The following is a 144,179-nucleotide window of genomic DNA, read 5'->3' on the forward strand; positions in this document are numbered from 1 at the left end:
GCCGATTGTTGAGGCCCAACGTGATATATATGCGGCCTATATTTGAAGCCCATTGTGATGTACATTTGGCATGTGTTTAAGGCCCAATGTGATGTATATGTGGTCCATATTTGAGGCCCATTGTGATGTGTATTCAGCCCATGTTTGAGGCCCAATATGATGTATATTAGGCCTATGTGATGAGGCCCATTGTAGTGCATTTGAGGGCCAGGTGATGGAGCCCATTGTGATGTATCTTAAACCTATGTGAGAAGCCCATCGTAATGTGTGTTGAGCTCTTGAGTAAGGCCCATGGTGTTGTATATTAGGCCCTTGTGCGAAGCCATGAGTCCACTATAGGTTAGGCTCTATATAGGTCATTCCTTGGGGCAATGTTAGTTAAATGTCTACATTGTCGAGGCCGATTATTGATGTCGATTATTGATCCCGATTATGAGTATGTGACAGCATAGCATAATGATACATGCCCATACACATCATCTGCATGTTTGTTATGAGATGTGGTTGACTATTGCATATGTCATTGGGTATGTTGTTATGAGACTCCCTGATAGGCGAAAGTTATCTCACATGAGCGCACGGTATGCTCAAGATTGATGCATGACTGGATTGTATGACTCATGTATCTTGCATTGTATGTTGTGATTACCGTATGCCCTAGCGACATTAGGGCCGTAACCTCCACAGGCATATTGTGGATTGCCAGATGGGACACCAAAAATTTTAGTTCAAGCATTGGGCTGTCATAGATGGCCCTGGGTGAAAATTCCTAAACCCTCTTGGTACCAGAGGACGCCTTAACGTCGAGACCAAGTGGATATATATGAGAGCATGAGGGCCGTATACCTGTAGGTCGCGTCTCCCACTGTGTCGTAGTCGTTTGGGAGGGTGCGTGGCCTTACCCGCCTGAGGGAGTAGGCATAGCTAGGCTGAGTTTGACCAGCCCGTGAATGGGTCCGCTATCAACATCCCGGGTAGATATTGGCTGACTACTAACTAGGCTGATAGTGAGGTCTTTTTCACTTACCCAGTTGTGCGCTTAATGAGGCGACAAGCTGTATAGAGTGTACTAGACCCCGGTGATGATCCCAGAGAGGAACCATACTGATATATAGACTTATTGAGCAGGAGTTGCATACTCATTCATTCATTTATTCACTATCCACTCGGGCTGATGGTGTGCAACTATTTGTTACGTGTACCTTTGCAATGGCCAGGATTTCGGTTGGGGCACGCGACTAACCTGAGATCAGGAGTTTACCACATTGAGTCTGACTATCCAAATTTAGGTATGGGATTGGTTTGGATAGAAGTCTCTTGTGATGGACCCCATAGCCTGCGATACAACGTACTATCATCCTGACTTCACACTACAGCATGGTCATTCCATTCGCACCGCATATCGCATTACATCCGCAGCATATGGCATTTTGAGTTACTATGTGTCCACATTACATAGTTGTTCTACATTGCTTCCTTAGTATATGATATTGGCTTATTATATTTTTGTATTCCATTGCATAGCTGATCTACATTGCTTCATTAGTATATGATATTATTTTTATTATATTTCTGCATCGCTTAGCTTGGATAAGGCTAATGGTATTTATGGGCCTATCAGTATGTTTTCGCATTACTCTGATATCGTATGATTTATGAACTTGCCAGTATTTCCGCTTACTCTGATTACTCTGATATTGCTTACTTGGCACTTACCTTGTGCACACACTTTCACCACCCACTAAGCTTTTTATAAGCTTATGCATGATAGATGCGTGTAGGTGGCGTTAGGTTGCAGCAACGTTGAGCTTGGAGCATGCAGCAGACCTCTGGAGCTTTGATTTTGTCATATGTATTTCCCTTTCAGCATTGTATTCAAAGTTTATATTAGTGGATATGTGATGATGATGTTGCCTTTGTGATTTGGGTAAACTTGTGGTTATACTTCTTGCGAGGTGAATGTAAGTTGAAAAATCATCCTTATACGATCCCATGATTGGAATCTAGCATATGAGTGCTGGAAGCCGAGAATGGGGTACTGCGGGGGCTGTCGACACTGGATTCAGCGATCGGGATTCCTATAAGTCCGATCTCCGGGTTTGGGTCGTGACAGACTTGATTAATTGATTTAGTGGACTAATGTAACAATTTTAGGATCTTACTCATTTTTACAAGTATTATAAGAAAATAGATACTAAGTAAGGAAAAAATTAACTTGATGCTTGTATTCTAAAAAATGAAACTTTCTATGAATCGTAGACCTAAGTGCAATCATCAAATCTATGAAGAAATGATCAAAAGATTAAAATGATCGAATAAGTAATGAACGTTTTGGATAAGTAGTCATTATCACAGATGGATTTTTCCACATGCATTGGATAACATTACATGCTTACTTTTGCTTGACTTTTATAATTTATTGATTTCTAACTAAGTATGCAACTGACTTATATTTAATGTGTTATTCTGAGAACACCAAATAACTCGGGGATCAAGTTATCCCTTAAATTCTCGGGCAGAGTTCCCAATGGAACCTAAGTTAGTACCCATAGGGCCTCCTCCTTAGACTATGGTTGATGCTGGAGAAGGAGTTTGGTCATCTCTAAAGTATGTCACTCATTGCTAAATTATACAGTTACACATGGTACATGAGATACCACAAGCCAACATATGCGCAGGATGTGAGTAAACCCATACACGTGTTGGGTTCGTATGTATCTTAGTCGGATGGGTGTTGGCATGCCGGATGTTGTGTGCAGCTATGACCCTGATTGTTCACTAAAGAAATTGTTTATGTGGTCATGTGGCATACTAAGATTATTGTATATGCACTTGTATCATGCCTATGTTGTGAATCATACGTACTACGACTTATAAGGCAGTTAGCTCATTCAGTTGATTGGAAAACCAACAAGGATAGGAAAATGAACTGGAGTCTTCACATGTGAAGTGATGACTTTGAGAGGTGTACTCTTGAAGATTTGCTACAAGAATAAAGAATTTTTCATTTTATATTTATTACTTTAAATAATGATGTACGAACTTGGGTTGGAAATCAACCAGTAGATAGTTGATACTTTTGACTAGATGCATGATGATTAATTAAGTTTACTATTATTTTTATGATTGTTATGGTGATGTGTATAATATTACCCCCTCCCTATTGAGTCACACTCTCAACTCGGCAACTAAGTCAAGCGTACTCGGGTTTCTAGAGCAGGAGTGTGACATGCATGCCTCACTTTCTCTATATATAGTGGTATCTCAGTAGGTGGAATCTGTCCACAGAAGAGCATATATGCCTCAAGATCTTCATTGTTTTTAATTGTATGTGGATGGAGTAATTCATGTACTGCCTCATCACCTTCATTCTAAAATTAAATTCATCGGTGTTGTCTTCGTAATCTGATGCATTTTATCTATGAGCTCCCGGTATGTAATGTCATTCCTCACAATAATCCCTTTCAAGTCCCCACCTATGTACAAGAAAGTCTACTTTTCGTATATACCATCCTCATCATAGTATGAAAAGATGAACTATCGATATCCTAGAGGGGGGGTGAATAAGACAATGCCAAATAATTGAAATAGAATCGAAATATATAAAGAATGCTAAATCTCAATCGCTAAAGTATTGAAACCTTGATTCCAAATAATTCGTAGGAAAACTTTCACCTAAAATATTAGCCAAGGCAACCTTATTTCACGAATGTCTTTAAAATCAATCTTTCATATTAACAAGAGAATATAAAATAATTACAGCATTCACCACAAGAATGAAATAAATAATATCAACCACCAAAAGGAAATAAACATTCACCACAGATGCACAAGGAGTTAAAGTGGTTTGATGCTTAAGACAATCACCCATACTCCACTCACAAAATTACTACCCTAATAATTTTGGCTTTCATTATAACAAGGTTTTCATAGGTTCACCTTAACAACCTTATACAGTTCCTTGTGATTTTTACAGGCTTATCATAATAAAACTCTTTTGTGATTTAGACGGGCTTTCACAAGCAAAAACCCACTTTATGATTTTCACGGGCTATTACAACTCAACCCACTGAGATTTTCACAGGCTATCTTAGAAAAACCTAATTAAAATAAAGTAGTAAAGAACTTATCTTCAAATGTCGATTTGAAAATGTGGTAGAAGCTTGTAGCAGAAGAACTTCTTCCTTGAATATAGAGGAGGTAGTATTCACTCAAAAGAAAGAGTATAAGGTTCTATAGTATTTTAGAAATGAAAAACTTAAATGCTACTTGATTTAATTCTCTTAGATCTCAACAGGAGTATAGATTACTCTTTAGAATAAGATTAAAATTATCTTGAGAAATAAAATTGAATAAGCTAAAATTAAATTATAAATACCACATAATTAGCTTGTCGAGGAGCTTCTCTCTAACTTGTAGAAGGTTTAGAGTGACTTTTTTCGTTAGTTTAAAATCAGAGAAAGCCTCTATTTATAGCCAAAGAGATTGGATATTCGGCTAGTCTAAGAATATATTCGGCTAGCCGGATTCCACCGGATTCGTTCCAATGGCTATTGGATTGCGCGGGATAAGATTTATCCAAAATTCAGCTGGCCCGAGATCAAATTCGGCTGATCTAATTCCTGCAAAATTCAAAAGTTTGTATTGCTGAAATTTGATCCGAACTTCACTCGAGTTAGCCGAGGAAGTTAGGCTGGCCGAACTCCAAAGAAAAAACACTATTAAAAACCCAAAATCAATTAGACTTTTGAAAGTACCTAACCTAAGGTCTTTCTACAGTTATATCACCTGTGTTTTAGCAAATACATGGGACAACTTTTTTTGAACTTGTCTTGAAATTGGGTGACGACTTCTTGAGACGACAAGCCAATCTTGAGCTGATGTAAAGTAGTTGTGATTTCAAACTTGCGATCTAACTTATAATACTTTTATCTTGAGAAATTTGATAATCAATGTGTGCTAAACATATAAGCACTTACATAATATCACAAGATGGGCCGATGAGTCATAATCTTCTAATATGGGTTAACTTATAATTAAAAAAAATGGACGATATAGATTGTCAAATGTGAATGGTCAAGGTTGTCAAAACAACGTGAAGGGTCGAGGTTATCAAATGTGAAGGGTCTAGGTTGTCATTTGTTAAGGGTCGAGCTTGTTAAAACAACGTGAAGGATCATGGTTGTCAAATGTGAAGGGCCTAGGTTGTCATCAACTAAGGTTTAAAGTTGTCAAAACAACTTGAAGGGTCGTGGTTGTCAAATGTTAAGGGTTGTGATTGTCAACTTTTCTAGTTGTCAACCTCGACCATTCTCGCCTCATAATCTCAACCCTTACATAATGACTGTCAAGCTCGACCCTTACTAAATGTTAATCTCGACCCTTATTAGATGATATTCTATATTGTTACCATTTCTCCACTTCAGCCCTCCTTAACACAATGCCAAAACATATCATAACCTAGTCCCTTAAAAATGACTAACATTGTAGTCTACTATAATATTAAGGACACCGGAGAACTGCACGATCGTGGTGGTAAGAGTGGTAGATGAAGTTTCGGTGAAGAAGAGTTTTGGGATGAATGTTGGAGAATGTCAAATAGACGTCGGGGAGAGAAATGGCGAAGAGAAACGAAGGACTTTAAAGAAGAAGAGTTTTTGGATGAACGTCGAAGAATGCCAAATGCATGTTGGAGGAGAAAAATGTTGAAGAGAAACGACGGAGGGAAAGTGGTAGTGAGTCTTACGATATTTAATTTTTCAAAACAGAATAAGGCCCTCTATAGAAAGTGTAAAAAGGCAATGTTTGGCTCTTCCTAAGGGCATTCGTGCACGGTTTGTGGAGTCCACCATTGTATATGTGTTGAATCCATTCCATCCATCACAAGAAAATAGTTCATATCAAAAGGATACAATCATAGGTTATAAGGTTTTATGGGCCATATATAGATCGTGTCAACAAGAAGTTAACATTTTTTTCATATAAATAGATGGCTAAAAAGAAAATGAACAGATTGGATCTAGGTTCCAATAGGCCTAATAACAAATCCTATCCACATCACTTTTCAGGAGTGGATACTACGTAACTTCTTCTTCACTCAAAATTGTACAACTATTGATCCAAGGACATGGGCAATTTGGTCAAAAAAACTTTACAAAACTTGTCTGCGAGCTACCCTTGGAATATTTAAAACTTGCATTCCTTTTGGGAAATTTGATCGTACCACAAGGCTAGTATGGTCAAAATCCCTATTATTATCACTATCTTTGTTCAACCTTGGGTTGCTATTTGTGTATTTTCAATAGAGAAATGTCTAGCTATAAAGAGCATGGATCTGGTTGGGTTAGTCTGTTCTAGGCTTGATGAACTTCATAAGGTAATGCTTGGCCCTAATTGTCCAATCCCATTTTATAAAGAGAGGCTCCAATGCTCTTCATAGTAGTATAAGTTACAGTGCTTCTAGTTGCATTGGGGCTGTCTAATTCATTGATTCAGACTACTCCCATTTGGATGGGAGTAAATGGAGGTAAATGGTATTTAAGGTGTGTTTGGATGTACGTAAATGCATGTAAATGAAATAAAATGGGAGTAAATGTCCACATAAATGAAATCATTTCCACGTAGAGGATTTAGAAGTAAACGTGGGTGAATTTTTTATTTTATTTTTAGCTTCCTTGAAGAGTCTCACATGTAAATGAAGGTGCCACTATGCACATGTCCACCGGACACATGTCACACTAATGCTACTCCAAAACAAAGGAAATATTTGCTACATCACTAAAATCATACCAAAAGAATGATCCAAACCGTTCAAAGGATAACTATTTAAATGGATGGTTAAAAAATGTTGGCAAGTTTGCGGCCTACCTGACACTCAAAATTTCTTCATTTTTTTGCTAAGTATATATTTCAATGAGCTTATTACAATCCTCCTATTAAATATCACATATGTATTCTAAGTTAGGATATTCAAACTAATTTGGGATATCACATATATTCCTACAAATATGTTAAAACATTCAAATGCATGCCAATTCCTCTTATTATTTTGAGTTCAAACTTATTTCATTTACTCTTGTCTAAACACATGCAACTTTACAAGCCAAATATTCCCAAATCTTTTACCTCCAAATCCATTTACTATTTACTTCCATTTACAAGCTTCCAATCAAGCCGATCCAATATACATTTAATGGGATACCATGCTAACATCATACAATTTGACAAATATATATTATCCATCTGATCGGCGACCTTTAATATGGACAGTCAAGATCGTGTACATAATAATAAATCAAATCAACAATTTGATCCTTTTATTTGTTAGGAGCCGTCACAGGTCACTTATTATTCTAAATAATCAATTTGGTTAGACAATCATGACCATCCCATCCATGGCTTGGAAAAAGGATGGCTATAGAAAATAAAGGTAAATCAAGTATGGATTGGATTAGTTGATCAGTGCAGTTTTTGATTGGTAGCCCGAGAAAAGTATTCTGGATTTATTAATGGACAGTTTAGATCAATTGATTGGACTGTCCAATTGAACCAATGCAACTAGGAGTACTATACTTTAAGAGCACCAGAGCATTTCTCTTTTATAAAAATCCGCCCGGCATCGTTGCAGACAAGTTCGTTGATTCTGCATAACCCTTGATGAGATTTGGCAAGATTCTCTTGTTTGCCTACCGATTTTACAATATTTATTCCATAAACAATACTACAGATAGCACCTCCGAGATATATGAAATGATGATATCACGAGATTTTCAAAATATATGCAGTTACCAATTTCTCCCATATTGACATGAAATTTTTTAAAAGTTTGGAATTTTTACAGCAAAATTCCTGAGAATCTTTATTTTACCAAACAATACTTATGGGGTTTGAAATTAGCTGGAGGTGCATTTTGAGGGATAAAATTACCAAAATACTTTATTTATTTTTTCCTCATTAATAAATAGTGAAATTGAAGACTAGTGGGGCCCTCATGGTATGTGTATAACATCTAACTCATTAAAGGTATGCACCACACCACGTTGATAACATAAGAAAAATATCAAGTCACTCAAATCATCAGGTAGCCACATATTTTTTTAGGAATTGTACGACCTTATGATTAGATCCATCATATTTTTAGTTTGTCAAATAATAATGATGTTGTGCATTTGTTGCATGGGTCGGATGCGAGTTTAATACCACATGAACTCCATAACTTTAAATTCTCTTTGTTGTTAAGAAAAGCAAAGGAAGATAATGATGTAATTTCTCCTCTTAGAAAAGAATTGCATGCCCGGTTCTAGTAAAAATTCCTTAAAGTTTTAACTAATTCTTAAATAATTATATACTTCAAATTTTTAAAAAAAATATCCCTTAAAAGTTTTAACTAATTCAGAAATAATTACATACATTTTTTTAATTATTTATTAATTTATACTAAATAATTTTAAAATTTTATTTTTGGCGATATTTCTCAGATAATATGCCAACAAAATCCGGCCTAAATTTTGAAAATCTCTTGAGATCAAGATTGGCCACTATGATCCATATGAAATTGATACGAATATTTGATAAATATGTTTAGTGTGTTGGGGCATTTAATTCATCACATTTATTATTTTGTAAATATACCGTAAAATAATTTTAATAATTTCACAAGGTAAAATCCAAACTCACAAACACAATTTTTAGAGTTCATGATTTTCCATGAAAAACCTAAGGCCTTATTGGGCAATGTGGATTCAGAATACTTGTATTAGAATTCTCTTAAAATTCCCAAGATTCAAAATCCTCCGGTTGTAATTGACACCCTGGATTCAGAATCCTTGTGATTCAAAGTAGCTATGCGCTTAAATTATGTAATATATTCACAAGAGTTTGAATTTAATTACTAAATAAACTTTAATATCACTAATTATTGTATATATGTAATGTTTGACTGAGTGATTATAATATAGTCCATTGGAATATATATTTTGATCGAAAATGGGGAAATACCAAACCTTACTGAGCAACTAACCAATAATTTTTAACTATTAATTTACATGGACAATGTTTGGATCGCTCAAATCATTTATTAAAGTAATTTTAGTGATGCAATTAATAATCTAATTATTTGGAGATATCGTTAGTGGGCCACATGCCCAATAGGTTACTAGCCTAGTGACATATATGTTACACATGTGACTCTCATACCTTTAAAAATAAGAAAAAACAAATAAGAGGATTAAAAATCCAAACAAAAGGGTATTGCAAAACCCACAAAAAGTGAGGATTTGAAAACCCATAAATTTGGAATACCCTCTCATCCATCTTGCCAAACAACCAATAAATTTGAAATATCCTCAAATCCCTCAAATCGTTGGTGCCAAACCGCCCATAGGATTTGAAATCCGGGGCTAGAATTCAAGGTTTGAAATGATGTTCCAAAAGAGCCCTGGGAGGAATATTACGACAGGTTGCCCCTTTGTCTTGACATATCATACGCCTGTTCTATTACATCCAAATGTCAGCAGACTGTCCGGAAAACCTCTCAAAATGACAATCCTAAGCGTCTTGATTGGCATCATATGGACAAAAGTTTAATAAGAGAAATACAAATGCGTAGTCATATTTGACTAAAAAGAGGCCCTATGTAGTTTTCTTGGATATTCCAAGCTGGCAGAACTTTTTGTCATTCTCTCGATTCCGTATCGTCTGTTTCTATCGAACTCCATTCTCCATGGACCGACAGTGGGACTACCCGAACTCGTGGTCTGGATCATCGAACAATGGGTTCCACTTGTCAGAATTAAAAAGCCTACACCCAAATTAAGTATCTTCCAAGAGCCATCTAATCAGAAATTGTAGTTGCGGTAATTAGAGCACTCATATGAGTCATACACGTGGAGATTTAATCCAACGGCTGGTATTTTTTTGTCATGAGAAGAGATGGGACGAGGACTGTAGCTAATGGACAAAATGGTATATATCAAAGCAGTCTTGATAATGACTTGTTTAGAATCTGGGCATCTCCCGGTAGGAAAGTCGGTGAGAGTGAATATACTATCATCCTTGATACCGTACGAGAACGGCCCTAAGATTCCTCCAGATCGGGAGTGCCTGGCCACTAAGCTAGGGAAGCGGATTGCTTGGTGTGCCTCGGTGGTATACTGGCGCCAACAAGTTATGTGGGCCCCACAATGATGTATGTGTAATATCCAAACTGTCGGTCCATTTAGCTGGATCATTTTGAGCTTTGAGCCCAAAAATGAGACAGGCACCATGTAAGACTCTTATCAGGTGGGCCACACATAATCATCAGTTTAGATTTAACCGTTGGATTATTCAGACCGAGCGATTCAGTAGGCTCCACTACAATTGTGATCATTGCAATAGGTTTGAGTCGGGACACTTGAACTGTAGTCCCTGTACATAATTATTAAGCCAGATATGAAAATCTACAGTGCTGAGACAGTAGAACCGTAGAGGAGAGAAGTGTGATGGGTAAGTTTCTCTACCCCTCTTTCTTATAAATAGATGTTTTGGTCCCCTCACCCACACAGGAGAAAAAACCTAATTCCCATCAATAGTTCTCCTAATGGTGTAAGGTACAGAAGATCAAGATTTCCGTTGAAGACATCGTAGTATTGTAAATATCTTTCCAATCAAGTATATTTTAAATTATCGTGTTGAATTGCCATTATTGATGTATAGACGACCCATCAATTTCATAAATCAAGTATAACACACCATGCATCCATCAATTTCATAAATCAAGTATAACACACCATGCCCCAAAGTTGGCAACGGCCGGAGGTCCAGCCCTATAAGGCCAAGGCATAGGCCTGTAAAATAGGCAAATGATGAATGGCCCAAACATGCACGATGTTGCACACAAAATTTAGATCTAGTCCCTGTTGCATATATGTGAGATTTGAGAACTAGCTCGTGCATCCACAATGTAGATGCCTTTTCCAAGTCAAAATTCCACACTTAAAAGATGTTGAAATTTGTGGTTTTTGAAAAGTCAAAATATTTGAAAATTTTTGAAATTTTTATTTTACGTCAAAACACTTTTGAAAATTTTAAATTAAAAAGTGTGATGTATGCTTTTATCCCACATTGGAAATAAAAAGAAGAAAATTGTAGTTTATATCATATATAGAGGTGTGTATATTATTCTTACTTAGAGCTTTAGAGATCTACACAGATTTATCTTATCCTGAAAGCAATTCGCCCGTGACCCATGAGCAATAGATAAGGGCGCGTAATTTTTACGTGATTGTAAAATGAAAATAAATAATTTTATTTTATTTTTATTTTTTAATATCCCTGACACATGTTTGTCAACAAAAGATGGGTTATGATATTTGAAACAAATTAACAGCTTATTAAACTTAGCTAAATATTTCCTGCTAGTTTACTTATTTGCCAACTAGTCTGTGAATTGGCTTGGGCATGATTACCTTTCAACTGTGGATCGTCCGTTTCTTGGGCACCCCGGTTTCTTGGGAACTAAAATTTCATTGGGCTATGTCATCAGTGCTGAAGTTAACACAGAATTTTGAATAAAAATAAAAATAAAAATGAGATCTTATGAATATTTTATTAATAAGGAATTTACGTTCCGATACTTTTTTTTTTGACCCCCCCGGCTGCCTTCCATCATGCTCCATGCCAGCAAATGGGTTGGTGGCTCTGGTGGGCCCTTCCATGTTGTTTGTAAAAAATCACATTCAACCACTAGGTGCATCACTCCATGTTAGGATAAGGGTTCAAAAATCAACCATATATAGGATTAGGGAGGACAATCAAACAGTGTACAGGGCAACACTCGCCCTCCAAATTGTTTCCATTATTGTGGCCCAATTAAGTAATGTATAGATATGATTTCTGGGCCACAGGCTTAATTTGTTGTCTATAATCTAATGGTTGGAGTGGATTTCATATAAGTATCACAGTGGGGCCCTGTAAAAAATCAAAGGTAAAAGTCTCTCTCCCAATTATTTTCTTTGGTGCGGCCCACCCGAATCATGGGTCAACCTGATTTTTTGTCTCTGAGCCTAATATAGAATTCAAAATCTACCAGTGAAAGTGGATCTTACATAACATCATGGTGGGCGCCCATTCAATATTAAAAGATCGATGGCATCATATAACAGTTCCGTATTTCTCGCTTGACACTGTATAGGTATGGAGAACGTTGCTTCGGTGTGTCGAGGTCTGTAGATCCGCGACTGTGGGGCCACCTTGATGTATGTACCTTACATCCACACCCTTCTTCCATTTGGACAACTCGTTCTAAGGCAGGGTCCTGAAAAATGAAGCAGATATGAATCTCAGGTGAACCACACCACAGGAAACAATGGTGATTGAATACCCACCATTAAAAACTTGTTAGGGGCTCCGGAATGTTAATTTGCCATCCAACCTGTTGAATAGGTCACGATGACCTGGATGAAGGGACCACATAAATATCAGCTTGATCCAAATTTTTTGTGGCCCATAAGAAGTTTTTAATGGTATGGTCCACCTGATATTTGGATACTTCAATGTTGGGATCACGCACAAAAATGAGCTATCAAAATGGATGGACGGCCCGAATGCAAGTCACATACATAACAGTGGGCCCCACAGCGATCCACTGAAGCCATATTATTTTTGGCAGGCCTGGACGGATTGGTCACTGCCCCGCTTGTCCTTAGCTAGAACGGGTAGTGCATCTGAGAGGGCACCGTAGTGTACGGGTTTTATCCACATCGTCCATCCATTTTGCCCTATTATTTCAGGGTACAAGCTCAAAAATGAGGCAGTTCAAAGGTTTAACTGGACAACCCAGTAGGAATTAAAAATTCACTGTTGAAAACTTTTTAAGGGCCGCATAAATTTTGGATCAAGATAATATTTGTGCTTTCCATTCATATATAAGTCTATGTGACCTTGTGAACGGGTTGCCAATTAACCATCATGGTAGGCCTTAGGAAGTTTTCAATAGGGGGCCTTAGGAAGTTTTCAAGGATGGGTGTCCTTATTAGGCTGCTGTAGTGTGGTGCACTTGAGTTTACCTTATTATCCCAGCTCATTTTAGGGCATATTAAAACTTCCTAGGGTCCATCTTAACATTTAGTTGCCATCCATTCCGTTGAAAAGGTCACAGGCCTAGATGAAGGGAAAACACAAATTGTGGCTTGATCCAAAACTTTTGTGGGCGAAAGGAACTTTTAATAGTGGGAATTCAATCCATGTTGTGTACTCCACCTAAGATCTGTATCATATCATCTTTTAGACCATGCCTTAAAATAAGCTGGAAAATGGATGGACAATGTGGATATACAATGCATACACCAAGGTAAACCCCAACCAAATTGGATCCAAGGTTGCAACTAATCTACATCCATGTTTTGGCCTGCATTGGATTGGGAAAATCCAAGCTTTTGTAGATTGGAATAACAAGTATTTTTTGGAAGCTTTTGATGGTGGTTTGTTGAATGGGTTGACAAAGCGACAAGGTTCCACTAAAGGGATTGTCACCGCTAGACAAAGTGATGGGGTTTCACTAGACAAAGCGAGGGGGTTGTTGGACAAAGTAATGAGGTTCCACTAAACAAAATGATAGAGTTGTCAGACAAAGTGACTTTCACTATGTAAGGTGACGGGTTACACTAAAATGAGTTGTCCTCAGTGGACAAAGTGATGGGGTTCCACTGGACAAAGCGAGGGGGTTACTCGATAAAGTAACGCAGTTCCACTAGATAAAATGAAGTTGTCAAACAAAGTGATGTTTCACTAGATAAAGTGACGGTTAGCTGGATAAAATAATGGGGTTGTTAGATAAAGTGGTGAGGTTTCACTAAACAAAGTGGCATAGTTACACTAAACAAAATGATGGGGTTCCACTAGACAAAGTAAATGGGTTGTTGGACAAAGTAATGAGATTCCACTAGACAAGTGATGGGATTCCACTAGACAAGTGATGGGGTTGCTGGATAAAGTGATGGGATTGTGCTAGACAAAGTAAGAGGGTATCATGGAGCCCGTCATTTTGTTCCGTGTAACCCCATCAATTTCTCTAATAGAACCCCATCACTTTATTTAGTAGAACCCCATCACTTTGCTTTATATAACCGTATCACTTTGTCTCGTGGAACCCCACCACTTTGTCTAATAGAACCCCACCACTTTGTCTCACGTAATCCCACCACTCTATCTCGTATAATCCCCATCACTTTATCTAAAGGAATCCTGTTACTTTGTCTCGTGTAAACCCATTACTCTGTCTAGTGGAACCCCGTGACTTTATCTTGTGTAAACCTATTACTCTGTTAAGAGGAACCCTATCAGTATATTTGGCAATCCCTTAACTTTATCTAGTGGAAACTCCGTCACTTTGTCTAACCCGTTACTTTGTCCAGAAGAATTACATCATTTTGTCTCATGTAACCCCATCACTTTCTCTAGCAGAAACTCTTGTCTAGTGGAATCCTGTCTCTTTATCTAGTAGAAGTTCGTCAATTGGTCTCGCATAACCCCATAGAACCTCGTTAACTTGTCTGACAACCCGTCACTTTGCTTAGTGTAACCATGTGAGGCCTGTATCCTAGACCATACCGTTCCGTATGCTTTTGCGTCCTCCCGGTCGAATTTTGGTGACCCACGATGCGTAGATAGCATTTGCACGCAATCCTAAGTCGTATCTCATATTCCAGAGTTGACTCGACCCGAAACTTATACCTTTGCGACTGCGCCGTCACCACGGTTCGAACGTCGCGTCTCGCGCGCTGAGGCGATACTCAAGCTAGGAGATGTGGGCCCACGTTCAGTTCGAAAAAACACTACACATTTGCTAAACCCAAGAGAGACATGTCCCATCAATCTCATCAATCAAGTACATGTCTCATCCCCAAAAGTAACCCCTAAAGTCAACTCTCTCTCTCTCCACCCATACATGTCAAGTACACACCTATCACTCACCCATCACTCCATCACCTCTCACCCATCCCTCTCTCTCCTTACAACCTCTCTCTATCATTCTCCCAAGCAACCCAACGTCTAAGCTCCATGAGAGAGAGCTTGTGTGGCCCACCTTCCTACCACCCAATCCCACCATCAAAGTCCATCTCAACCGTTGAAATTCATCCATTGGAACTCTAGGATGCTTTGGTGGAAGAAGGAAGAGGAAATCTAACGTGGGTGATCTCATGATTTTCACCGTTGATTTCTATTTATGGGCCCACTTGTGGTGAGACCCACTTGATGTATGCATTGTATAGGGAGGGCCCGTAGTGGCGGGGTCCCTCCCCTTCACACGTCTCTCTATCTCTCTCTCTCTCTCTCTTTCATTGTTGATGGCTTATCCTATGATTTCATATTTTATCCATACTATCCATTTTGTGGACCACACCACAGTCCACTTGTGGGGCCCACCCTGCTGCCAGTCCGTTTGGACTGGCCTTGATGAAGGAAGAATACAAAGATCAGCTTGATTCAAAGCCGTTGGTGGGCCACACATGTGGACCCACCTTTATGTTGTGTTTTATATCCACACCGTCCATCTGGACGATGCCATGTGGGGCCCTATCTGGAGGGACATAATCCAGACTGTCCATTGGACAGACATCCAAACCCCCCTGGACGCGGACGCTGGACTATATTATAGTAATATATATATATATATATATATATATATATTATGATAATATATTAATATAATATTATGGTGGGCCCACGTGGGACCCACCTATGAAGAGATTGGTTGGTGTACGTATACACCAGCTATATAGTTGTTATATTGACGTTCGCATGATCAGTGGGTCTGATCATGTGGTACGTGTTATATCCACACCATGTAGCCATGGGCCACACCGTGAAGTATGTGATATATCCATACCGTCCATCCACTTTCCTTGGACGTGGGGCCCACCTCACATGCGTGGCACATGTGAGGGTGGGGCCACCTTATGCATATTTTCTGTATCTGCACCATCCAGTACTCTGGACGGTGGGACCCTCCCAACCATGATGTATGTATTTTATACATACCGTCTAGCCATTTTTCATATGGTGTGGGGCCCACCCCACACATGTGGCATGTGTGGGGGTGGGACCCACCTTGATGTATGTATCATGTCTCCACACTGTCCATTTTGGACAGTGCTGTGAGGGATACCATGATGTATGTGTTTTTCCCATGCCATCCAGCCCAGCCACATGGTCGTGGAGTCCACCATGTTGTATGGGTTTTATCTGCACTGTCCAACAGTGGGTCCCACTGCAGGACTTCAGCAAGTTCTGTGGGCCACCGTGATGCATTTGTTTCATTCACACTGTCCAGATAGTGCTAGATGGTGCTAGACAATGTTTGGACAGTGCTGATTTAGATGGACAATGTTTGGATAGTGCTAATTAACATGGATAATGTTTGGACAGTGCTGATCATCATTAGTGAGCCTCGTGCCCCACAGAATGATAGTGTATAGTGATACACATGTTACACCAGCATCCATTGAAATAATTTTAGGTGTGATCCAAGCTCCCACTTGATGTACATATTTGGCCCATTGGTGTGGCCCATTGATGCAGCCCACTTAACGTTTATGAGGCTCATTGGTGTGGCCCATTGATGCGGCCCACTTGATGTATATGAGGCCCATTGGTGCAGCCCATTGATGCAGCCCATTTGCTGTATATGAGGCCCATTAGTGCGGCCCACTAGATGTATATGAGGCTCATTGGTGTGGCCCATGTGTCGAGGCCCATTGTGATGTATATGCAGCCCATGAGTGAGGCCCGATGTAATGTATTTATGGCCCATGTACCGTAGCCTATTATGATGTGTATGTGGCCCATGAGCGAGGCCCGATAAGATGTATATATAGGCCCATGTAATGCGGCCCATGTGATGCGGCCATGTGATATGGCCTATGTGATGTGTATTAGGCCCATGTAATGCAGCCCATGTGATGTGGCCATGTGATACGGCCCATGTGATGTGTATTAGGCCCATGTGACGCGGCCTATTGTGATGTATGAGACCCTTGTGTAAGGCCCATTATGATTGTATGAAGCCCATTAAAATTGTATGCGGCCCATTGTATTGTGTATGAGGCCTTTATGTGAGGCCATGGGGTCACTATATATATTTGGCCCTATGAAGGTCACTCTTTGGGAGCAATGTTGGTTAAATGTCCACATTGATGGGCGATAATGGTTAAATATCCACATTGTGACCTTCCCTTAGGCCCTTTGTTAGGCCGATTCTGATTGTTGAGGCCGATTCCGATTATATAGGCCCATTCCGATTGTTGAGGCTGATTCCGATTATTGAGGCCGATTCCAATTGTCGAGGCCGATTCCAATTATGAAGGCCGATTCCGATTATCGAGGCCAATTCTGATTGTATAGGCTGATTTCAATTGTATAGGCCGATTCTGATTATCGAGACCGATTCCAATTTCGATTGTCGAGGCCGATTCCGATTGTCGAGGGCGATTACCAATTCTGATCATTGAGATCGATTGTCGAGGCTGATTGTCGAAGACGATTCTAATTATCGAGGGCGATTCCGATTGTCGAGGCCGATTCTGATTGTTGAGACCGATTCTGATTGTCGAAGCTGATTGTATAGGTCGATTATTGAGGTTGATTATCGATGTTGATTATCGGTACCGGTTATCGATACCGATTATGAGTATGTGATAGCATAGCATCATGATACATGCCCATACGCATCATCTTCATGTTTGTTATGAAATGTGGTTGACCATTGCATATGTCATTGGACAGGTTGTTATGAGACTCCTTGATAGGCGGAGATTATCTCACATGAGCATACGGTATGTGCAGGATTGATGCATGACTGGATTGTATGACTCATGCATCTTGCATTATGTATTGTAATTACTGTACACCCTAGCGACATCAGGGCCATAGCCTCCACAGGCATGTCGTGGATAGCCAGATAGGACACCGAAAATCTATTACTAGTATCGGGGCGACATAGATGTCATTGGGTGAAAATCCCTAAACCTCTGAGGCTAAGAGACGCCCCAACGTCGAAACCGAGTGGATATATGAGCGCCCGACTGTCGAATACCAGTAGGTCGTATTTTTCACTGTGTCGTGGTCGATTGGGAGGGGGTGTGTCCTTACCCGCCCAAGGGTAGGGGGCATAACTAGGTTGAGTTTGACCAACTCATAAATGGGTCCGCTATCGACGTGTTGGGTAGATATTGGCTGACTACTGGCCAGGTGGATAATGAGTTCTCTTCCACTTGCATGGTTGCGCGTCCAGTGGGCGGCGATGTTTAGGTAGTTGTTGTGTTGTATACAAAGACGTAGTGTACGAACTGAGTTTGTAATGAGCGTATCGACGAAAGGTGCGGACTATAAACATTTAGGTTATGGTTTTCAAGGCTTTCAATGTTAGTAATGATTTATGCTTGACTTGATTGTTGCCATATGATATTAACTACGATGTTTTGTTTGATAAACTATACATGTGTGAAATATGTGAGTTTAAAATGCATTCTATGTGTTTGTCGAAATGTTTGAATGAAAGTGAAATAATGATTTATGCTGGCCATGCCTATTAACCTAGAATACATGTTCGTTATACGTGTGACAACTCCTTTATGAAAGGATTTGTCATAATATATGTTATAACTAGATTAGTTTATGTATGTAGTATTATGTAGTCTAAGTGTTTATTAAAATGTCTGAATGACATTTTGTTGAAGAATTGTACTTATTAAATGTATTGAGACAGGATTCTTAGTTTCCTTAGTCATATGATTCGTTTTTCTTCATGTGTTGCAAATTGTCATTATATGATTTGTGGATGAAATACATGTGTATGTTAACTTGTCAAATGTGTTTGATAAAATGCTCAAATGAGATTCATGTTTGTATTATTTGTTAAATGCGGATATGAGTAACATATATGATTCACTATTGCATTTAAGTATGTTTGGGACTACCACTTAGTCCAAGCAATCGGTAATGGCTCCTAATCGAGTGGCCGAACTAGTTTCGCCATGTTAGACATGTTCGAGGAGTCCGAGTCGTACGGTAATTGCCGATAGTGGTTAGGCTACGCGGAGTGCTTACGCGCTTCATGTCGATCAATTTAACATGCGCTCATACAAACCTAACTTGACAAATAACCTGATTGGCCTATTGTGTGTTTACCATGTATGGACGCTACTGCTTGAATTTAAGACACCACTTACTAATGTAAAGTTTGTTTCAACCTTGGCACCATGATCCGTTAAGACTCATGGGCCGGGCATGGTGGTATAGGATACCGTGGTCGAGCTATCGGCCTACGCTAGAGTGACGAGCCTCCCCGTAGTGACCAGTGAGCAACCCAAACTTGTGAGCCGAATACGGTAATATGGGACACTGTATTCGAGCTGTCGGCCTATGCTAAGGTGACGAGCCTTCCCATAGTAACCTCGAGTATAAACTAGGCCTACACCGAGGTGACGAGCCTCCCGTAGCGACCTGAACTTGCCTATCTACTGCTTTTAAAATCAAGGGTGATGTTGCCCTATAACTTGCCTATCGTATGTGATTAACTAAGATTGACGACCTTAGATGGATCATCGTTTGGGTAAATGATATAGAGGGAGGTACCTTAGCTTCTCGAATCTGATGTATGAATAAGCCTAAATGAATTACTTGGCTAACATGACCATGCACCTCATTGCATGTGCTTTGGTGAGAAAGCACACGTTTAGGGAGTTTGTCATGCGCGATCGTAAGATGATGTCGCTGAGGGAGTGCAGGCAAGGGCATGCATCATTATAGCATATTATTCCATCATTAACAAGAGTACTTAGGACATGATTGTTGTACTGCTTTATCATTACTATTTAACTGAATTGATAACATGTTAACCTTTGCTTTATAATACCATTGAGTTAATCACTTACTCCCACTCTAGGACGGTGTTTTAAAACACCAACCAGACTTTATTTTAGCTGCAGATGATGGCAAGGCCTACGAAGCGGAGCCTAACTTCTACGACGATGAGGAGGATTTCTCCTATATGCAGCTATCAGGCGGGTCTATGTAAACCATGTACTGATTGACAGAATTGCAGGTATATGAATTAGTGGGACATTACACTTTGTCATTTTGTATATTTTTGAATAAGCATGTATATATTCAGCCTGGTGACATGATCATACTCTAGGGATTTGTAACCACTCATATATCTTATATATCTATCACAGTCTTCTGCTTGCTAAGTTTAATCATTTTTGGAGTATGATATGCTACTTTAGTGTAATCTCATTCATGTTTAATGCATTAATATGAACAATATTTAATTATCATTATTTATGTTGCATAAGTGATGCGTTGAAACTCAGGAGTTGAGCTTTGCTAGAGCTCCGATTTTCAGGGTGTTACAACTGGTCAAAGCCCTGTTTTGACTAGTCGAAAGTTACGCAGACTGTGTAAATTTGAGGCAGTTTCACTATTCCAAGTTGGTGCGAAAGGGGGGGTTACCTAAACTATAAATAGAACCGTCCAGGGCCTTTTCTAAGGTATTATAAGGTTTTCTAAAGTATTCCAAAGGATGTCTAAAAGGAGTTTTAGGGTTTCAAAGGGTGTAGAAAGGGTGAAATTCAAGCTTGTTTGAATCGGGTAAGTCTTTTCTCTTTGTAATTTATGCTTTCATAGTGGATTTTTGTTACTTTGTACCGTGGTTTTTACCCGAAAGGGTTTTTCACGTTAAATCTTTGTGTTCTCTTGTGATTACTCGGTGCTCTTGGATTGTTATCCTAGATCCATATTTGTGTGATTCCGCAGACTAAATCCCAACAGGAGGTTGGCTTAAAATTTGGTCATTAATATGTGTGTATGTGTTAGGCATGCCAGAGCCTTTTGACAGCTCGATCCAAAACAAACTCCCATAACCCCAAGCATCAAGATAGACAGAGAGACTGTGGGTGGTCTATAATCGAGAACTGAGGTAGTTTGCGTATATTTAACCACCTATAAATGAAATAAGGTGATTTGTGAAAGGGAGGGTTCGTCCTTCTAATGAGTTCTTTTTACCTTTTGGTAGAAAGGACTTTTTCTCACCGTGATAGCAAATAGTCTGATTTGTGCGATGTAATAATCGAAAGAACTTCATTTTATTGAACAAATTAAAATAAAAATTTACAATAATATCCCTCGACGATTAGTGTATATGGCCTAGATAGCGATGCCCTAGATCTAAGTCTTCCTTGGTCTAGCAACTTGGGTGTAGATAGAGAATTACACTATTGAAAAGAAAAAAAGATATTCATTGTGATACAACGCTTGGTGTAGATGGAGGGAAATTACACTACTCCTAATCTAGGTCAGTCTACCTTATTAGTGTACATGGACGGGATTACACTACTTCTATGCTAAAGCCAGTCCAATACGGCTGTGTAGGCAGGTTGTCTTATGCTAAGATAAGTTAGGATAAAAGATAAGCAGTGTTATGCCGCATATTTGATTTGATATGTGTTGAGTTGGTGAGGGCTTGGAGCTCTTCGATCTTCCTCTTATTTATAAAATTTTAAGATGGTTGCATAGAGAGAGATCTTTGTGGCCACTTCTCCTGTCCATTAATGTGGAGGTAACCATCTAGGTTCAAAGATAATCATGGCTTATCAGATGACACTACATATGTTGGTTGTTCATAATGGGTTAGCCATTTATTGTGTGAATGTTCTACTGTAATTGTATGGATGGGAGTTTCTCTTAAGCTGCCATGTGTTGGTAATAGTTATTCTATTCTCCGCACGAATGAGAATGATGCATTGTGAAATTAGGCCAACTTGGTGTAGTTATTACTTTGCTCCATAAATATTTTCGGTCATAAAAATCATGCACAACGCTATAGTTGTAACACCCCAAATTTTTGCCAACTTGGAGTTAGACATACTTAGGCAATAGGTCGATCCTAACACCTTAATTACTTCTCAAAAACTCAATCCCAAAGTCTCAAATCCCCTTTCAACCTATTTCCTTCAAAATCTCTCATTTCCTTCAAAAATCTCACCTTTCACTACCTTATTCTTTAAAATTTTCCAAGTACTTTAATATTAGATACTAATCCTAAAGTTTAAATGATGAAGAACAATACTTAAACTAAAACTTACTGTAAATGGTAATTATGTAAATAAAATGGGCTTTTGACTATTAACCTTTTAGAATCTTGTGAAATAAATAGATTATTTAGATAGATTAGCTTCTCCTACCCCAAAATCATATATTACACGTCAAATAACTCATTCTGGTTTACAAATGAGACTCGATAATGCTTCAACGGACTTGGGGGCCCAAACGACACAATTCGGGGGACCCGAGGTGGGTCCCGCATGTATCCAGCACCCCTGGGGGGGGGGGGGGGAGGACATTGCCCCTGGGGTGAGCCATCGCCCCAGAGTCTAGCAACCAGCGAGGGGCTCACCGGTTCGGCGAGGCCTCGTCCGTACAGCGGGCCCGATCGGGCTGCACCGGGCCGGGCGGTCCGTTTTTCGTAAAATTTCTGCGACTTTCGTCCAACTTTGAAAAGTCATATCTTCCTCTTTATAACTCTGATTTAGGTGATTCAAAAGCCAGATTGAATCTTGATAAGTCTAGTTTCATATAAAAATAAGTAAAAATATAATAAAATATTTAATATAGTTAAATATAGGTCTTTGTGACAACTGTCTGAAAATCATTAGTTTGGACAGCTGCTGCTTCTGGAATTTTTAAAATTTTTTTACAACACGAAATATAATGAAATTTGGTAGGGATTAAGTGGACTTGATGAAAAACTATTAAAAAAATAATTAAAATAATATACCAACTAAAAGTGCCAGAAAGGGGCGTAGAACTGCCCTATGATCTTATTCTATCGTAATTAGGGCACGATTTTGTTAAGTGCTAAACTGAACAATCAATAGAATTAGCTTGAACTAATTTAAATACGAACTACAAGACTTAAAATGTGTAGAATCGTTAACGCTACATTATCTTGAAACTTAGGATCCATCTCAAAACCCAGTTGCTCTCGGGAGCACCTTGAAACTCCGTATTGGACCTGGACCGCACATCAAAAGTCCGGTTACTACGAAACCATACGGTTAAGACCATCTTACTAGACTTGACAACCTCCTCGAAAATTAGGTCTTAATTGTGTCTAGAACTGCACAACTTGAGCCCAGAGCGAAGAGTGTGAGAAACGTGAAAATATTTAGAAATAAAATCCGAATTTAAGTAATCTGAGTCGTGTCGCTTGCGGGCCAAATATAAGGATTCAGACCGTCAGAATCTGACCCAAATATACCCTCAGATCAGGAGAAATGTCCCACACATGCAGGTGTACTTGTGACCCTGATCGAGTAACCGTGATCGTTGAACTGAAACTGGTCCGCCACAGCTGATCTGTAAATCCGATCGAAACAAAAACTCAGCTTGACCTAAATCCATGGTCAGGGAGCTTAAGTCCGACCGCACGTGAAAAAGGGGCCACCAGAAGTGCTCCATTGGACCGGAACGGTCCGTATTTGGATATAACCTAAGTATACCTTGGCCTTGGGGCCATTCCCATCAAACCTGAGCCTATATAAGGACCTTAAACACTCCCTCTCATATGCCATGAGAATTTTGCAAACCCTAAGGGAAAAAAGAGAGAAAAGAGAAGAAGAAAGTGAGGAAGAGAGAGAGAGAGTGAGTGAGAGATAAATGTTGGGATCTTTCCCTGACGCTCCACGTGCTTAGCCACCACTCCTGCATCGCTATAGAGGCGATTCTGATTCCATTCTTAGGAAAGAAAACCTAACCCTAATCTGTTTTAGGGTTTTAGATAGTGTAAGTTATGAAATATCTAACCTAATTTTTGCTATAGGTTGCCAATCTGCCGTAGACAAAGACTTAGCTTTAAAACTGAGTTCGTTACGAGTCTACCAGCGAAAGGTGCGGACTATAAACGTATAGGTTATGGTTTTCAAGGCTTTCAATGTCGGTTAATGGTTTATTATTATGTGGGTGCTATTTCACATGCCAAATGCGATGTTTGTTTCACGTTTCTGATATATATGAACTATATTGAGTTTAGTGTATTCCATGTATATGTAGAAAGTATCGTATACGTATGAAATTTGAACGTGTGTTTGCCATGATTAATTGTCGTATGTTTATGTTATTTATATGTGTAACAACTCCTTGGCGAAAGGATTTGCCCTAAGACGTGCTATCACCAACATACGTCATGTATATTGGAATGTGTAGTCTAAGTGTTTGTAGAAATGTCTGAATGATCAAGTGTGTAATAAATTATACGATATATGGGCGTTGAGAAGAGATTTTCAACTATCTTAACGATGTGTATGATTTCCTCCATGTAACTTACATTCTTTGTCTGTTTTACTTAGGGACTGCATATGTGTGAATTCATGTTTAAGTTGAAATTCATCAAATGCTCACATACTTGTATGAATGGAATTGTTGATCCATTACTGTTCTGATTTGCTTGTATGATTATCTGTTATAATTGAATGTGTTTGGGACTACGGAATAGTCCAGGCAATCGGTAACAGGCTTTGAATAGGTGACTGAGGTTGTTTTCACCACATAAGACGTGATTGATGAATCCAAGCCGTACTTAAGATGTCGGCAGTGGTTAGGCCACATGGAGTGCTTATGCACTTCATGTCGATCAACTCAAAGTGCGCTTGTACTAATCGAGCTCGTCAAGTAACCTGATTGACCCGATGCATGTTCACCATGTATGGACGCTACTGCTTGAATCTAAGGTACCAAACTCACTAGTGAAAACCCTTTTAAACCTTGGTACCTCGATCCGCTAAGACTCATGATCCGGGTATGGTAGTATGGGACATCGTGGTCGAGCTGTCGGCCTACGCTAGGGTGACGAGCCTCCCCGTAGTGACCAGTCAGCAACCCAAACTCGTGAACCGAATACGGTGATATGGGACACTGTATTCGAGCTATCGGCCTACACTGATAAGGTGACGAGCCCTTTGTAGTGACTTCGAGTGTACACTAAGACTGTGTAGAGGCGACGAGCCCTTACGTAGTAACAAGAGTACACTAGGCCTGCACTGATAAGGTGACGAGCCCTTTGCAGCGACCTAGAACCGTAACATCGTATGAGATTTACTAGAATTGACGACCCTAAAATGGATCATTGTTTGGAAATTGATATAAGGGAGGTACCTTAGCTTTCCAATCCTGCTGTATGAAAGGGACTAATAATAACTCGGTAATCACACTCATTCCATCGCACTGCATGTGCCCCGGGTTGAAGAGTACAGAGGGAAGAAAACATGTCGCGACCGTAAGATGGTGTTGCACGAGGGAGTGTAGGCGAGGGCATGCATCATGCTTACATTTCATCCTTGCATTAATAAGAGTATCTAGGAATGTCTGATATGTCTGCTTTATCATTACTGTTTGATTGAATTGTTAACATATTAACCTTTGCTCTATGATCCCACTGAGTTGATCACTCACTCCCACGTTCTGGGACAGTGTTTCTGAACACCCACCAGACTCTGTCTTAGTTGCAAATGACGATGCGACTCAGGAGGCGGAGCCTGATTACTATGACGATCAGGATGAGTTCTCATATATGCAATTCTCTGGTGATTTCGCTTAGGCCATCTGGATCGACGAGACTTTAGGGTTATACTTGTAGTGGACTATCACATTTTTGACGTTTTGTATTTTGAAACAATACATGTAATTATTGACCTGACAATGCATACATACTTTGGGGACCTATGTTGTGTTATAACGCTATACATATTTGAGTAAGTCTTCTGCTTGCGTATTACAACTGTCCCTGGATTATGTTTTGCTGCTTTGACTTAATCTCATTCATGTTTTATGCACTAATACAAACAACATTTAATAATCATTAAATATGTTGCATAAGTGATGCGTTGGAACTCGGGAGTTGGGCTTTTACTCGACCCCCGATTTTCAGGGTGTTACAATAGTGCATCGGCCGAACTAGTTATTTGGTGTGACTATATTTCAGTCATTACCTAACTTTGGTCATGAGACCACCCTAGTGGTTAATTGGCTTGCCACGTGAATGAGATATGTGACATTGTGCCCTTACTATAGCCAGTTGGGCTTACCCTTTTGTTCTACTCATGACTTTACAGATTTCGATCTCATTCGGCCATCGGAGCATTCGAAAAATCTTCCTTTTTTCTCTTATTGAGATTTTGCTGCCACGTGGCATCATCTGAGTCACTGGTTTAACACAATTAGACAGGCAGGTGCAAAGTGTTTACAAGCACCTAAACGACTCCTTATAGGCATTGAAATGAACTCTTAGGGCCTTTTTGGATGCCTGTAAATTGGGTAAAATGTAAGTGATTTATAGGTAAGTCATTTATAGGTGGTGTTTGGGGGAGGAAATTCATGTGTAAGTTACTTATAGGCAAATCTTCCAGGAAGTGTAGGGGCTAGGGGTGGGAAGTCACTTCCTTGTAAGTGACATACAAGCCCAACGTTTGGATTGGAGCTGATTGCATAAAGAGAGAGAGAGAGAGATTGGAGCTGATTGGTACTCTCTCTCCATCATACATCGGCTCTCTATCTCTATAGTTGTTGTGTGCCTCTCTACATTTGGTAGGGTTAGGAGCTTCTTTTTTTTTTCTTACTTTTGAATCAGGCCCAAATTTGACGAGGTTATGACATGGGGCCCTCTTTATGTATTGATATAGCCATGTTGTCCATCAGTTCTGCCAACTCATTGTAGGGCTTGGGCCAAAAAATGAATTGCAAATCCAATTCTCAAGTAGGCTACATCACAGGAATATTAGCGATTGAACGTCCACCACTAAAGACTTTGAAGTCCCACCGTTGATAAGGTTATGTAAACCTAGATGAAGGGAAAACATAAATATAACCTTGATTCGACTCTTTTGAGGCCCACAAGAAGTGGGCATTCAATCACCACTATTGCTTGTGGTGAGGCCCATATGAGAGTTGGATCTTCTTTTCTTCTTTGGGCCATGCCACATTATGAACCAACAAAACATACATCCAAGTGGGTCCCATGGTCCAACTTTTTTCATTTAACTATTCCTCATCAGGGTGGACCATTTTTATTTTATTTTACCATCTTATGTGTGGTCCAACCCATCAAGGGCCCGCACACAAGAATCTCAATTGTCTGATTATTTTTATTCATTGCCAGTTTATTATATAATTTGCATTATTATTATGTAATCTGTGTTACTATTTGTTAGTATCTGATTGTTGTGCGCCACATTTTTTTTTTTTTTTTTGCATTAATATGTATGTTACTAAATGCTGCCATACATGGATTGGCATTAAAATTCATTTCCATTTAATTTCTAATTAGATACTCCAATTACACAATTAATTAGATTTGAGGACCGATGCCACTCGTTGTATATTTATGATATGTAAGAATATTTGATTATTTGGTGGGCCTTGGAAGTTATACAATGATCAAGCTCCATTCAGGCTTTCCCGATCAACATCGAGTGAGAAAGCTGAGTTACTTCCAATAATTTGAACATATATGATCCAACTCTATAAATGAGCCGTGGAGTTTTGGCTGATTTAACTTCTGTAATGGCCTCAAAAGAATCCCGTCTCTTTGCGAGATGTTTCTTCAATTTACTGCACTATTTTCTTATAGATGTTCTTATTGCAAATTCAGTAAAAAAAAAAAACCCAATCATCTAGCTGTAACAAAAAGATTTATCAATGAGTTCAATTAAAATTTTCTCATGGCTTCATTTCAATGCTCATATTGAGTTATTGTTCTACATTATTGGTATTTTGAACACGTAAGCTCACTTTTATAACCAACTTGATGATTAGTTTAGTTTAAGAATTGGCTTAGATATTATCTAAATAGGCTTAACAAAACAGTATACTTGATGCCAAACTTTTTATGTAATTATAACATTTTTGGGATGACTCTACTTTTAGTTCGATTTTGTGTAAGTATATAGCTTCTTACATGTAAGTAAACTACACTTCACCAAACACAAACGTTACTTATAAGTAATTTATTACTTACATCCAAATGAGAATACCTCTAAATCACTTGTAACTTGAAAGATCTTAGGGGTCGTTTGGATGCATATAATTTTTTTAGTTGTAAACACATTATACTTGAAAAGAATTTCAGATGTAGTTGGTTTGCATGCTATTTCGTTTAGCTTTTAAGTGATAATTTATTTATAGGTAAGCAATTTGTGTGTTTGACTAGCCCATGAAGTGTTTACAATGAATTAAATAGGTATTCATACCATAAAGCTTATAAGGTGAACTTTTCAAAATTTACAAATCACACAAGAAAGACTTGATTTTTTTAGGGCCCAAAGAGAGCATTAAAGTATGCACACACTAAACGGATTAGATATCTTCCACTTATCACAATGTGGGCCCTAAATGCAGTATATAAGTTTTTAATGGTAGACGTCCCATCATTTCTGTGTGCTCCATTTGATAATGGACGAGCTGACTTTTTTTTTATTTTTTTTTATTGATGATATGAAAGCATAAAGGGAAGCTCATGATGGATAGATTAGATATACCATACACATGACGGTGGGCCCCATATATTATGAGTGTATATTAACTATTGTGTGATTACATATATAATGCCTTTTTAACAGTAAAGACATTACCAGTAATCTTTTTATCCGATTTCATATTACCACTAAGCTGTAATTTGTTTACAGCCTGTAAAGCATTTATAATCAAAGACAGGCATCCAGACGTCCCGTCATCAGATTACCTGTAATCCCTTCACAACTTAAGGACGTTAAAGGCATCCAAACGACCCCTCACAGTCACGCAGGTAGGCCGTTTGTGTAGCCAACTTAACGATCAGATTGAGCCTGATTTTCAAGACAAGGCGTCTACACAGCGTAGATCGGTTGATGAACATGTCCTGTCTCACACGGCATTCTTCCTCGTTCCCTGGACATGGACATCCTTAAAAGTGACTTGTCCAGCGCATACAAACGACGCCCAACACTCAACACTCGTCTCCCTCTTCTACTCTGAAAGAAACAGTATTCTACCCAGAAGAGAGAGAGAGAGAGAGAGAGAGAGAGAGAGAGAATGAGGTGTGGAGGAAAGCGAGGGAGGGTGGCGTACTTTCTATACAGAGCAGCGAGCAGAGGTCTCTCCCCTTTTCTCTTCTTTCATCTCCAATGGCGGAAGCTCCGCGGCCTCGAACACCCTCTCCGCTGGCCAGAGCGTCTTGGCCATCCTTCCTCTCCTCGCCCTCCTGGTCCCCTCCTCTGGTTCCATGCCGTCTCCCTTGGTAATCATCTCCTTCTCTCTCTACACCGTCCGATGGTGATAATCGCTTCCTCTTCATCGGATTTTAACAGTCTTCCATAGATTTCTCCTCTTCTGGAATGGTGATAAGATGGCTGAAATCCGAATGGCGAAATTTCACTATTCAATAGGAAAATGTCCCTTCGAGAGGGGACATCCTCCACCACGTTCAAGCTACACCCTACAATCCCAATTTTTTTTTTTTTTTAAAAAAAAAAAAAAAAAAAACCAAGAAAAACAACTCATATGGAAAAAAAACGCGTGTAGCAATTGCCTAATTTTTTTAAAGTTGTAAACACATTATACCTGAAAAGAGTTTCACTTGTAATCTGTTTACATGCTATTCCTTTTGGCTTTTAAGTGGTAATCTGTTTACAGGTAAACAGATTGTGTGTTTGGCTAGCCTGTAAAGTGTTTACAATGAATAAAGTAGGTATTCATGCCAGAGAGCTTGGGTGGTGAACCTTCCAAAATCTGCAAAAATCACACAAGAAAGACTTGATTTTTTTTTTTAAAGGCACTAAGAGGGCATTAAAGCATGCACACACTAAACAGATTGGGTGTCTTCCACTCATCATTGTGGGCCCCAATTGCAATCTAGAAGTTTTTAATAGTGGGTGTCCCATCCTTCCCTCGTGTGGTCCATTTGATAATAGACGAGCTGTTTTTTTAGGGCCACAGGAGAGCATCAAGGGAAGCACACGGTGGATAGATCAGCTGTCCTATACACATTATGGTGGGCCCCACATATCATGAGTGTATATTAACCATTGTGTTCTAACATGTATAATGCTTTTTTAGCTGTAAGAACTTTACCTGTAATATGAAACATGGCTTTTAACCAGGTTTCAGATTACAACTAAAAGCTGTGATCTGTTTATAGCCTTTAAAGCCTTTACAGGCAAGGCAAATACATGCATCCAAATAGCCCCCATAGTCAGATTACCTGTAATCCCTTTACAACTTAAGGACCTTGCAGGCATCCAAACGACCCCTAAGTCTTCATTCTGAATTCCTACAACATTGAGAACAAATCAATCATATTTAATGTTTTGGCCGACCTCCATTTCCCCATCTATACTAGTAAGGAGAACAATAAAAAGAATTAGGAATTGGATTATGATGTTGGTGGCATTTCTTTTTAGGTGAAGGAATGGCAACGATTCCGGTTATCAAGCATTGTAATCAGCAACAACCCAATTTCACCATCTTGATGACTACGACAACCACTTCAGCTTTGTAAGATGCAAAAACCTCCAAAAGTTTTTTTTTTTTTTTCCTTCCTATTCCTCTTTTATTCCTATTGAACAAACCTCCGTTAAAAGCGATGTTGATCTTCTCTTTCATTTTTACATTTTGGTTTATGCTTGCACATGGCTAGCTACTTTGAATTTCATGGTATTAGTATCACATCTACTCAATGTGGGCAATGTATCCAATATTGCTCCTAATACACAAAGACACGTGTGCGCACACTGATGCATACACTGGTTGCATGCGAGACCTTATATGTATATGTATATGTATATTTATGGGAAAGGATTGTGTATGGCAAGTGTTCACTGAGAATCAGTGGGCTCATATCTTCCACCCTCCGTAAATGGCCGGTAGCGATATTAAGATGAATTTCAAAATGGACTTCTGAAATTTGAACTTTGAAACGTGCTAGTTTCCTCCCAACCATGTTTACATGCTGAGAGACAAGGTTGTAAATATTGGTCCTCTTTTCTTACCACTTATTTTCTTCATCTTCTCTTCACTGGAGGCAACCGATCACTTACTGACCCTAACTATGGGCAGCCAAACCACTTGTTGGCCTAGCCTGGAAGTCTTGCCTACTTCCTGGCCTTGATGGTGCAACCACACCTACCAACGGCCCTAGTCATCCTAGCCACACTAGCTGCGAGCACTAGCTGGCATAACTGCACCAGTTGACCGTCTTCTACCGGTGTCGCCAGAGTTGTTGTCGGTCTCCTGCCAATTTTGTTGTTCGATCAAGCCTGTCTGTAGCCTGCTGGGTTGCTGTTCCTTGCATGTTTGTGATGTTCGTAGTCTGGTTCATTTGGGTGTTGTCAGATCTTCTCATGTGGTGAGTGCTTTTTATTCAACTAGTATGTGATATCTCTGTTGAGTTTTGTATACGGGCGATTGTGTTGGAATGGGTGATTAGAAGGTTGGTGTGACCACGGGGTTAGGAAATTAAGATCATCATCCAGGATTGGTTATACAATGACGAAACTGGATGGGGAGAATTATTTCGAATGGTCACTGTCTACTAGAATGTTCATTGGCTGTGGGAAGAAGTTCAGCTAATCGACAATAAGAGGGAGCCACCCGCAAATGACCCATCACATGATGACTGCAAAAGTGAGTATCCGACTGTTATGTTGTCATTGCTTCACTCTACGCAAATCTAGTATCAGTTGTGGATTGGTATTTTTGAGGACTGCCAAGGAAGTATGGGATACTATTGTTAGAATATATTCCCAATGTGAAAGCTTGCTTGCACTTATGAGTTGCATTGGGAAATCACAAATATGCAATAAGGGGAATCCTCTTAGAAGAACATTATTTAGCTTTACTTAAGAAGTGAGAAGAACTAGATCATTGTCAGCCAGCCAGTCCTATTTCCGAAGTACTTCATAAGTGGCTGGAACAACGAAGAATATTTGAGTTCCTAACTGGGCTTCATCCTACCTGCCAAAAGAACCCGGGGGGATTGGGGATACATCATTTTTGCTAATCATGTGTCACATCTGCACCCTACTCCTACATCTTGGATCAGAGATCATATGACATGTGTCATAGTCTCAGATCATATGACAGGCAAAGAAGGCAACTTCCTCACATACTCAATTTCCCATCAATCACCGATGGGTCCTAATCTGGAGTTTCTAAAAAGTAGAAAAGGTTCTTGTCGGCTCCCCTCATGCTTGACATATGAATTTGTTCTTCATGTTCTTCCATCCTTTACCCATAACCTGTTATATATGGGTGCCCTTGCTAAACAGTTGAATTGCTGTGTTACCTTTTTCCTATCTCACTCTATTAGTTGTGGTCTAAAGACCAAGAGTATTTGTGATGAATATGAAGCTAAAGGGTTGTATATCTTGGATGCGGGTGATACCTCTGCTATTTTTGTTTCAGAGTCCCATGCTGGTAATAAAGAGCATGAGCAATTATGGCATACATGCTTAGGTCACATGTCCACTATTTCGCTTATGTTGTTCTTCAAATAAATTCTTTGATAATGTTACTTTTCAGCATGATACTTGTCAATTTGTCTCAGCATTGTTGAACTACTTATCCTTCTAGTATTAATAAGAGCATATTTTCTTTTGATTCAGTCTATTATGAAGAATGGGCTCTTGCCCCAATTGTTTTTGTTTTTGGTTATAGATGTTTTATTTCTTTTGTTAACACCACTCGTCATGATTATCAAATCGACAAATTGTTGTTGTTCACTCAGCCTCAGTTTTGAGGAGAATTGTAGAGACAAATGATTTAACATGGATGAGTGGGCCTCAACATCAGTTGTAGTTGTACATGGTATCATATCGATGTTATATTATTTTGTCTCACCTAGGAGGGGCATTTCTTGTAATTGTACCATTCTTTCCATTAGTACAACTAAGGATACCTTAGGGGTGGGTGTCTAGGTCATTCCTTTTACACCCCATTATCTTCTTCCTTCTCATAAGCTTGCACATGCAATGCGATGAGATTAATAGGGTTGATCCGACCTATTGCCGCCCCTACTTGAGTTGGGGTATACTTGTAAGTTGTATTGAAAAATCTCTAATAAATAATATAGAGCTGGAAAAATGTTTCTTTTTTAAACTTTGGTTTGGGTTCTTTTTGATGATGCTTGCGTTGAGAAGGGAAACCTTAGAGGTTATCTGTAAGTCCACTGGATCTTAACAGCAAAAGCAGTAACACCATGAACCTCTTGAAGGGTTCACACACACACACACATATATCATTTACTTTATTTCTATCGCCTTTGGGTAGTTTGTTTTATTTATTTATTTTTTAAATAGTAAAGTCACTTATTAGGGGCATTTTTGTCTTTTTAACCTAATATTCGGGTTTGGTCTCCTTTTGGAATACTAATCATCTCTCTCTGATCTCATGTTTCTTCCCTTCTCTTTCTTTTCTTTTCATTCTTTCTTTTACTTCTCTAAATCCATTCTAGAAACTCAAGTTGGTATCAAAGCCACATCTTCTCTTCATCATTGTCTCTTCATTTGGAGGGAGGAGAATCGATCCCACCTCAATGGACAAATTTGCCAGAAGGTTTTAATATCTGTGTGGCTTCTATTCTCTACTGCTACATCTTACCCAGGAAGGAACCAATCAGATCTGATCTTGGGACAGGTCTGCTGTTTTTTTCTCTGTCCAGGTCAGATCTGAGCAATGTGCATATTTGTTATTAAGATGTAATTCCTTCAATGGTTCATGTTCAACTTTTGGAGCCAGATGGAAACGTTAAGGCCTGGAAATTGGATTTTCTTGGGCAGACCTGATTATTGAATGCGTCTGATGAGCTTTTTGGGCTTAGATTTGAGCATTCAAGGTTCGGTGTCTAGTTTCTGTGTCAGATTTGACTGCTGATATCAAGTCTGGTTGTGGCTGTATGAAGGACTTTTGTGTGGAATCTATCCTTTCGAACGGTGTAAATCCCCTAATTTCACTAAGATTTGTTGGTCCATATTGAGATTTTGGTGAATGGTGTAGTATATTATCATGATGGCTGATTGATCTCTTAGTGGCAGTCCTTTTATCTAGTGCTACCTCCAATTCTCAGTTTTATATATATATATATATATATATATATATATATATATATATATATATATATATATATATATATTCCTAAATGTACAAATATATGTATTTTAGCATCTCCTGAAGTTTCTTTGAAAAATTCCATCATTTTCCCCATGTTTTCCTAATGTTTTCCTGCATCTTTGGTTATCAGTGATATTATTGGCGATAATGATATTGTTTCCGTATCTCCGGCCAGCGAAACGTGTAGTGATATCGATAACATTGACTGACACCCAACAATCGAAGGCGGCACTGGATCACAGCCTTTACAGTTGCAATCCAACCGATGGCTTCATCAATTTATGATGCTTTTGTTTTAATTTACTATGGAATCAAAGTGTCCAAATAGGGATTAAATGGAAATCTCATTGCTTGGAAGATAAAGAAGCAATAGGTTGCAAGATCTAGTGTAGAGGCTGAGTTTAGAGTAATGGCTCATGGGACATGTGAAGTCATAATCATTCACACTTTTCAAACTTGGGAGTCCATTTGTAGCTTCCAATGGTCTTACATTCTGCAAATGCGATAACCATTCACATATAGGAAAATTACGTATTTCATGGGAGAACAAAGAACATGTAGAAGTGGATTATTATTTCATCAGGGAGAAGGTGAAGATAATAAAAACCTTTCAAGTTTCTTCTGTGAAGCAACTAGTTGATGTCTTCATTAAATGTCATGCCTTGAAATTCAGCACCCGGGTTGGCCAAACCCCGGTCTTGCATCCCAGGACATGACTAAAAATATATAAGCAGATAAGAACAATAATCGCTATTTCAAACATCAACCACATAATTTTATTCTACATTATATATACTTTACAAATGCAAGGAATACATATACAATTAACTAGAGCTTAATCCTACATCCGCTACAACTCCTTTACAATAAAAACTCAAACAAAAAACCAACTAGGCAAAATTAACTTCTAGAACTATGCTCCGCTTGCTCTCCTAACTTGATCTTGACCTTGAAATTTTAAATCCCAACGAGGGTGAGTTGTGAAGCTCAGAGAGGAAGATTTACACCAAATTTCCACTAATACATATAGAGATAGCCAATCTTTCTAAAGTGATTTTTTTTTTTTAAAATTTAATTTAATTAAATTTTTTTTTTAAGGTAGATTTTTTAATATATAGTAGGTGACTAAAACTAGCAGATATTCCAAATTTAGCAGGCAACCAAGATTAACAAATATTCCAAATATCGCAAGTAATCAAGATTAACAAATGTTCCCATTATGATTGGTAACTAAGATCATCACATATTCCAAATATAGCAGGTTACAACATTTCTCAAGATTAACAATTATAACTGAGAATAATCACAAGATATAATGCAAATTCATGATTTCAAATATGAACCCAACATGGATGCATGAGTATAGGATGCCATCATTCTCAATACACCAATCATCAGAACACCTGAGCCTTTTTATCATTGGTAGGCCAACACCTTCCCAATACAACCCTTGTCCTTTAATGCTAGTTTGCAATCCTGACATGCGTAACTCCACTAAGACCAAGGTGAGGGACCAACTTAGCGTGGTCGAGTAAAACACCTGTCTTCCAATGAAAGTGCCAAATCCTCCAATACTCCATACACTCCACCTAGGCCAAGGCGAGCCAAAAGGTACCAGTTGGGGTTTAAGGTCTTTCAACCTAAGGGTTGCTATCGCCCCACTTATTTTGCTTTTAGGGATTTTTAACCCATGGGACGTCAATTTGCCCAAATATTTGCCAGTGTTCTGGTATACCAAATGCATGAATTCCACTTGAATTTAAACATTCCCATATACTTAGATTCGCTTTAGGGACTTCAACCCAGGGGCCAAGCTTGTTATAATAGCTTTAGGGACTTTCATCTATCGACTAGCCCGAAGTCATGATTGGTGATCTTAGAGTTAAGCATGTAGGAAACTAAATGGATGGTTGGAATCTTAATATGATCACTAGATAAATGTACGGGGGGTTTCTTGATTAGACTTGTATGTAAGAAGATATAAGCACGACAAGGTGTATGGGCTAATATATCATGAATTACTTAAGTGCTTGTGCATGGTAAATCCATGTAGGGTCATCAGAATGAACTTTCTAAGGTAGAATAAGCATATACCTACATGAAGAATGAGATGAATGGAGCGAATATCAAGAGGATGTGCGAGCGAATGGATCTAGTGACTTCATGGTTAGTTTACTATGATCGAGTGGTCCGATGATCAAGAAAATGGATAAAATACTAAATCAAAGATGGATGCAAGATGTGGTTGGATGGAATCTTAAACAGTCAATTATTCATACACTTATAGGCTTCAAAGCGTATAAGCACTAAGTGTGCTAAAATGGAAATATCTTATGATGTCGTGGTCGAATTGGTATTTTGATGGTAGGATAGGCTTAGGCAAGGATTAGGAACAATGTGATTGGTTTACATCTTTAAATGGACAAGGGATACGTGCAGATATAGGGTTTTAGGTTGAGATCTGTCATGCCCCAGATTCAGTGACTGGAACTCGTAAGAATCCCGATAGCCGACTCCGGCACTGACAGCCTCCGTAGTATCCCATTTTCAGCTCCTGGCACCCATTCACCAGGTTCCGATCCTGGGATCCCACAAGGAGGATTTCTATAACATAAGTTCAATCCATAAGAGCATACCCAAGATCATAACATAGTAACCACATGAAATAACTACAGGGACACATTATAAGATCCACTAAGAATTTAAACTTTTCAAGATACAAGGCGTAAAGGGAAATACAAATTCTATATAAAGGAAACTCCAAAAGGATCAGCGGCACGCCCCAACTCCTGCTCCGCTCTTTGGCCTAGAATCACCTGCATGCATCATTCGTGCATAAGCTTATAGAAAGCTTAGAGGGCGGTGTAAGTGTGTGTAATACCAGTGCCGGAAAGAAATATCAGAGAATGCAGAAGCTCGGCATGAACCATGAACACTATTCATGCCACTAGCCATACCAAGGCTAAGCTATGACAATCATGAATGCAACAAGCTGTACCAAGGCTATGCAAAGAAATACATGAGTACTGGGCGCCATACCGAGGTGATGCACAAAAGGCCTATAAAGCCAATGCCAATGCAATGCAATACATGCCCGTCCTCATATCAAGTCCACAATCATATACAGTTCCACTATAGGGAAATCACCGGGGTTAAATACACTACATGCTGACTGCAGCTATCCTCGCTGCGCAGCCCAGCGAGCGTAAAAGATCTCACTACCCGCTTGTGGACGGCCAATCACCAACAAGGCTCGACGGTAGCGGACCCATTTACGAGCTGGTCAAACTCGGCCTAGTATACGCTCTCTTCACCCGGGCGAGTAAGGCCACACCCCATCTCAACCGACCACGCTGCAGTGGGAGTCGCGGCCTAATGGTATAAGGCACTTGGGTGCTCATGTTTTTCACTCAGTCTCGGTGTTGAAGTGTCTCCTGGTACCATGAAGGTTTAGGGGCTTTCACCCAAGGACATCCTACGTGCCTTAAATGCTCAAGTAACATTTCCGGTGTCCAATACGGTCATTCACGATACTCCTATGGAGGCTACGGCCTTGATGAAGCAAGGGTGAATATAAGCCATGTAATGAAATGCCAGATGCATGAATCACGCACACCAGTCATGCATCAGCTCCAAGCATCCAACGTGCTCAAGAGGGGAACTTCATCCCTCTGGGAAACCATCATATCTGCCCAATGGCACAACCATGACCATACACACATAATGCCAACCAAGCACACAATGATGTATATGGGTCATGAAGATGAACAAGATGCCCTATGCGGCGATGTACGATGTCGTACGCTCCCCCTGTCCAAGTAGGGACTAACTCTAGGTACTTAGACAAATTCTCTAATGGGGGCCAATAGTCTGGGGGAGCCCACAAGGCTAAGGAAGGACAATGACATGGGCCTAAATAAATGAAACGGGCCTAGCAAAGGTCTATGGTGGACCTTTAACCACTCATAGAGGCAAGTGAGCCTACCTTAGGGCCACAAATGTGGACATCCAACCACTATTTGTCCCAAGAAGGTAGCCCAAACGATAATCTTTCACGCATCAGGGCCCAAGGCCCGCACATCACCATAAATAAGAGAAGGGCAGCCATAACATTCCACATACATACCATATTGGGCCTCAAATAAATGGCCTAAGGCCTACTCAAACATGGGTCCAAAGGCAACACACCTAGCCCAACCCATATGCAATACTATGGGCCCGTAGGGAAGGTTAGGGCCCAACATAAAGATCACCAATTCCATATATTGTGGTGGGCCTAATGGGCAGCCCATTACTCAAACCTCATGGTAAAAAATCATGCTCTAGTCAAGTAAGTTGGGCCTACAACCTGGCCCAAGAATATAATTGATTTGGTGGGCAACCAAGGGCCCAACCATTTGTGAAATCCAGCCCACTAACCCAGCACAACATTATGGTGAAAATGGCCCAAGAGTCCACCGGGCCTAGCAAGAAGGTTCCAACATATTTGGGCGTAAAGAGTCCAACCATCTAACTACATACATGGTCCCAAATAACCCAATCTATGGTGGGCCTCAAGGGTGCATTAATTAAGCCCAAATTTAGGGATTAAGGGCATGAATTAATCCCTTCAAGGTCCTCACAATGTGGTGGGCCCTACTCCTTAAATTCTCAGCCCGAAGGCAATGTACATTTACAATATATTGCTGGATTTTTGTTCCGCCAGTTTTTATGGGCCTGTTGGAGACTAGAAAATGGTCTATCGGATTGGAGTAAGGATTTAGAGTGGTCCAACATCAGGTATAGGGGCCCCACCGCATAGGGAACACCCCAAATACATTAGAAATAGGTGGGCCACACTACTGGACCAAAGGTCTAGCAGCAGCCCCACCATGGGCGTCCCACATGGGCCTGGGTGTCCCAATGGGCTGGACGCCCAGTCCTACATGAATGCATACGGGGGGCCCCACCTTGGAAAGCTCCACATCAAGGTGGCCCACATACAAGAGGGCCTCAAAATGAATGGGCACATGGATAAAACACACATCTTGGTGGGCCACAAAACAGGTGGGATGGCCGGCCTTGCTGGACGTCCCTATCATGGGCGTCTAGCCAGGTGGGCTGGTCCAACCACCATATTCGGAAAACCAGTGGCCAGATTGGCCTGAAACTTGGTAGGTGGGTCCCAGCAAGGGTGGGCCACCTCCAGAATAAATTTCAGAATTTTACAAGCATGGGAAATATTTTTAAATTAAATGGCAACCAAATATGCTGCAAAAATCTGCTTACTGCAGAATTCTAACTGTCCCTATGTTTGAGACCTTATGGAGTGGGCCTAGACCTACCCAAACCGTTGGAAAAATTGTGAGAAGGGTGGTCCTACATCTGGATAACAAGTGGGGTCCTCTGGGGTGGCCCACTTCTTCTAGAAAGTTAGGTAAGCATAGTGATTTCTGTCATACAGTATTGTTGAACTGTCCAAAAAATTCTGGACAGTTAGCCATCTTTGGCCCAACACATGGGCCTCAATCATGGAAGATAGGGTGTGGGTCCCATACCACATCAAAGTGGAGTCCACATACTACAAAACCCCTAAAGAAATTTGAGGTAAAAGGGGTCTAGAAATAGATCTAAACATTAACCCAAAACCCATACTCCAATTGGGCTGAATCAAAGGGCCCATAGCCCTGATTCAACATGTGGGGTCCACCTTGATATGTCAACAAAATTTCAGGCCCATAAGTTCACCCAAACCTCCATGAAAAGTGTGATTTGGAGGTCACCCAAACCATGCATGCATGGTTGGGCCTGGACGTCCACCTTGCTTGGGGCCTGAGAGGTTGCTGACCTATTTTGCTAGGCCACACCTCATCAGCAAATATAGAAGAAAATATAGAGAAAAGGGAGAGAAAAGGAGCAAGAATCGACCATAGGTGGGTGGTCCCGCCATTAATGGGCCACTCGCACACAATCCATACCATCACTATTCATATGAGTTACATGCATGACAAGATACATTAAAATAAATTGCTGGATGGTAGGGGTTTCTTCTCTACATGCATGCAAAGGCCTAGATGGCCCATGAGATGTAATAAATAAGAGGAAATCATCATGGTGGGTCCATGGAAAATGGCCTGGAATGGATTATGTAGGATCTAGGCCCTTAGCCTTTATCCTAGGAGCCATGTAGGGCCTCCACCATGGATTGGTAGGCCCTATATGTTTCCATGCATGTAGAGGAAAGAAGAGAAGAAAGGGAAGAAGAAGAAGAGGTGAAGAATGTTGATGAAGCGCCCAACTTGAAGAGATGACTCCAAAACTCAAGATCTAGGTTCTATTCTTCAAAAGGGAGGTGTTTGAAGGTTGGAGATGGGTTCTTAGTGGTTAGATGGTGGGGGAGAGAAGGAAGAAAGGGCTGGAATTAGGAAGAGAGGGGTGGGACGTCCATTGCTAAGGAGGGTGAGAATGAGAGAATGAGAGGGAGAGAGAGAGAAGAGAGGTGTAGGGAAGCAATGATTTCTCTTGCTAGAAAAGAGAGAAACCCCATGATGAGTCTTGGGGTGGGTAACCAAGGCTAATGATAGCCTCTCTAGCTAGCTACTCTAGGCTAGGTTAGTTTTGGTAGGGTTAGGTGTGTAGGTTCCCTAGAAAGGAGCACCTAGGTGAGACCCACCACGGAAAAACGTGTGGGCCCCTATTAAGTGGGCCCCATGCATGATGAGTGGTCAAGAATTGACAGGTCAATAATACAAGACGCACATGTCGGATTCACGCACGAGACGCGGCATTAGAACCGCGGCGCCGATGCGGTTGCAATGGCATCGGTTTCGAGTCGATCCGAGTCGGGTCTACGTGACCGGATTTAAGGATGACCGCAAACTCTATCCGTAGGTCGCGGGTCACCGGGATTTGACCGGTAGGACTGCGAGACCTAGGGGAAGGGAATGCATACTCGGTGTAGGGTCTTACAGCTCTCCCCACCAACAAAAAAATTTCTTCCTTGAAATTGCCAAAACGAGGACAATGAAAATACACAAACATCATCATATATATCATCATCAATCACAAGAGAAGGCAATACATTAAGCAATACAACAATCAATCAGCAAACAAATGGGGATAACGCTCTTGAATCTCGGCTTCGCGCTCCCAAGACGCCTCAGCCTGCAAATGATGACCCCACTGCACCTTCACCAGGGGAATGACCTTGGTCCTGAGAATCTGCTCCTTCCGATCAAGGATACGAATCGTTTGGTGGCATAGATGATGGTTCGTGAATGGAAGATGCTTGAGGATGGATCAGAGTTCGACTTTGTGTTTGGCTTGCAATCTTCTATTGTTCAGCTTTCGAGTCTGTCGATTTAACCCTCACTTGTTGCAAGGGTGATCGAGGCTTAGCGGACAGACGAGTCGTTACAGGGATACTGAGCAGAGGTAGCATCCGTGGAGCAGTTAGACTGATAGATTGGTTCCGATGGTGGACTTTGCTACAAAGGCCGATTGTGTGTTCCGGACGTGCCAGAGTTACGTAGAGATCTGATGACCGAGGCACACCGATTGAGACTTACCATTCACCCGGGCTCCACGAAGATGTACAGAGATATGAGGAGGCAGTACTTTTGGTCGGGGATGAAGCGCTAGATTGCTAGCTTCGTGGCCAAGTGTGACACTTGCCAGCGTGTCAAGGCCAATCACTAAAGACCCCCTGGTCCCTTGCAGCCGTTGAGCGTTCCAGTCTGGAAGTGGGAGCATGTGTCAACGGCTTTCATCATGAGTTTGCCGAGGACTCAACGCGGTCATGATGCCATCTAGGTTATCGTCGATCGTTTGACGAAGTCGACATATTTCATTCCAATGCATGCTTCCTGGACTTTGGATCGGTTGGTGAGGATCTTCATCGAGGAGATTGTGAGATTGCACAGCATTCCGGTTTCGATCGTATCTGACCGAGACCCCCAGATTTACGTCTCAGTTTTGGAGGAGCTCTTAGCAGGCGATGGGGACTACTTTGCAGCTCAGCACTGCTTATCATTTGCAGACGGATGGGCAGACCAAAAGGGTCAACTGGATTCTTGAGGATATGCTCAGAGCCTGTGTGATTGACTTTGCGGGTACTTGGGACGAGTATTTGCGCCTTGCCGAGTTCGCGTACAACAATAGTTATCAGGCGACTATTGGCATGACTCCTTTTGAGGCACTATATGGTAGACTGTGCAGATCTCCTAGCTGTTGGACCGAGGTTGGAGAGTGTCGTCTCCTAGGTTCCGAGCTTGTGCAGCAGACATCAGAGGTTGTAGATATTATCAGGCAGAGGATGCGCACAGCTCAGAGCCGGCAGAAGAATTTTGCAGATCGTCAGCATTGACCTTTCGAGTTTGCAGTAGGGGACATGGTATATCTCAAGGTCTCGCCTATAAAGGGCGTGATTCGGTTTGGAGCGAAGGCTTGCCTTACCTTCAGAGTTGTCCGGGATCCACGATGTATTCTATGTATATATGTTGGGAAAGTGTGGGTCAAATATCATTCTAGTGATTGATTGGCAGCCCCTTGAGATCCGAGAGGATGCTTACATTGAACAGCCGACTCGTATCCTTGATCGGAAGGAGTAGGTTCTCAGGACCAAGGTCATTCCCTTTGTGAAGGTGCAGTGGGGTCATCATTCGGAGGTTGAGGCGTCTTGGGAGCGCGGAGCCGAGATTCGAGAGCGCTATCCCCATTTGTTTGCTGATTGATTGTTATATTGCTTCATGTATTGCCTTCTCTTGTGATTGATGATGATATATATGATGATGTTTGTGCATTTTCATTATCCTGGTTTTGGCAATTTCGAAGACGAAATTTTTTTTTTTTTTGTTGGTGGGGAGAGCTGTAAGACCCTACCCCGAGTATGCATTCCGTCCCCTAGGTCTCGCGGTCCTATCGGTTGAATCTCGGTGACCCGCGACACCTACGGATAGTGTTTGCGGTCATTTTTAAGTCCGGTCATGTAGACCCGACTCGGATCGACTCGAAACCTATGCCATTGCCATCACATTGGCGCCACGGTTCCAACGCCATGTCTCGTACGTGAATCCGACATGTGTATCTTGTGTTATTGACATGTCAATTCTTGACCACTCATTATGCATAGGGCCCACTTGATAGGGGCGACACATTTTTCCATGGTGGGTCCCACCTAGGTGCTCCTTTCTACGGAACCTACACACCCAACCCTACCTAACCCTACTTAACCTAACCTAGCCTAGAGTAGCTAGCTAGAGAGGCTATCATTAGCCTTGGTTACCACCCCCAAGACTAATCATGGGGTTTCTTTCTTTTTTAGCAAGAGAAATCATTGCTTCCCTATACCTCTCTCTCTCTCTCTCTCTCTCTCTCTCTCTCTCCCTCTCATTCTCACCCTTCTTAGCAATGGACGTCCCACCCCTCTCTTCCTAACTCCAGCCCTTTCTTCCTTCTCTCCCCCACCATCTAACCACTAAGAACCCATCTCCAACCTTCAAACACCTCCCTTTTGAAGAATAAAACCTAGATCTTGAGTTTTTGAGTCATCTCTTCAAGGTGGGTGCTTGATCAACATTCTTCACCTCTTCTTCTTCTTCCCTTTCTTCTCTTCTTTCTTCTACATGCATGGAAGCATGTAGGGCCCACCAATCCATGGTGGAGGCCCTACATGGCTCCTAGGATGAATGCTAAGGGCCTAGATCCTACATAATCCATTCCATGGTGGGCTATTTTCCATAGACCCACCATGATGATTTCGTCTTATTTCTTGCATCTCATGGGCCATCTAGGCCTTTGCATGCATGTAGGGAAGAAACCCCTACTATCCAACAATTTATTTTAATGTATCTTGCCATGCATGTAACTCATATGAATAGTGATGGTGTGGATTGCGTGCGGGTGACCCATTAGTGGCGGGACCACCCACCTATGGTCGATTCTTGTTCCTTTTCTCTCCCCTTTCTTTGTATTTTCTTCTATGTATGCTGATGAGATGTGGCTCAGTAAAGTAGGTCAACAACCTCCCAGGCCCCAAGCAAAGTGGACGTTCAAGCCCACTTGATTGGACGTCCAGGCCCAACCATGCATGCATGGTTTGGGTGACCTCCAAATCACACTTTTCATGAAGGTTTGGGTGAACTTATGAGCTTGGAATTTTGTTGACATATCAAGGTGGACCCCACATGTTGAATTAGGGCTATGGGCCCTTTGATTATATTGTATGGGCCAAAATGTGGACAACACATGTTGTTGTTCAGATTTCAGCCTAGTTGGAGTATGTGTTTTGAGTTGATGTTTAGATCTATTTCCAGACCCCTTTTACCTCAAATTTCTTTAGGGGTTTTGTAGTGTGTGGACCCCACTTTGATGTGGTATGGGACCCACACCCTATCTCCTATGATTGAGGCCCATGGGTTGGGCCAAAAATGGCTAACTGTTCAGAATTTTCCGGATAGTTCAACAATACCGTATGACAGAAATCACTATGTTTACCTGACTTTCTGGAAGAAGTGGGCCACCCCAAAGGACCCCACTTGTTGTCCAGATGTAGGACCACCCTTCCCACAATTTTTCCAACGGTTTGGTAAGGTCTAAGCCTACTCCATAAGGTCCCAAACATTGGGACAGTTAGAATTCTGCAGCAACTAGATTTCTGCAGCATATTTGGTTGCCATTTAATTTAAAAATATTTCCCATGCTTGTAAAATTCTGAAATTTATTCTAGAGGTTGCCCACCTTTGCTGGTACCCACCTACCAAGTTTCAGGCCAATCGGGCCACTGCTTTTCCGGATATGGTGGTTGGACCGGCCCACTTGGTTGGACGCCCATGGTAGGGACGTCCAGCAAGGCTGGCTGTCCCACTTGTTTTGTGGCCCACCATGATGTGTTTTATCCTTGTGGCCATTCATTTTGAGGCCCTCTTGTATGTGGCCCACCTTGGTGTGGAGCTTTACAAGGTGGGGCCCACCGTATGCATTCATGTAGGACTGGGCGTCCAACCCATTGGGACGCCCAAGCCCATGTGGGACGCCCATGGTGGGGCTACTGCCAAGGTATCCCAAATCGGTTACGTTTCGGCTGTAACGACCAATATGTAATGGTAACGGCGGTTACCGTTACGCGATACGGGGCTGAAACATAGAGGTGTAGAAAACGGAACCGAAACGGCCGTTACGGGGCCGTAACGGTCATTACAAGGCATAACGGCCGTTACGAGCCCATAACAGTTGTTATGGGCAGTAACCCTAAAAGAAAAAACGAAAAAAAAAAACGAAAAGAAAAGAAAAAAAAGAAAAAAAAAAAAAACTAACCTTATTCTCGCTTCCTCTTCTTCTTCTTCTTCTTCCTCCTCTTCTTCTCCGTAGCGCTGCTGCAGCTCCTCGCGGCGCGCTGCAGCTCCTCCTGCTTATTCTTCTTCTTTCCCCTCTGGTGCAACTCCCTCTCCACCCTCTTTCTTTTTCCCTTTCGTTTTCTCCTTCTCTCTCATTTTCCCTTTCTTTCCTTCTCATTTTTTTTTTAATTTTTAATTTTTTTATCTTTCTCTCTCATTTCTCTCTCCCTCTGTCGCAGTCTCAAAAAAAATGAATGGGGGGTGTGGCCGGACGCAGATTAGATACTGACAGGTTGGTAGCGAGTCGGCTACTAAAGTGATGTCACCAAGTTTTGTGGGCCCCACTATGATGTATGTGTTGTATCCACACCGTCCATCCATTTTGAGATATTATTTAGGGCATGAGCCAAAGAATGAGGCAGATAAAAAGATGTAGCGGACCCCACCACAGAAAATAGTGGGGAGAGTGATTCCCACTGCTGAAACTATCCTAAGGCCCACCATAATTTTTATTTGAAATCCAACCTGTTCAAAAGTTAAAAAAGACATGAAATAAGGTAAAACATAGATATCAACTTGATCTAAAACTTTCATGGCCTTTAGAAGTTTTTAATGGTGGGCGTCACTGTCCCCACAGTTTTCTGTGCTGGGGTCCACTGGAGCTTTGGATGTAACTCATTCTTTGGATATTGCCCTAAAATGATCTCTACAAATGGATGGAAGGTGTGGATATAAAACATACATTATGGTTGGGCCCACGGAATTTGGTGACGTCACTTAAGTAGCGTGTCTCACTAGTCAACCTGTAGGTAGCTAATCTGCGCCTGGCGTGGCTGTTTTACAACCACGCACCTTATTTTATGGGTAGTTAAACAGCCACGCACCTTATTTTATGGGTAGTTTGCGGCACATGCCGCTTAGTGCACTTGCACTATTTTAGTGCATGCGGCCCACCTTGATTTATGTGTTGTATTATATATCCATGCCACCCATTAGTTTTTCCTGATCATTTCAAGGCATAGTCCCTAAAAGGAAGTAGATCCAGATCTCAAGTGGACCGCACAGTAGGATTGAATATCCACCGTGCACTTGCATTGTTTTTGTGCATGTGGTCCACCTTGATTTATGTGTTATATTATATATCCATGCCACCCATCAGTTTTTCTTGATCATTTCAAGGCATGGTCCCTAAAATGAAGTAGATCCGGATCTCAAGTGGACCGCACGGTAAAATCGAATGCCCACTGTTAAAAACCTATTATGACCCACTGTAATGTTTATTTATCATTGAAACTGTTGATAAGGTTGCATGGACATGGATCAAGGAAAACACAAGTCGTAACTTAAAAAATAATAATAATAATAATAATAATAATAATAATAATAATAATAAAAGTTTTAATTGTATGAATTCAATCCCTATTGTGTGGTCCACCAAAGATTTGGATTTGCCTCATTTTTTGGACCATGCCCTAAAATGAGTTGGCAAAAAGGATGGACAGCATGGATATGCAACAAATGCATCAAGGTGGGTCCTATGTTCAGTGCGTCATTCACTAGTGGTCCACCTAAGATTTAAATCTACCTGATTTTTTGGATCATGCTTTAAAATGAGTTGGCAAAATAGATTGATGGCACGGATATACAAATACATCAAGGTGGACCCCAATTTCAAGGCCTCACCCACTAGTGGTCCACCTTAGATCTGGATCTACCTCATTTTTGGACCATGCCTTAAAATGATTTGATAAAATAGATGGATGTCATTGATATACAATACATATATCATGGTGGGCCCTATGTACATGGCCGTAAAAATTGTCCATGAGGCATACATTAACTCAAAATTAATAAATTAAATTATGGCACTATTGTTGCCAAGTCACAATTCCAAAATTAAATTGTTTAAATGATTCTCACCGTTAATTTGTAAACACTTGTTTTTTTGAAATATGATCATTTGATATTTTTCATTCTTCATTGTTCAATAAATATCCACCAATCCATTAGTGAGATAAGTGCCAATAGATTGCATGAATTTAACGTTGATTTGGGGTATCGAATGGTTCACTAAATCAGCTTTAAATCGACAACACTATATTTACTTGAATATAATTTCAAATTTTTTCTTAAGATTTATCGTGAAGAATTATATTAATTTGTTAGATATATGAATTACATAATAGGACATAAAAGTCCCTAGATTGTATATTGAAATAAAACGTACACAAGTCACAAGGTATGTAATATACCAATACCTACAAATATGAAATATGAGATATTTTGGTATTAGATTCATTCTAATTAATTTATATTGATATTATATAGTTAGATAATTAAATATAAAAGGTCTATAGCCAATACTAGGTTGTCAGGTTCATAAATTTATCAGGTAGACCGATACAACTTCTCACCAAAGAGTGGACCGTTACACCACCATAAACATGTTCCAAATTATAAATGAATGCATATTTGGAGTAATCCAGATTTAATCCATATTTTTTCATATTTTTTTGGCAAAAAAAAAAAAAATTGCACCGTTACGGGTCGTTATGCCTCCGTATAGCTGTTAGGCCCCCGTATTCGTATCGGTGTCAGTGGGCACCGTTACGCCAACTGATACCGATACGGAATACCTTGGCTGCTGCTGGACCTTTGGTCCAACAGTGTGGCCCACCTATTTTTGATGTATTTGGGGTATTCCCTATGTAGTGGGGCCCCTATACCTGATGCTGGACCACTCTAAATCCTTACTCCAATCAGATGGACCATTTTCTGGGCTCCAACAGGCCCATAAAAACTGGCGGAACAAAAATCCAGCAATATATTGTAAATGTACATTGCACTTGGGCTGAGAATTTAAGGAGTGGGGCCCACCACATTGTGAGGACCTTGGAGGGATTAATTCATGCCCTTAATCCCTTAATTTGGGCTTAATTAATGCACCCTTGAGGCCCACTATAGATTGGGCTATTTGGGACCATGTATGTAGTTAGATTATTGGACTCTTTAGGCCCAAATGGGCTGGAACCTTATTGCTAGGCCCGGTGGACTCTTGGGCCATTTTCACCATAATGTTGTGCTGGGTTAGTGGGCTGGATTTCACAGATGGTTGGGCCTTTCGTTGCCCACCAAATCAATTATATTCTTGGGCCGGGTTGTAGGCCCAACTTACTTGACTAAAGCATGATTTTTTTTTACCATGAGGTTTGAGTAATGGGCTGCCCATTAAGCCCACCACAATATATGGAATTGGTGATCTTTATGTTGGGCCCTAACCTTCCCTATGGGCCCATAGTATTGCATATGGGTTGGGCTAGGTGTGTTGCCTTTGGACCCATGTTTGAGTAGGCCTTGGGCCATCTATTTGAGGCCCAATATGGTATGTATGTGGAATGTTATGGCTGCCCTTCTCTTATTTATGGTGATGTGTGGGCCTTGGGCCCTGATGCGTGAAAGATTATTGTTTGGGCTACCTTCTTGGGACAAATAGTGGTTGGATGTCTACATTTGTGGCCCTAAGGTAGGCCCACTTGCCTCTATGAGTGGTTAAAGGTCTACCATAGACCTTTGCTAGGCCCATTTCATTTATTTAGGCCCATGTCATTGTCCTTCCTTAACCTTGTGGGCTACCCCAAACTATTGGGACCCCATTAGAGATTTGTCTAAGTACCTAGACTTAGTCTCTACTTGGATAGGGGGAGCGTATGACATTGTACACCGCCGCATGGCGCATCTTGTTCATCTTCATGACTCATATACATCATTGTGTGCTTGGTTGGCATTGTGTGTGTGTGGTCATGGTTGTGCCATTGGGCAAATATGATGGTTTCCCAGAGGGATGGAGTTCCCCTAATGTTGGATGCTTGGAGCTGATGCATGACTGGTATGCGTGATTCATGCATCTGGCATTTCATTACATGGTTTATATTCGCCTTTGCTTCATCAGGGCCGTAACCTCCACAGGAGTATCGTGAATGGCCGTATTGGACACCGGAAATGTTACTTGAGCATTTAGGGCACGTGGGATGTTCTTGGGTGAAAGCCCCTAAACCTTCATGGTATCAGGAGACGCTTCAACGCCGAGACCGAGTGGAAAACATGAGCGCCCGAGTGCCTTATACCGTTAGGCCGCGACTCCCACCGTAGCGTGGTCGGTTGAGATGGGGTGTGGCCTTACCCGCCCGGGTGACGAGGGCGTATACTAGGCCGAGTTTGACCAGTTCATAAATGGGTCCGCTACCGCCAAGCCTTGTTGGTGATTGGCTGTCCACAGGCGGGTAGTGAGGCCTTTTACGCTCTCTGGGTTGCGCGGCTAGGATAGCGGCAGCCAGCATGTAGTGTATTTGACCCCGATGATATAGTGGAACTGTATATGATTGTGGACTTGATATGAGGATGGGCATGTATTGCATTGCATTGGCATTGGCTTTATAGGCCTTTTATGCATCGCCTCGGTATGACACCCAGTACTCATGTATTTCTTTGCATAGCCTTGGTACGGCTTGTTGCATTCATGATTGTCATATCTTAGCCTTGGTATGGCTAGTGGCATCGATAGTGTTTATGGTTCATGCCGAGCTTCTGCATTCTCTGATATTTCTTTCTGGCACTGGTATTACACACACTTACACCACCCTCTAAGCTTTCCATAAGCTTATGCACGATTGATGCATGAAGGTGATTCTAGGCCAGAGAGCGGAGCAGGAGCTGGGGTGTGCCGCTGATCCTTTTGGAGTTTCCTTTATATAGACTTTGTATTTCCTTTTACGCCTTGTATCTTGAAAAGTTTAAATTCTTAGTGGATCTTGTAATGTGTCCCTGTAATTATTTCATGTGGTTACTATGTTATGATTTTGGGTATATGCTCTTATGAATTGGACTTATGTTATAGAAATCCTCCTTGTGGGATCTCAGGATTGGAACCTGGTGAATGGGTGCCAGGAGCCGAAAATGGGGTACTACGGAGGTTGTCAACGCCAGATTCGGCTTTCGGGATTCTTACGAGTTCCGGTCACCGAATCTGGGGCGTAACAAGATCACTCGGATGTAGGAGTCCGATGAGGACAAAAATGGATGGGTAGATAGATATAAGGTCAACTAGACATCTCTTCGGTCGGTTTAACTAACAGGTAAGTGTAGGTGTATGGATAGAAGTATAAAGGCTACTTTGGTGTAAAAGTGCATAAAAGTGTAGGTGTGCACAACCAATTTCACACAATTAATAACTAACCTAGGGAAAATGAAACATTAACCGACAATGAAGCAAAAAGACTAATCTACCCCTTAAAATACTTGGGATATTACACTAAAGCACTTTCACAGAATGAAATTTAGGAAGTAAACGACAAGCTAAGCATTGATTGATATCTGTGCTCTAGCTTGAGGGTGAGTGTTGAATAGTTCGTACATGTCTTATTTAGTTTATTTATGTTGTTATTAGGTTTTGTTTTTTGATGTCTTAGGGGCAATTTTTGTTTTTGTTGTTTTTAACCTAATGTAAAAGAGGCTAGTTTCATTTCGGATGAGTAATGGTCTCTCTCTCTCGTGTCCTTTATTCTCTTTTCTTTCTTTTCTTTTGTAAATCCAATCTAGAAACTCAAGTAAACTCTATTCATGGTTTTCTGCAGTGAAGTGATCAAGGACAGACTTCCAAATGGTATCATATATCAGGTATTTTGGTCATTTTGTATCAGATAACAAGCATCGACAAACTTGCTGGTGTGAATGTGTTTTATTTTGATGTAGTGGATGGAATTTTACTGCAAATCAGGAAGAAAAACAGCTCCCAGCAACAAAAAGGGAGTGAACAGGGACCAAACACTGTACACCTTACACACACATCCCCCCCAAAAAAAGGCCCAGCTCCTCTACTAGAAATTAAAAGAAATCTACAATCAAGATGTCACTGGCATGCACCTCGGCCTTGGCTTAAATGTCCGCTTGGGAGTTCGCTGAATAGAGGACATGGGAGGAGGCAGGGATTTGAAGCAGCAAAATTCGAAGCTTCCTCCAATTCATTGCCAAGCTTCCATGGGAATTGATGCCCCTTTATCTAATTAACCACGTTCCGGGAGTCCACTCAACGATTAAATGGGAAAAGTACTGGAGAGCAACAAGCTTTACTTCTTGAGGCAGCACAAAGACTTCTGGTGTTGTAGAGTCACAAATCTTTGCCGGACCCAAAAATTCTAGCAATGTGGACCCCGGATTTTTTCTGATGAGGCCCCATACTAGCTGGTCCTGGCTTCTCCAAGGATCACTCATCAAATTTTAGCTTCAAACACCCTGCAGTGTAATTCCTTTCCAACAAAAATTCCACAGCAAAGCTTTGAAAGCCATTCCACAAGTGTCTCCCTAGAGGACCCCAGGTGAATGAATACTGGCCCGTGCTAAGGCTGCCGACCTCCCCTGCAATCACCTAGCAACTCTCAAATTTTGCAAATATTAGATACTAGACTTTCCAAGCGAATGGGCTATGGAGAACTGTGGGACACTCTTCTGCAGCCAAGCACATCACACACCTGTTGGGAAGTATCATACCCTTGCTCTGAAGATGATTCACTGGGATGTTGTTTAGGTAGGCTACCCAGCAAAACAGGTTCACTTTAAGGGGAGCCTTGCTCCACTAGATCACACAGTATTAGCCCATTCAGCATAACCTGAGGATCCTGTGTGGATTAACTAATATAACGACCTTAGCGAAAATCTACATTTAGCTTCTAGATCCTATAATTTGCAATCTATGCCACCCTGGGGAATATAGTTCGTTCCAACAGGTGTAGCAAATGGGACAGGAGCTCGATTTCCTCTTCCTTAAGATCTCGCCTAAATATTGGACCCTGGAAAATTCTTCTGGCTTCCCTCTGAAACTCTTTGTACATGGAGCCTTAGAAATGAGACAGCTGTTCGATATGACTTTGGAGGGGGGAGTCACTACACCATTGATCATTCCAAAATTTCGTTTTGATCCTGTCACCAACCCTAATTCTAATGTGCTGCAAGGAATCTTCATGTAATTTGAAGTGGCTTCCAGGTCACTGAACCTTACCTTGATGCAAGCCGATCCTCCCAACCAATACCTTCTGACCCATACCTAGCTATAAGAATTTTCTTCATGGTAGCAGTCATACCCAGAGCTGATCCTCCACCACTGCTTGGCTAGTAAGGCATTGTTAAGTAACGTCCCTGGTTGACCTTATCTCACTACCCCCTTCCTGACGGGTTTACATGTTATACTAGGTGATAAGGTGGAGCTTCCGTCTGTGCTCCTAGTCATTCCAAAGAAACCTTTTTTGAAGAGTCGCAGGTGTAGCCATCACCTTTGGAGGACACTTGAATAGAGACATGGGATGTGTTGGTCCGTCAGCAACCATTGCTTTGATGAGGGTTATCCTCCCCCTAGCAGAAGGCATTTCCTTTTATAGTGGTGAACAGCATGGGAGATATGGATCTCCCTGATGGATTCCCAGGAGCTCCTGAAGAACCCGAAAGGCAATTCATTGATCATATGGAGAATGATGCTGATGACACATAAGCCCTGATCCACCTCCATCTCTGACCAAATCCTATTCTATGCATCAAGTAGTCAAGAAGAGACTAATTAACATAGTCATATCCTTTCTCTAAATGTATTTCAAGAAGGAACTATTTCCCTCTCCTCTTCTTGAATTCATCTAACATCATGTGCGCTAAGAAAGGCTCCTCTGCTATATTCCTCCCCACAATGAATGCACTATGGGAAGACAAAATTCTATTGTCAAGGACTGTACTGATGCCAGAGGTCAGAACTTTGGCAAACATTCTATATAGACTACTGATGGGGCTATTGGTTTTGTAATACTTAATCTCCTCAGCATCCATCTTCTTAGAACAAGGTCAATAAAAGACAAGATCATGTCTCTGCATATGCGAGCTTTCACATAGAATTCACTAAAGGCTTCCATGATCAGTGTTTTAAATATCGACGATATCAGCTATCCCACAATATATCTTGTATCCCACCTGTGCAATACGAAACACACAAGTAGTGCCGATATATCCCACCTATTCGATCTGGTGAGCATTTTCGGTTTTTGATCCATGTGTTGTAAATCATGTTAAACCAGTGTCCAATGATTACAAATCTATGATTCTTCACGTTTTCCATGAAAAATCATAGATTTGGAACTTCGATTTTGAGATTTGGGGGAGATGGGTCAAGTTGTGGAAAATTGAGAAAATTCTCAATTTCTCACAAATTAGTTGCAATCTTTGTATCCAAACACAATTAAACATGTATGTAACCTGATCTAGTGATTCTTCTTTTACTTTTGAATGTATTGCTTGTGTTTCCATGCATGTCTTCTTACATTTATAAATTATATGAATAGACTTTGAATATACTTACATTAGTTCAGTTGAAAAGCGCATATATTAGGACCCCATACAAAGGAAACCCCTATTATGTGCACTTTCTTTTTGTAATGTTTTGATTTCTAAGTGTGTAGTGATGTCTTTTTCAACAAACCTTGAAGTTTCATTGAAAAAATCGACCAATTTCCCAATATTCCCATGTTTCTGAACAACAACGATACATTATGCGATACAACCGATATTTCCTATGCGATAACCGATATGTATCCATATCCCAAGGGTGCGATACATTATATGATAATGATATTTAAAACATTGTCCATGATTCACTTTGGAGGAAACCCAGCAGCCATTGGAAAAAAAGAAGAAGAAGAAGAAGAAGAAGAAGAAGCAATCATAAAGTCGTTTGGACCAGGAGCTCAATCCCCTTCCATTATCGTCTGTTGCACGGCGTTACGGAACACCTTTGTTGCACATCGTCTGAAGTGAAACTTCCTTCTAGTTCCTTGCCTTTAAGTTGTGAATTCTTTCAGACTCAATGGCTTTTAACACTGGTCTGGACATAATATATTCAGAGGTAGAACCCTGACAATTGAGCTACAAATGCCATCCTTCCCTATGAGAACCTCGCCACTGACCTTGACTGAAGCTATCTGGTTAGATCTTCTTTGAGTACTCACAATTTTGTGGAAAAACAGTGTTCATAATTTATCAGTTGAGCTTCATAAGTTCTAATTTTGTTTTCTCATTTCCTAAATCTCCTCCCTACTTTGTAAGCCTTATCTAGTGAATATTCTTTTCGACAGCACCCCAAATTCTATTTTCTTAACTTTCATGGCTTTGGTTTGGTCTCTTTGTTGCAGTTTGCCCCAATTGACACTCCTGCAGCGGTGGATGCTTTCCTCGGGTATTGGAAACCGAATGCGGTCTTTCTAATGGAAAGCGAACTCTGGCCAAATCTTATTGTCTCTGCTTCTGAGAAAGGAGTAAGTGATCTTTTCACAATGGTAACTTTGCCTATTTGATAAGAACATGTATGTGAAAATAAGATAAATGTGCTTTACAGAATAGCACTGCCAGAAATGACATTCTAGGCCAATGTAGTGGAAATGCCATTTTGAATGTCTTGAAAAATACTCTTTAGTGAAAGGGGACAGGAGTAAAATCAGGTAATATTGTAATAGCTGGTTGCTGGTTTATTGAAACACTAGTAACGGGGTCTTGGAGGTGCTTAGTGGTTATGCTGACAGCAGTCCAAATCTTACTTGGCATTATTCAGTTCCATTTTCTTTATGTAGAAAGATAAGAATAACTGCTTTGGTAATTGCCTGACATTCCTCTATTAGACCTGAGATCACAGTCTGCATTGCCTATAAAAACACTTGCTCATGTATTGCCAACTTAATGCATATTAACATGTGTGTATAAATCTTCAAAATAATATTAACATTTGTATATGATGAATTATAGCTCTTGGCATGTCACTGCAGGAATATTTGGAATGTCCTTTGCCTTGGGAAGGACATTTCCAAGTGCTGTCTCCTTGAAATTGAGTGTAAGTAGTGCCTAAATACATGTGTTGGAAACACTGTGCTTTGCAATAGGCAGGGAATTTCAGATTGTTCTTTCCTTCAGTTTCTGTTGAAATGCTCCCTACATATCTGCATACAGCAAATTGGATTGTTTGTCTATTTTGCCAGTTACGCAGCCATTCACATTCTTTCCTCGATAAATTTTAATCTATTGCATTTCTTCATTTCATGTCTTCTTAAGTGAAACTTCGACATGTTCTTCTTTTTCTTCTTCTTCTTTTCTCTTTAAATTATTTTATCATACTAATTTCACATGTTTTTCACCCTTTTGAGTTATCTTTCAGATTTTAGTGGCGTTACTGAATGCTCGGATTTCTGCTAAATCCTTCAAATTTTGGTCGGGACCAACAGCACTGCCTTTGATTTCATTGATGTTGTCAAAATTTTCCTTGATTGCCCCATTGGTATGGACCTTTAGTCTTTATTAGCATAGTTATACACCTCTTGTAGAATCATACACGATCTTTAATGTTGCAGAGCACGCTAGAGGCAATCCGTTTTCAGCTGCTGCAAGCACCGCCCTTTATTATCAATTTTGCTGGTGACTTGAAATACGGTATGCTTATTTATTTCCACATGAAAAATAATTATGTGAGATTTTACGCAGTTACATTTTCTAAAGAAAATAAAATTATTCTTACCCTGCCTCAATGTTCTTGGTGTTTAAGTGTGCGGTAATTAAGCATTACATTTAACAAAAAATTTATTAAGAATTAAATTGCTTACCTTTTTTAGTACAAGTGTAGGAACAAGTTTTTCCTCTAAGAAGTTTCTAGAGGACATTTTAGTCATGGGTTCTTTATTCTGTTTTTGGTAGATGTTAAGGGATGATCTGTCAATGATGGTGTTCTTGTAATCCTACTTTGGAGGATTCTGTAATCCTCCTAGGTATTCTAGAAATCTCCTACATGGTCTCGAGATTGTGATGTAGCAAGCCCATATCTCTTTGTTCTCTCTTTTTTGTTTTTGAACAGTTGTTTTTTTTTTTTTTTTTTCTCCTTCCTCCTCAAAACACAAAATCCTAAATGCATTCCTATCTCTCTATCTGTCTTCCTTCCCCTTAAACTCCAAAACTCAACCCAAAAACATAAGGTTTATCATTCTGGCTATTCCCTTCCGTCTCTCCTACTGAAAGTGCTTGTTCATAATTACAAGTAGGGAGGTTGCAGTAATACCCTTACAATTTAAGCGAAAGCATAAATTCATACTTTAGGCATTTCTACTCTTCTTACAACATCTCCTTCTTGAGGGCCATTCCATAAATTATAGGCATAAGAAAGGCTCCATGGTCAATGGAGATAAACATAAACTCTATCAGTTTAATTTGGGATGTAATACCTGGTTGTATAGTCATGTAGTGAGGCTGACAAAGTGGGAATACCTTTAAAAGAAGAAGAAGAAGAAAAGAAAAACAAGGTGCCAAGAATCTAGCTAAAGAGGGGTAGCTGCACGCCTGCACCCAATGTTTTTCATATCGTTATTGCGTAATGTATTGCATCCTTGGGATATGGATACATATCGGTTATTGCATGAGATATATCGGTTGTATTGTGTAATGCAATGTTTTAAATATCGACGATATCGGCTGATATATCCCATGATATATCTCGTATCCCACCTGTGCGATACGAAACGCACAAGTAGTGGGATATATCCCACATGTTTGATCCGACGAGCATTTTTTTTTTTTTTTTTCAATCCTTTTTTTTTTTGTAAATCATGTTAAATAGGTGCCAAATTGTTACAAATCCATGATTTTTCATGCAAAACATGAAAAATCATGGATTGGGAGCTTCGATTTCGACATTTGGAGGAGAAGGACCGAGTAACGGAAAATTGAAAAATATCAAAATCAAACATGTATGTAACCTAATCCAGTGATTCTTCTATTGCTTTTGAATGTATTGCTTTTGTTTCCACACATCTTCTTACATTTATAAATTATATAAATAGACTTTGAATATACTTGCATCAATTCATTTAGACAAGACCCCATACAAATAAAACCTATTATGTGCACTTTTTTTTGGTAACGTTTTTATTTGTAAGTGTATTGATGTTTTTTTTTTTTTTTTTTTAAATTTAAATTTTTAATAACAATCACTGAAATTTCATTGAAAAATTCAACCAATTTCTAATGTTTCCTCATGTTTCCAACAACAACAATACATTACGCGATACAATTGATATATACCATGCGATAACCGATATGTATCTGTATCCCAAGGGTGCGATATGTAATGCGATACCGATATTTCGAACACTGGTGTAATGTATGACTGTTGTTGGGAAACATTGTGAAATTGGTCGAATTTTTCAATGAAACTTCAGGGATTGTTAAAAAAGACATCAATGCACACTTAGAAATCAAAACATCACAAAAAACAAGTGCACATAATAGGTTTCTTTAGTACGGGGTCCTAATCTATGCACCGTTTGATTGAATTGGTGCAAGTATATTCAAAGTCTATTCATATAATTTATAAATGTGAGAAGATATGTATGGAAACACAAGAAATACATTCAGAAGCAAAAGAAGTAGAAAACTAGAAATATCGCTGTGAACAATGTTGTCAAATGCGATCGTATATGCTCATATGCATTTGTAGATGACATGTGATCTGTAGCTGTATACAGTGTTTCCATTGTCGACGAAAAATCGATAATATCGCCGATATTATCGGTGTCGCTGGACCGGCGATACCGAAACACCAAAAATTCGTTTCTCTTCCTAATGTCGACGAAATATCGGCGATATTTTCGATTTTATCGGAAAAAAATAGTTATCAGCGACAACTCTTCCTATTATTTCGAAAAAACAAAATAGATACAGAAAAAAAAATCTCTTACCATTTTTTTCTCAAAATCTGCCTGCGGGAGTGGCTTTCGGATGGATTTGGTGGGCCAATCACGGTTGATAGCGCCGGATTTTCAGAGGTAAGAAATCTCCTCTTTTTTTTTTTTCCTTCTTTGAAAAGAATAGATTCGAAAGAAACCCAATTTCAACGAGGTTGAAGGGGATTTGGGCTGGGATTTGAAAAAGAGAGAAGTTTCGAGAAAGATATTGGGATTTTCTTTTATGCGGAAAAAACGATTGAGGTTTTCCGGAGAAGATGAGATGAAAGGGAAGGGATTGACTGGGGTATACACCAGCCTGGATACGTGTCATGCGATGACGAGCGCTGATGCTTCTCGAGCTCCGAGTTGTACGAACGGTTCAAAGGAGATCAAAGTTAAATGGGCCCCAAAATGATGTATTTATTACATCCATACCGTTCATCCATTTTTCAAGATGATTTTAGAGCACGAGTCAAAAAATAAATCATATCCAAAGCTCAAATGGGCCACCCCAGAAATAGCAGTGGGTAATGATTTTCACCTTTAAAACATTCATAGGGCCCACCATAAAGCTTATTTTCAATCCAATTTGTTCATAAGGTCAAAAATACCTGGATTAAGTGGAAAAACAAATATAATATTGATCTCAAACTTATGTGACCCCCAAAAGGGTTTCAATGGTATACGTTCAATCCCCCACTGCTTTTTGTGGTGTGGTCCACTTGATCTTTATATCTGTGTTATTTTTTGGATCAAGCCTTAATACGAGCTCATAAAATAAATGGACGGTTTGGATATAACACATACCTCATGATGGGACCCACAGAACTTGCTAACGTCAATGCACCCAGCTACTTAGTACACCAGCCCAGACGAAAGCTCTCTTTTGAGAGCGTGAACTCGGTGCAATTACGCTTTACAAACGATGGTGCGGCTCTCACGGCGGGGCCCACCTTGATCTATTTATTTTTTATCCATGCTGACCATAGGTTTTTCGTGATCATTATAGGACGCTAGCCCAAAAATGAAGCCGATAGAAATCTAAGCTGGGCATATTTTAAGAAAGAGTGGTGGTTGAACCTCCACCATTAAAAACTTCTTCAAGCCCACATTAATGTTTTTGTAATGTTTATTTTTCATCCAACCCATTAACAAGGTCACATAAACCTTTATGAATGGAAAAGAACAAATATCAGGTTGGTCTTCCAAAACTTTTGTAACCCATGTGAAGGTTTTAATGGTCAATCACCATTGTTTCTTATGTAAAGGTCCACCAAAGATTTGAATCTGCTTCAATTTTGAGATTATACCCTAAATTGACTTTTTAAAATAGATGAACAGGATAGATATACAATAAATATATCAAGGTGGCCCCACCATAAGTGTTGTACTGTCTTATGTCAGGCTAAGGTTGCACATAATCCACTCTACTCCTTGCACCACTAAGTGGGTGGGAGTCAGTACGTCGGGGTATTATTTATTTATTTATTTATTTTTATTTTTATTATTTTATTTTATTTTTCAATTCATCCCAGTAAGAATGGGACCATAAACAATTTGAATGTATATAAACATCACGGTGGACTAGGGAGGTTTATTTGTCATCTCGTGATGGACTAGGGAGGTTTATTTGTCATCCAAGTTGAAACCTTCCTAAGAGCTATGGCCCACAGTGGTGTTTATTTGTCATCCAAGTTGTTCATAAGATCACACGGAGATAGATGAAGGTAAAATACAAAAATGACATGGATCCAAAACTTTTGTGGCCCCTAATGATTTTTCAACCATAGGCATGTTCAATTCACATTGTTTCCTATGGTCTGGTCCATTTGAGCATTGGATATGCTTCATCTTTGGGATCAAGCCTTAAAATTATCTTGTAAAATGGATAGATGGGGTGGATAAAATACATAAATCACAATGGGCCCCACATAGTTGACTCAGTACGAGAAGCATACTGATTTATACGGTGCGCATGCGTCACTTGTTTGTATCTTTGGATTGATGGGTAGATGTTCTGTAAGGGCATCATAATGATAAATATTTTATCAATGTCGTCCATTTATTTTGATAGATAATTTTAAGGAATGAGTTCAAAATAAGACAAATTTGCATCTCAGGTGGACCACACTAAGGGAAAAAGTGGTGATTAAATGCCCACCATTAAAAACAGTGGTATGGCCCACCACCAGATTTTTGGATCTGCCTAACTTTTAGAACATTGTCCTATTGTGGCCTTTCAAAACAGATGGTAGGAGTGGATTTGTGGCGTACATATCTATCATGCAAAAACCACACTAATTGGATAATCCAATCCATCCTTGATTTGGTATCTTTGAGTTCATTCACTTTTACATGTCATAATTAATGTATGCTAGCTGCATTTGTAATATATAAACTCATTTTGGTTGCTATTAAAGTGATTTTTTATGGCATCGCATGCTTTTTGTGTTCCATTAAATGAAAACTTATTATGTAATGCATTTTTTTTTGCAATTTTTTCATTCATGAATATGTAAATATGTGTATTCATGCATGTCCTGAAGTTTCACTGAAAAATTCCACCATTTTCTCCATGTTTCTCCCTTTTTTCCTGCATTTCCAGTTATCGGCGATAACGATATTATATCTTTATCTCTAGCCAGCGAAACTTGTAGCGATACCGACAACTCGAACACTGGCTGTATATGCATACATGCGATGATATGTGATCGCAATGCATATGCGATGTATGCGATTGCATACAACATATGTGATCACATATATGCCAACAGTCAGATTCTGACAATTGGCACATTATATATTTATTTATTTTTGCAAAAAATCTACTTTTTGCCTATAAAAAGGCACCCAAACCCCCTCCATTTGCAACATTATCATTCCAAACTCTCTCTTACTCTTTTTGACTCCTTACATTCCTACTTCTAAGTTCCAACATTATAATATCTTTCTCTTACATTTCTAGTTCCTACTTTTAACTTCCAAGCTTAAATCCTAATCTCTACAAGATTCAAGGAAAATCGATCAAGAAGAGAAGTTTCCCTCTCTCTTGGAAGATCAATCAAGATTCAAGGAAGATTCAAGGAAAGATCAACCAAACACTCTCATTCTACATTTCTCTCTCTCATTCTCTTACATCCTAATCCTATTTCTGTTCTTCACTCATTTATTATAAATCTCTTCATCCATTCATTCTATATCTCTTCATTCATTTATTCTATTTATCTTCATTCATTCGTTCTCTAGAATCTACGATTCTACATACACACAATCTTCATTCTACATTCCATTTCTCTCGTACATTCTATATCTCTTCATTGATACATTATATTTCTCTTCATTCATTCTAATATATAGATTGTAGAATCTACATATACATTCTTTCTTTACATTCAGTCATTCATTCATTCTCTCTCTCTTCAAGACACTCATTTTCCACATCTCTCTCTCTCTCTCTCTCTCTCTCTCTCTCTCTCTCTCACACACACACACACACACACACACACACACACAAATTCTATTTCAAGTGTAGGCTATAAGCTACAACATAACCTACAAGTTACAACTTAAGAAAGTCTGAAGACAAGAATTTAGATTCAAACTTGTGTTGTGTAATTGTGTAACAATCCCCCCTCCTCTCTTCTACAACTATAAGTGTAACTCCCTCTCTTTCTCTTTTTGCTTTCTTTTGTTCTCTTCTATAACTACAAGTGTAAGTGTGTAACTCTCTCTCTCTCTCTCTCTCTCTCTCTCTCTCTCTCTCTCTCAATCTCCCCCTCTCCATTTCTTTTCTCTCTCCCATTTATTCTTTAATCTTTACAACTTACAAGAAGTGTACAACTAATAAGAAGAAATCACCATGTCTTCTTCTTCCCGATCTTCTTCTTTGTAACCCAAGTTGAATGATCGGGGTGGAAGTACGGGCACTATCGTAGTGCTATTGAAAAGACTCACATGGTATGTGACTTATGTGGGTTTGTAAGTGCCAGTGGCATTGCATGATACAAGCAATACCTTGCACATACATCGGAATTAAATGCAAGAGCATGTCCCGATATTACTCTAGAATTCCAAATGGAAATCATTGAGCACATAGATAAACAAACAAGAAAGAAATACGATAGTTCCATACTTCGAGAGGAACTTATAGAACAAGAAGCATATGAGAATATGGATGTAGTTGATGTGGATGAACCTAGCCCCACCCCTTACATCAATAGGCTAGTATAGATCACTGGCCTCGAAAAGAGCTCGTGGGTATGGACCCATTGATAGATGGTGTAGGCTGTACCTTGAGGATGTGGTCAACCAAAGGGATCGGGGCAAAGGCCCCACTCAAACCACATTAGAAAATCGATACAAACAAAAAGATAGGAAAACTATGATTCAATATATCATTGAGTAGTTATACCAAACTGATGTTGCTTTCAATATTGTTAAGTTGAAAAGCTTTAAGGTTATGGTTGAGATAATAGGTCAATTTGGACATGGGCTTAAACTTTTTTTATATCACAAAGTGAGGGAGACATGCCTCAAAGCCGATGTTGATTATACACGATCTTTCATAGCCGAAAATAAGAAATTGTAGAAAACCTATAGTTGTACGCTCATGGCTGACAGATGTTCCGAATAATTTGATCGGACTCTAATAAGTTTTTTGGTGCATTGCTCAACTAGGACAATATTCTTGAAGTCTGTGGATGCATCAGACCATTCTCATATGACAAATTATTTGTTTAAATTACTAGATAGTGTAGTTGAGGAAGTAGGAGAGGAATATGTTGTATAGGTAATCACAGACAACATAACATCGTTTGTAGGTGCCGATTGTCCTTTTTTTTTTAAAAAAAAAAAAAAAATTTAAAAAAGAGGCACCGTTTATTTTGGACCTCATGTGCAGCCCATTGTGTTGATTGTATGCTAGAAGATATTGGTTAGTTGTACTTAAAAGTGATTGCAAGGGCTAGAAGAATCATGATCTTTATGTACAAACACACTCTTCTTCTCCATTAAATGAGAAAATACATTGGATGTAACTTAATACGTCCAACAATCACCCATTTCACTATACCCTTCTTAACACTACAAGTATTGCTGACGCAGGACAACCCTAATTATGATGCATACTCATGGACACAATTAAACAGCGGAAATAAAAGGAATAAATGATCTAAAATTCTAACAGTAATCATCATAACTGAGAAAATCATAAAGGAAACATGCAATGGAGCGGGCCATCACCACAACCATGGATTATGGAATTCAATTACTACTTGGGTTGGATCTGGCAAGGGATGAGACCTCCCTATCTTGCATGGTTACACCCAATCGATCAACGAAGATCACTAGTCCGAAGAACCAACAAGTTTCTCGGATTAGGGATTTGAGAATTTAGGGGTTTAGGGTTTAGATCGGTTCTCAAGATTTTGATCGAAGAAGGATTAGCCAAAACTGGAAAATAGAAGGAAGAAAATTATTACCTTGAAGAAGTTGGAGGGGCACAAGAAGAAATTAGGAGAAGAAGATTAAGGGAAGAGAAGAAGCACCATTAGAGAGAAGAGAGGAAGGAGGCAATCAAAGGTTTGCTTTTCATTAATCAATAGTTAAAATTCGAGTTTAGGGCCTTAGTCCACTTAAATAAGCAAATAAAGACATAAAATTACTAAAAGACCCCTAACTAAGTCAAAAACGCGCAAATAACATAAGTACGGGAAAGTTTGGGCGCTCAGTCTTCTTTCTCCAATCTTCCTTCACATGTGTCTTCCCTGAGTGGGGTCTTCTATATGTCCAATCACATGTGAAAGGTCTTCAGCTCCTCAATAGTCGCCTATCCACAAGGACGGCACTTGTGGTTGACGCTTTCTTCGTTGGTACACCTTGAATGTGCTTGTGTCCGCATCAATTGCATTAAAAAAATCCGAATTTAGAAGCTTTGTAGTGTCGGCCAATTGGACAAATGGGCCTTTGTCAAAAAAGGCTGAAGGAAAGCTAATCCAACAAACTATCTTTTCGCAAAAAATTTGGACACAAGTGATAAAAGCATTAAAAGTGTCTGAACTCATAGTCACTGTGTTGTGATTGGTGGACGGAGATGAGAAGCCACCAATGGGTTACATACATGATATGATGGAGAGGGCCATAAATAAAATCATGGACTATTTTAACTATAGTGAGCGTGATTACGGGCCCATTTTAGATATTATAGATAGAAGATGAGACAGCTAAATGTTATCTCCATTGTATTTGACTGCCTACATCATTAATCCAGCCCATTTATTCACTTTCCCCGATCTAGTAGAATCATAGATGACACATATGGTTGGATTTATTGACGTGTTGGAAAGAATGGTTCTAGATAACAAAGAACAGGATCTCAGCTCTACTGGACTTCTATACGAAGAGTGAAGGGATTTTCTCAAGAGATATAATCATCAGGCAATGGACAATGAAATTGCTAAGTATGAATGTCATAGACTTACAAATAATTTTTTACAATCTAATCTACAAAATCTAACCTACTTAAACTATTTTCCTTAGTTGACTAATGGGCTGCCTATGGAATGGACCTGAATATGAATGATCTAACTCTAAAGAAGCTAGACATGAGGATTCTTGGACTCGTATTCTGCTAGCGATTGTGAGCATAAATGAAGCACGTTTAAGGCGGTCAATTTGGAAAATGTTATAGTTAGGGAGTAAAAAGTTATAACTTGTAAGTTATAAATAAGTCCAAGTAAGCTAATACATTTTCTTTCATACAAATTCACACCAAGAAATGAGTTGTTTTGAACAAAAAAAGCTCAACGACTTGGTTTTCGTCCAATACAATCAGAAGTTGCGAGAACGATTCTAGCTATGACCCTATCCGCTTAGATAAGCTAGATGCAATTAATGAAAGACTCATAAAGACAGAAGACTTGGTCTTTGCTGCCTATGAGCTGACATGGGCTTAAGTTGAAGATGCCGCATTCGGATCGGCGCTTGAAGAAGGTACTTCCGCTCGAAGGTGGAAGAGCGGGGCAATAAGTGACAGTTAGCTGGTGGAAGAGATTGAGGAGATAGAAGAAGGAGATGATGAAGTTGAACATCAACCATTGGATGTTGATGAATTACTAGTGTGTACAGATGATGAAGAAATAAAAGAAAATAAAGTATATGTAGAAAAAGGAGATGACACTAATGACGACGACGATGGTGGTCATCAAATGCCACGATGGCAACTGGATCAATGTATATAGTATTAGACATTTAGACTATTAGTATTATTTTATAAGTAGTGCATAAACATTAAGATGTAACTTGTAAATTGTATTTGTACAATAAATAGCCTATTGATTGTTTTGTTAACTATATTGTTGAATGTTGATGTACTTCATTCATTGTTTGATTGATTTTATTTCTCACAAATTAATTTTATATATGTAACATTACTAAATTAGTTATTTATTAACTTAGGAAAGTTTTTGTGATGCCCTGTCACTGTTGCACATATGGGCGGGCACACATGGGCAGACGCTGATGTGGGCGGGGCGTAAGGGCCTGGGTGAGCTACCAGTGGTTGGCAGCTACTGTGTTGGCAGGCTATTGTGTGCGCAGTGGGAGGTTGAACTTGTCTCACATCGGAAGCGTTGTCCGAAGTAATGGTGGTTATATGTGTGGTTAGGACCTTCCTTGTACGAGGCCTTCTGGGAGAAACCCTGAGAACAAAACCGTGCGGGTCCAGTGGGACTCAGAGCGGACAATATCGTACAATGTTGGTGGGGCCGTTACAAATGGTATCAGAGCCGAGGACGGCTCTGCCCTCGGTGGGGGATATTGTGACGCCCTGTCACTGTTGCACATGTGGGCGGGCACACGTGGGCGGACGCTGATGTGGGCGGGGCGTAAGGGCCTGGGCGAGCTACCAGTGGTTGGCAGGCTATTGTGCTGGCAAGCTACTGTGTACACAGTGGGATGTTGAACTTGTCCCACATTAGAAGCGCTATCCGAAGTAATGGTGGTTATATGTGTGGTTAGGACCTTCCTTGTACGAGGCCTTTTGGGGGAAAGCAGACAATATTGTACAATGTTGGTCGGGCCGTTACAGTTTCCCCCAAGTTCTTATATATATATATATATATTCAATTTTTCCTTCTTTTATTTATTTATTTATTTATTTAATTTTTAAAAAAAAAAAAAAAACGCGGTTGCATATGTGATTGTGCGATCGCATATGCAGTCGCACATAATCGCATATGCGATTTAACAACATTGCTTGTGAATAATATGTGTGGCTATGGCTTGGATTCACATAAAGTGTCAAAATATCATTTTTATCTTAACAGGGCTGGGCATAGTACTGATGCTCCACAAATTGGCAATACTATGACCATGTTATAGTAAAATGATACCAATGAAGATACTCTTTAACATAATATTGGCATTAGTGTTTGAAATATCGATATCATGTTACGTATTGAACCCTTGGGATATAGATACATATCGATTATTGTATAGGATCTATCGATTGTATCGCGCAATATATCGTTGTTGTTGGAAACATGGGGAAACATTGGGAAATTGGTCGAATTTTCAATGAAACTTAATTGATTGTTAAAGAAGACATCAATACACACTTATAAATAAAAATATTACAAAAAACAAGTGCACATGATAGGTTTTCTTTGTATGGGGTCCTAAACTATGCACTGTCTAATTGAATTGATGCAAGTATATTCAAACTCTATTCATATAATTTATAAATATAAGAAGATGTGTGGAAACACAAGCAATACATTCAAAAGCAAAAAAAGAATTACTAGATCGGGTTACATACATGTTTGATTTTATGTTTGGACACAAATTGCAACCGATTCGCGAGAAATTGGGAAATTTTGATTTTGATTAATCTTTTTTTTTCCCCACAACTCGGCCTATCTCCTCCAAATCTTGAAATCGAAGCTCCCAATCCATGATTTTTCGTGTAAAACATGAAAAATCATGGATTTGTAACAATTTGACACTGATTTAACATGATTTACAGAAAACGGATTGAAAATCGAAAATGCTCACTCGATTGAAGGTGTGGGATATATCTCACTAGTGCATTTCGTATTGCACAGTTGGATACAAGATATATCGGCCGATATTGTTGATACTTAAAACACTAGCTGAACCATAAACAATTGGCCCTCTATTATATCTTCTATCGAGCTACTTTTAGGTTGCTTTGGGTGACTTCATTCTTGATTCCTAGATCTTCCACACATCCATCTAATATCGTCACCTTTGCAACACTCATCCTCTACTCATGTTGCCTCTTAATTGCCTAACACCCACATAGCAATCCAGTCTATGGTTGCAGCAACAGATTCAGGTGCAAGAGTGAGCAAGAGTCTGTTTCAGAAGTTTAGCAAGTATAAATGGCCCAGTGCAAATTTAAAGTGGGAGTGGACCTCAGGAGAAGGTTGTTACTGCCAGTTGAAGATTGTCATTTATTGAAAAGAACAGAAATTTTTAGCCACAGGACTCTATAAGACTAAGCTGCAGCTCTACATTCATCTTCAAAGCTTAATTTTGCATCTAGAAGATTAAGCCGTTGCTTTATATTAATCTTTAACACTTAATTCTGCAGCACTATTAGTTGGTGTTTCTTATCCTATTGGAAATTCATGTATTTTAACTTTGTCTTTGTTGGAAATCTTTATTCTCTTTGAGTTTTGACTGCATAATAAGCCTTTTAAGATTCATACCAGCTTGCTAAGGCTCACCCCAGAAGTTGTTCCACTCTTGACGTAAAGGGAAAAGTTCTGTTGAATGTAATGATTTTTTTGGCAAGTGACTTGATGGCAATGATGCATGCCAAAAAATAAAAGACAGCCTACTATGGCATTTTGCAAATCTTGTTTTGGAGATTATTCATGAGGATCTCATGAAATGAAAGTCTTTGATGAATTTTATGACAGGGCATTAATCAACGTGCATACAGTTGCTTCATTTATCACTTTAATTCCTAAAAAAGTAGGCGCTGAAGCAATTTATGACTTTCAGCTAATCAGTCTCTCCCAGGTAGTTTATACAATCTGGAAAGTGTTGGGAAGTATTATTTCCCTTTGTAAAGTGCCTTTATGGAATGGAAGGAAGAAATATTCTGAAAGGGCCCCTTTATTGCTCATGAAGTTGTTGATGAGTATCACGGAAAAGGCTACAAAGGCTTCATCTCCAAGGCTGATATGGAAAAAGCATATGGTTACATAGATTGGAATTTTCTCGACTATACTAAGAGTAGGATGGGATTTCATCAAAGGTGGCGAAGATGGATCAGAGTATGTATGCTTAGTGTGGTTTTCAGTGGTGATCAATGGAACCCCAACTGCTTTCTTCATAAGTAGTTGTGGGCAATGTTTTAAATATTGTTATTGCGTAATGTATCACACCCTTGGGATACAAATAAATATCGGTTATCGCATGGGATATATCAGTTGTATCGCGTAATGTGTTGTTGTTGTTGGGAAACATGGGAAAAGTGGGAAATTGGTCAAAATTTTCAAGGAAACTTCAGAGATTGTTGAAAAAGACATCAATACACACTTAGAAATCAAAACATTACAAAAAAAGTACACATAATAGGGGTTTCCTTTGTATGGGGTCCTAATATATGTGCTTTCATATAGTTTATAAACGTAAGAAGACATGTATGGAAACACAAGTAATACATTCAAAGGAAAAAGAAGAATCATTAGAACAGGTTACGTCCATGTTTAATTTTGTGTTTGGATATAAAGATTGCAACTAATTTGTGAGAAATTGAGAAATTTTGATTTTTCTCAATTTTCCGCAACTTGACCCATCTCCCCCAAATCTCAAAATTGAAGATCCAAATCCATGAATTTTCATGAAAAGCACGAAGAATCATAAATTTGTAACCATTTGATACTAGTTTAACATGATTTACAACAAAAACATGGATCAAAAATTGAAAATGCTCACTGGATTGAATAGGTGGGGACATATCGGCACTACTTGTGCGTTTCGTATCACACAGGTGGGATGCAAGATATATTGTGGGATATATCGGCTGATATCCTTGACATTTAAACCACTGGTTGTAGGCTTCATCAAGGTGACCCACTACCTACTTCCTTATCCACAATGGTGGATAATTCCCTTGTAAAGTATTTGATAAAGCTATGGTGCTTGGTCTGATTTGGGGTATAGGAATTACCCATATTCAATATGCTGATGAACTTTGCATTTTGGTGATGGTTCCACAAGGGAAGCTCAGATGTGGGCATCACCCATGTTCAATATGCTGATGAACTTTGCATTTTGGTGATGGTTCCACAAGGGAAGCTCAGATGTTTAAAGACATTCTTCCATGCTATGAAATAATCTTGGGGAAAGTAAATAAATCTTACAAAGAGCAGTGTAATTGGGCTGAATGTTGATAATGCAATTGTCATACAAAGTGGACAAGTTGCCATTGAGCCATCCAGGTATTCCTCTGTGCATCGGTAGGCCACCCTAGACTGTTTGGGATATGTTGATTGAAAGATCTGAAAAAACTTGGCACTGTGGAAAGGCAAAACTTTATCTTTGGGTGGTAGGAATACCTTGATAAAGGTTGTGCTCACTAGTGTACCTGTTTTTATTTATTTATTTATTTATATCTACATCCAAATGGCCATATAGTTTGATGACTAAACTGGAGTTCCTTCAGAAGAAACTTTTAGGAATGATGAGGACAATCATAACTAGGATTTGGTAACATGGAAAGATGTCTATAAATCAAAGAAAAAGGGAGGTTTGGGAATGAGATGATTAGTCAGGTCACAAGTGAATGTGGCTTTGTTGGGAAAATGGTGGTGTTGGGTTAGAGATACGAAGGTGTCTCACGGAAGTGCATTTTTGGGGATGAATGCGGATAAAAGAGTAATGGTTGGGGGTAATTTGTGTGCAGTGCAGAGTGGTCTTAGTTGTTTGGAGAACTATAATTTTAGTAGAGGTTATTTTTATCTGTATCTAAATGCATGACTTCTCTGTTTGGTTTTGTTTATCTGATTCTGTTCATGACTAACGCCATGTTTAGATTTAAAATTGCCTTCTCAGAAAGCTTTTATTGATATGGGGAAAAGTATACTCTAGGCTGTGGTATACCACACGCGTTTAATTATAACCCTTGGGGAAAACCCTTCATTAAGAAGAAAACCAAGGAAACTAGCCTATATGGTATAAAGAAAACAAATGCAAATGACGAAAATGCATAACATCCTAATCTATTGTCCTTTGTCTTGGTGTGTCCCATGATTAGAGATTAGATAATACATTACTGGAGTAGCACTGGGTGCATTTGGTCATCAAGAGAAGTGGCATGGGGCGATATCTCTAGGCTGGAACATTGTCAGCATAGGATGGTTTATGCCTCAATGCTTATTGTCTGAATTAGGTACTATTGTTTAGCGTTGAGCCTCAGTTCACTAGGCGTTCGAGGTCAGGATTTGAGTATTGTTCATGTATCACTGAACTGCTCCTGGTATCACGCCATGTGTGGAACCACCTCACACCATTTTCTTATGAGGGTCTGTGCCTCCCCACTCTTAAAGAGGGTGCCATGAGGGAAAGTTCCTTAAGCACTGGGACCCAAAGACTCTCTCCATTCTTATCTTGTCTCACTATGCCGGGTGGTGAGAAGGAGCCTGGATCTTGATCTTGTTCATGTCCAAAATGACATGTATGTGTGAAAGGAAGATCCTAATGGGTATTTATAAGCATGAAGGGAATGATTTTCCATTCAAATGATGGTTATTTCCTGCCCAAAATTATTACAAATGTGGCAAGCTCTGATTGGTCGGAGGGACTTAGATGCGCTGCCATTGGATAGGCAATGCAGAGCCTTTTGATTGGATGAAAGGTTCCATTGAACCAAATGCGCTATGCTCACGGTAAACATTTTGATGTGTGCAACCTGTCTTTGAAGTGGTCTCGCGCTAATGTTCCGTGGATTGGCGCAATGTGCCTTTTGATAGTTGTGTGGCCATTTTCCCATGTCAACATTAGCAAACACATAAGATATAGGGTTGGGATCAGGGACAGTTGCTTTTGGTAGGACTGGTGGTGCATCAGGATGCCGTTATGCAGGAGATTTGAAACTCTGTATGCAGTGGCTCTTCACAAAGATGTAATGATCCAAGATTTTTTCCTGCAAAATGCAGGGAGAGTTGTATGGCAGCATTGTTTCAGATGCAACTTGCGACATTAGAAGATCCAATTGTTTTCGTAGTTGTTGAGCATGGTGGAAATGTCTACATTCTTGTATCAAGTGTTGATAGACAAATATGGGGCTTGGAGACGAATGGCTTCTTCTCAGTGAGATTTTTACTCGAGACTCTTCAGAAAGGTACTTCTCTCATTGTGTTGATTTTCTCTACGTTGTGCCTTTGTGATTTCTAATGGTCATAAAAAGTTAATTCATTTTGAGTTTGAACCATTTGAAGAGTCGAGCTCATTCATTCCCCAAGAAGTGCTTGGCCTGAGAGGAAAATGTTCATCATTTGTTATTTAATTGTTTGTTTGCATGATGGGTATGAGTTTCTATTGCAGACAATTTTAACATGGTCTGGGTTATCCCGAAATCTGTCAGTGCCATATTTTCTGGCTATCACTGTCAGTTTGTTGGATCTTTTGTGTGGAAGATTGCAATTCATGCAATTTTATGGTGTATTTGGTTGGAATGATATAGGACAATCTTTAATGGGAGGTCTTCAAGTGTGGCCCAGGTGGTTGAAAAATTCTTAATCTTATTATTTATTAGAGCAATTGGTTAGGACGTTTCAAGGTATTTCGAGACAATTGTTTTGTTCAAAATGGCAGGAAGTTAATAGATGTGTCTGGGATAGAACTAAGCCAATAGAATGATAGAACACACCTCTCATTCGGTAGTATAAGTTGAACTTTGATGGCTTTCTCTTGCAACTTGGGGTTGTATGGGAGGGATTATCAGATTTCATTTGGGTATTCATACCTTTTTTTTGGTTCTATTGGCATTTAAGACTGAAAACTTTACAAAGGCGGCTGCTATACTTCAAGGCTTAAACATTGTTGTCGAGCTCCATTTTAATCCGATTATTATTGAAAGAAATCGCAGCTAAATCTGTCAATCAGATTAGAGTGGGATGTGGTCCATGGCAGTTGTGAACATGTTGTAGGAATTCAAAGACTCATAACAATGACCCAATTTCATTTTCTCATGTTCATAGAGGCAATTCTGATGCTGATTTGCTACGTGAAAATGGAGCCTTTGCTTCCTCCTTAAGTGTCACCCAATAATTTGTCCTCATTGCTCGGTATTGGGAATTGTTGTTTCATTTGAGGAAAAGTTTGGGGATGATACCCTTATGTCATGTGATGCATACTTGGAACATATGGCTTTTTGAAAGGTCCGCTTGGATGTTTTGAAGCTGTTTCAGATTTTCGCGCGAATCTAGGAAAGTGTTCAATGGTGTGTGTTGCAGCCAATTGGTTAACTCTATGATGGCTTTTGCCGGTTGCAAAGATGTCTCCCTTGCGTGTACTTGGGTCTTTGTCTTGGGGGCAAAGGAAAGCTTCATGTTGGGATTCAATGGTCAAGATTATCAAAAAAATGGATTGGTGGAAAGGAAGGTATCTCTCTTCGGGAGGAAGAGTCACTCATTAAGGCTGCCCTGTCTCTTCTATGGGCCTATTTCCTCTTGCTGTCCAAGATTCATGCTGGGAGGGCTTTAAAAATTGAACAATTTCAAAAAAATTTTCTATGTAAGTGTGTGAATCTGGTTAGAAATTTCATATGAAGTGGAAGGAGGTGCAACAAATGGTGAGAGAAGGGGGAAACTGGGCTCTTCTATACTAGTGGTGATGGAAGTTTGTGACGGAGTCAAACGTGCTTCAGATTGAATGTCGTAACTGGAAAAAAACTGCCATTTTTGAGGTGGGTGGTTTCTAAGAGATATATATATATATATATATATATATATATATATATATATATATATATATATATATGTGAAATGGGTTAGAATTGTGGAAGCCTATAACAAGATTGGCTCAAGTGTAGGTACTGATAACAGGAGCATTATGAATTGTGTGGGCATTGAATTTAACATAGGAATCCGTTTTTTTTTTTTTTTGGTGGGAAATGGGGATAAAATTCACTTTTTGGAAGGGCGCGTGTTTGGTTGACTTGGTGTTGGCAAGCTCTTTCCATGCTTTGTTCTCTCTTGCAATTGCGAAGGATGAACAAAAAAAATAATCCAAGATTCTATGGAGATGGTTGGGGTTGTAGTGGTGTGGAATGTCGAGTTGTGAAGGAACTTGCAAGATGAGGATGCGACCCTTCTTGAGAATCTCTTAAGGAGGTCGGTCAAGGGATGTGTTTACGGATACCTCTTGGGACAATAGGAAAGTGTGGAAATGGTCGCCTAGTGTAAAGTTCTCATCTTTATCATTGAAGTTCACGAGTGATGGTCTATATCCCCCTTGTGCTTCGGTTTGGAAGGCTCTTGTACCCTTGAGAGGCAAAACTTTTGCTTGGGTTACTTTGCCCACAAAATATTAACGCCATTGTTCGGAGTATCTTTGATATTATCAAAATATCCCTGATATTATCTATATCTCTAGCTCGGCGATACCAATAACAGCAGTAGCAATACCAATAATACTAGTAGTATAAGAAATTCCAAGTAACAGTGATGTATCGCCAATATTTTCGATTGCATAAATTCCAAGTGTCACTTGTATTGCCAATCTATCGATATCACCAATGTATCACCAAGATTTTTGACTGTGTAAATTACAGGTGTTTCTTGTATTGCCAATATATTGACAATATTTTGATAATATCGCCAATGTATCGATGTTGCCAAAAATCTATTTATAAAAAAAATAAAATAAAATTCCATTTCAATTTTTTTAATGGCTCATGGTTGTACCCAGTATGTTTAAATTGTTGATGATAATATCGCGATATCATCATTATTGCAACTTGGGATATATCGAGACCACAATCTTTTGTTTCCTTTCCATTTGTCGACGATTTCTTGGCGAAATATAATGTGTTGTCAATATTTTGAAATATTGATGGATGTTTGGATGGTAGGTTAGATGGTTGATGGATGGTATTGATGTGATGGTTGGATTGATTTCTTACGACGACACACGCTTTTAGGTCCCCATTAAATGAAAACTTATTATTTATACATTCTTTTTGCAATTTTTTATTCCTAAATATGCATGTGTATTATCTTATGATGTTTCACCAAAAAATTCCACCGCCTTCCCCATGTTTCCCCGCATTTCTAGTTATCAACGATATTATCGGCGATATTGATATTGTTTCCGTATCCCTGGCTAGCAAAACTTGTAGCGATACCAATACTTCAAACACTAATTGACAGTTAATAATAAATAAAGCATAGCACATCCCAATAGGTCCATTATGTGCAGAAATGATGAGTTCGATTATCACATGTTCATCCACTTCATTACGGAGAGAGAGATTTCCTTGCTTTTTTTGGGTCTATTGGTTTTTTATGGAGTCCATTAGTAACACGCTTTTGGATTGGCACTGTGGGCTGTTGAAGGGCCAAAAGGAGCTTTTGTGGAATATGTGTATTTTTTTTTTTTTTTTTTTTTTTGTGGGTTATGTGGGGATCGTGGAAAGAAAGGAATAGAAGAAGTTTTGAGGCAAAATGCATGTTGGGTTATTCCTTAGAAAGAGGCATCTTTAAAAAAAAATAAAAAATCATTAGTGGACCACTAGTGATGTAAGCATTCCAAATATGCTCAGTGGTGGACCTTTCCTCGGCGGGCGGGGATTTTTGGTTAAAGCTATTATGTGGGGATCGTGGAAAGAGAGGAATAGAAGGGTATTTGTGAAAAAAATGCATGTCAGGTGATCCCTTAGAAAGAGGCATCTTTTATTTTTATTTATTTATTTATATCATTAGTTGGGCATTGTTGAGGCAAGCATTCCACAGATGCTCAGTGGCGGACCTTTGAAGAGAGTGGAGTGGGTCAAAGCTGTCTCTTACTGTTTTGAGGTCATCTGTGTGTGTGTGTGTGTGTGTGTGTGTGTGTGTGTGTGTGTGTGTCTTATGGCATATATATTACCCTGTATTTTGTATTGGCTTGAGTGTGAGTGACAAGAGGATCACTCGGTGCTTAGGGTTTCCTTGTTCTTGTTTTTTTTCCTTTGCTGAATGAAATAGTCATCTTTTACGATTGAAACAAAAATAAAAAAGGTTTGGGGAAAGGGCGTATTATATGGTCCAAATTGTCCAATCTGGTCGAGGGGTGATTCGTTTATGCTTTGTTCTTGTTGCTTTGGATGTCACTTTTTTTTTTTTTGGAGCTTTTTGAGATGGATTCTCTTTTAATAATATTTGCATTTATTCATAGAAAAAAAATAAAAATCGTAATATAGACATTAAGAGTGAGCATGCACCTCAATACTCAATCTTGATGATTCTCTAGTGAAAGAGGGAGTGATGAGAGGGTTGCTTGTCTAGCCTTTTAATGTTTCTGATCCTCAGTGGCCCCCTCTTAAAGCTTGTCTTGCATTTTAATTTTAATAAAATCTATTGTTATCTATTAAATACCTCAATGTGCAATATAGTGACAGTTTGAGTCTTTATTTACTACATCTGGTCCTTCTCATTTAGCTGTAGGGGATGTTGATGTTTCTGAGAAAGAGAATAGCAAGATAGAAGATCTGCAGCTACAGCTTGCCGACAGGCCAGTTTGGATGGCAGCTTCCATACACAAGGGTGAAGATGAAGGTGAGACTTGGTTTTGTTTACGCTATTAATCTGTTGTATAATCCTTTTGTAAGGTTCGATGATTTGTGATATCTATTCTTTTAAGTATTCTATAGTTTGGTATTTGACAAAGGAAAACAATTTCTTTCTCAAAGATGATATTTCTTCAATAATATGTAATGTTTGGTTGAAAGTTTTTCCCCTCTTTGAGTGGTTTTCACTATTTTTGGTGTTTGATGTTATTTGTTTGTGTTTGTGAGATATTGAGGAGCATATGGTTAAACATTATGACTGAGATTAGTTGCTCTACAAGCTCTTGACACACCCTAAAGTAGTATAGATGGCATTTTACCTTGATAGATGCATTTGTTTGGTCTGATAGAGTATCTGCTTTGCAATTCTTATTTTTAATATTGAATCTTTTTAGTAGTTCTTATGTAGATTTGTTTACAGTTTGTGTGACTGTTATACTAATCATTATTAATTGAAATACCTACAAATTTGAATTGCAGTCATGATATTGGTACACAAAGCACTAATTCGAATATACCCAAGTGTGGTCACTATTATCGTTCCCCGGAATCCACAACATGGAAGACAGATTTCTCTAGTACGTTTCCAGTGCTTTCTTCATAACGCTGCAATGTAATGACAATCCCATGTTTGGTATGTAGAGAACAATATGTTTCCTTTGATAGCAATTTTTTCATTTTACTTGTACAAGGATGGGACTCCCTTCCCATTTACAATTCTTTCTTTCATTTGTATTACAATGGAAATAATAAAGTTATTCCTTTTCTTTTCTCCTCATGTACCATCTTCTTGTATCTTCAACACATTTACACTTTCCATGGCATGGGAGAGCCACAAGTCTAGGTCTCAAGCAAAGAATCTTTTCTTCTTAAAGATATCTCTCTCCAGTCTTCATCATACTCTTCTTTTCCTTTATTCTTTTGTGTTCCTTTCTCTCATTTTGCTCTCCATTCTATCATTTGTCTTGTTCCTTTTGAGCTCCAACCCTAATATTCATTTCTGTTCAGAAATGCTAAAAATAGGCCAATGTCTCCTCTTTTCACAATACCCTAGAACCAATAAACCCTTCTTCATAAGAATATCTTGAAAAATATCTTCTCATCATTTTCCAGTCCTTTTCTTCTTTCATCTCACTATATCATTTCTCGCCTTATATTGAGAGCTCAAAAATCGGTGAGCACATTTTTTTTTAATTTATTTTTTATTTATATTATAGAAAATCCAAATCGATTATGTTAGGAAGAGTAAGATTGTAATATTTGTCTTGTGAGTTTCCATGCTCTTTGTGGTGTGCCATACTATATTTGTGTTTAACATTCTCTTAATATTGATAAGACAATTAGAAAGAGATCTAATGGCATTCCTCCTTCCGTCCCTTCTCTACTCTACTACTATGAATATGACATGAAATTGGAGCAAGATCTACGCTAAATAACTCGTATCCTCCTCAATGTTTTAAATAGCTCTTCTATGTAGCTTGTAGCTTACACTATGTAGTGTAGCATAGCCTTAACGCTACGTAGCTTATGAAAATAGCTTAAGTTGCATGTAGTCTATGCTACATCATAATTTGCGTATGCTACCCGTTATGTAGACCACGCTACATGATATGTAGTTCCCATGATGTTTTCAATGATCTGTTACATTTTTCCATTTCCAATAAAAATTAGTTAACTTTTTTAATACTTAATAGTAAAATAATATAAATAACAATATTAGATTAGTTTCATTGCTCTTTCTTTACCTTTATACTTAATCATTGCCCTTTCCTATTACTTTAGGTTGCATTTTGTTGCACCAAATATCTTGAAATTTTGTTAAATTTCATTATTAATCAATCTAATTTGGTATAGAATATCATGACGTTGGTGCAACCAAGCACCTTGATTAAAATTCTATTAGTTGTGTGTAGCTTATGGTACACGCTATGTAGCTTACGCCTCACACTTCAAAGGGGCGAACGCTATGCTACACACTATTTGCTATTTAAAACACTGATCCTTCTCTCCTTTTCATTTTTCCCTCCTTTATTAATTCTTTTTCTATCCTTTCCAATTGTTGGTTCCTTGGTACTGGTAACTTCAAATGGCCTGTCGGGACCTTCAGTTCCGTTGGCAAGTCCTGTAGGCCTACTAGTATTGCTGAAAATAGTTGGGTACCTAAATCCACTAGTAGCCTCAGGAGCCCTAACTAGGCCCCTAAGATCCACCGACACCCCAGAGCTAGCAGCACTGGTAGCCTTTGGATTCATAATTATCAGCCATCAACTGTTTTCAGTAAGTTATTATTATTATTATTTTTTCCTCAGTAGTTTTGAGATGGTTTGAATATTGTGGTAGTGTGGATGGATTTTTAGGTTATTTATTAGATCTAATGATGATTTAAGTTACATTTTCAAATCTAATGATTGTTTGAGAAATTACTGACTACTGTGGATGTTCACGTAGACGATGATCATAGGGCTCAATTTTCATTAGGGAAGAATTAACATATCCCAATTTTACATGTTAAGTTCGATCAATTTTGGCTTTCATGTTTAGTTTCCTTGAAAAATCTTCTCAGTCATATACCTCACCAAAACATGAGAGGAAATGCGAGAGATACAAGAGGAAGAGGAAATGTGAGGGACGCTCGATGAGAGTCTTGACGTGAGGTAGGTCTTATGAGCCAAGGAGATTGGAAGAATGAGGGAGATAGAGAAAAGCAAGATGGGGATCGAGAGGGGCCCTACAAGTTTTAAGAGGTACGGGAATGTAGCAAATGAGGGTGAGGGCATGGGGTTGGGAAAGGGAAGGGTAAGAGTAGAGATGCTTCAAAATTCATTGGAGAGGCGTTAGAGAAGGTGAGGGTAATTGGATACAGGTGGGGAAGAAGTGAGGTTCTATTGTTCAAAAGGGAGGCGTTGAGGCATTTATGGAAGAACTCCCAACCTTGTACGCAGTGTTTTAAGTATCGACGATATCAGCCGATATATCCCACAATATATCTTATATCCCACCTGTGCGATACGAAACACACAAGTAGTGAGATATATCTCACACATTCGATTCGGTGAGCAATTTTTTTTTTTTTTTTTTTCTGTAAATCATATTAAATTGGTGTCAAATTGTTATAAATCTATGATTTTTCATGTTTTGCATGTCATGAAAAATCATGGATTGGGAACTTTGATTTCGAGATTTGGAGGAGAAGGACTGAGTTGCGGAAAATTTTAAAAGTATCAAAATAAAAAATGTATGTAACCTAATCTAGTGATTCTTCTTTTGCTTTTGAATGTATTGCTTGTGTTTCCACATGTCTTCTTACATTTATAAATTATATGAATAGACTTTGAATGTACTTGCATCAATTTAGTTAGACAACGTATATATTAGGACCCCATACAAAGAAAACCTATTATGTGCACCTGGTTTTTGTAATGTTTTGATTTGTAAGTGTGTATTGATGTTTTTTTTTTTTTTTTATCAATCACTGAAATTTTGTTGAACAATTTGACCAATTTCCAATGTTTCCCATGTTTCCAACAACAACGATACATTACGCAATACAACTGATATATCCCATGCGATAACCAATACATATCTGTATACCAAGGGTGAGATATGTAACGTGATATCGATATTTCGAACATTGCTTGTATGTAGAGGTTTTCTGGAAGGATGGTTGCCGATTAACTTCTCTGGAGTCTTCGGGTGCGCAGGTGCTGTAATGGAGGTCGTGATTCCTCATCATCGAGGATCTTCTATCCCTTTACTTCGCCTTCGTTAGGATAAAAACATAAGAAGAACTTGAGAAAGCTATGGAGATGTTGAATGGAGAGCTTTGCAGAGAAGATGTTGGTGCAGAGGGCCAGATTTTGCCCAAATTTAGTGAATAGGGAGGAGACTATGAACGTGGTGGGTAGCACCGGGGGAAGGAGGTAGGAGCTTGGAGGTCAGATTGGGGTTTGTGTCCCTCGGTATGTAGTAGAGGGGAGGGACATAAGGCCAGGTCTTTCAAGGAGGCAATGCAAGGGGTCAGGACTAAGTAGAACTAGCCATCTAGGAGTAGTGAAAGCCAGAAGGAGGAGAAATTCAAGACGGCATATGGGAAGTGGGCTAATGGCCTGGACATATGTGTTGACCCTGCATCCATGGAAGGAGCTTGGGTTGCTCTTCAATGGTCGGTTGGTTGTGGTGACAAAGGAAGGAGCTCTGGTCTCTTAGGTTAAATCATGGCTAAAATCTTCTTTTTGCTTGGAGGAGAGTGACCACAAGATCAAGCCCTTGAACAAGAATGAGATCTGAATATCTGTTGAATCAAGGATGAATACATATCAAATGGTGGGACGAATATGGATCAAATGGTGAAGGTAGGTGCATTGTTCATCGATGAGCTGATAAAGTCTATAAGGAGGTGGGAAGGCGAATCCTTCTTCGGTAAAGAGGAAGTTTGGTTCCTGTTTTGGGGTATCCCCCTGGAATTATGGAGTAAGGATGTTTTCATGGCTATAAGAGAATCTTTACGGGAGGTGATGGCCATTGATGAAGGAATGGAGGTTGGAGAAGATGTCATTGCAATAAGGCTCTACATTAGGAAGAAGAAGGCATTCTGTGAGCCGGCTTTGGTGATACTAAGTGTCAAAGAGATTTGTATGCAACTGAAAGTCGAAAGGGAGAAGGTGTGGGGTGTTACGTGTAGGCGGGGGAAGGCTTGGAGGAGAAGGGAGGAAGCAATTTAGTCGGCCATGGTTAGGCAGAAGGATGGGAGGAGTAACATTTTGGAGCACAGGCAGAGTACTGAACGAGGGAGGGGTGTCGTGTTCTAAGAGGGTTGGTTGGTAGAAGGTAGGTGGACATGCAAGGTCCCCTGGACCACTTGATGGCATCTGATGCTTTACGTGTGCATCGGAGAAGAGACTCATGCCAATGACTATGTGGTGCCTGCCAACATTTTGCACAAGGTAGATCAGCACGCACATGTCTAGGATGTCTTCTCTCGGGACTCAGCGGTTTAGGCTTGCCGCGGGGATGGATGGAGGTGCAGGCTCAGGATGAGGATCGGGCACTTGTGGAGGCCTTGATCGTGGCTTCGAGTGACAATCGGGTATTAAAACCTACAGTGGGGAGAGGCATTACTACACATTGTGTTCTCAAGGAATGCAACACTTTTCTTTGCTGATAATCGTGCCATGTAGTGGCCTTGAGTGGTGCAATGCCTTTTCTTTGGTGGCGATCAAGCCACATGGTGGCCTTGAGCATTGCTCCTGTTTTAGAAGGGTGGAGAAGGTGACACATGGTGAATCGTTTCAACGTTTTGTCTCAAGGGGATCGGCGTAGCATGGCACGTGGATGCTTATGTTGGGCAACGAAGATATGCTCTCCCCCCAGTTTTGGGTGAAGAGGCATGTGAGATGGACTCTCTCCAAGCCTCACTTGTGTCTCCTTTGGCACATGAGATACGTTTGGGGTTTGGTCTTTTAAATCGAGAAGCTAGGCCTCTTATCCCATACATAAGAGGTGTGTTGAGACCAGTGCTTTTAAGAAAGCAAAGGGACCTCCTCCAAAATCCTTTACTAATGCAAGGTGTGTTGAAGGCCATCCCCTCATCTCTGAAGGAGATTGCCCAGATTAGGTGATCATGTAGAGACATGATAAGGAGCTAGAAGAAGAATGGAGCGATAAAGGTGATGAAGGCGAGGCTCTGACGTTAGCAAATTATCATTTCCAATTATATGGGAAAGGAAGCTTAAACAAAGGTGGATGCTAGCCTTCAGGGAGAAGATCTAACGGGAACCTTAGATGTTACCCTGTTGTAGATAACATGATGTAGGACCGATGCATGAACTCAAATATTGTGATAGATTAATCAGCAAAATTAAATTAATTAATAAAAATCACAAAACTTGCTACCATTATCACAAATACCAAGATTCCAAAAGTAGATCATGCATAATTCAAGCCTAGGTTGCCAAGCATCATCCTACAAGTCTATTAAATAAGGGAAACTAGGATCTAATGGATGTAGAAACATCCAAATAGCATAGGGTGAAGCCTATTTTAAAGAGGAAGGTCTAATACTGCCTAGGGTGAGATTAGGGTTTAGGGAAATTGGGGAAATAGGAAGATTTGGGATTTTTTGGTTTAGGGTTAGAGTTTGGAAAAGAGAAGGTAGGGTTTTGTTGTATGAGTAGTGGAAGGCCAAAGGGACAGGGTGGGGCCGTACAGCCAACCCTATGGGTTCACACGTGTGGCTGTATGGTCACACGTGCGGGCTAGGTAGGTGGGATTCTAGGTTTTCTTAGGGTTCAGCTTGTTAGGAAGGTAAAAGGAGGAGAATATGAAGGTTGTTATTGGATTTGGAGAAAGGGAGAAGAAAGAAGGAAGAAACTTGAAGAAATACCACGATTGTTGATAAAGAGATGTGGGGTGGGGATAGAAGGAAGCCTCGTACTTCGGTTGATGAAGATAAGCTTCGCACCGATCTTCCTTCCAAGTCACATGAAAAACATCCTCATATCACATGAAGATTATGGAGAAAACAAATCTCTCTCTCTCTCTCTCTCTCTCTCTCTCTCTCTCTCTTCATAAAACTAGTAATGAGGAGGTCACACGCCCCCCCCCCCTTTATATAGCCTCAAGACCTTTTCCAAAATTACAAATTAAACCCTGTTTAGTGATTTTGACCAAAATAACCCCAATCTAATGAAAAATAAAATAAAATCACTTGTAAGGTGTCCAAAGTATAAATAAATCATAAAACATAACTATGTCCTATGATGATGAAAGTGGTCCACGATCAACAGCCTGATCATGTAATCCATGCGATCCAACAACTCAATTGTCATGTTCCTCAAATATGACAGTCCAAATCACTCCTTAAAGAGCCCATGTGCATCTTCCCAATGTGGGGTCTTCCAAATGCTCGCACATGCACATGGGGTCTTCAACATGATCATGGGTATTTGCCTAGCCACAAAGAAATCGGTGTGGCCCGCCTTCTCCTCTGATATGTATGTAAAAGTGTACGTGATGTGATGTCCTCTTCATAGCAAATGCAAGGAATGGGGGAATAAATAAAGGTGATGAATTGCTAACTGCGATGGCTTGGGTGCTTGCTCAAGGTGAATGACAGTAATCTAATGGAAGAGGAGCTCGAGTGGGCTAAGGATGTGATTGATAGAGTCGGTAGGCTTCTAGGTCTTTCCTTTGAAGCTTTCGACAAGGATGTCATATCTTTATTCCAGTTTATTGAACAAATGGGGAGTCACTTCCAAAACCTGGTAATCAAACGATTGATAAAGCGGACTCCATAGGGGCAGAGGGAATTACTAAGGTTGGAGAGCGTAGTTGATTATGAATTGGGCAACAAGATCAACAGTTCTCCAGAGGGGTAGAAGATTGAGGTTAGTTTCTCAATGAATGTTCTAAGTTGGAACGTCAGGGGTTTGTGATGTAATTCCAAGCGGTTTCAAATTAGGGCCTGTTTGGTTAGTCGTAAATGTACATAAATAGTGGTAAGTAATTATAACAAATACTTGCCGTTTGATTTAAAGTCAAAATTTCATCTTGAAAATTAGGCAAAACTGATGTAGGACCGATGCATGTACCAAACATCTTGTGAGATCAAGTAGCAAAATTAAAGTAATTAAAAATAAAAATAAAATAAATCTAAATTAAAATTAAAAAAGAAAAAAAAAAAAAAAAAAACACAAACCTTGCCATTCTCATCACAAATACCACGAAAACCAAAAGAATATCATGCATAATCCTAGACTAGGTTACCAACATTGTCACACATGATCATTAAATAAAGGAAACTAGGATCTAATGGATGTAGGGACATCCAATTAGCATAGGATAAAGCCTATTTCAAAGTAAAAGACCTAATACAAACTAGGGTAAAATTAAGGTTTTTAAGAAATTGGGGAAAGCTAGGAATTAGGGTTCATAGGGATCAAATTGGTTAAGGGGGTTAAAGGTTTGAGGTATGAAGATGTAGGAATTAATGTTTTGGATAGAAGGGGTGTAAGGATTTGGGTGAATTGAATAATGGGAGAAGTTAGGGTTTGGTAATTTGGGAAAGTAGGAAAGTTAGGGATTTCTAGGTTTAGGGTTAGGTTTTTGGGAAAGAGTAAAGGGGTTTTGATTTCAAGGGTGGTGGGAAACTAAAAGGACCAGAGGGGTTCACATGTGTGGCTGTATGCTCACACGTGTGGCTATGGTGGATGGGTTTAGGTCTTTTAAGGTTTGAATTGTTGATAGGTATGGGAAAGGTAGGTTTAGAAGAAGATGAAGATTTGGGATGGGAGAATCGAAGAACTTCGAAGAAAATACCTGGATGGAGAATTAAGGGATGGTGATGTGGGGATAGCTGTAGACCTTACACCTTCGTTGATGAATATTAGTCTCACACCAATCTCCCTTCTAAATCACATGAAAGTATCTTCAAATCTCATGAAGATAGAAGAAGAAGAAAAGAGTGCAAAGCTTCTTTTGTTTTTTTCACAAAATCCAATGGGGGAGACTCACACGCCCACCCTCTTTTTATAACTCTAAGAAGTTTCAATAATTACAATAATCACCATCTCGTAAATTTTAATGGAAATAACCCTAATCTAAATAAAATCAACTGAAAACACTCATAATGGTGTCCAAACATAACATAAACAAAACTAAATCCTATCAGCTGATAAAGTCTAAGAAAAACTAGTGTGGACGATGCACGATCAATGGCTCGATCATATGTGATCCAGCATCCCGATCGTCATGTCCCTCCAATCCAATGGTCTGGATCACTCCATAAAGTAGCCCATATGCATCTTCCCAGTGTGGGATCTTTTAGATGCTTGCACATGCACATGAAGTCATAAGCACTATCGCGGGTACTCGCTTAGCCACAGGGAAATTAGTGCGTCTCGCACTCTTTGCTACGTACGCAAAGGTGTACATGTAGTGATGTCCTCATCAACTCTCATCGGCTGAGAGGAGTTCGCCTCTGGCGGACTAAAACTCTTGTAGCACTCCAAAATGTCTGGATCTAAATGTTGTAGCTCGTCCTCTGTAATCCACGTACTATTTGAACTCGGTCTGTGCTTCCACTTGATGAGGAATTTCTGAAATCCCCCATGTCGAGTGGAAATTGCTTGTGCATCCAGTATGCTTTCAATTTGTTCGCTTTTTGCAGGCAAGGAGGGTAAAAGTGGTAAATGCTCGGATGATTGGTCAGGTAGGGGCCATGGGTTTGGGACTAGGTTGTGGTCTGCGGGAGGGTTTATGGATGAATCAACAAGTGAAGTAGCAAGACCCTTGTATTGTACTTGATCTTCCACATTAAAAGTTGAACTAATTCCCATGGTAGGTGGAAGGTCTACTACATACGCATTAGGACCCAGTTTCTGTAGTATTTTGTATGGTCCTGTGTTACACACTTGTAACTTTTTAACAGCCCCATGTGGGAACCATTTAGGCCTCATACGAACCATGACATAATCTCCTACTTGGAATTCATGAAACCTGCGATGAGAATCAGCAAATGCTTTGTATTTTTCATTACATACATGAATTCACTTCCTGATCTCACTATGCAACTCACGTATGTGACGTGCAAACTCATGTGCTGACTCAGATGGCCTATGGGACATAGACATAAGTATGAGATCTATAGGTTTTCTAGGTTTGTAGCCATGCACAACCTCAAATGGACTCATGCCTATGGACTTACTAATGGAATTATTGTATGTTAGCTCAGTTATAAGCAAAACGGTATCCCAAGTTCAGATGTGATCACCCACAAGGCATCTAAGCAAATTTCCAAGACTCCTATTGACAATTTTAGTCTGACTGTCTGTTTGAGGGTGATAGGCAGATGAAAATGGAAGCCTTGTCCCCATCATGTGTCATAATGTCTTTCAAAAATAGCTCATAAAGCGTACATCACGATAAGACACTATGGTCTTAGGTCGACCATGTAAACGCACTACCTCTCCAAAGAAAAACTTAGCCACATTAGAGGCATCTGACTTTTTTTTTTTTTTTTTTTTTTTTTTGTTTTTTGTTTTTAATTTTTTAACATGGAATGAAATGGGCCATTTTGGAAAAACGGTCCACAACCACAAATATGGAATCGTGTTTCTTGATAGTTTTCGATTAGCCCAACACAAAATCTATATTAACGTCCTGCCATAGAGCATCGGGTACTGGTAATGGCGTATACAAAACTGTATTTTGCTTTCTTTGCTTTGCCGGTTGATAAGTCTTGCACTGCCCTACAATCTTGGCTACATCTTGCTTGAGACTTGGCCAATAAAATCTATCCTCCATAAGGGCAATGATCTTGTCCCTCCCCAAATGACTGGCTACCCCTCCTGCAAGAAGTTCTCAAACTAGAAAATCACGGAGGGAGGTGCGGAGAGCGCAGAATCTGTCACCTTTAAATAGAAACTCATCGATGATGATAAACCCGCAACTATCGGTTGACTGACCATCTCGTAGTGACGTGTACAAACCTCCAAAGTCTGGGCAAGTAGGATACTCTTCTTTCAGCCGATCAAACTCAGTCACTTCCACTCTCATACTTTGGAGTAGTGCCACACGACGACTAAAAACATCAACAGGTTTGTTCTTGACCCCATCTTTATGTTTCAGAACGAAAGAATCTTCCTGAAGAAATTGGACCCATTTGGCATGCCCAGGGTTTAGTTTCTTCTGGGAACTGAGATAACGTAAGGCCTCATGGTCAGAGAATAAGACAAATTCTTGTGGTAATAAGTAATGTCGCCAACAACACAAGGATTGGTCAACCGCGTAGAATTCTTTGTCGTAAGCAGAATACCGTTGCTTTACTTCATTCAACTTCTCACTAAAATCAGCAACGGGGTGCCCTTCCTGACTAAGCATGCCACCTATACCTACCCTAGATGCATGTATCACAAGCAACCTCAAAGACTTTAGAAAAGTCTGGAAGGTGCCTGATGCGGGCTTTACTCATCTTGCCCTTAATCTCCTTAAATGCTTTAAAGGCAGCTTTAGTCCATACAAACTCCCATTTCTTGATGCAATCTATGATGGGAGCCATGATGGAACTAAATCCTCTGATGAACCGCCTATAAAAAGTTGCTAAGCCATGAAAGGCTCGCTCCTCATGAATATTGCGCAGTTCAAGCCATTCAACTATGGCCCAGACTTTCTCGGGTTCCGCTCTCATGCCCTCATATGATACGATGAACCCTAAGAAGAAAACGCTTTTTGACATAAACGTGCATTTCTTGAGGTTGGTGTATAGCTTTTCCGTTCTGAGGACCCCACTAACTTGCCTCAGATGATGGGGATGTTGTTCCTTTGATGTGCTATAGATAAGAACTTACCCTAGGTCATCACAAGGAACTTACCCATAAAGGGTCTCAACACCTGGGTCATTACTCTCATAAATGTGCTCGGGGCGTTAGTTAAGCCAAAGTGTATGACTAGCCACTTGTATAGCCCATCCTTCGTCTTGAAGGCTGTCTTTCATTCATCTCTTAAGCGTATACGTATTTGGTGGTACCCGCTCTTGAGGTCAATCTTCAAAAAGATTGTTGCACCCGCCATCATATCTAGTGTATCATCAAGACGCGGTATGTGAAACCGGTACTTGACCGTGATTTTGTTGATGACTCTACTGTCCATACACATGCCCCACATGTCATCTTTCTTGGGCATGAGAACTGCTGACACGTCACACGGTTTAGACTCTCCCGAATGAAGCCCTTTCTGAGGAGCTCATCTACTTGCCTCTTCAACTCTGCATGCTCCGTAGGGTTCATTCGATAATGAGGAATGTTTGGTAGAGTCAACCTAGGGACAAGATCAATGGCATGCTGGATGTCCCTCATGGGTGGAAGCTCATCTGGAAATACGTCGTGAAACTCATCCATATCGACTTCATCTTAGGGGGTCCCTCTACACTAACCTCGAGTGTAACTTCTCTTGCCACTAAGGCGTATCGAATCTGCCATAGTCTTTCTCTCAAATTCTTTGGCGTTGATAACATGAAAAGACTTAGGTTGGGATTTCCTCGTATCCCTTGGGTTACTTGACTTCCCATCAGTTTTCTTCTTCGCATTTCTTTTTGGTTGGAGCGGAATTAGAGTGATCTTCTTGCCTTAATGCATAAATGAATACACATTTGAGCAGCCATATATCATCACATTATGGTCAAATAGCCAAGGCCGTCCTAAAATGATATGCCCAACATCCATAGGCAAGACATCACACCACAATGAATCTGAATAGGATTCAAAATTAATGGGCATGAGACATCGCTGGGAAAGAGGCATCCACCCATGACACTCTATAAGGCTGAGGGTGCGGTTCAGGTTTCAAACCCAAGCGGGACAGTGCTAGTGGAGACCACATTGATACATCTACCACTATCGACGATCACCTTGCAATTCTTCTCTCCACATTTTGCATGGGTGTAAAATATCGTAGTCTGACGCCAATCATCATTCTCCTTAGTATTGGTCAAGGCGCACTTGACTACTGCAAGTGGTGTGGTCTCTTCTTCTTCTACTTCCTTATCACTAGCACTAGTGATATTGGGCTGATAGACTTTTTCTTCACAATCGCCCCATTCATCTACTTCTTCCTTACCTTCATCAATCACCAGGGCCTTGTTCCTTTCTTTCGAGGGACATTGATACGCGAAGTGGCCAACTCTATGGCAATTGAAGCATTGTGTTTGCTCACCTACCCTAGAGCTAGCACTTGCTATCCCTTTTCCTTTGACATCTTTAGGGTTGGACTGGGAACCCATTTGGGGTCTGGACTGACTCTCTATGTTAGGCTAGGCCCCTTGAGGGTAAGTCTTGACACTTAGATCCCGATAGTCATAACACCTACTAACTGGTGCTTTGAGATAGTGTTTGATGTCTTGAACCACTTGTTACATGTGCTTCAATGTGCCAACGTTACGAGAGTAAAGTTCTTGTTGGATCTCAAATTGGAGGCCTGTCCTGAATCTGGACAATGTAATCATCGAGTCCTCGTCAATGTCACATTGCATCATGTACTCCTTGAACCTAGCGATGTACTCTGACGCAGTCATGGATTCCTGGCGCAAGGCTTGTCACTAGTCTAGGAGCCTCTAGCGATAAGAAAGAGGGAGATACTTTTCTTTAAGGATCTCTTTCATCTCGGCCTAGTGCGTAACTGGGGGTTCTCCTCTTCTTTCAATTTTACGCTCCATGTTGGTCCAAAAAAGTTTGGCCTGGCCCACCAACTTCATCTTGTCAAATCTTACTCGACGGGCATCAAACCTATCATACCACTCAAAATAGTGGTCCATGTCTGCCACCTAATCAAGGAATGCTTTGGGGTCCAAGCGACCATCAAAACTGAGAGCCTCAACTTTGACACCCTTCATAACTTGGGCATCTGGATCATGACGGTTATAATGTTCCTCACGTGGAGGTGACATTCGTGCTCGACCACGGCCAACACCTTGGCCACGACCATGCTCCCGCCTATCAACTTGATCTCCTTCCTGAGATTGAACATCTTCCCCAGTGTCAAGGTTTGCTTGTTAAGGAGGCCTCTAGTTGATTGATGCACGCATTAGTCGTGGTTAATTGAGTGGCAGTTGTTCTATTGTGCACTTCAATGGTCGTCAGATGGTTATTGATAGCATTAAGGGCCTTGGCAATCTGCTCTAGATTCATTATGGGTTGTAGATCAAAACCACGTCCCGAACGAGTAGGCAATACACAAGGAAACTCTAAAAAGAAACCCTAGGTCCTAGGACAATGTTATGACAATGATAAAACTAACCTAGAGATCACGTTGGACACACTAACCAGAAAATTCAGCAAGTCGCTATCCTCAAATCTTATGTTGAAAATTCAGTAGGGTAGTAATCCGAGGGTGCCAAATTGAAAATTCAGTACAGGTGTAATATGAAAATTACAAGCTGAAAATTCAGCAATGTGACATCCTGAAATTACTATGTTGATATTTCAGCAATGGTATTAAGTGGAGATGCGAACTGAAAATTCAATAATAGGATAATAAAAAAATAAATCAGCAATATGATCCTATATGTAATGAATGCTCTACTAACCCTAGATGTGACTCTAACCTAAATGCAACAAAGAATTCCTATGCTAAACCTATGGGCTTTGATACCAAAATTGATGCAGGACCGATGCATGAACCAAACATCATGTGAGATCAAGTAGCAAAATTAAATTAATTAACCCAAAAAAAAACACAAACCTTGCCATTCTCATCACCAATACCACGAAAACCAAAAGAATATCATGCATAATCCTAGCCTAGATTTCCAACATTGTCACACAAGATCATTAAATAAAGGAAACTAAGATCTAATGGATGTAGGGACATCCGATTAGCATAGGGTAAAACCTATTTCAAAGTAAAAGACTTAATACAACCTAGGGTAAAATTAGGGTTTTTAGGAAATTGGGGAAAGCTAGGAATTAGGGTTCATAGGATCAAATTGGTTAAAGGGGTTAAAGGTTTGAGGTATGAAGATGTGGGAATTAATGTTTTGGATAGGAGTGTAAGAATTTTGGATGAATTGAAGAATGGGAGAAGTTAGGATTTGGTAATTTGGGAAAGTAGGAAAGTTAGGGATTTCTAGTTTTAGGGTTAGGGTTTTGGAAAAGAGTGAAGGGGTTTTGATTTTAAGGGTGATGGGAAACTAAAAGGGACAAGGTATGGCCGTACGATTTATGTAAACTCTGTGGGGCCCACCGTGATTTATGTATTTGATCCACTCTGCCCGTCCATTTTATTAGATAATTTTAGTGCACAAGCCCAAACATGAAGCATATCCAAAGCTTAGGTGGACCACACCACAGGAAACTATGTAAATTGAACGTTTACCTTTGAAAAATTCTTGGGGGCCACTGAAGTTTTGTATTAGCCTAATATTTTTGTTATCTCTTCATCCATGTTCGTGTGATCGTATGAATAGGTTGGATGACAAATAAACATCACTGTGGGCCCTAAGAAGGTTTCAATGGTGGAAATCATTATTCTCACTATTTCATGTGGTGTGGTCCACTTGAACCTTAGATATGCTTTAATTTTGGGCTCAAGTCCTAAAATGAGATGGAAAAACGAATGGACGGCATGGATAAAATTCATACATTTGCGGTGGGCTCAACAGAGTATACTCAATACAATAAAAGCGTATTGAGTAACTCAGTCTGCAATCCAATTTCTGCTCGGACGTGGATGGGAACGGATTAGTTGTTACCAGGGTAACAACTTAGTGGGTGTTACTCTAACTGGGTGGGGCCCACTTTGATGTATTTTATGTGTATCCACGTTGTCTATCTATTTTTGCATCAAATTTTAGGAGGCGATCCCAAATCATAAGAAGATCCGAATCTCAGTTCGACCATACCAATGAAAAAAGTGATGAATAACTATTAAAACCTTCTGTAGGCCGCAATATTTTTGGATCAATCTGATCTTTCTACTTTCTCGTCATCCAAATCTTCTTGACTTTATCAAGAAGTTGGATTGCAAATAAACATTACAAAAACTTTACAATGGGCCCTTTGGAATTTTTAATGGTGAGGCACTCCATCACCATTGTTTCCTGTGGTGTGGTCCACTTGAGATTTAGATATGCATAATTTTTGGTACCCGGTCCTAAAATGGATCGTAGAAACGGTTGAACGACATGGATATTCAACAAATTATCAAGGTGGGCCCCACGGTAGGGGTAACACCCACTAAGCTGTTAACCGGGTAACACCTAATCCATTCCTGACATGGATGGCGACACTGCGTAGCTAGTGGCTATTGAATGGTCCTCTTTGGGCTCCACTATCATGTTTGTATTTTATCTATGCCTTTCATCCATTTTTCCATATCATTTTAGGATAATTTAGAGTGGGCTACAAGCCTGCAACACTCAATTCTCATGTGGGCTACAACACTTGAATTTAGAGTTTTAAGATAATTTTACACCTTTATTTGGCCTAATTAAGTGTTTTATTTGATATAGTTCAATGATATATAGTGAAAATGTGACGGCCCACCTGACGGATGCGGTGGATCTAATGTATGTTTGTCCCAACTCCCAAGTAGGATCAACATTCTACATTACCGTTAAGAAAAAATACATTTAATTTTTGAATTCATTTACTTTTGCATGCTAACTGCATTTATACTATATAAACTCATTTTGGTTATTATTGGAGTGATTTCTTATGGCAACGTATACTTTTTGGGCCCCATTAAAAAGAAAACTTATTAGTTAATGTATTTTTATTTTTATTTTTTTGTAATTTTTTAGTTCCTGAATATGCAAATATGGGTATTTACGTATGTCCTGAAGTTTCACTGAAAAATTCCATCATTATCCCCCACGATTCCCCATTTTTCTTCGCATATTCGGTTATTTGTGATATTATCAGCGATAACGATATTATATCTTTATCTCTTGCCAGCGAAACTTGTAGCGATACCGACAACACAAACACTAATCCTAACTCCATCATCATCAACCCAACTCATTACCGACCAAACTGACCCAACTCCACCATACAAACCGTACGATTGTACAGACGTGCCCGTACGGTGCACAGACCTGTCCGTACAGCCGAACCTTCCACTGATCATCTCTTCTTCTCTATTTTATAAAACCCTAACCCTAACCCTACCCTTTTATAAAACCCTATATTCCCGATTTCTTGATTTTCAAACCTAAACCCTAATCCATTCAAACCCAAGTAAAGCACAAGTGAATCCTGGAAGCTAGAATGAATCCTATGCTAAATGGAAGTTCTACCTTCCATTGGGTCATGTCTGATCAATAGCCTTAAGGATCTATTCTGTGAGATTGTGATGTGGTCTTGAACTTGAGCTTAATTGAATACTTGATTTCTCTAAATTTGTGGTAGATTGACTTTATTTTATGCTTTGATTTACTCTAGTAATCCATTAATTAATTTATTTGCATCATCCTCATTTGGGCCATTTGTCCTGCATCATGTTGGCTCTAGATTATATCAAGTTTCTAATAATTATCTTCATTTTTTCTTTGCAGGCTTTGCAGAGAGAAGGGCTGCATGTTGTCTTGAGGTCTCAAACTGAAAAAATTTTGCCAAGCACAAATTTCTATGTGGTGGATACATTAGGTCCATCTCTTCCAAGATCAAGCATTCTAGTTTCTTGTTTTGAAGTACCTTCAAACTGTCAAACATATGCACCCCACCATGATGATGGGATGCTCCAAATATAAGGTGATCCAGTTATGTAGTGGATCAACATGGAAAAGAATGGAGAGCTACCCAATGTCCTTGAATTACAAGTTTTGGGGGTGCCCCTGATGATTAGATCATAGTTTGAAAATCCGAAAACTCAACTCAACTCAATATTCAGCTGGGTCGAGTTGACTTGAAGATTCGAACCAACTCAACTTGATATTTAATAACTAGAAATTTAAACAATTAGGGATAGGGGTAGATATTTAACATAGTTAACTATTATTAACTGCAAATATTGTTAATAAACCGGTTCACAGTGTGCTGCTTATGTTTGTTTATCGTCTCACAAGGGTCATGGGTTCTATTCCCTCCCTACCCATTTACATTCTAGCATTGTGAATCATCAAGTCATCCTGAGTTGGGATCAAGTTAGACCCAATACCAAGTTTCCCTGTGACTCGAGCTAAAAATCTTGCTGACTTGAGTTGATTGAGCCAGGTTTTGAGTCAACCTGGCGAGTTTTAGAAACATAGATTGGAATCATTGGATAGGCCTGTTTTTTGGTGCATCCCATTTTCATGATGGGGTGACCCTATTGGATAGGTGAGATCCCATACACTGCAGTGGGCCCCATACTGATTTTGGAGGCTTTCAGGTGGTCTATGGTTCTCTATTGTCTGGTTCACTTGATGATTGGATTAGCTTCGTCCTTGGGGCACACCCACCTGATGTTTTGATTTGCCTGTTGGATGGCATACACACTGCAGAATGTGACTCCATGGTAATTACCATGAAGTCAAATCCATGTGAATGGTAATGTGGTGACATATTTACCATTTTTTTTTTCTTGAGATTCAAGTTTGGATTCCCTGAAGTCCATGCATTTCAGTCTTAGCCTACAATTACCTTATGAAATTACTTGGGTGCAATGTGTTCTATGACAGCCTGATTCTAAGTGGCCAGATCATTTGAAGAAAATGGTTTTTGGCAAAGTGGGTTCAGCTTTACAGGTTTCCCCTAGACTAATAGAGATGAAGAGTTTTAGCAACCAGATCATCATCATCATCCTCTAAGCCTTAACCAACTAATTGGGCTCAACTACATGATTTCTTTTGGAACCAGATATTATTATTATTATTTAAATACAAAAGCTTCTGATCAGCCATGGAAAACGAGAAAGCAAATATTCTTTAAATGGAAAGCTTTTGAACAACGGATATATAATGTCGCAGATATGTGTAGTATCTGTTGTATCAAATGTCAAGGTGTTCCCTTTGTCGGTAGTCATACAAACCTGGTTGAAATTATGGCTGATCATAATGAGCTTTGATAATAATCCAAAAAAAATGCTTTTATGCAAGATAGTTTCCCCTAACTCTGAAGGACTGGAGATGCACCAAATTTTAGGGCCCTAAATGATGACAAACATCCATGTTCTTTTACCATGAAAATCACATTTTGATATAGAAGAACCTTTCCTTTTGATATCTAGGTAATCAAGTATTATCTCTGTGCAATTGGCACACATGTATGAGATCCTGACTATTCAGTTTCTGGGGTCCTATCACTGATGGTGTCTGCCCAAAAATAAGACTGGCTGGATGATATTAGCAACCAATTGGAGAACGTTTGAAGATTGCAATGTGAAAGGATGTCCCACCAACAGGTGAAATTTTAGCAATAAAAAAAATCCTCGAGCGACAGTTATGATCATTGTAGCACTGTGATTCGTGGGGTAGGACTCATCTGTGTAAGGAGCCAAGAGTTGAATGGTCTGGATCTTGTTCATGCATGCTACATCTACGTGTACAAAGAAAGAGCGCTTGATTACTAAGATGTGTTAACAAATCTCTGCCCTTTCAATAAAGTTGCTCTCAACATTTTGATTTGGCTCGAGTCCAAACAGTTTGAGTTTTGAAATCGGATTTTCGAACGTTTCTCTTAACATGTTTTGATGCACTAGTTATCCAATATTATTCCCAGGTTCGTGTCTCTAGAAGTATACTCTAGTTGTTGGGAACAAAGTTATATAGATCTTTTATATCCTTGAGATAGCATTATGTCTTTTTTGTACCCCTATGTCAATTCAGATGCCAGTGGTAGGAGACTAGCTTGATAATCATGGTATTGCTTAGGGGCACCCTGCCAGGAACTTCCTACTTTTTGGTTAATTTTCTTACATTCCTTTACAGTGTGATTCTTGTTTCGCAGTTTTCCCCTCTTGTTCTTGCAATTATAATAATGTTGTCAAATGGCATATGCGATCCTGCACAACCCAAGGGGGTTGTGTGCTTATGCGATGGCATAATTGCATATACAATCGCACAACCTCCCAAATTTTTTTTCTTTTGAAAAGAATAAAAAATGGAAAATTGAAGGAAAAATGAATGTGTGTGTGTGTGCGAAAATACTATGAGTGTAGGGAATTGTTTTTTTTTAGTAGTTTAATTAGACTATTAGACTATAACAAGTGAACCAACTATTCCAATGAATGCATATACTTACAAATTTGAAAGAACAACATAGAAATTTTATTGATGTCATTTTAAGAGAGAATGTAAGTAATAGAGTGAGAGAGAGTAAGATGTTGGGAGAAGAGATCCCTTTCCAACCACACACAACAATATCAAAATCAAAAGAAGATAGAGAAAATATGCAAACCACAACATAGAGATTTATGTGGTTCCCTTTCGATACGTCCACAAATTCACACTGATCCACTATGCTCAAAGGCAAAAAACAAAGAATCAACTCCCAATACAATGACAACTATCTCTCATGACAAAATATATATTACCCCAAATGAACTATGGTTTACATGAAACACCATGTGAAATTACGAAATTACCCTCTGGGCCGGGGGCTACACCCATGAACCCCCAAGCAAGGGAGCTCATGGGAGCTCAGTGCAAAGCTCAATGCACTGGGAGCTCAGTGCTGGCCCACTATGACCCCTAGGGAGCTCAGTGCAAAGCTCAATCAGCAACAATGCTAGCTGGATGAATAGTGTGTCTCTGTCTCTGATGATCAAGCTCCACAAAGCCTAACAATCACCCACTGGGAGACTAATCATAGGCAACTCCACTGAATCTACTGCATCTGCAAAAGCCATGCCTCCCTAGAGAACTTGATGTGAATCTCCTCCTGGTCTTCAAGCTAAAGAAACCGAGCATGACTTTAGTTTCTCTATAGTAACCACCTTGGTCAACATATTTGCAAGGTTCTGACTTGTGTGAATCTTCTCCAAAGTAAATTGCCTATCTTCCAAAAGCGATCGTATGAAATGATATTTGATGTCTATATGTTTGGTCCTTGAATGGAAAGATGAGTTCTTTGCTAGATGAATTACACTTTGATTCTCACTGTACAACATACAATTTTCTTGCTTCTTACCCAACTCCTCCATGAGACCCTATAACCACACTATTTCCTTACAAGCCTTTGTTGCAGCAACATACTTTGCTTCTATCGTCGAGATGGTAACAATCTTCTATAGCTGTGAGACCCAACTAGCTCATGCACTGCCCAAAGTGAACACATACCTTGTAGTACTCTTTCTGCTATCAATATCCCCCACCAGATATGAATCAACATATCCTTGCAAACTTATTTCTGACCCTCTATAGCACAACACTGCATCAATAGTACCTTTCAAGTATCTGAGAATCTATTTGACAGCTTTCCAATGCTCTTTCCCTGCGTTGTTCATAAACCCACTGACAACTCCCATTGCATAAGTAAAATTTGGTCTTGTGCAAACCATGACGTATGTTAAGCTACTAATGGCCAAGGCACATGGAACCTTATCTATGTAGTCACGTTCTTCCTGTGTTACTGTGCCCTGTTCCTTTGGGAGTCTGAAGTGGCCTTCCAATGGAGTGCTAACTGGTTTAACAACTTTTATGTTGAATCGCTTGAGTATTTTTGCAACATATTTAGCCTGTGACAATTTCAATTTTTTGTTTCCTCTATCTCTGCTGATTCTCATATCAAGGATTTATTTTGCAGCACCCAAATCCTTCATTGAAAACTCCATAAACAATTATTCCTGGAGATTTGAAATCTCATGCATGCTTGACCCTGCAACAAGCACATCATCTACATATAAAAGAAGTATGAGATAAGAATTTTCAAGTTTCTTGAAATAACAATAGTGATCAACATGGCATCTCTTAAAGCTATTAATGGATATAAAACTGCCAAACTTCTTGTACCACCATCGTGGGGCCCGTTTCAAACCATATAAGCTCTTCTCGAGTTTACATACCATGTTTTCCTTGCCAGGCTCAACATGTCCATGTGGGTGATTCATGTAGATGCCTTCTTCAAGATTACCATGAAGAAAAGTTATTTTTACATCTAATTGTTCTAAATACAAATCCTCTACAACAACAATGCTTAGAACTGATGTGATAATAGAAATCTTAACAACAGGAGAAGATTTCAATGTAATCGATACCTACCTTCTGTTGAAAACCTTTCACAACCAACCTAGCCTTAATTCGCCTAGTACCGTCATGCTCTTCCTTCAATGTGTAAATCCATTTGTTATGCAAAGCTACCTCTCCCTTTGGATAATTGGACCAGGTCTCATGCATGGTTTGATATCAGAGAATCCATCTTATCATTCATAGCTTACTTCCACTTGTTCCTGGTCTCAACCTACAAAGCCTCTTCATAACATTCTAGTTCATCACTATCAGTTAGCAATAAATAATGCAGAGAAGGATAATAAGAGACTGTGGGTTTGCTAACCCTATATGATTTCTTCACATGAATAGGAGTCTGAGGTTCTGTTTGTAAATTTTTATCTTGAGGCCTTAAAACATCTTTATCAAGTATTTCATCAAGTTCTACGAACTAAATATGCTCAGTTTTCTCTTCTTACTATTCCAACTTATACTGATGTATGATAGTTTCATTAAATACCACATCCTTGCTCCTAATGATTTTTCGATTTTTAGTATCCCAAAATCGATAACCAAAATCATCAATGCGATATCCAATGATTGTGCACCTTTTGGACTTAGGATCAAGCTTGGTCCTATTTTCAGAATCAATATGGACATAAGAGATACAACAATATACCTTTAAATGGAACAAGCTTACCTCTTTTCTAGTCTATGCTTTATCTGGCAATCCACCATCCAAAGCAACTAAGAGCCCTCTATTAATCAAGTAAGATGTAGTATTTACGACATTTGTCCAAAATTGTTTAGGCAATCCAGCATGGATTTTCATGCACCTAGCTTGGAGTCCTTTTCTATGTCTTGATTTCATTAACAGTATAATCTCAAACTTGTTGTTGCAGTACTCTCCCCCATTATCTAATCTAAGAAACTTTAGCTTCAGACTTGTTTCATTCTTAACTAAAGCTTTCCATTTCTTGAACTCATCAAATACTTCTGATTTATGTTTCAAGAAATAAACCAATAATTTTCTAGTACCATCATCAATAAAGGTAACAAAATAAAGAGTCATTGAGAGACGATACCTTACATGGTCCTCACACATCGGTGTGAACTAGTTCCAACCCTTCCAACTTTGGAGTGCTTCCAACCTTCGAGAAGCTGACTTTCCTCTGTTTACCATTTTTTTCATATATACAATATTTGCAAAAGTCTAGATCAATAGATTTCATCTCTGCTAGCTTCCCTTTTGAAAGTAAAACCTTCATCTCTTTTTTACTCATGTGCTCAAGTTTGTGATTTTATATACGCGTCCACCCCTGATGATGTAACTGTAATAGAACTATTAGAGTCGAAATTCAAGCAAAGAGTGTGTTCTTTCTTACCTCGAGCAATTACCATAGCCCCCTTTATGATCTTCTACGAATCACTTGTGAAAGTCGTCATGTGTTTTGAATTTGTAAGCTAGCCAACCAAGATCAAATTTCTTTTCAGATTTGGAACATGCCTAACATCTTTCAACTTTAGCACTATACCATTTGACGAGTTTATCTGAACGTCCCCCTTTCCAACAATACAACAAGCTTCATCATCTCCTAGATAGTTTTTCCCGAGATTACCCTACACATAGTTATGAAGAACATCCACACTCGAAATACCCAAGAATCATTACAAGTATCGAAACAAAGAATTAAGGCATCCAAATTATTTTCTTCAGAGATGTTTGCAAAATATTTATCTCCCTGATTACCGTTTTTCTTGTAGTTTCTTTGGAGCTTTACAATCCCACTTCATGTGCCCCTTTTTGCTACAATTCCAGCAACCATCACCCTTTTGTTATGGATTCTTGGGTGATCTGTTCTTGATCTTGATTGACCATGGTTTTTGTTTCCTCTGTTTAGTGTTTTTTCTCTTCAGCATTCAGAGCATTTCCTAATGTTTCACTTAAAGATCCCAAGGCTTTCCTTCGAGATTCCTTACTTAGAATGAGGCCTACAATATCATCATATTTTAACTTTGCTGATCTAATAGAATTGCTCATGGCTACCACCAAATTGTTTTAGCTTTATGGTAACCTTAATAAGATAAAAAAAGCTCTGATTTCATCATCAACATCGAGCCCTATGGACTCTAACTGGCTTGTGACTGTGTTGATCTCATTAAGATGCTCTGCCATGTTTTCGCTATCAAACTCCTTCATATTGAACAACCTCTTCATTAGATGAACCTTGTTGGAAGTAGAGGGTTTTTCGTACATCCTTGCTAGGGCTGCCATCAAATCCTCTGTGGTCTTCTCCTTCAAGATGTTAAACGCAATAGATTTCGCCGGAGAAAGTCGAATCGTTCCCATGGCCTTTCTGTTGAGCACCTCCCATTCACTATCAAACACCTCTTGTTTCTTCAATTTTCCTCTAAGAGGAAGATAGAGATCCTTTTGGTAAAGGTAATCCTCCATCTAAATCTTCAAGAAGCCGAAGTTTGAACCATTAAACTTTTTAATCCTCTCATTTCCCTCTTTTGACATTGTTCCCATTCAAACCAATAGCTCTGATACCAGTTGTTGGGAGAAAAGATCCCTTCTCAACCACACACAACAATAAAAAAATCAAAAGAAAACGGAAAAAAGATGAAAACCACAACACATATTTATGTGGTTTCCTTTCGGTACATCTATGGATTCACACCGATCCATTATGCTCAAAGGAAAAAAAAAAAAAAAAACAAAGAAGCAACTCTCAATACAATGATGGCTCTCTCTCTCATAAAACAATATATATTACCCCAAACGAACTAGGGTTTAAAACACTGTGTGAAATTACAAAATTGTTCTCTAGATCGGGGGTGTAGCCCCCAGATCCCCAATCAATGGGGCGCTACCCCCTTGTGACCCCTAGCAAGCTCAACGCAAAGCTCAACCTACAACAATGCTAGTTGGATGAACATTACATATCTGATGATCAGGCTCCACAAAGCCTAACATAAAAGAGTTAAGAGACGAGAGCTTGAGAGACGAGAGTATTACAATGAGAGAGAGAGAGAGAGAGAGAGAGAGAGAGAGAGAGAGAGAGAGAGAGTAATATAACTGTGAAAATAAGGAGGTAGGAATGCCTATTTATGGGCAAAAAGTGAAATGAAGAAAAAAAAAGTCCGAATTGCTAGAACTCTAACCATTAACCATGGCTTATGTGGTTGCATACTTTTCTGTACGACCTCAAAAGCCCCGACTGCACTAACCGCATATGTCACCATGGCATATGCGGTTCACTGGTCCAAAATGACATATGCGGTCCATTGGTCCAAAATGGCATATGCGGCCCACTGGTCCAAAATGGCATATGCGATGGCATAAGCACTTATGCAATCATATATAACAACACTAGTTTGCTGGACATTATCTTCCTTTCACTAGGTTTTACAACTCAAAACCCGACAACTCCATGAGGGTGTGGGTCTTGAGTCAACTTTAATTCCTAATGACATTTTTTTTTTTTTTTTTTCTTTTGCATCCAATAAGTTTAGGCTGTTGTTCTCTGAATTTTGGGTTCATCAAGCGTTTGATCGGGTACTCGATCCAAGTTCCTGGATAATCTGTTGTCAGGTTTTAGATTAAACTGACTTACACTTGTTGGAGTTTTGACCTTGTCTAGTTGAGTCAGTTACTTTTTGGATACTAGAGTTTCATAACTGTATGCTGGAAATAGACTGACAGAGTCTGCATGAGCACTTGCTTGCAGAATATTGCCTGAATATTTGCAAAAAGAATCCTGTCAAATGATTTCATGATATTATATTTCCAAATCTGTGTTTCAGGTGAACTAAGAAGCTTGTATAGGTTAACTCCAATTGCTGTGCTTGGAGGTTCCTTCTTACCTGGTTTAGCTGGTCACAACATATCCGAGGCTGCAGCAGCTGGTTGTGCTGTTTTGACTGGTAATTCTTTTTCATGCTGCATGCTTATCAGCTGAACAAATTGTATGTTTTTTCTGTTGTGGAGTGCAATGAGTATCATTCTTTTTGTCTTTTTCTTATTTCCTTTTTGGCTAATTTCCAGGTCCTTATGTTGGGCACTTCTCTCATATGGTACTAGAAATGCAACAATTGAATCATTTGTCTGTTATGCAGGTAAGAAGAGACTCCAATGCCTGATTTTCTTTTCCAGAAAATACTTGATTTGCTTACACCTTTTTTCCATTTCAGATTTGCAAGAGCAGTGCTCGAAATATCGGTATCACGTTATGTATTGCACCCTTGGGATACAGATACGTATCAGTGATCGCATGGGATATATCGGTTGCGTCGCGTAATATATCATTGTTATTGGAAACATGGGGAAATATTGGGAAATTGGTTGAATTTTTCAATTAAACTTCTATGATTGTTAAAAAAGACATCAATACACACTTACAAATCAAAACATTACAAACAACAAGTGCATATAATAGGTTTTCTTTGTATGGGGTCTTATCTATACGTCGTCTAACTGAATTGATGCAAGTATATTCAAAGTCTATTCATATAATTTATAAATGTAAGAAGACATGTGGAAACACAAGAAATACATTCAAAAGCAAAAGAAGAATCACTAGATACATGTTTAATTTTATGTTTGGACATATAGATTGCAACTGATTTGCGAGAAATTGGTAGATTTTTTTTTTTTTTCCAATTTCCTGCAACTTGGCCCATCTCCTCCAAACCTTGAAATTGAAGCTCCCAAGAACATGAAAAATCATGGATTTGTAACAATTTGACACCGATTTAACATGATTTATAGTAAAAAATGATCAAAAATCGAAAATGCTCACCGGATCGAACATGTGGGATATATCCGACTCCTCGTGCATTTTATATCGCCAGTGTTTTAAGTATCGACGATATTGGCCGATATATCCCACGATATATCTTGTATCCCACTTTTGCGATACGAAAAGCACAAGTTGTGAGTATGTTTCACATGTTCGATCCGTTGAGCATTTTTTATTTTCAATCCTCTTTTTTTTTTGGCAAATCATGTTAAATCAGTGTCAAATTGTTAGCATGAAAAAATCATATATTGGGAGATACAAATTCAAGATTTGGAGGATTAAATTTTCCAATTTCTTGCAAATCGGTTGCAAATTTGTGTCCAAACATAAAATCAAACATGTATGTAACCTTATCTAGTGATTCTTCTTTTGCTTTTCAATGTATTGCTTGTATTTCCACACATGATGGGGACATCCCGCGCACGTCGTCCACACGTGCACGCACACCACCCTCCCTACGCTCGTACGCTAGAAGGAGGGCCCCACCGTTGATCTGGATCGATGACAACGTTCAAGGAGGGCTTCCTAGTTAGAAGATGAAGTTTTGATTCAAAAGAGGGCCGGTTAGTCAAGAAAAACCCATCATGAGATCTCATAATCGTGGCCCACTAGTCAGATTGATTTCATATTTTAGTTTTTGCTTATTAATGTTATTTAGAACATTTTGGACACTTTAAATTTCTTTTATTAGTTTTTATTTTGGTTTACTTCATCGCCAAGTAATAGGTTGCGCACATGGTGCGAGTTTTGAGGTATAGGTTTTTTTTTTTTTTTTTTTTTTTTTTTTTTTTTTTATAAATATGCACCCCTTGTAGTTTTTTTCATTGATTGAAGATTAATAAAAATTCTGCATTTTCCTACTCTTTGAGTTGTGAAGCCTAATTGGGTGTGAAGCCCTCCCTTCATCGAAGGGTTAACTATCGTGGTGCGAAACCACATATCCCAATTTGCCCCCAACCATCGCCATCTCTACTACCCATCTTCTACCATCCCTTCTTCTCATCTCACCCCATCATTTACACTTCGAATCAATCATCTATTGCAGCAATTCTCCTCTCCACATCAGAATTTCAGAATCTGGCCCTACAGGAGGGCTAAAACTTTGACGGAGCACTACGCACAAGCCGTACATCGGATCGAGCTGAGATTTAAGGGTTTTGGAGTTCATCCTTGGCCGACCAGGGCCAAGGTGGCCTTTTTCTGAATAGTAGGCCCCACACACATGCAGCCGAGATCATGCGCACGTGCGTTTGGGCCATTGTTGTTTTCCAGGTGTGCAGTACTTCTCTGGTTCATCTCTCTCCTCTCTTTCACTCCGCTTTCACCCAAAATCTCTAAACCTAACCCTAAATTACTCAAATCTCCAATTTTATGCTCATTTTCTTACCCTAGGGTTCCTTGATTTGAAATTGGTGAATCTCTTGGATTAGAGACTTATTACTATGCATGTGTGGATGATTATTTCTTATCTTTAAGTATCGTTTGGTTCATAATTTTATTGATCCAACCCTATCATGTGTAGGCCTGGACCCGCATAGATTCCCCTTAATTGAATGTTTGGACTTTCATGTGGGATATGGAATTTGTGTAATTGTTTCTGAACTAACGTGATCTTAAGCCTGAAATCTCGCATATCATATCTGATTTTCATGTCCTGCATTAAATTTGGTATCAGAGCCTAGGGTTCTTGTAGGGGAATTCATTACATGTTTAGGGTTTGGTTGTTTATGTCCATTGCGCATCAATTCTCATCATATATGGTTGTTTAGCGGTCCATAAACCCTGACATAAGCTACTGAAATTTTCTGTTATCCCCTTGAATTGTTTTAGAAATTAACTTAGCTTTCTATTTCTAGGTTTAGAAACTTTCCTTTTCTGTTTTTTAGAAACTAATTTTTAAAAAACTTTCTTAATCTGTTTTTAGAAACTAATTTCCTTTCCTTTTTCTTTTTTAGAAACTAGTTTACTTTCCTTTTTTCTTTTTTAGAAACTAACTTTCTATTTTTAGAAACTTTCCTTTTTCTTTTTTTAGAAACTTTCCTTTTTCGTTTTTAGAAACTTTCCTTTTTCGTTTTTAGAAACTAGGTTGCTTTTTTTTAGAAAGTTTCCTAATTTATTTTTTTAGAAACTTTCCTAATTTGTTTTTTTTTTTTTTAGAAACTTTCCTTTTTGATTTTTAGAAACTAGGTTGCTTTTTTTTTTTTTTTTAGAAACTTTACTAACTTGTTTAAAAAAAAAACTTTCCTTTTTCGTTTTTAAGAACTAGGTTGTTTCTTATTTTATTTTATTATTATTATTTTTTTAAAAAAAACCTTATATTTTGACAACTATATTGCTGAATTTTGGTTGGCACCCTACACTAAACATGGAACAATTGCAAGAGTCACTAAACAAGCTTTCTCAAAAGTTGGAGTTTATGATTAAGCGCTTGGAAATGGACCAATGCTTTGAACAACTTGATGTACACATTACCCGACTAAAGACCATCGCCAAGACAAACCCCACCATTGGGGTAGATGTCCAATCTCAGGCAGGTGGCCTGAAGGATAGACAAATGAATGGAGTTGGTCAAGGAATCAATTATGGGTGTGTACTCGTGCACCCACCCTATGAGAGACATCAAGACCACTATTTTGAGGGGTACAACATGTGCGGCCTTATGGCTGGAGAGAGTGCACCAGAGGCTAGTGTAGATTTACCCACTAAGGTCATTCCAGTAATGGATGAGTTACGTGATGTCTTTCCTGATGATCTATCGGATGAGTCTCCCCCTAGGAGGGATATAGAGCATACAAGAACATGGGACACCGTAATACCTACAGCCGAGTTTGCGTTTAATAATTTTGTCGATAGGTCCACAGGTCTTAGTCCTTATGAAGTCGTTATTGTTTATAAACCTGGGAAACCTATTGATCTTGTCCCTATGTCACTGTCACATATGGTCTCAGAGCCTGCAGAGTCTTTTGCGCATCACATTCATTCATAGCATTAAGAAATCAGGAAGAAGATCACTAATAGTAATGAACATTACAAATTTTCTGCAAACCAACATAAACGTTTCAAAGAATTCAATATTGGGGACTGTGATAGTCCGCATCTGGCCCGATCGGTACCCTTCGGGTGCAGTTCATAAGTTACACGCGCATAGCGCTGGACCCTTCAAAATTATAAAACGAAAAGGTCTCAATGCATATGAGGTAGATCTTCCACCTTCTATGGGAATTAGTTCCACATTCAACATGGAGGATCTAGTTACTTTTCAGGGGAACACTGATATTTTGTCTGGCTCTTCGCCTACCCGTCCTCATTCCTCATATTTATCCCTTGAACCATGGCCCCTTCCCGACCCATTTTCCCAGCCTCTACCTCTCACACCCACTCTCCTTGACCTTTCTTCCCAGCCTCTACCTCACTTACCTACCATTCCCGACCCATTTTCCCAGCCTCTACGTCTCATAATTACCCGTCCCGACCCATTTTTCCAGCCTCTACCTCTCATACCTACCCCATTTTCTCAACCTCTACCTCTCATACCTACCCTTCCCGACCCATTTTCCCTGCCTCTACGTCCCATACCCACTCGTCCTGACCCATTTTCGTAGCCTCTACCTCTCGTACCTAACCTTCACACACCTAGAGCGAAAATAGATGATATCCTAGACCATCAGATAGTTTCAACGTCGGATGGCGGGTTTCAGAAGTACCTGATCAAGTGAAAGTCCCGTTCAGCTTCAACCAATACGTGGCTCGTTGAGGAGGAGCTTTAAAGACTTGATCCTTACATCTCGGAGCGGTTCAGGAGTTTTATTTTACTAGTGGCGAAATCGTCACAGCTAGGGAGAATTGATGGGGACATCCCGCGAACGTCGTCTACACGTGCACGCACACCACCCTCCCTACGCTCGTACGCTGGAAGGAGGGCCCCACCGTTGATTTGGATCGATGGCGACGTCCAAGGAGGGCTTCCTAGTTAGAAGACGAAGTTTTGATTCAAAAGAGTGGGCCCGTTAGTCAAGAAAAGCTCATCATGGGATCTCATAATCGTGGTCCACTAGTCAGATTGATTTCATATTTTAGGTCTTGCTTATTATTGTTATTTAAAACATTATGAACGCTTTAGATTTCTTTTATTAGTTTTTATTTTGGTTTACTTCATCGCCAAGTAATAGGTTGGGCACATGGCCCGAGTTTTGGGGTATAGGTTTTTTTATAAATGGGCACCCCTTGTAGCTTTTTTCATTGATTGAAGATTAATAAAAATTTTGCGTTTTCCTACTCTCTGAGTTGTGAAGCCTAATTGGGTGCGAAGCCCTCCCTTCATCGAAGGGTTAACTGCCGTGGTACGAAGCCACATATATCCCGATTTGCCCCCAACCATTGCCATCTCTACTACCCTTCTTCTACCATCCCCTTTTCTCATCTCACCTCATCATCTACACTTCGAATCAATCATCTATTGCAGCAATTCTCCTCCCCACATCAGAATTTCAGAATCTGGCCATACAGGAGGGCTAAAACTTCGACGGAGCACCATGCACAAACTGTACATCGGATCGAGCTGAGATTTAGGGGTTTTGGAGTGCATCCCTGGTCGACCAGGGCCAAGGTGGCCTTTTTCTGAGTAGTGGGCCCCACACACGTGCAGCCGAGATCATACGCACGTGCGTTTGGACCATTGTTGTCGTCCAGGCGTGCGGTACTTTTCTGACTTGTCTCTCTCCTCTCTTTCACTCTGCTTTCACCCAAAATCCTTAAACCTAACCCTAAATTACTCAAGTCTCCAATTTTATGCTCATTTTCTTACCTTAGGGTTCCTTGATTTGAAATTGGTGAATCCTTTGGATTAGGGATTGATTACTATGCATGTGTGGATGATTATTTCTTATCTTTGAGTATCGTTTGGTTTATAATTTTATTGATCCAACCCTATCATGTGTAGGCCTGGACCCACATAGATTCCCCTTAATTGAATGTTTGGACTTTCATGTGGGATATTGAATTTGTGTAATTGTTTCTGAACTAACGTGATCTTAAGCCTGAAATCTCGCATATCTTATCTGATTTTCATGTCTTGCATCAACACGTCTACTTACAATTCAGTTAGATGGTGCATAAGTTAGGACTCTATACAAAGAAAACCTTTATGTGCTTTTTTTTTTTTTTAATGTTTTGATTTATAAGTGTGTATTGATGTCTTTTTTAACAATCACTAAAGCTTCATTGAAAAATTCGAGCAATTTCCCAATGTTTCCCCATGTTTCCAACAATAACGATACATTACACGATACAACCAATATATCTCATGCGACAATCAATACGTATCCGTATCCCAAGGGTGCGATACATAACGCGATACCAATATTTCGAACACTGCATATCGCACAAGTGGGATCCGAGATATATCGTGGGATATATCAGCTTATATTGTCAATACTTAAAACACTGTGTAAGAGTACAGTTTTGTACCATTTCAGATCCCAAAACTGAAACAGGGTGTGAGTGTAGATATCAATTCCCTACAATTATAATCTATGAAACCTTCTCCCATATATACTGATAAAAAAGTGACCCCAAATAACGTGGCCTAGGTTATGATGATGATCATGAAATACTAATGAATCCCTGAACTCAAAAAGGGAAGAAAGTGAAACAACCATAAAGGCAATGGATTGGATTGACGATGCAAATAGATGGACTGGAGATGGCTTCTTTAGGTCCAGTTTGGATGCAATGGCAAATATTGTTCTGGAGCCATTTGTGGGTGACCAAATGCAGTCACTAAGAAAAACAGCAATTGGGAAGCAGGATTTGTGCCATGGGTAGTTTCCAAGTTTCCATCAGACTAAGTTGTCTCCTGCTGGGGGTGTCATTCTGTTGGCAGCTAAATATAATTTTTTTTTATTGGTTATATAATTCAACGCTATTTTGGAAAACTGCCCTATTTGCTTTCCAGCAAATAGGGTAACATCTTGTTGAAAGCCTTAGCTAACACATTCATTACAGAGTTGGACTTTATTGTCATGTCTAAATACATCTAAAAGAGATAAAGCTTTTTTCTTAATAGCCTTGACTAAACAAGCCCACTTAACAGTATTTGGTGGCGTCCTCATTTTTCGGACACAACTCCTGTAATAGGCATGTTTATTCCTCAAATCTGTCTACATGACTTAAAGTGGGTTCCAAGGATATATTCATGGAGAGAAAAGCAGGGTGCACTGCATCTCATCTCCCTCGAATGGCGGAAATACCCCAGATTTTTTATTTTATTTTTGTTCGAACTTCCAACAAGGAATATTCAATCGTTCTTATAAGCTCAATATGTTATGCAATTGCATCGTTGAATCAGTCAACTAAATATGTCATCCATCCTTTGATTGATTTATTTATTTTTGCCACAAATTTTATCATGAATCCCTGTCCAAGTTAGCAAAACTCTGTTTTAGACTCCATATTTTTGAAGAAAACTTGTATAATTAATTGAACATTTAAAACTTTGCATATTTTAGAAGGTGAAGGGAAAAAAAAAAAAACACTTTTTCTTTAGTAAGCCAAGTTAAACATGTTTTTTCAATAAAAATATGAGATCGGTGGTCACCACTCATTGATAAAATTCAGTGGAAGGTGGAAATCTTTATGAAGCTGGATTAATTTATATGAGGATTACTTGAAAAGGAAGGCTTTGGAAGAGGCAAAGAACACCTTTTGACTATTTATATACATTATTTTTCATATATATATATAGTCATTCTAATTTATTATTATTATTTTGAAACGTAAATAATATAGCTCAGCATGTCCTTCTAATTGTTCTATTAAGGTTTTTTTAAACCTTATTTATATACAATATATACACAGATTCATGCAAATATATAGTTTTTTTTTTTTTTTTTTTCACTCTATGTTTTTTAGGCCAAACCTATTAAACCCATGCTTTTCATTCTCTGAATTTTTGGCATTTCCTTTTGTGTCTTTTGACTGATTTTTTTACCATATTTTTGACAATTGAGATTGAATTGAACACTATCACTTCCCATAGCCCCTTTTTTTTCTTAGCTTTTTTGTTTTTGTTTTTGTTTTTTTTTTTTTTTTTTTTTTTTTTATATGTTTTTGTTTTTGTTTTGTTTTTTGTTTTTTTTGTTTTTTTTTTGTTTTTTTTTTTTTTTCGATTGCCATTTTGCTAACTATGATCCTGATGTGTAGAACAAGATTTATGTAGCTGACCCCAATTAGTTTAGATAAGCCTTAGCCGCTAGGTGGTGATGATGATGTATTAAGAAAGTGAAGTGAGTTTTCTTTTTCTATTGTTAAAATGATTCCTCCCCGAGGCTTCTCTTTTGTTGAGGAATTTTGTCAAGTCTCTAAAGTTGTTTGTAATTTTCCAAGAAAAAACCAGGTTTTGCAGAAATCACAATACAGGTATTCATTCAAGGCCTGTTTCGATTGCGAATTACAGTGGTAATGTAAAGTCTAATGATTATCTCTCACAGTGGCTGTCTCCTGAAATCATCTGAAACCAGCCGTCAAATACACCTGATTGCTTATGGGAGGAAGAGGGTGTGTGAAACCGTGGCAACTGGTTTCAGATGACTGGTTATGTTAGTGGGCTAGGCAGTAAAAGTAGGAAAAAAAAAAAAAAGGTGCTCCACCTACTTTGAAAATGTGAACACCATCCATCTGTTTGGATATCAACGACAAGAGGGTGAATTCGTACCCATTCACATTTACGCCTTTCATGTACTTGACAAGGACAAATGTTTTCATCGACATAAACCACATCTCCAAACGGAATGACAATATTACAAACCAGCATTATGGCAGACTCCTAGAGTACGTTGGACCATATTGTATATATTAGATGTAAGGATTGTCTGGGTGTGGACACTGCATGGTGGAACACGTACGGAGAAAGTCTTTATATTTCACACACCCACCAACTATGTGGATGATGATAACATAACAAAATTTCCAGAGCTTTCCTGTGAACAGGCCGCGGCTAGCTAATCACAAAATAAGTAGACAGCAACTTAAGATAACAGCCCATGAGGGCACCCTCCAATGAAACCCAGCAAGGAAACACCAAAAAAGAGTATGATGATTTCCTCTCGTGGGAGAGAAAACTGATCTCTGTTTATGTTGAATATGCGGCCTTGGCCATTGAAGATCACTCCACGGCCTTGCACCAGCAAGGGAAATGGAGATAGAGAGGAAGACGAATAGTCGTGTTAAGAAATGGGCAGGTGGTGTATTTAATGAGGGCTGGATGCATATTTAAGGCCATGCGCCAGCAGACCACCTTTTATTTGAATGATCATTTCGAAAAGCAGTGTATCGCAACAAAATCCAGCAATAGGAGGGCTGTGAATATCTCAATTACACTAACACACTGTCAGTGTAAACCGGTGACGGATTCATATTTTATTGATTTTTTCCCAAACGGTGTCATAGTGAAATAGATTACACTTTTACATTACATTACTGCCTTAAATCGCAATCCAAGCAGTCCCCAAGTGAAATTGACCCAGCCTAGCTGCACATCATCTTGTCAATTCTGCACGTAGAATCTTATCCATTGCCTTGATGGACAAAATAGGGATTTTTGGTGAAACTCTGATCTGTTTTACAAATTTGCAAGTCAAAGTTTGCCCTTTTTTGTTCTTACTTTTACTGCACCAATCATCTATTTAAAATGGAATAAATAATTGGTTGCAACAATTACGAAATCGGAATAATAGAAGCATGGAGTTAAATAGATGACAAAGTTAGTTGGGATAAAGCTTCGACTATGATGATTGTAAAATAGATGAAAAGGTTAAAAGACATTCTTTTCAATTTATTGAATACAAAAAGGATAAAATCAAGATGGTAAAAGAACATTTTTTATTTTTTATTTTTTTTGGGAGCAAGCATCATAAGATATCTAGTATGATTTTAAACAGAATAAGAAATGTGACTACAAACAAATTTTCTGGAAATTATTTTTTATGTTACCCAGAATTGAATCTACAGGCCAAAAATAAAAAATAAAAATACACAAAACAAAACAAAACAAAACAAATGGATTGTTCTTCAGTATGAATATATACTTGACCCATTTATGAAAATGTTTCTTATAGATGTTTTTTTCAATATGTACATGTATTTAACACATTTATGAAAATGGTTCTTCTTAACAAACATATTCTCTCTATGAAAGAAATTTCTAACAGAATACCAGGTAAGGCATTTCTGTGCTGAAAAATGGAAAAGCATCAGACTTTTCTGTCCATCTTGCCTACCGTAATGTTTTCCTGGAATACTGACAAAACAATCTTGAAGAAGTTAGATGAAAGTCCAAAGTTACTAAAGAAAGTGGCTGACTATGCTGAATGAACATGTACTGGAGTATCAAAATCCAATAACGGTATAGGGTGTTGAATGCACCAAACCTTGAAAAATGGGATTTGTGGATTTTGCAGTATATTTTAATTAATTTTTAAAGATAATGTTTATAAAATAAAAAGGTCCCTTTCTAGTAGAGGATGATAAATTCTTCATTAATAAATTTTCCCTTTTTGAACAAGGACTTATATTGTCTGATTTATTTCTCATGTGCAATTGTGTCATCACACCATGATCAGGTATATAGGTCATGTGTAAGTGGGTACATGCATGCAATCCTTTGGAGCACTGTGGTTGTTGCCCAAGAATCCATAGGTTGGTCCGTGTCTTATTCTTCTAATGTGTGACCTGCCTTATACTTAGAAGAATCCATTTGCCATAGATGAACACTATCCTGAAAGACAGGATTCTTGCCCATTCAGCAAAGACACTATATAAAACTCTTCAGGTTTCCAAACTTGCCCATTTCAGGTATTCAACCCAAAATCCAGTCGAGTCAGTCTAAAACTTGTTGAGTTTGTTATGGGACAGATTCTTGCCAATTTACAACTGATTTTATTTCTAAGCAATCCAATTTTGATTAGGAAGTCTCTAAACATTGAGTGGAATTATTATTCTATTGAAAGTGCTTTGTAATGAAAGTATTCCTACATAAATGTAGGTGGTATCTTGTATTTTTCTGGGAAAGAGGATCGACAGTGGGATTTATCAAAAGAAAAGAAATGAACAAAAGGTTGATAGCGGGACTCTAATGTTTGACCAAGTAGAGATTTAGTATTAAGATTGATCTTACCTTCCATTAGCAAACCCTTTAGAATGGTTAATAAATTGTGTTATAGAATAATGCCGCACCTTCATGGGGACATTAGCAACATCTCAGAAGCTTTTAACGAATGCATCAGGGAGTCAATGATTGATCTGGACTTTCCAATCCTTCCATGCCACTATTGGTAGGCCATTATGGAACATAGCACTGATCGGATGATCCTTACCATCTGAATAATAGCATGGAAAAAAGGACAGTTGAGATGTAGCAGAGAGAAAACATCCAAGGACCATCTTGGAACATCTAGGCCCCACCATGGATTGCTTCTTCCAAATAAGCACTTTGGTTAGATGATGCTAACCATCTGAAGTGTGGCTTGTAAGAAAACAAACGGTTATAACAAAATGTAGGCGGTATGTAAAGCATTCAATCTGTAAAAAAGATCGGCCCTAGCATAAAGAACAAACGATGTAAAAAATAGGCTGAGCTACTCACTGTGTGGGCCGCACCATAGAAAACAATGGACAGTTGCAGCCATAGAATTGACACAAAGTATATGTGGCCCACCTGATGAGTGGTCAGCCTGATTTTCTTGGTCCCTGATATTTGTGGTGGGACCAACCTTTTGGTCTAACTTGCTACTTCTGCAATATATTCCTAGAGGACTGAATGTGACTATCATCAACAGGTCTCTTCAAAAGAGCTAATGGGAGCCCTCAACATGCTCCTTGGTAATGCTGAAGCATTGGAAGCGCATCGCCTGGCTGCAAAACAAGCATTTTTGGCCTTGTCCAGTGGGGTTGTCAGAAATGTTTGGAATCTCATCGATGCCCATGTCTTGAAAGGGCTTCTCGGAAACTAGAGCAAGTTTCATGGGGCAACAAGCATTTTTTATGTAAATATTGACTTGGAAGTGGTTCTCTTTCAGCAAAGCCGACTGCAGGTATGGCCCTTCCATGGTATGAGCCATCAGTCATACATGTGTGGTTCTTAAAACAGCCCATTCTGGCATTACCACCACACAAATGTAAAGAGATAATATCTCTTCCTCATTTCACTTCTTCTTTTGTTATGTTTCTTTTCCTCTCTTCTCCGAAAGTACGCCTAGCCAAGATTCGGCCATGGACTAGTCTCATCAGGTCAAAAGCCAAGCCCGCGGAAATGTGATTTCCTCCAGTCCATCCGGGTGATTGGCCAGGCCATTGCACAGCCCGGTTTGAAGCCTGCCACCTATTCCTCTGTAAAATCCAGCTGGCCCTTTTGGTTTTTTCCACAACTCCCTCACATTTCTTCATTTTTGTCTTCTTTTGCTCCCATTTTGGCTAAGGTAAGATATGCCATTTTGTTGTCCTTTTGGACACATGTTACTTGGCCCCATCCGAGCCATTGGATTGATTCATTATCCCTCTTTCATTCATGTACAGCTTGATCTTGATGGCAAAAAGGGGATCCTTGGTGTTGATGCCATGAGGGGCCTTTTGTTTTGGCAGACCATCCCTATGAAGGTGGGCCCTCCACTAGCCATCTGGACTGCTGGATTTTTCGATCCTTTCATTTGGGAGGTTAATCTCAAGTTGTGAGGGCGAGCCCCACTAGCCCTGCTCTATCCCTGCTTGATTATCAAAACCTTGTGGTCTTTGTTAAGAACCCTTCTTATGACTTCCTTTCCTCTGCAATTCCACCCCATGGCCTACTATTCATCACCAGATATTGCAGAGTCTGATGCCTTTGCTGACTTTTCGCTCTGTTGGGCCATTCTTGACGATCACAAAGCGAATAAGTGGTATTTTGGGGAGCACTTATTCTGGCAGCTGACCGGCACCCATAGGGTTCCCTTGATGCCTCCCTGGGACCAAACTGGGCCATCATCCCAAATCAGGAGTTCTTTGCGGTGGCCACAGGAGTCTGCAATTTCATCATTGTAAACAAGGACTATACTACCTAGTATGCTCGATTCGGGACAAGCTGTATTTTGGACACGGTTCATGCTTTCTGTGGGTTCTGATTTGCAAGTGGTGATGTGGTGAATTGGACTGCTAGGGTGTTGGGAACCCTTCCTGCATGCCATGGGTCCACTGAGCACTCGAAAAGTGGCTTGCAGTCAAGTGGTTGCCAGTTCACACTTTCAAGTTTCAGCCACGACACTCTTGCCTGAAGTGGTTGCATCGATGCAATGAAGATTTGACTGAGAGTGAGCTAGTTGACTTTCACGAGCTGGGTTTCTGGGAGGTCTTGCACTTGTGTTTGGGTGAGCCTTGATTGGTGCATGTTGGGTGCTGCTTCGTACCACTGGGTCCTGGCCTTGAATCTCTTTGCATTTAACAACGTGGAGCTCGATCCATCTCTCGGGTAGTTTTCTGATTGACTAGCCTCTTGCTGCGCCGGGATTCTTTTTTTTTTTTTTTTTTTTGGTGGTTCCCATCGGTGCACGTGGTTAGAGAGGCTGATTTGCACTAGTTCTTCGGTATTCAGGTGACCTTGCCGACTTTGGGTTGTGCTGGAGGCGCTTTGCCTTTTTACCCTCAACATGTTGTATGATGGTTTCTCTGTCAATCGAGGAACTTCTTGGTCCTTACGCATTGTATATTGTCAGAACACCCTGATATTTTGCATTCTGGCTGACTTGTTATTTTCAGGCTGGCGCTGACCTTTGGTTTTGACCTCGTTTGAGGCACTCCAACACATTATCTACTGGCAGAGCATCATGCCCCTTGTGTTGGCCAAGACTCTCCATGGCCTGACCATGTGCATAGGTCACACACATACCCGTTGAGGCTACTATACATTCCTCCAAGTTATTTCCTTCTATCCCTGTCCATTTTGAATTTGCATATGTTAATGTTTGCTCCTTTCGGGCCTGACTTTAGGAGCACCTAGGTATGATATCTCTCCTCTCCTGGTTACATTCATTGCTCAGACATCCTCCTCGTGCTGGCCAGTGAGGGCTTGTATTGTGGCATGTTCTCCAGGCTTCAGAGCTGAGAGGTTCATTGAGACACTCCATGGTTACATCGGTTTCTCATGATTTGTGCTGCGGATCACACATTGCTCTTGCTGGTGGGGTTTCAGGGTACTTTTTGTACCACTTGATTTAGTTCCTACATCAGTTTGAATATCTGCAGGATGTTCTCCTCTTCGCTTACTCAGGTATTGGTCATCCCGTCATTCCATGGTGCACTCATTGCCTTCGCAGCAGGGTGTCTGTCTGGACTGACTGCCTCGATGAGGTAGCCCTCAACTTGGAGTTATTCCCTGGCGATGGAGGTGTATCATCATTGAGTTGCTGCACCAGTGGTAGTCCAAAATCTTCAGGGGTGGCAGCTGATCCGTGACAGTGAGGTAATTGATACAATGGGTACCACCTCGTCCTTGCCTTCCAACCTGGCTGCCATGACTGAGTCTTACTAGGCTTTCGAGGAGTGTTCTTTTGTGGACCCTAACTTCTTGGTGGCTACACATGGCCACCTCCCTTCCTAGATATCCTGCTTGCGACGCACTTGTAATGATCAGGCGGCGCAAATTGCCTACATGAGGTGCAAGGGAGACAACTCAACTTTCAGTTCTAGCTGGATGAGTTTCGTTACCTGTGGGAAGAGAACGAGAAGCTTAGGCACAAAATGGAGGAGTTAAGAGTGTGAGGAGAGAGGTTCACCATTGTCATTTGGAGAGGGTCCAGATGAAATGCGCTCATGAGTGGCGTCAAAGGCTGGACGAGGGTCTTTGTAGGGATTGAAGGTTTTCTTTATTTTTGTACTGAAGTCATATGTGCGTTCACACTTTATTTTATTATGCATAAGAGATGTAAGGCTTTTATTAAGCTTGAAATTAAAAACTTTTTCAAAGTGCTTGTCTGCATGCATGAATTTTGGATTTGCGGCGTCTATAGGTGCAGGAATTGAACATTTGACTTAACCGGATGCCATGCTCGATGGTGCGCAGTGGTATCCCACCACTAGAGCTGGGTAGAGTCGGAAAGAAACCTTTAACCGTGATTGCCATCTTTTACACTTGGATCCTTGCGTCACTTGAATTTTCCTTTACCTGCTTTTCCTTTTTCTTTTGTTCTCGCCATTGTTGCTTATAGCATCTTTTTGGGTGTTCACTGTCCAGTTTACCCTTCATTTTTTTTTCCATAGTGCCGTCTTGGGTTTTCACCACATCCCGAGTGTCTGATCTTGTTTGTTCCTTGTCAGCTATTCCTTTTTTTCCGCCTAGCACCCTTTTGAGTATTCACTAGCTCCATTGCATGCCTGCTATTTTTACTGCAGTTGCCCTTTCGGGTACTTAACTTGTCCACTTTTCTCAAACATGCTCTCATTTCTTTGGAATTTTCTGTGTAGTGATGAAAAAAAATTGGTGGCTAGGTTCCATCATTGTTGGCCGATTAGCGGCCTGCCTACCTTTGTTCCCAACCATGATTTTGAAGTTGTTGAAGGCCTGTTAAGTTATTAAAGGCATGTTTGGTACACGGGATTAAATGGTATGGAATTGCATTAGATGGAATTAACACTATTATTGCACAATGATTGCATGTCTAGAAATACCATGGTATTTTGACTCGTCCAATCCCACATTTGGGATCAATTTCTTCTTTTGAGAAAAACATAATGTGAAGTGAAACCTGTGTTTGGAGGACCATGGAATTGTAATCAATGGACCATATTTCATAATTGATGCCAGCCGCCTATATGCATTTGCAAGTCAAATGTTACATGTAAATAGTGCATGTGGATGGACGATGTGGATAAAACACATGGTCGGGCCCATAGATGTAATGGATTTTGAAATCCTCCAAAAATCTTCCAGTGTCTACTGATGATATGAATACTTGAATTAATCCAATCATTTTTGTTATTTCCAAACGTTGGATGGAATTTGCATGGGACCAAATGCTACTCCATCCCACTCAATCCCACATTCCAAATAGGCCCTAAGGTATGAATATGACTGTCCTAAGGAAGAGGTGGGTGATTTTTGTGGGTGCTTTTATGGGGTTTGCTTCTCTCTTTTTGTTTTTTATCGCCCTTTTTCTTTTACGATAGCTTTTATGCATTATTCTTTTTCCTTCTTTTGGGACCCTTTTATTTAAGCACTTATTGGGATCAGTGATGAGGTGGAATATGACTAATCTTTCCCATTAGCTAGCTTCATGATCACACTCATTAGCATTGGTAAGCGGGGCTACTCGTGATAAATATTTATGTGGTTGTTGTTTATGGGCTTAGGAAGGTCTTCACCTTTTAGATTGGTGCGGTGAATGGCACCTCCCAGAAGTACTTTGTGAACAATTAGTGGGCTAACCCATGAGGGCTTGAACTTGCCCCTAGGGTCCGACAAATGTAGCGATAGAATGGACTTCTTCACCATGTTGGCCACTATGAAACTCCTTTTTTTAATCCGCTTGTAGGCCCAAGCGATCCTCTTCTGATAGCATTGTGAGTGGCTTAACAATGAGATGCAGTTGGTCATATCGAGCTTGCTACCATTCACTTCCTTGATCTTGCTCTCCATTAATACTTGTAACGTTGGAATCTCGAATTTGACTGATAAGATGGCCTCCATTCTGTATGTAAATTCTGAACAATTCATCTAGAAGCTATCATAGCATATGGCCAGCACGTAAATAAGTCTTGGTAATCAGACAACCTTTTGCCAATATCAATAAGATAAAGTTAAAAACTACTTGCGCATACCAATGCTCCCAAGTCACTTTTTATGGGCGTTAAGATTATGAAGAGTGGTTTTATTTTTATTTTTTCTTTCACGTAGATTATCTATTATGTTTAGATGAAGGCATTAGATCCTTGCTAGCAAACGTTTTGGATAAGTATTGATTAACCATTTTAACATCATTATCCCTTTCATAGTAATAACGTGTTAATGCATTGATTTATGCACCTATTTATCAATCTTGTGAGTTCATGTGTCATATAGTTGATTGAGTCTTTGGAAGCTGAAGACTGAAGACACAAGTGGAGGTAGAGGTGGAGCATTAAGGAGCAAAGAATAGGTATATGAGGTGCTTTGGTGACCCTAACTCTTGACCCAAAACAACCTAAATCTTTAGATGATCTTAAACCTAATAGGTAAACCTTTTATTGATCACCCCTTAAGCTATAGGAGTTTAAACTGACCATTCTTATATTAGCTTTAAAGGTCATATGTTGCTAAAAAAACTACACAATTTCAGCAAGCTTCGATCTGACCAAAATCGGCTAAAACAGGACAGTGTGCTGTGACAGAATTTCAGGTAATTTGCCTACAACTAAGTGCTATATTCGATCTCACTGAAAACCACCTTTGATGCAATTGAAGGTGTTCAAATGTGTCCAGTGGCTTTCTTGTCTAATTCGGTGTGACCGAACTCTAATTCGATGCGACCGAAGACTAACCATTTTTGTCCGTTTTATAACCATTGGAGCTCGATTCCTTTATAAAGAAGATTTGGTCTTTAGGAATTTGAGAGGATTTTTAGTGCAATAGAAGCTTAGGTGAATTTCCAATCATATTCATTATCATAAGCCTCATATTCTATGAGATTTGATTCAGTTTTTTAACTTTATCACTCTAATGAGGATTCCAACTTCAATGTTGAAGATGAACTCAATCTCCATCATTTTCTAGAGTTTATACTCAACCTCTATAGTATATCCTTGTCTAAACCCTCTAGAAGACCCTTTTAGGTGAATCACCTAGCCTTTACAACTTTCCATTAGTTGTATGAGATTCACCATACCTCTCATCACATTGGTCACCTCATCGGAGCATCGCACACAATGTGTTTATTCTTAAAGGTGAAGCATTGGCAATGCATTGTCATCATGATCGACGAAGCAAGGGGAGCTGATTGAAGCACGGGAGAGCATCGATCAAGGAACCCGAGAAAGTGCTATAAAATGGGCTCAATCTGACAAGTAAGTTGTCATTTGTAAGAGTCCATGTACACTCGTGTGATATTGAGTGTAGAGTTTGAATTACCAAACTTGATTAGGTTCTTATGTATGACATAAATCAAAGTCATTGTGTAGGCCAATGAACATGGGTGTATACATATTAGTCTTCGAGAGTCTTTGGCGGGAGTAAACATAGGTCCTTGGATTATGACCAAGGTTCATAGCATGCCTATAAAAAACCACGTAAGTCTCCAAGGGAGTCGGTCCTTGTGTAGGATTGTAAACGTTAGAGTTGAACCTGATTTAAAACCTTCAATAGTGAAATTCAGTATATTTATGGGTTGAGTGCGTCTGTCGGGAGTAGAGTAGGGAAACCGAACCACTATACATGCTTGTGTTTGGGATTGTCTTTGAGCACTTGTTTAATTATGTTTATGTGATTAAATGTTTAATTTTATGTATGCATGATTAGATGAATGCTAAGGGTTGATGGGTAGCACATCTCATACACACATGTACACTTATTATTTATAGATTGGTTGTTTAATTGTCACATCTTTTGTACTCTATGTAATTGGACTATCTATTGGCTTGAAAGCCCTAGAGTTAATTGCTTTGCTTAGCTTTAGTTGGAAATTAGTTTAGTAGGAAATTGTATTTATAACGACATAAATTTTATTTGGTCTTAATCATCCCCTCGTCTAGGACATAGCTATCGTAACTTATCTCTGCCAAGCTTACGGGCATAGACCGTGGGCCCTCCACATGTAATTTCATAATCAACACTCCCATTTCCGTTGTTAATTGACAAATATTGTGCCGTTAGTTTTTTAGGACAGAAAATGTGCCTTTAATTATGTTGATAAGCCATCATTTGTGCATGATTTTTTACCCCTTATTATTTTGGAGTGCATGGCCATCAATGGCCTTATTCCATAACTGATGAAGATCCTCTCTTGTAACACATGAACCTCCCACATTCTCCTCTTGCAATGGACGAAAATGTTGGGACTCGTGGAAGCACACAAAGAAGAATCAAACAAAGTAATCACAATCGCACAAGAAAATCCAATAGAGAACACTTTGAAAACCTAGTTTTTTCTCTCTCTAAAACCCTCTCAAACCCTTAAGCACATCTAGCCCTTTACCATAATCCTGATTACACCCATATATTTACGGTAAAATGGAAATAGAAACAAATTGCGTAAAATCGCACAAACTGCGTAATCCGTCGAGCTGTCGATTCGACTGGTCAAGACGCGTTGATCAATTCGGTCGACCTGTTGACTAGGGTTTTTGACCTGTCATAAACTCCAAAAATAACCCATGGAGTTTTGCCCAAAAAACTGAATATTTTTTATATCCTTCGACCAGTCGACCAGACTATTGACCGGTTGATGGCCCCTGTTTCAGCATAGATTTGAGGCATCCGATTTTCAATAATCTTCACTATGACTCTAATCTTCATGTTGCAACATGCCATATTCGATCCTTCATCTCTACTTCGTCTCCATCATAGCTCCACAATCATCGCTTCTTGTGCATACTTCGTCTTTACTTCATCTTTGTTAAACCTAGAAAAGTTGTATAAAATCTAAACTTCTCTGTAAGAATCACCTTGGTAAGCATATCTACTAGATTCACGCTTAAATGTTGAAATTGCGGTAATGATCGCTTAGGCGAAGTGGGAATATGCCAATATGTCCTAGAGGGGGGTGAATAAGACTTTTTAATATTTTATGATAATTTAAAATCCTATCACTCTAATCTAAAAGTAAGCATGCAAGCCTAGTAGAGGATCTAATCATAAAACTATTTTGAGAGATAAACAGTATGTAAATCAGTTTATGATGGATGTGACTGTGTGTAAGGTGTGATCTTAGATAATCAAGTATGAAAAGTATTTAAGAAAATCAACACAAGCAATAGAAGACAATAGGAATCTCAAACATAGTCATTTTTATAGTGGTTCGACTACTTGTCTACTCCACTTCCAGTAGACGCACTCAACCCTTGAGTGTACCGAATCAAAGGAGGTTTCACAACAGGTTCACCTCAAACAGGAGGTTTTAAATCCGGTTCACTTCTAACTAATATAACCTACACTTAGGCTGACACGTGTCCACACGACATTGTTTATGCTTCCATGAGTAAGGGTCAACACATTGCACTCAACTTTTAGGCCACACTGGCCAAGGACCTAAGAGTTTATGCTCTCCACAGAGCAAGGGTCAACACAAAGTACCCCCACGTACACTCTCACCGGAGGCCTCCTATGAGGACTTGCAAGGGGTGAGAAATACCTTAGACCCAATCCTACAAAAGGAATGATCACAAGGGTCCTCTGGACTCTAATGACTTATAAATAAGTAGATGAGCCTCGTTCAGCGCGTTATCAAAGATCTCCTCCTTTGATGGCGAAGAATCTTCTGCTTCCTTAAACTGCATCTCAGAAGTTGTACTAATATATGGCGACGGGTTGGGTCAAGGTTAAAATGGAATCCTACTCTATTAAATGTTTTCCTATAAGGGAGATAAAGCGATTCCAATCATCTATGCATTTAAGGCACCCCAGCTTAATGATTTTCCATTAAGGTGGTAGCTACAGGATCCTTGAATGCGAAAGTTTATTCCCCAATCCACTCTATTGAATGTTAATGATGAGGGTGGATTGGAGGATGAAGTCCCATGATAGAAAAGGCTTAGGGTATATGATCTAGGGTTAAACACACAAAAGCACTCTCTATTTTCTCTATCCAAAAACCAAGGGTAAGCTCTTATTAAATAGGCAAAAGTTTCAACGGATATAAAACGGTCACATTTTTTTACAGAATTCGATATCATCGAGCAGGGTCGATATCGTCGAGCATATTCTCTTGATAGCATTGACTGGCTGCTCGATGACATAAACTCAAATGTCAAACGCTTTTGAAACCTTTTGCTAGCTAGTCGAGAAAATCGAACATGCGTTGATGTCATTGGATTTCGAACTCTGATTTCATCGACACGAGGTTTGATTCCTCGATATTTGAAAATGAGAGAGACTTGCCTTTGAAGGTTCTTAGGAAGGAGATATGATCGAGCATCACTCGATATCATCGGAATTTGAATATCAATGATATCGAGGTCAGTGTCGATTCATTGATAATTCTAAGAAATTTTCATATAAGCTTGCTGGACAGTTTGTGTCCATATTCGATGACATCGACCATGCCTCGATATGATCGATATTTGAATATCGATTTTATCGAGTAACCTCTGATCCGAGAAAAAACAACCTGAAAAACTTTGTTGGATATAAATGTGTCCTTATCCGATATTATTGAGATTTGAATTCCAAGGATATCGAGGAGCTCTTTGATGTATCGAAGATTACATGATTTGCCTTAGCAGAACTTTGGACACAATAGATCTGATGTCGATTTTATCGAGTCTACTTGATGGACTCGAGATTCAAATTTCAATGATATCAAATCCTCTATCGATACATCGATAATTCTGTCCAGAGATTTTTGCGTTTGCTAGACATCTCATGTCCTCATTTCGATAATATCGAGTGAGCTTTGAGGACATTGACAACAGTGTTCGATTTCATCGAACCATTTGTTGATAAATCAACAAAGGCAGAAAGCTTAGAGATTTTTCTGAGTTTGAAAAAAGTTTTCTAACCATAATTCCTTAGGGTGATCTATCCAATTTTGAGGATTTTAATTACCTGGTGTTTTGGGACATGGGATGTGAGGCTAAAATTTACCTGTGGCGAGTTCTGACACACATCCAGTTGAGGCAGACGCTTGATCAATCTTCCTGTGGGGCTCTTCTGTCTAGCTAACTCAACACACACACTAATTGACAAACCAGGGTACTTTCAATCTCCCCCTTTGTCTATTACGTAACAAAACACCAAAACACCCTATAACAACGTCTAGACGAACACCCTAAATTGTGTGTACATGAACTTTACACAATTTTATGAATTTATCTAGTTTGCACATATACACATCAGTAGCTGCTCACCCTAACAGTAATCTCCCCCTGTCGCTTTGCAGCTGCTCCCCCTAACACCTGCACCACCATCCACAAACAAATACACACAATTTGCCTTCAGGGTGTGGATTTGTTCTCCCCATTTTTGTCAGTCATTGACAAAGAATAACATAACAGTTGATATTGACTGAAGTTGAAACAGTTAGGAGAACCAAAATGCAGGGCATAAGTAGTGTAGATAGAAGAAACATATATGCTTGTCAGAACAAAGGAGAGCAGTGAAATAAAGAGCAAGCATCACACGCATCATATTTCATTTTCTATATGAACCAGGTAAACCAGGGGATCACAAAAATATGGCAGTAAGACATATTAGATGTAGCCATAGTCCACAATATATATATATATACTGCCCAAGATTGGCAGTAGTATAATCATCCATCCCAACCAAAAAAAAAAATAAGCCCACCCATGGGCACCCAAAAACAAAGTATATTCCTCACTCAGAGGATATTGCAACACAAAAACTTGTCATACGCTACAAGTTAGTAATTCATCACTCACATATATACGAGCATAGAGCATTCAAAAAGATATTTATGCCCTAAGCATTCCAGGGAGACTCCAAGTAAGTGATGAAGGGAAAGGACACATTACAGATAACAGAAGCCTGGTTATGCTTAATGTGCAGGTAGGGAATCTAGAATTTGTTTTGTAGCACGTTGTAGAGCCACCAACATGTGTTTGATCTCTGAAAGACAGACTTCACAGGCATTAAGTCATTTCATCATGTGAGATTGTTCGTCTAGAAGGTTTTGTACCATGTCTTGTTCTGTGAAAGCCTCAGTGATATTAGCAGAGTCGAGGCTGCGCACAGGATTGCCTTTGCTTGAGGTTGGGTCAGTTTTTCCACCACGAAACATGTTGTTAATGACATTCAGGTTGCAAATGTCTTCGTAGTTGAACCAGGCACACGGGTGTGAGAGATCATTAGTAGAAGGCAGCCCAATTTATCGGGAAAGCTTGGACATAAGGCACGGGAATGGAAGTGTAGTGATGTATTCTTCTGTAGACACACGGATTAGCTGTTGTAAAAGAAGAGTGGGTAGACACACTTGAATACCTTGATGAACATCATACAGAATATTGAGAATGTATGGAGAAAGCTTGTTACCCGAAACTTCACAGGGATAGACATTTGTGCTGAAGATGTTGTGAAGAATTTTATAGATAGGATTGAGATGCTTAACATGAAGAACATTCTTTGCATTTCTGGGAATTGTAGCACCATTACATAATGCTCGAGTAACTTCACCCCATACTCCAAGACCGTTCATATTCCGTTCCGATACAGGTATCCTAGTGACTTCTACACCGACCAGTTGACCTATCAATCTGGGGGTGATGTGCTCGGTCCGATTTATGACATCGATTGAAATGAGTGGAGGATTGTTTTCAACGTTGTAGATTAAGTTCAGAAACTGATGCACAAGATCAAACTAAAATCCTCCTCCAAAGTTCACAACATTGCCCCACCCAATTAGTTCTAAGAGATTGATGATCCCAAAAGGTTCAATGCACTTCCTATGAACATTTCGTTTTGCCACAATTTCTAAGTCTGAAAATGAAGATGAGGCAGTTACATTCTTCTTACCTTTCTTGCACTCAGTTGAGGCATTTTGTGGAAGATCCAGACCTTTGTCTTTAGTCATTGCAGCTTGGAATGAAAGAAAATTTGGTGAAAACTGTTCTAAGAGATGATATCCCAAAATGAGATCAACAAGTGAAACTTCTTTTTCATTCTTCCGACTTTTATTAAGTAGTAACCTTTGATATCATCGATCCTAGGTTCGATGATATCGATATACCTCAATTAATATTTTTAATGAAGATTTCGAGGGAAGACCAACCGATCCAACATTTTAGCTACTCGAGAGGTCGTCGATGATATCGATTCTTGGTCGATGTAATCGAAGAGTCCATATGATGAAATCGATAGACATATTGAAGGAGAATATTTTTCATTTTTCAGCAATTCGACAATCTTTCATGTATAGTATATTATATCTTTGAATCAGACAGTATACATAGCAAAGTTTTGTACACACATTGTACTAAACAAAATTATAAACATCAAGATGTTTATATACAAAAAGATTGAGGTGAGATACCTCAGATGTATCATTAGGAGTTTAGCAAAATTGCATCATTTCAGCAGCTATTCGGATCTAGACGCATGACCTGGACTTTTTTTTCCATGCTCAATATTTCTAGGCATGTGAGTCAGTTTTTCCTTTGCCTTTGATAACATAGCAGTAGTTATTTGTGCGACATCCCTTCATCACTGATTTTCCTGATAGGTCAAAGATTTCACATTCCTATTCGTTGAATGTAACCAGATGCTCATTGTCACATATATGAGAAATGCTCAGTAAATAATGCGTTAATCCTTTTATACAAAAGACATTCTCATTTTTGAGCGAATTTATTCCTTTGATAGTTCCTTGTCCAATTACCTTAGCAGTGCTTCCGTCTCCATAGGTGACTATCCCATTATCTAGATCTGAATAATTTGAAAGGAGAGATTTATCACCTGTGACATGTCTTAAGCAACTGCTATCTAGGTACCACTTAGTATCATTGCCTATTATATGATTTGAATGAGTAACAAGGCAATTCTTCTTTTCTTTTACTACCCATTTTGTGATAGGATTTTTAACCGTGGTAGATTTAGTTTCTTTAATTAAATTGGGCAACTAAATCGTGTTTTCCTGTCTTACAAATTCATTTGTTTTCTTGTTTAATTCAGCCACTTGATTTAATAACTCCTTCATTTTGTCAGTCATCCTGGGTGGTGATGGATGTATATTTCTTCTATTCATATCCCTAAGTGGACTCTTGACATTTTGTATTGTTCCTCTGGTCGGTCTATATTTACTGATATGATTTTGATTGGAATTATGTTGAGTCTTCCTAGGTGACATGCATTCAAACTTATAATGACTGGAATCACCACATAAATGACAAACAGGAGTGGTTCTTGTTTTACTACCTGAAGCAGCAGATTTTTCAGTTTGTGCTGCATTTCCAATTTTTGTTTTAAAATCTTCATATCCTAAGCCACTCTTGTCCTTTCCAGGTCTTCCCATACCTAAGAGTTTTTCTAATTTCTCACCACTCTGGGAAAACTTATAGTTTATCTTAGCAAATTTTTTAGATTCTTCTAAATCAAACAGGAGTGTGTGATTTTCATTTTGAAGGAGCATGTTTTTATCCTTTAATAGCTCAACCTGTTTGTTTAGTTTGTCAGATTCGGATTTAAGGAAGGTATTGATTCTTTCTAATCTATCATTATCTGAATGATATTGCTGTAAATCATTAATTAGATGTGTATTAATTTCTAAAGTTTTATCCAGATCTTTTTGCAGCAATTCCTTTTTTGTTTTCAGATGTTCCAAATCTTTTAAGGATGTTGATGCTATGAATGTAGAGTTGATTGTAAGCATCTTGCAGTTTATCCTTTTCTTCTTCTTCTTTCTCAGTTTCCTCATTATCTGATGGAAATGATTCAGTGGCTTGCGATTCTTCATCGTTCTCAGTTTCGATGGGAATGATTGAGGCAGTGGAGACCATAAGAATTTTCAGAGATTTCTGGTCTCCATCGCTTTCTGAGTCACTAGATTCTGAATTTGACTCTTCTGTATCATCCCATGTGCCTGCCATTGCCTTTCCTTTGATTTTTCTATTTGGGCATTCAGTAGACATATGGCCAAACTTTTGACAGGTATAACATTGTGGTTCTTTGGACTTTTTACCAGATTTACCTGTGAAATGTTTGTTGTTCATCTATCTTCCTTTAAATGGACGGCCACGATTTTTCTGAAAGAACTTTTTGAACCGTTGTGCCAATAGGGCCACTTCCTCATCTTTGTTTTCTCTTTCACTTTCAATGTCTTCAGTTGTTGTATTCTTTGAGGTTTTGAGGATAGTAGTTTTGGATTTAGGAGTTTGTTTGAAGTGTAGTTCAAATGTTTGTAGGGAACCTACTAGTTCTTCTACTTTCATTTCATTTATATTTATACACTCTTCAATGGTAGTTACTTTAGGATTAAATCGTTCCGGTAATGATCTTGGTATTTTCCTACAGATTTTTGGGACCGGAACTTTCTCACCTAATCCACCCATGGAGTTGCAAATGATATTCAGTTTCGTGAAAAACTCCATGAAGGTCTCATGCTCTTCCATTCTGAGACTTTCAAACTGTGATGTTAGGAGTTGCAGTTTGGATCTCTTCACAGTGCTTGTTCTTTCATGGGTTGTTTCCAATAAATCCCATGCTTCTTTAGCTGTCCCACACTGATTTGATTGAAGATGTCTTGGGACATAGCACAGTAGATAGCATTCATTGCTCTAGCCTCAGCATTTTGGTTTTCTTTATCGAATGCTATCCACTTTTCTTTGGCTTTTGGTTTAGTGATAGTTGTGTCATTCTCAAGCACTATTTGTTCGGTTGGTGGCACATATCCTCTTTCAACAATGTCCCAAACATCATGATTCAAAGATCTCATAAAGTAATGCATTCTAGCCTTCTAATATGCATAATTTGATCCATCAAATACTAGAGGTCTAGTGACTGATGAGCCCTCTTCTTTGGCCATATTACCAACTTCAGTCAAGATCACTCTCTAGGCAGTGAAGCCCTTAAGAGAGACCCGCTCTGATACCAATTGAAATTGCGGTAACGACCGCTTAGGCAAAGTGGGAATATGCCAATATGTCTTAAAGGGGGGTGAATAGGACTTTTTAATATTTTATGACAATTTAAAATCCTATCACTCTAATCTAAAAGTAAGCATGCATCAGGATTGCCATAGAGTAACTCTACTTGCTTCCAAGCCTAGTAAAGGATCCAATCATAAAACTATTTTGAGAGATAAACAATATGTAAATCAGTTTATGATGGATGTGACTGTGTGTGAGGTGTGATCTCAGATAATCAAGTTTGAAAAGTATTTAAGAAAATCAACACAAGCAATAGAAGACAATAACAATCTCAAACACAGTCATTTTTATAGTGGTTCGACTACTTATCTACTCCACTTCTGGCGGACGCACTCAACCCTTGAGTGTACCGGATCTCACTAAAGTGAGGTTTCACAACAGGTTCACCTCAAACCAGAGGTTTTAAATTAGGTTCACCTCTAACTAGTACAACCTACACTTAGGCTGACACAACGTGTTTACACGACACTATTTATGCTCCCATGAGCAAGGGTCAACACATAGCACCCGACTTTTAGGCTATACTGGCCAAGGACCTATACAAGGACCTAAGAGTTTATGCTCTTCACAGAGCAAGGGTCAACACAAAGTACCCCCACGTACACTCCCACCGGAGGCCTCATATGAGGACTTGCAAGGGGTGAGAAACACCTTAAACCCAATCCTACAAAAGGAATTATTACAAGGGTCCTCTGGACTCTAATGACTTACAGATAAGTAGATGAGTCCCGTTCAGCGCATTGTCGAAGATCTCCTCCTTTGATGACGAAGAATCTTTTGCTTCCTTGAACCACAACTCAGAAGGTGTACCAATATATGGCGATGGGTTGGGTCAAGGTTAAAATGGAATCTTACTCTATTAAATGTTTTTTTATAAGGAAAATAGAGCGATTTCAATCATCTATGCATTCAAGGCATCTCAGCTTAATGATTTTCCATTAAGGTGGTAGCTGTAGGTTCCTTGAATGTGGAAGTTCATTCCCCAATCCACTCTATTGAATGTCATTGATGAAGGTGGATTGGAGGATGAACTCCCATGAGAGAAAAGGCTTAGGGTATATGATCTAAGGTTAAACACATAAAAGCACTCTCTATTTTCTCTATCCAACAACTAAGGGCAAACTCTTATTAAATAGGCAAACGGTTCCAACGGATATAAAACGGTCACATTTTTTACAGAGTTCGATATCATCGAGCAGGGTCGATATCATTGAGCGTATCCTCTCGATAGCATCGACTGGCCGCTCAATGACACGAACTCAAATCTCAAACGCTTTTGAAACCTTTTGCCAGCTGGTCGAGGGAATCGAACATGCGTCGATGTCATCGGATTTCTAACTTCGATTTCATCGACACGAGGTTTGATTCCTCGACATTTGAAAATGAGAGAGACTTGCCTTTGAAGATTCTCAAGAAGGTGATATGATCGAGCATCACTTGATATCATCGAATTTTGAATATCGATGATATCGAGGTCAGTGTTGATTCATCAATAATTCTAAGGAATTTTCACATAAGCTTGCTGGACAGTTTGTATCCATTTTCGATGATGTCAACCATACCTCGATATGAATGATATTTGAATATCGATTTTATCGAGCGACCTCCGATCCAAGAAAAAACAACCTGAAAAACTTTGCTGGATATAAATGTGTCCTTATCTGATATCATCAAGATTTGAATTCCGAGGATATCGAGGAGCTCTTTGATGTATCGAAGATTACATGATTTGCCTTAGCAGAACTTTGGACACAACAAATCTAATGTCGATTTTATCGAGTCTACTCGATGGACTCAAGATTTAAATTTCGATGATATCGAATCCTCTATTGATACATCGATAATTATGTCCAGAGATTTTTATGGTTGTTGGACATCTTATGTCCTCATTTCGATAATATTGAGTGAGCTTCAAGGACATCGACAATAGTGTTCGATTTCATCGAACCATTTGTCGATAAATCGACAAAGGCAGAAAACTTGAGATTTTTCTGAATTTGAAAAAAAATTGCTAACCATAATTCCTTAGGGTGATCTATCTAATTTTAAGGATTTTAATTACCTGGTGTTTTGGAACATGGGATGTGAGGCTAAGATTTACCTATGGCGAGTTCTGACACACATCCAGTTGAGGCAGACGCTTGATCAATCTTCCTATGGGGCTCTTCTGTCCAGCTAACTCAACGCACACGCTAATTGTCAAACCAGGGCATCTTCATATGTATCTTCTCGAGAGTCACATTGCCTACCTCTAGCATCTATCAGATAAAATGATGGTGCACATAAGTGTGTTTAGTTTTAGAATGGTAAACCAAATTCTTCACCAAATTGATCATACTTTAGCTATCACAATTAACTAGCACGGCCTCCTACTGAAGCCCCAATTGATTTATCATTCTCCTCAACTAAACTGCTTCCTTGAATGCTTCCATCACTGCCATATACTCAACTTCAGTTGTGAAAAGAGCCACCACAAGCTGAAGTTTCGAAATTAATTGATCGCTCCACCCGCTAACACAAACGAGTAACTAGAAATCAACCTTCTATTATCCACACTACTTAAATAATTTAAATCCACATAACTTACTAACTTGTCCCCTGATCTTGCAAATGTCAAGACATAGTCCTGCATACCTCGAATATATCGAAGTAGCCATTTCATTGTCTTCCAGTGTTGTTTGCCGTGGTTAGACATATATCTGCTGACAACACCCACCGCATATGTAATATCAGGTCTCGTACAAATCATGACATACATCAAGCTGCTAACCGCGCTCGAATAAGGCACACGAGACAACCTACATTTCTTCATCTATTTCAGGACACTATTAAGAAGAAAGCCTAAAATGAGCCATGTGGGGAACGTTGATCGGTTTTGCCTTGTCCATCCCATACTTCACCAATACCTTCTCAAGGTATTTTGCCTAAGATAACCATAGTTTGCTCCTCTTCTTGTTTCTGTGTATGTCAATGCCGAGAACCCTCTTTGCAACCCTCAAATCTTTCATCTTAAATGTCCCTGCTAGTTGAGTCTTTAATATATCGCTCTCAGACATGTGATGATTGGAGATAAACTTGTCGTCAATATACAATACCAAGATAATGAATTTTCCATCAGTGTTTTGTAATAGACACAAGGATCATACTCACTCCTGGTAAATCATTGACTCACCATGAAAGAATCAAATTTTGTGTACTACTACCTAGGCAACTGTTTTAGGCCGTACAATTAGGGATGTACATGAGCCAAGCTAGCTCGAAAAGCTCGCTTGGCTCGGCTCGATCTAGCTCGACTTGACTCAGCTCGAATGACGACTCAAGGTGAGCCAAGCTTCAAATAACCCAGCTTGTTTTGAAAACAAGCCGAGTTCGATCATAGTGGATCTTGACTCGACTCGACTCGAACTCGGTTCGTCTCGACTCGAATATATATATATATATATATATATATATATATATATATATTATATTATATATAATATATTGTATTTAAAAATAAAAAATAAAATATTATATATATTATTAATTGAATATTTGATTTGGAAGTTGGGTCGGTGTGGGTTTGGTCAATTGGGTTGGGTGGCTAGGTTGAGTCGGGTGCCGATTGGGTCGGGTTGCTAGGTTGAGTCGGGTGCGAGTTGGGTTCAGTTGGGATCAGGCTCGACTCGATTCGAGGTAAGCTCACCTCAACTCGATCCACTAGCTCGCCTCAAGCTTGACTCGAAATTTTTAGAAAACAAGCCAAGCTTCAATGGTAAGTTCGAGGCCGAGCTCAAGCTCGAGCTCGAGGAGAGAACGGACGAGTCAAGCCAAGCTTGGCCCACCTCGACTCGACTCGGTTCGATGTACAGCCCTGCGTATAATGACCTATTCAACTTACAAACCTTGTTCTATGCCCCTTGTATTTCGAAACTTTTAAGTTGCTTCATGTAAATCTACTCTTCCAATTCCCTATGTAGGAAAGCAATTTTCACGTCTATCTGTTCCAACTCAGGATTTATTGGGCAACTAATGCCAATACAAATCTAATAGATACTTACTTCACCATTGACATGAATATCTCAGTGAAGACAACACCTTCTCTTTGAGCATATCCCTTCACTACTGACCTTGACTTGTACATATCCTTTTTCTTCTTGAAGATCCACTTGCACTCGATTGCTTTATAGCTAATGAGAAGTTCCACCAACTCCTACATCATTCTTGTATAGGGAGTCCATCTCGCCATGCATCATCGCCTTCCAATTTTCGGTATCTACATCATCAAGAGCCTCCTGAAAAGTAGACGGATCTCCCTCATATATAATGAGGGAAAATGCAACATTCGAGTCATCCCTGTATCTCGTTAGTAACCTACAATCTATTGGCGGATTCCTTCTCATATGTGGTTGCTCCACCTATTATTGTACCTCCGTCCGCGTCTCAGTATCAGCCCGTCTCTCATCTCTGTCTATCTGAACATCTACAACCGACTGTTCCTCTTCCTTGTGATCATTCTTACAGAATAAGGATCCTTCATCGCGGTTAATGTCACGACTAAGGATGATCTTCCGTGTGACCCAGTCATATCTCCTATAACCCTTCACACTATTACCATAGCTAATAAAAACATACATTTTAGCCCTTTGGTCCATCTTATCTCTCTCAACTAAGGATATGTGAGAGTAAACATCACAACCAAATACTCGCAGCCTCGAGTAGTCAACGTACTGATCACTCTACACATCATATAAAAATTTACAATCAATAGTTATAGAAGGGGATCAATTCAACAAGTAACAAGTTGTGTTAACGACCTCAGTCCACATTTCCTTGCCTAACCCATTGTTACTCAACTTGCAGCAGGCCCTCTCTTAGAGGGTCTAATTCATCCGCTCAGCCACACCATTCTACTCTGGTGTGTGGCGCACTGTGTTGTGCCTCATGTTCCCTTCATCCTTGTAAAACCGATTGAATACTCCAGAAGTGAATTCCCTACTGTTATTTGTCCTCAACACTTTGAAGTTAACGAAAACATCAGATTTACTTTTCATAAAATAAACCCACACCTTTCTGAAATTGTCGTTAATGAACGTAATAAACCATGGCGACCCTCCACCAGAAACTACGGGTGATGACCCCCATACATCAGAATGCACATAGTCGATAACAACCTTACATACATGTCTCCCAGGCTTAAAAGATGACCTTGAAAATCTACTTGCACCCGATCGCTTTACGGCCAATGGGAAGCTCCACCGGCTCGCATGTCTCATTCTTGTACAAGGAGTCCATTTTGTCACACATCACTTCTTTCCACTTTTTAGCACTTACGTCGTCAAGAGCCTCTTAAAAAATAGACGAATCCCCCTCATCCGTAATGAGGGCAAATACAACATTCGAGTTATCCTTGTATCTCGTCAGTAACCTATGATCCCTTGGTGGATTCCTTCTCACAGGTGGCTGCTCCTGTACCTCTGTCTATGTCTCCATATCAGCCTGTGTCTCATCTCTATCTATCTGAACGTCCACAACTGAGTTGTCTGCTTTCTTATGCTAATCCTCACGAAACAAGGATCCCTCGTCAAATTTGACGCAACAACTAAGGATGATTTTTTGTGTGACTCAATCATATAACCTGTACCCCTTCACACCATCATCATAGTCGACAAAGATATACTTTCTGGCCCCTTGGTCCAACTTATCTTTCTCAACTGATGGTATGTGAGAGTAAGTATTACAACTAAATACTCGCAGTCCTGAATTCGATCTGCTTCCTAACGTTATTTATGATACTACTTGTTGGGACTCGCGGAAGCACACATAGAGGAATTAAACAAAGTAATCACAATTGTACAAGTAAATCCAATAGAGAACACTCCGAATTTACAAGGAAAAACCCTTGTAGGAAAAAACCACGACATTAATCGATGATGCACTATGAATAACAAAGCTATAAGAGATGAAACCTTACCGATCAAAGCCCTAAGAGAAAAAGCTTAGCTCTTTCACTCTCCAAAACCCTCTCAAACTCTTAAGCACATCCAGCCCTCTTCTCTAATCCTGATTACACCCATATATTTAAGGGAAAATGGAAATAAAAATAAATCGTGCAAAACCGTGCAAACTATGCAATCTATTGACTTGTCGATTCAACTAGTCGAGACGCATCGATTAGTTCAGTCGACTTGTCGACCAGAGTTTTTGACCTTGTAAAAACTCCAAAAATAGTCTTGAGAGTTTTTCCTAAAAAACAGAATATTCTCGATAGCCTTCGACCTATTAACCAGTTGATAGCTCCTGTTTCAGCATAGATTTGAGGCATTCGATTTTCAACAAAAAATCCATAGCTTCTTCAATAGTAACGGCAGTAGAACCCAAAACGAGTTGGTTTCCAGCCTCTATGAAAGGAGGATTCCATGGTAGAGGAGGAGAAAGACAATAAAGAGAAAATAATTGGTTTTGGATGCAAAATCTCTATTGGTGATCAAGAGCCTAACGACACCCCCTTTTCTCCAATAGTGAAGTCATTGTTTTCATTTCATCCTCGATTACTCCTCCCTCCCCACATGCAACAACATTGAAGAATGGTATCCAATTACATATTGGTTCATTGTATTTGGTCGATTGTACTGTAGTTCTAAAGTTGGAGAGGAAGAGTGAGCCCTTAGGATATGATGATCTACATGATTTGGTCCTGGAAATAGAGAAGGTCCAACAGTCCACGTAACCACTGCTCCCTTTGATTTTCTTCGGTATGGATGGTCCTGGATTTCGATATATGGCTTGATTGTTTAAGGAACGGGCTAGATGGACACAAACTCACTATCCTTCTTCTCTCCTTAAGGTCTCTCGTATTCATAATTGCTTGCCCTCATTAAATGGTGTTTTTCTCTATTTATAGAGCGAGAGATTAAGAGATAGCAAATTAGATTAGATAGGAGAGCATTTATCCTTATTTAATCCAATCTCTTTTGTATCTCTCCCTCATCGAAATTTCGAATTCTCTTTGAATTTCATAGTCCCGAAATAGAGAAGAAGAGGGAAAGGTATGTGGGACTCACCCACTAGTGGTTGCCCACAAGTGGGCCCCATAGCCCCATGTCCAACATCTTCGACTCAAGCATCTCGTGGGATGGGTTCCCATCTAGCTCGTCACTAAACAAATAAAACCTAAGATTTGTGATTAAAATCATCAATGGCATGGGACTAGATAAAACACCGTTATCTTCTCACAGTTATTTGAGTATTAAGTAACCACCTAACTAGCACTTAATAACCCAAGCTTCGCAATACCTATCCTAGTTCACATAACCACACCAGATAGAGTTAACTCCCGATCTAAAGTACTCGGCCAACATACGAACTTATCCAACTTATCTAGTTATTCTGAAAACTCAATTTTCATCGATATTGTTTTAAATCCTTCTAAAATATATATATATATATATATATATATATATATATGTTTGATAAAGAATATCGTTTGCAAAAGTGCGGAACACACCATTGGTTAAGACAGTGTGTGACGAGAATGAGGTACACTAATTTCCACCGGTCTAGACTCTACATGATTATTTACAACCGGCAAGAACAAGTACATAATCTTTAATGATTTTTCCAACCAAACATAGATTTTTAACCAGGTGTTATCTAATTACTCCCTAAATTTTATGAACTTGATTTAAACAATTCATACTTGCACCTCAAAGAGTTTAAAGAGATTGTCACAACCATACACTTTAACAATGTTCCTATTGATGTAATTAGAGTAAAACTATTTCCATTCTCTCTCAAGGGCCGAGATGACCTGGGAGTTCCTTTAAAAGTTCTTCCCAGTTCATAAAACTAATACTCTCAAGCGTGACATTATGAACTTCTCCCAAAAAGAAAATGAAACCTTTTTTCAGTGTTGGGAATGATTTAAGGACTTACTTCATGCTTGCCCATACCATGGCTATGAGATTTGAAGGGTGATTAGCTTTTTATATGATAGACTAAGCTCAAAAATGTACCATTTTGTGGAGATGATGTGTAACGATGAATTTATGAGCAATGATCTGAATGACGATTGAGATTACTTTGACATGATAGCTAAAAATGCCAAATCATGGGACACACTAGTATTCCCAAGGCAGTGCCAAGAAAGAAGGGAATATATGTGCTTAAAGAGGGAGACAATGTTGGTACAAGGTGACGGATCTCACAAGGAAGATTGAGGCCATGGAACTTAGGAAAGAAGTGATCCAACCCACTATGGTCGTTGAAACCGTATGTGGTATTTATGAGAATCATGCTCACCTAAATAAGGATTGTTCTACAATCCCCACTTTTCAGGAGGTGTTGCATGCTCAAGTGAACGTTGAACACGTATCAACGCCCTTTTAGTGAACTAAATTCTAACATGTACACTCCCGATTGGTGGAATCACTCAAATCTTAGTTGGTGGAATGGACCAATTGCAAATGCAACCAATAATCTCCAAGGGCCATCTACTGGTAATCACAAGTACCCCCACCAAAGAGAGCTCTTGAGGATACGTTGAATGTATTCATGTAAGTACAAATGCAAGCCATCAATGAACTCAAAATTTTAGTTGAAAGAATTGAAACACACCTAAGTTTTTGGGAGAAAGGGACCTTTCCAATTCAACCCTAGCCTAACCACAAGGAACAATTTAAGATAAGTGAACTCAATTCTTCAGCCTAACATGTGAACCATATTAAATCCATCACCACCCTAAGAAGTGGTAAATAGATTAGTAATGAAATTCCTATGAAGGTTGAAAAACCTAAGGAATCCAGTGATTCAAATGATGATGATAAATCTAGGAATGTTCCACATGACAAAGAGTCAGAGCATCAGCTTAAGCCTATGGCCCTGTTTCCCAAGCGTCTTGCCTCATTAAAATGGCCAAGTGAAAACTGGGACATTTTAGAGGTCCTTCAACAAGTCAAGATCAACATCCCCTTGTTAGATGTAATTAGACAGTTTCCATCTTATGCCAAATTCCTAAAGGATCTACATGGGGTAAAGCGTAAGCTAAATGCACATAAGAAAGGTTTCTTGACATAACAAGTGAGTGCAATTACTAATCAAAATACACTCCCAAAATACAAGGATCTTAGAAGTCTTATGATCTCATGTATAATAAGAAACTTTCAAGTTGAAAAAGAGATTTTAGATCTTGAGGCAAGTGTAAATCTGATATCATACTCAGTATATGAGTAATTGGGCCTTAGTGAGTTGAAACCCACTAAGATAACATTACAATTACCTGACTGCTCAACTAGAATACTGAGAGGAGTGGTTAAAGATGTGTTGGTCCAAGTTGACAGATTTTACTACTCGGTAGACTTTATTGTCTTAGATATACATCTCAAATCCCTGTTATTCTGGACTGATCATTCCTAACGACCACTAAAGATATAATCAATAGTCAGAATGGAATTATGAAGATATCCTTTAGGAATATGACCTTAAAACTGAATGTGTTTAATCTGTACAAGCCATAAGAGGATGAAGATGTAATCCATGAGGTTAATTTGATTGATACATTTGTGGATGATGAGCCTCTCCCAACTGAATTTCTTGAACCTCTAGAAGTATGCTTAACATACTTTGTAGATTCAGATGATCCAATGATTAGAGACATAGTGAATGCCTTGGGGATTGTACCCCGCTACCTAACACTGATTGGGGGAAACATTATTTTAAAATGCTTCCTTCCACTGATCTTGAATGTTTATCATCAAAGGTGGAGGAGCCGGAATTTGAACCAAAGTCAAGAACTTTAGATTTATTTAAGACTATGTGTGGTGTACTAACATAAAATTTTTCTACCACAGGTGAATATACTCTTGGGATACCTCATGACAATAAAAAGAAAATTTTTAATGAGGTGCACGAATTTCTCTAGACGATCATGTTCCAAGACATCCAAACTTACTATAAAGTAGGTTTATGGATGATTTTGTTGAAAAGCCTGTGTGACTCAAATATGCATTATGAACATAATAATGCTTAATGGTATATTTTATACATGTTTGTGTTGCAAGGTGAGTTTAAGAGCTTAGATTGAAAAGAATGTGAAAAGTATGGATTTGATGCTCAAGAATCACCAAGGCAAATAATGGACCTTTGGAGACCAAGATTGAAGATTTCAATATCCCAAGAGTCAAGAAAACCAAATGAAAAAGGAAGAAAATGTAGAAATTAGTGCAGAAATTCACAGGATCTGAGCTCAGATGTCATCGAAGTAGTTTCGATGACATCGAAGCCAGTCTTAGATGACACCAAAGAATTACAGAAAAATCAAGTTTGATTGCTGGACAAATTGGATGCAGTTTTCGATGACATCGAAACCAGTTCGATGACATCAAAGCTAGTCTTAGATGACATCGAAAGCAGTTCCATGTCATCAAAAGGTTTACGTAGAGTGAGAAAATTAGAGGTGGTTTTCGGATTTTTCAAGTTGGTTTGAAGGAGGGAGTTCCCCACTTATAAATAGGGCTTCCCAGGGCATTCTTAAGTATCATTCAGAGCATTAAAGGGTAAGATCTAGGGTTTTTTTCTAAGATTTTAGATCTTTACAAGTTCTTTTTATATCTTTATTAATTTATTTTCTTACTTTCTTGTTGCTTTTCTATTTTACAATTTAGTTATGTTTTTCTAATTCCCTCTAGCCCAAGCTAGAAGGGAAACACATTAGTTTAATGATTTTATAAATTATGATGATTAATTGTTTTTAATGATGAGATGAATAGTGTATGCATGTTATCAATTTTCTAGGTTTAAGTTTTTGATCCTCATGTGAGATCCATATGTTTTCATCATGTGAGATCCATATTAATGGATAGGCTCAACCTGGATCAATTAGATTTATTAGATGGGAGATGTTCTCAACTTGCTACATTTCTTTGATTCATTATCTCATGGATATTGAATGCTTAAAATTACTGGCGCTTGAGAATATACGTTAATAGTGTTAATCCATGACTCTCTAATCTTTTATATCATTTATTAAAAATATTTAAACTGTTTTATTTTCCGATTAGGCCTACCACAGTGTTCGGATCCTAATTGTATTATCAAGTCATCATAATTTATTGATCATTAACCTATGTATGGAACTTTGAAGCTTAGGTTTTGTTTTTAATTTAATTGGATTCCATTTAAAAGTCATACATTCAAAACTTTCAAAATCATTGCATCCGTTTAGTTTCCATTACTTAGTTTTGCGTTTGATTTTATCATTCTTATAAATCATTTCCTTATGGGATTGACCCGGTATTCACAGGATATTACTTTCGAACCTCTGCACATAGAGGCAAGCAATCGAGTTTTTGGTGCCGTTGCCGGAGAGATGACGAGAGATTGGATCTGTGCATGATAGCTAATGTAAGTTCTTTTCTAAAACCTTCAAAATTTTTGTAGATTTTTTTTTTTTCTAATTGCTTTATAGAATATTTGTTTTATTTTGAAAGTAAATTCAATTGGGTCTTTCAAGCACTAACTGTAACATAGGGTTGCTCCTGCTTGGGATTTTATCACCCAAGTGATATGGTTTTCCATATTAGCATAGTTTAATTTCTACATTAGTTTTACTTTCTTTTTATTTATTTTGCTTTGTGGTTTGAACTCTTATGGTCGGCTCTACCACCTGGGTTGTTGATTTATTTTGCTTTATGGTTTGAACTCTTATGGTCGGCTCTGCCGCCTGAGTTGTTAGATGAGTTTTTTTTTTTACTCTAGGTATCGTACCTTCTATTTTGTGGTTTTTGTTGTGCAGTGTGGATGGTTTATGTCCTATTGGAATAAAGATCAAAACAATCGACTTTCCTCCAAAGGTGGACTAGTCTCAGGCCTTGATCATTTATTTAGGAAAGGCAGTCAACACCACTTAGATTCTATAGCAGACCCAGTTGATAATGCAAATCCAAATCTGTCAAATCCAACTCTAATCCAAAATAGAGAAAATTAATGCAATCCTCCTCTTAAGGATGAGAATGAAGTTCATAGGAATGTGTTAAACCAACCACGGACTTTACATGAACATCTACACCCTGAGAGATCAACTTTATCATTTTGCATTGTGTTCTCTGCTCACGTAAGGAACATTGATTTTAAACTAGGTGTGATTTAATTGATTCCTAAATTTCATGGCTTGGATTTTGAAAGCCCTTACTTGCACCTCAAGGACTTTGAGGAAGTGATTGCAACATTACAAGTAAACAATGGCAATAGGGATGCACTCAAACTTAGGTTATTCTCATTTTCTCTAAAGGATCGGGCCAAAGCATGGCTCAACTCTCTAAGACCTCATACCATCACTACATGGCAACCTTTAAGTAGAAAATTTTTGAAAAAATTCTTTCCCAAGCACAAAACAAATGCACTGAAACAGAAAATCATGTCGTTCTCCCAAAAGGGGAATGAAATGTTTTTCTAAGCTTGGGAGCGCTTCAAAGACCTTCTACTCACTTGCCCACATCATGGTTATGAACCATGGCACTTGATTGATGCGTTCCGAAAGGAGTTCACCATGGATACCCGTCAGTTTATAGAGATGATGTGTAGTGGAACCTTTCTTGACAAAAATCATAATGAGGCTTGGGATTCTCTAGACATGTTAGCAGAGAATACTTAGACATAGGATGTCTCTGCTAAACCGAACCAAACTAGATCCATGCCTAGAGAGAAAGCAGGGATGTATGTCCTAAGAGAGGAAGACGACCTTAATGCAAAATTCACTGCATTTTCTAGAAAAGTCGAAGCCTTATAAATTAAGAAGGTTGATGCGATTAAAGCAAACACCTCCTTAGATTTTTGTAGCATTTGTGGTGGTGTCAACCATGACACAAAGGATTATCTAACAATCCTAGTTATACAATATATCATGCATGAGCATGGGCAAGCAAATGCTATAAATAACTACCAAAGGCCAGTTGTGCAACCAATGGGAAATACGTACAATCCAAATTGGCGTAACCATCTTAATCTTAGTTGGAGGAGTGGATCACAAATTAATGCGCCCAATGCACCTCAAGGGCCTCTATAAAAAAACTTCTTTGGGGCACCTAATAATGCACCATATGTGCCCCTACCAAAGTATTCATCTGTGGAGGATGTATTGACTGCATTCATTAACTCTCAAGCTCAAATGAATCAGTCTCTAATCCAATCAAATCAGGAATTAAAGACGGCTATGGATAGGATTGAGACTCAACTAAATGCTAGGAAAAAAGGCACACTTCCTTCTCAACTTGTGTCAAATATAAAAATACACATTTCATTGGAGACGCAAATCCAAGTGAGCTACATCATGAACAGCTTAGGCCACATTACCTTGAGAAGTGGAAAAGAGGTCAATAATAAGATAATGTAATCGGTAAAAATACTGGAGGATGAGCCACTGTCTCAAGAGAATGATGAACTGGCTATGTTTTAAGAGCCGCAACAACAAAAAGATAAAAAGACTAAGTCACATGAGCCTCCAATTTCGTTCCCATCTAGACTTTGGAACCCGACCGTCCTCATGAAATATCAAGAGGTGTTGGATGTGCTTCAAAAGGTTACTGTCAATATTCCTCTGCTTAATGTCATTAGACAAATTCCATCATATGTTAAATATCTCAAGAACATGTGCACTGTGAAGAGGAAATTAAACGTGCACAAGAAGGCCTTCCTCACTGAGAAAGTAGCGCTATTATTCAAAAAAGGGTTGTACCCAAATACAAAGACATGAGAAGTCCCACTGTTCCTTATATTATTGAGAATTTCCAAATTGAGCATCCGTTACTAGATTTGGGTGCAAGTGTCAACTTAGTACCATATTCGGTTTACCAACAAATGGGGTTAGGCGAGCTTAAACCAACCACGATTATACTCCAACTCGCTAACCGCTCCATTAAGGTACCAATGAGAATTTTAGAGGACGTGTTTGTCCAAGTGGAGAAATTCTACTTCCCCATTGATTTTATTGTACTAAACATTGAATCATGTGTAAATGTTGGCGCCCAAGTTTCCATTATTTTAGGCCGCCCATTCCTAGCAACTTCAAATGCAATCATCAATTGTAGGAATAGAATGATGAAGTTGTCTTTTGGTAACATGACCTTAGAGCTGAATATTCTCAATCTATGTAAGCACCCAATAGACAATAATGAGATCTATGAGCTGAATTTTATGGACTGCTTGATAAAGGAAGAGGAATTGAAACCTAGCCTATCTAAGGAATTGATTAAAGTCTTTAGGGACTTGAAAAATTCTAATTTAGAAAAAGTGCTTGCTGAAATTTGTGATGATAATGAGAGCACTACCACCCAGGACATTGGTATATACCGATGGAGACCGCGCACTCAAATCCTATCTATCGAGGACTTGCGACCTCTGCCATCACCAACCAATGCTGCAAAGCTTGATCTAAAACCACTACCAAATGAGCTTAAGTATGTATACTTGAGTGAAAATGAAACTTATCCTGTAGTGATCTCTTCAATTTTAGACAAGGATTAAGAGATTAAATTGTTGAACGTTCTAAGGGACTACAAAGGAGCTTTGGGCTGGACCATTTTTTATATTGAGGGTATAAGCCCTTCCATATGCACCCATCGGATCCACCTCAATGAGGACGCCAAACTAATTAGACAACCTCAAAGGCATCTCAATTCAAACATGATGAAAGTTGTAAAAAATGAGGTGATCAAATTGTTAGATGTGGGAATCATCTACCTAATATCCGACAGTGTTTAGGTAAGTCCAACCCAAGTAGTTCTAAAGAATTCTGAAATAACTATCGTGCAAAATTCTAATAATGAACTCATACCAATACATGTCACCACAGGCTGATGTGTTTGCATTGACTATAGAAAATTGAATACGATCACAAAGAATGACCATTTCCCTCTATCATTCATTGATCAAGTTCTAGAGATGGTAGCAGGTCACTCCTTCTATAGCTTCCTTGATGGATATTCTGGATATAATCAAATAGAGATAGTCCTGGAAGACCAAGAGAAAACATGTTCACTTGTCCATTTGGCACATTCACTTTCAAACGGATGTCATTTGGATTATGCAACGCCCTAACAATTTTCCAACGATGTATGATAAGTATTTCTTCAAATATGGTTGGAAAATTTCTTGAGGTTTTCATGGATGAATTCTCTATATTTGGGAATAGTTTTGAGGAATGCCTCAACAATTTATCTCTTGTCTTATCTAGGTGTGAAGAGAAGCACCTTATCTTAAATTGGGAAAAGCGTCATTTCATAGTTCAAAAGAGAATTGTTTTGGGCCATATTATCTCCAAAAATGGAATCGAGGTAGACGCTCAAAACTCGACATTATTGCTAATCTACCTATTCCTCGAACTATTAGAGATATTAGATCACTTCTAGGGCACGCTAGTTTCTATAAAAGATTCATCAAAGACTTTAGTGTCATTACTAGACCCTTGACTAATCTTCTTCAAAAGGATGTCCCATTTAAGTGGACAGATGAGTGTGCAAGTGCCTTTAATAAAATTAAACCATCCCTTACCACTGCACTTATCATGCATCCACCAGATTGGACACTTCCTTTTGAACTAATATGCAATGCGAGTGATTATGTCATAGGGGCTGTTTTGGGTCAAAAGAAAGATAAATGGCCCTACATTATTCACTATGCAAGTAGAACTCTAAACTCGGCCCAAGTGAACTACTTAACAACTAAAAAAGAGTTACTTACAGTAGTCTTTGCTTTAGATAAGTTTAGGTCCTACTTGGTGGGATCCAAAGTGGTCATTTTCACGGACCACTCAACTTTGAAATATTTGCTATCTAAGAATGATGCAAAGCCAAGACTTTTGAGATAGATCTTCCTACTCCAGGAATTTGACGTAGAGATAAAAGATAACAAAGG

The 144,179-nt window shown here is 39.2% G+C and overlaps 1 protein-coding gene and 1 non-coding gene across 8 annotated transcripts; one reads left to right on the top strand and one right to left on the bottom strand.

Moving 5' to 3' along the window:
- Positions 1-28,777: 28,777 nt before the first annotated feature.
- On the top strand, positions 28,778-116,474 carry LOC131251867 (probable 3-deoxy-D-manno-octulosonic acid transferase, mitochondrial). Of its 7 annotated transcripts, none has more exons than XM_058252877.1 (14): positions 28,781-29,305; positions 30,468-30,561; positions 51,116-51,158; positions 54,704-54,826; positions 55,717-55,836; positions 55,910-55,988; positions 75,943-76,059; positions 76,551-76,648; positions 93,115-93,205; positions 101,494-101,613; positions 101,735-101,805; positions 113,321-113,575; positions 114,057-115,509; positions 115,602-116,474. In XM_058252877.1, exons 1-12 carry the CDS (start codon positions 29,101-29,103, stop codon positions 113,492-113,494), a joined length of 1,335 nt encoding a protein of 444 aa, XP_058108860.1. In that variant the 5' UTR covers positions 28,781-29,100; the 3' UTR covers positions 113,495-113,575; positions 114,057-115,509; positions 115,602-116,474. The 7 variants fall into 7 exon arrangements, with proteins under 7 accessions (XP_058108887.1, XP_058108880.1, XP_058108872.1 ...); XM_058252883.1 differs by having other exon boundaries at positions 28,782-29,305; positions 113,321-115,104; positions 115,269-115,509; XM_058252870.1 differs by having other exon boundaries at positions 28,782-29,305; positions 113,321-114,981; positions 115,105-115,509.
- Positions 116,475-140,667: 24,193 nt separating this feature from the next.
- On the bottom strand, positions 140,668-140,774 carry LOC131223185 (small nucleolar RNA R71). Its single transcript, XR_009160322.1, has one exon. It is a non-coding gene; the product is annotated as a small nucleolar RNA R71 (small nucleolar RNA).
- Positions 140,775-144,179: the final 3,405 nt, after the last annotated feature.

Source organism: Magnolia sinica, chromosome 1, assembly GCF_029962835.1.
Source record: "Magnolia sinica isolate HGM2019 chromosome 1, MsV1, whole genome shotgun sequence".
In the NCBI taxonomy this organism is placed as follows: Eukaryota; Viridiplantae; Streptophyta; class Magnoliopsida; order Magnoliales; family Magnoliaceae; genus Magnolia; species Magnolia sinica.

Excerpts from the sequence above, each read along its gene's own strand:
- LOC131251867 (XM_058252877.1), top strand. The coding sequence starts at position 29,101 with ATGAGGTGTGGAGGAAAGCGAGGGAGGGTGGCGTACTTTCTATACAGA. Across the intron at positions 76,060-76,550 it reads ACACAAGGGTGAAGATGAAG|TCATGATATTGGTACACAAA; the intron begins GTGAGACTTGGT and ends TTTGAATTGCAG. Across the intron at positions 76,649-93,114 it reads ATGGAAGACAGATTTCTCTA|GCTTTGCAGAGAGAAGGGCT; the intron begins GTACGTTTCCAG and ends TTTTCTTTGCAG.